Below are 144,179 nucleotides of genomic sequence, written 5' to 3'. Positions count from 1 at the left end.
TTGACTGCTTTATTTAATTCACTTGTGAACAAAGGACAGTGATAATCCAAGTACATTCTAGTAAATGATTGTGGGAATGCAACTGTTCTAAAGAAACATTAAAATAATGGCCACTTCTGTATCTATGTTTACAGCAGCATTATTCACAGTAGCTAAAACATAGAAGCAACTCAAGTATCCATCAGCAGGTGACTCGATGAGCAAAACGTGCTATATACATGGTATAACACTGGGATATTATTCAGCCTTCAAAAGAAGGAAATTCTGCCCTGGCTGGTGTAGCTCAGTGGATTGAGCTCGGGCTGCGAACCAAAGTGTTGCAGGTTCGATTCCCAGTCAGGGTACATGCCTGGGTTGCAGGCCATGACCCCCAGCAACCGCACATTGATGTTTCTCTCTCTTTCTCCCTCCTTTCCCTCTCTAAAAAATAAATAAATAAAATCTTAAAAAAATAAGGAAATTCTAACACATGCTACAATATAGATGGACCTGAAGACATTATGCTAAATAGAACCATTCACAAAAAGACAAATTCTATATGATTTCACTTATATGAGGTACTCTAAAGGGGATACTTATACTTTTAAGGTACAAATACTTTTAGAGTATCCAACTACTCTAAGTAGTCAGAATCATAGAGATAGAAAGTAAAATGATGGTTTGTAAGGGCTGTGGGGAGAGGGAAATGGACAGTTAGTGTTTGGTGTGTACAAAACTTCGGTTTTGTAAGGTAAACAGTTTTAGAGATGGATGGTGGGGATGGTTGTAAAACAGTAGGGATATATGATACTTAATACAACTGAACTGTACGCTTAGAAATGGCTAAGATAATTTTAAGTTGTATACATTTTACCACAACTTTTTTTTAAAGAAAATAATAAAGATGACCACAAATAGTTCATCTGTTCCATGGGGCAGTGTTTCTGTTGAGGAGGCCTGCAGCGTGTTTTGCAGTCATGTATTAGCTTTGAGATGTTTTGTCAAATCAAAGCACATTCTTTAGATAAGAAGTTCGCTTTGCTTTGATATTTAACGACCTTCCCTGTAGCCAGGGCATTGCATTTCCAGACATGCAACCACCCCCACTGCCTAGCGGGGGCTCACAGCCTGCACGTAGTAAGTGCTCCATAAACATTTTTCAAGTAAATGAATAAATAACAGCAAAGGCTGACATCTATTTTGAACATTTACTCAGAACATTTACCTTGAAGCTGATAAAATTTAAGCTTCAGTACCCCTCGCTTTAACAGGCCCTTCCTAGACCCTGAAGGAAGCCTTAGCAATGTATTCACAGAGTCATATGTTCATATAAAACTTGCCAATGTAAGACTTGTCTTCTTTTTTATTAAAGAGCACCATGTCATCTTCAGGTCCCCCAGATCTGGACCCGCTGCTATACTTACAGCCTCTCTAAGGGCTTTGCTGATTACCTCCTGTGGCTGCCTCCTGCAGTCCTCACAACCCTCCATGGAGGTGCTGCTGTTATCGCCACTGCTCAGATGAGAACAGACAACTTGACCACAGTTACCCCACTAGAGAGTGAGATGCAAGATTTGTATCCTGGCATTTGAGGCCAACTCTACAACTGTACCGAGCACTAGAAGATGCCACACATAGCTCTAGTTCTTATCAGTTTAGGTGTGTGCTTGGTAAAACTATGATGCACCTGAAGAAACTGTAACAACAGTGATGATGGCTAGTCTTTTAAAATAGCTTACAACTGAGGAAAAACATTTATTATAAGGATCTTCCTAACCTTGCTTCCATTGAATATTCCTGTTTAGGTGATGGGAGGAAATTTAGGAAAGCAGAGAAGGTGAAGAAGGTGAGGTGCAAGGGGAAGAGAGATGTAACCCCTCATTAAGGGAATATCCTGCACCCCCTCCCTTGCTTTTTTCCTTTCTTTGTGAGGGCTGTGCAAGGGTGCTTGGCCTCTGGGGAAGTTCCCTTTTGGTTCTCTATTATTTGTATCTCCTCTGTCCCCCAGGACTTCCACCCTGGAGGTCCTATTTCTATTCTAAATGCTCTCCAAGTTAGAAGGCAGAGAGGAATCTTTCCTATAAACATCCTCGGGGCCGCTCTCGGAAAAGGTAACCAGCAACCACTGCTTCCGTCTTTACTCGGATTCTAGGAGCAAATAATACAATTTTCTATTCCTCTATGATTTCTTGGGGCCCAGGACAGAATTGAAAATGTCACATGATTGAATATCTCTTCCTGTTGAGGACTCTGCTCTGTCTGACTCAGTTCTCTGGCTTAGAAATCTCATTCACGCCCCTGGCTTCCAGGGAGAGGCTGGGCCTGGCACTTGGGAACTGTTGCCAGCTGCCTCCAACCTCCTCAGAGATGTGCTGCCACCAACCCTGAAGAAATGCACCCTCATTTTTCTGTGTCCCCCAAAAGTTTTCTATCCTGCTTTCCCTATTTCTTTTCTTTTTAAAGAGATTTGATTACTTTATTTTGAGAGAGGAAGGAAGGGAGAAAGAGGGGGGGGAGCACTGATTAATTGGTAGTTGGGGGGACCTGGCCAGCAACCTAGGCGTGTGCCCTGACCAAATGGGAATTGAACTAGTGATGTTTCGCTTTGTAGGGTGAAACATCAACCTACTGAGCCACACCAATCAGGGCTGACTTCCCTATTTCTGACTACAGTGCAACTATCACCGGGCTGGCCAAACCTTAGAGTCACCTCTGCTGTTGCCTCCTTCCTCTCCAATTCCCAATACAGTGGACCCTTAAACAACATGGATTTGATTATACATGGATTTTTTCCCCAATAAATACTGTAAATGTACTTTCCCTAAGATTTTCTTAAGATTTTATTTATTTATTTTTAGCAAGAGGGGAAGGGAGGGAGAAAGAGAGGGAGAGAAGCGTTAATGTGAGAGAGAAACATTGATGGGTTCTTTCCCATACACACCCCCACCAGGACCAGACCCGCAGCCCAGGCAGTGCCCTGACTTGGAACCAGACCGGCGGCCTTTTGCTTTGCAGTGTGATGCCCAACCAACTGAACCATACCAATCAGGGCTTCCTCATGATCTTCTTTATAATATTTTCTTTTCTCTAGCTCACTTTATTGTGAGGAGACAGTATATAATACATATAACACACAAAATATGTGTTAGCCAACTACATGTGTTGTCAGGAAGGCTTCCAGTCAACAGTAGGCCATTAGTAGGTAGGTTTGGGGTGACTCAAAAAGTTATACATGGATTTTCAACCATATAGGAACTGGGTACCCCTCTCAGTGTGCAATGGTCAACTATAACTGACAGTACCACGGATTTCCCTGCCTGTTGACGCCTAAACTCATCCACTGTCCTCCATTTTCCTTGCTGACACTGTTTGCAGCCCTTCCTGGGTCTGGGATGTTACAATTGCTTCCTGACTGGGCTCTCTGTCTTTACAGTCATTCCCTTCCAAGGTGGATTTGCCATTTGGTAATAAGTCTTAAACTCCAGGACACCTTGCTTGCATAGACAGACCCCTTTCAACGCCTGTTGAAAAGTTTGTACCTGTGACTTTACATTTCTTCTCTGAGAAAAGACTCCTCAAACTATGTAAGCTTCAGAACTGTCTCAGCAGGATACTCCCCACTCCTATCCACTTTGCATTCGGCTGTCAGATTAATCTTTTTGGTTTTTTAACAGACTTTATTTCTAAGAGTATTTTAGTTTCACAGAAAAGTTGAGTGGAACATTTGGAGTCCCCTTATGCCCCTTTCCCCTACAGAGGCACAACCTTCCCCACTAGAGACATGCCCCTACTATAGTGGTATATTTGTTACAATTGATAAACCTACAGTGGCCAATCAGTATTGTCTGAAGTCCATAGTTTACATTAAGATTAATCATTTAAAATTGATATTCCTTCATGTTACTTTTCATTTTAAAACTGTCCATTAAAATGCTGCATACTTCTCTTAGGTCTATCTCCTTACTTGAACATGCAAGGTTCTCCATAATCTGTCTCAATTTTACTCTTCAAATTTATTTCCCAAAAGTCTCCTATACACACAGAGGGAGACCCCATCCAAGCAGGCTGTGCCCATTGTCACGTCAAAGCTTCACTCACATCAGCTCTGCACAAAGTATGACTTAATTCAACTGAACAAAGGTGTGCCGAGACTTAATACAGGATGTCTGTCTGCATCCAGTCTGACCACCAAAATTCCACCCAGTTTACCCCGCTCGGTCAGCGAAGCCCCCTCCTGTCCATCCTGCTTGCCCAAATAGCAGCAATTTCTGCTTTTCATGGACCAGAAAGACATTTCAAAATACTAGCAAAGTCGAATATAAGATTGTCAAGTTTTTATTCTGCCAAAATACTTTTTAAAAGCACCATCAAATTCAACTTGTTAAGGAAAAACTTTTATGACTCAAAAGACATATTCTCAGAATAATGGTCAGTTGTTTTTTGTTTTTTGTTTTTGTTTTTGTTTTCAACGTAGTATACTCAGCTTTGGAGGAACTCACTACATTTTTCTTTACCGTGTGACTGAGGTAGTGAATACTACTCAGACTGGCCTTGGGGAGTGACTCTGTGGCACCTCTGGGCTCTGCCACCACCGTGGAGCTGTTACTCACAAACTGCCTTGGGCCACGTTTTGTGTCACTGACTGCATTCAACTTCTTGTGTACATATGTCGTTTCCTCAACCAGCAGATAAGCTCTGTAAGGAATCTCTGTAAGAACTGCACCTTTCACTCCCCAACAAGGCCCTGTGTCTGTAAAATGTTTGATAAATATTTGCTGAATGAATGAATCAGCCTAGAGTAGGCTTTCTAAGCCTGTGTAACCAATAAATCTCCTCTTAATGGAGTATGAGTGTCCCATCCTGAGGCAATTTCTTTCAATAGACTTCTTTAAAAAGAGGTAACCTGTACAAATTGCTTTGCTTTTGAATGAAACCTGAAAAAAAATCTAATATGAAAGTAAACAATTTCTTCCTCAAGGCAGTAGCAAGCTTCAGCAAAAGGAATTGAGACACGAACACACGTTTGTAACCTGTGCTTTAATCGATCCCAGTTATTTTGGGCTCTGTTGGCAGGCAGGCACGCAGTCTGTGCTTCTAGCTTGACCTGACTTGATAGGGCAGTTAGCTCTCCCTTCTGTGGATCTCGCCCATACAGCTAAAGCCTCCATAATACCCATGTTGTTTCTTTCTCCATCTGGGTGATTGTAAAAGGAAAAGAAAGAAGCTTCACATCTTCCTGGCCAAGTCTTGTTTAAGATTCAGTGGTTGAGAGCAATTCGGAAAAGTGTCTTTTGGATTCTTTTCACTCAGCATTCAGAATTATCTTTCAAAATATAAATATGTTCATATCCCTGCTTAAAATATTTATTGCCTTTTAATTTCACTCTGTTCAACAGTGATTGACTGGGGGTCTGCCACTTTGCCAGGCCCTGTTTTAGATGTTGGGGATATATCACTAAACAACACAGACACAAATCTCTGACTTCTGGAGCCCACGGGAGGGGGTAAGGGCACAAACAAGAAACATAACAAATAGATAATGCATTATACTATGTTAGAAAGTGATAGGTGCAAAGGAAAGTACTAGGAGCAAGGGGGCTGTTACATTGGATGGAAATGGCAGGGTAGGTTGAACTGGGAAGGTAGCTAGAGCAAAGACTCAGAGGAGATAAAGGGCTGTGAGCATGTTTCTGGGAGAAGAGGAAATGTCTTCTGCAGGATGACCTCACCTGCTACCTTGTCACTTTATCTCACGCACTTTGGCCCTCCCTCATTGCTCTCTAGCCACCCCTGGCCATCTCTTTCCCACCTTGGGACTTTGCATACACTGTTCCAACAGCTTAGCACATTCCTTTTCCATCACTGGTCGCTGAACCAATTCTTCATTTTTCAGGTCTGAATCCGGATGCTATTTCCTTGGGTGGGCTTGCATTGCTCCCAAATTATTGCAACTCAAGTGCTCTCCCACAATAATTCTTATAGCTGTCCCTTCTAATACTCAGTAAATACTGTGTGAAAAAATTAAAAAACAAAAAGGGCCAAGCTCTTTGAGAACAGAGGTTCTGGCTTATTCATTTGCCCTCAGTGCCAGGCACATTGTTGAATGCATTTGATAGACTTTCTCTTCATAAGTAAGCTTCCTTATCATGTAGATAGGAGTATCATATATCATTATTTCAGTAGAAATAAAGATTCCGTTATAGTTGGCTTGTATATATAATAACAACAACAATAATAGTAATAATAATAAATAAGAAAAATAAAGCAGAAAGAAGCATTAAATTACATTAGGAGGAAGGAATTCCCTCCCTGCTTCACTGTTTCAGCAGAGTAGCCCTTCCCTCCAGAGGAAGTAGGCCTTGACTTCCAGCCGTGGACCCATGAGCCCTTTCAGGACCAGCTTCCATCCAGTGAAGGGTCAGATGGTACCTTTGTAACTTCTTGTGAGTTTTGGTTTTCTCAACAGGAGAGTCCTACCCAACAGAGTTTTGCTTCCTTTTCAAGCATGAAATCAACATGTCCTTCAGTTTCCTCTGTGCCTCAAATTACAATAGCTGTCATTGTGTATCAAATTCTTGATTATCTGGGGTAATTAAAACATCCTTGAATTTACCCCAATGATCATTCACACTTTTAAGGGTATTTCCATGAGTATTTTCTTGTTGATGTTTGCTCAGAAACACCATAAGACTGATCCATTTAGTCTCTGCCTCATTTCCAAAGACATCTTAGGTGACTAATAAAAATCATGTGCTATAATTGAAACAAAAGAGACAAATCAAAGCAAAGAAAAAAGATAGTAAAGCAAAACAAGAAATAAAGCCACTACACAGAAATTCCAACTCTAGGATTCAAGCAGCCACTAAAGAAAGACCACAGATATGTCTCTGAGCTATGAAGGAACCAGACCAGTCGTGGTACTCATGATGTTTGGCAATACATACCAGGGGCTCAGGAGAGTTAAGACCTGAAAAACATTTCCACCATGCATTCTCAAAGGGGCTACTGGTGTCATGAATATCATTTAAAGCAAGCGAGTTTCCAATAGCTGTTTCTTACAGTGTCACTTACGGAGCCTTAATTTAGGGCCTAACAGCAAAGGGACATCCTCAAAAGGTCCTTGGAAGGCACAAATTATACAGTTCAAAATGTAGTTCTTTAATTATATGACTTGATTCAGGAATTAAGTGTAAAATATCTGAAAGAAACAATGGACTGCATTCTTCCATAAATCTTATTTTCTCCAATGAAGTTTTGATACGCTTCAAGCAGCAGAGAGAAATCGGGAATAAATTGTTGGGCAGGGACCTAACCTGTTGAAACTCCATACTTCCGATTAGCCGCAGATCTACACCTAAGAGCTTGGCATCCACTTGTGAAAATGAAGGTTCCTAACCAGGTCAGGTGCCTCCACAGCCCTACCTCTGTAAAGAGGCAGCCGAAGGCGTACCCGTGGGCAAGAGCCAGATTTCCTTCAGAAAACAGTTCCCGTTCACTCTCACACAAACAACAAACGCACGGCCAAAGCCCCATGGAGCGTGACCACCATGTGACATAAATAACAACCCTCCCACAAACATATCATACATTCCGCAGTGAAATATAAATTTAGTTTTCTATTATCCTGCTTTGGTTTATCCATTCTGTGCCTCCCCACCCATTAGAGTAGAGACTTGAGAATTGACTGGTAAAAACAAAACCGACCCACAGAGAAAAAGTTATTTTGGATTAAAGACCAGGCCCTGGGCTGTGGGCCCCGTGTTTGGTTTGGCTCCTTCCCAAACCGGTCCTGTGTAGGTAGGTGGGGGAGAGGTCACCCCGAGTAGCTTTCTCCACCAGCAGGATGATCTTGTTTATTTGAAAGTATGTACACTTGGTAAGCTGTCAAAGTGAGTCGTGCTTAAGGCATGCCTTATTCAGAGGAGAAAATATTTTCAGCACTACTTGAAGTCTTTATTCCTGACAACACATTAAGAATTCAACACAGTAATCTTATTGTTTTAGCTGTTGCTTTTACCATTACTCACGCAACATGACTGGAAAAAAAACTCATGATGATTTTTCCCCTGGCCATGTGTGTGTGAGAATTTTTTTTAAACTTTAGTTTGGGATAAATGCACCTAACAATTCACCATCTGGTGTCCAAATATTTTTACAGACCTGAATCCAAATACCACAAAATCATTGCTACAGCTCAGGTTATGTGGGTCTTTTTCTCAGGCAGACTTTTTATTAGATGTGATTATTCCTGAACTATGAGAATCTCAGCCAGGAACCTTCAGATTTAGCCTTGAGAAGAAAACTTGCTGTGTCGGCCAATATAAAAAAAGATGGAAGGGAGAACTCCCCCTGGAGCTGATTTCAAGGAAAAAAAATGAACTTTGATTTTGTTATCATACTCAGCAGTACACTGACTGAATCCAAGCGTTGACTTTTGCTGCATTCCTGCCGTAATCATCACTGGGGGAAGAAGATAAGGTGCGAGTAAGCTCTGTGGGGATCAGATTTCAGCCCTGTCAGGTGTAATCAGAACCTGGGTCTTAAAACAAAGGCTCCACTCCACCTCCTCGGTCGGAGGAGGGTTCACTTCCCCATCCCCCAGGCGCTATGAGGAAAAAGGAGCAAATTTGCCAGAGCAAAATAAAACCAAACAAAACAATAGCAAGCTTGAGTGGTGTCTCCCCTTGTTTACACCAGGGATAAATCCCTCTACATTTAATGTTGGATTACTCTTTCAACGTAGTAATGGTAATAGATTTTTGGAAAACATGGGTTGCGATTTTAAATAGTTAGGATTCCCCTCTTAACCTACATAAACTTAGTTTGTGAGTCTGTGCATTATGATGGAGTTCCTAAGGCAACACCATGTTGTGAAGATACGCGGCTAGAAAGAAAACTTTTTTCTTAAAGCAAAGAGAGTGCTTTTGCTCAAAATGTCATCCAAATTTTTGGAACGGAGAGGAAATTGCTCATGTAAGTGAATGTACCACACAGGAAAATTAGGATGTGTATTGCTGGATTCTCTTGCTAAGTTACAAACCAGAGGAAACAGAACCAAAAAGGATGACATATCCTTTCAGCTACCAGCTTTGCTAGTGAAACTCACTGGAATATTCCTCAAAATAATGTCTGACCTCAGTATGTCCATCATTGGTAAGACTGTCCTAGAATGACTCGGTTTTTCATGTTTTTAATTCTTCTTTATTGATTTGAGAGAAAGAGAGAGGGGGGTATCAATTTGTTGTTCCACTTATGTATGCATTCATTGATTGATCCTTGTACGCACCCTGACAAGGATCCAACTTGCCACTTTGGCTTAGCAGGATGATGCTCTAACCAACTGAGCTGCCTGGCCCGGGCTGGACTGACGCGGTGTTGATGCAGCCGCCTTGGAAGGAAAGGGAGAGATAATGCTCCCATTTCAGTGATCAGCAAACCAAAGTACAGTGAAAACTAAGCACTGGTCCCAGAGTCGCTGACAGTGGGGAGAGGAGACAGGGCAGAAAGAGTGAGGGAAGTGTAGACATTGGTGATAAGGCGATAACTGGAGGAAATTAAAACCCAGCAGTGTGGGAAAAGAACAATTAGCCAAGACAGAGGAGCAGGAAGGAATACAGAATGAATTACAATCAGAGGAAACCAGCCAGCAACAAAAGAGGCCTGGCGGGTGGGGCCTGAGAGGAGTCGGGAGAAGTGACTTTGGAATGCTGCCTTTCTCTCGGTTCCGTCGGGCCGTATTGTTTGGATGCTGTGGCTCATAATTTAACTCTTTCATGCCTTGGAGTGTCAAGCTCCAAGGCAGCTATTTTTATTTGCACCGTTCTTTGAGACTGTTACACACATATTATGAACTCCAGGTAAGAATGACTTTATGATGAGTGTAGAAAAACCTGGCCCCCACCCCTAAAAAGGGCAAAACTTTAAGCTTGGATCAGTAAACAAAATATTTCCATCAGAAACCGTAAGAAACATCTACAGCACAAGAGTTATTTAGAAATTATAGATAGTTTTAGGGAAAAAGTGTTTATAAAAATGAAATCATTTAAAAAAAAACCTATAAAGTTGCTTAAAAGTAATTTCTATGGCTGTCAAAAAGACCGATGGGGGATGAGATGTCCTGTTAGCAGTAGGAGGTGATAGGAAAAAAGACAGCTGTTTTATGAAAATAAGAATTTTCAATCAATGTATCTTTCACACATGATTATGGATACAAGAGAAAAAGACTTACTGTGAGTCCAAAACAAAATGGTTGTTGACTCATTCTTAAAAATCAGTTGGCAAGAAAGCTAAGAGGAAGCTGAACTCTAACCAAGGTATAAAAATCCTGGGTGAAGCCAGCAGAAGGATGAACCAGGGCAGGCAGAGCTCTGGAACAGAAGGAGAGATGATTACACAGTAGATGAGGGTGCCAAACAGGATTAGAGGGACCAGATACCATTACAAAGGGCCGACTGAGGAGGCGAAGTGGGTACTAAGGCAAATTAAGGATCCTTAGAAATCCTGGGTCCAGGAAATGAATGAACTGCTCAGATAAACTAAGAAATGAAAAAGGATGACCAAAAGTTACCAGGGGAAAAATGGAACCAGCACGCTTAAAAAGGTTTTTTTTGTTGTTGTTGTTTTTCGTTTTTTGTTTTGGTGTAGGGGTGGGAGAACTTTGAAACAATACTAAGAGGGTGTAAAAGTGAACTGAGCAAATCTAAAGCAGGCAGTGATGGAAGGCTGGCCTTAGGAAAAGCCACAACAATAAAAGATTCTTTAAATACCTTGAAGTGACAGTGGGTGAGAGGGAACTTGAAAAATTGAACTAGGTTTTATTTTACTTTTAGTTTTTTTCTTAATCTTGCTTTCTTGAAGCCAATAAAGTGGATCAGAAATGGAAACAGTGTCAGAAGAGTGATAAATTAAGAGCAATTAGGAATTTCCCTCCAATAAATTAAGATGACTCAGGGGGAGACACTCCTGAATGGGAAGAAAATGCTGCAGAGATTAATGCTCCTTAATGCAGTGTGTGGATGGCTCTTTGGAAAGACAGAGATACGAAGGGAAATCAGAGCCAAGTAAATCTCGCACATTTCTAGAATCGGACTAGGGGAGAAACAGAAAATTGCTAGACGCACCGGTGTGACATTACCAAATGCCCAGATAGCTATGAGTTCAGAAAATAAAACAATCTAATTTTAAGAAAAGTTACCTCAATTAAAATCCTCGAAGTGGATTTTGGACTTTATATTTACAGAGGAGAGTGGTAAATAAATACTTATTGGTATCATCAACATGTTCTTCAAATGTTATTTGTTAACTTTGAGAAGGCCCAGGGCTAGGTGTGGAAAACAGAGGAATCCAGTGTGGGGTGTGGCAAGAGCACCAGCTGGGAAGGAGCGATGGGGAAAGGTGATATACTCCGGAAGGGGACTCCAGAGTGAGACAGCTGGGGTCCGAGGTGAAGCTCTGTAGTCGTAGACTTCTCTGTGCAGGTTGTCTCATCTCAAAAATAGGATTTTAACAGAACCTACCTTAAGGATTATTCCAAAAGTCATGCCAGATAATGCGTGAAAAGTAACAGTAGCTATGGCCATGAATAAACTGGTCAGTCTGAGGATGAGAACACACATCTTTCTTATGTCCTCAGCATCTTCTCCGGCTGACACTCATCTGCCTTTCAAAGGGTTTATACTCTAAGACCACAGACCCACTAGGCTGGCTCTCTCTCAGAGATGGTGGGAAGGCCTATTTCTCTTTCAGTTTCCCTTTCTTCCACTGAAGCTTATTCCATTCCTTCTGCACATAACCCCCCCTCCTGTTTTCAAGGACACAGAATCCCTACTCCTTTCCAAACATATGCACTTAACATCTCCTGGAGGCTCTTGCAGGGTGATGTTTCATCAATGAGCTCCTTCCTCTTTCCCAGATGCACCAACACTTCCATTGCTCCATCCCCTCAGCCTCTGGCCGTGCTCAAATGCCGGGTGGATCCTCCCAACTAAAGACCAGTTATTTGATAAGATGTTCAATGAGGTCCTGGAATGGGTTATAAAGGCAGTTTCAATAGCCTGTCCTATGATGAAGAAATGAAGGACTACCAGTGTTTCCCTGAAGGTACCACCTGCGTGGCCACAAGATACATATGAATCACTAGGTAAAAGGGAGCTCCTATAATAATTTACCATTTATGGTCTTAAAAGCTCTGAACTGCCTTTCTGGACCTATTTCTTGTCTACTCCTGACCTTCTGAGCTAACAAATTTACTGTCTGATATTCTTCATTTGTTCCCTGTTCTACCTTTGAACTTGATGTTCACCCCATTCCCCTTCTGAGATGACCTTTGCTCCTCTTAGCTAAAACTCGGGTCTTCCCCTCTGTGGGGCTGCACTTAGCCTTTTCAGGTAAACACCTCTCCTGGGACTTTTCAACTGGCGTTCCACTCTTGGGGGTGGGACGCGAGTAGGCTTGGTGCTGGAGCTGGGGAGGCATGAGCTGACATACAGACGCCCTCAACTATTTATTTATTTATTTAATGTATTTTATTTATTTATTTTTAGAGAGAGGGGAAAGGAAGGAGAAAGACGGAGAGAAACATCAATGTGTGGTTGCCTCTCACACATCCTCAACCAGGGACCTGGCCTGAGACACAGGCATGTGCCCTGACCTGGAATCAAACTGCGACCCTTTGGTTTGCAAGCCGGCACTCAGTCCACTGAGCTACACTAGCTAGGGCAAGATGCCCTCAAATATTTAGAAGAGGCATGTTTCTTATTCTCCGTGGCCCCAAAGGATGAAGTAAGCAGTAATGGGACATTAAAGGGACAGAAAAGGTATTTGACAGTAGTCAGAACAGCCACAGCTATCATTTTTTGTCACTAAAAGTTGCTCAAGCAAAAGCTGGCTAACCATCAAGTGGAAACATTTGCAAACTGAGTCATTCATCCTGTGGGTCATTTTACTATCAGTGCAGAGGGCCTCAGTTTCTGAACTTTCACGATTCTTTGACTTAAAAAGAAAAAAGTCCAGTGTTTGACTACGAGGGACAATGTGGAGTGAGCAGCATTGGAGGGTCACTCGAGCACAGCTGCTGCCAAAACAAAACAACAAACAAAGCCCGGAAACACAGAGAGGAGAAGCAGAAGAGCTTGAATCTCCGGCAGGAGGGAGGAGCCACATCCTCGCAAGAGGCCTGGCAAACTGGGTTTCTCTGGGTCACTAGGAGCAGAAGAAGAATGTCTGCAGTTTTCGTCTTCCCACACAGCTACTCTTATAATAATTAGCTTTACTGCTTTTTTCACAAGCTATTACTTTAATTATTTTAATTAGATTGTTCATGCACTGGAGTTTACAAGCACTTTCTTTTTATAACATATCTATAAACAGTAGAGGGAAGCTACCGCCTTGGAGGAAGCCAGGAAGTTGTCACCAGGTAGGCCGTGGCCCCGAGCCTGGAGGCAGCTCCAGCTCTAGACTGCAGACCACCCAGCGTCCTGGGACCTCCTTAGAAAGGAGGCGAGTCCGTTCCCCTGCCCAGAGCCGAAGTCGCACCCTCACCCTCTGGGGTCATTACCCCTGCAGGCAAAGCGACAGAGAGCAAATCCTCTGTGTTCCTCGGACAACCACCACCACAGAGTAAATAATAACAGCTGCGGACGGTTCGTTGTTGGCTTTTATTAAAATTCCAAATACTTATTTCTTAGGCTTTTGGTTTGACTCCTGGTTCCATCCCATACCAGAGATGTGTTCTTGAAAAAACAAACAAAACAAAACTTCTCAGATTTTCGGTTGGTCTATCTGTCAAATGAAGGTAAAAACACCAAACCGGGTAAGTTCTTAGAAGGATTACATGAGTTGGCGTTGGGTGGCCTGGGGACTGCCAGCACAGAGGGGTCCTCGCATCGTTGTCCCCTCCCCTCTTTCCTTCTTTTTCTCACCCTCCGCCCTGTTGTAACCTAGTCTTCCCAGCATTCTGATGTGACAAAATTGGGATTCTTTGGTTTAAGACTTCAGGGTTTTCTTTTCATTATTATTGTTCTGCTATCCTTTCCCTAAGTAAGAAAGGCAGAAAGCGAAATAAGTTGAGAAAACAATTTCCAAGGATTTATTACTATTCGAATGGTTCCATGGAACATCTGAAAGACTTCCAGTCCCTGTTTCCATGGCTGTGATATCACACTCTCAAAAATGAGGCACTCCCCACTCCGCCCCACGCTGGGTCCCTCTGCACCTCTGGGGCGGACCAGCTGTGGGAATGAGGGCTGCTGACCTGTGCAGCTACTCAGGCTCTGCCCAGGGCGCAGAGGATTAGCTCCCTGGCAGGAGACAGGGATGGGACCTGAGGTTTGGGTAGACCAAGGCCCCATATGTCTGTCTAACATCACATTTTGACCTTTCCTTTGAACAAAGCCCAGGACTCTAGAAAGCCTTGCTGCTGTGCTGCCAGAGTCATGTCACATTTGCTCAGGTGGAAACTGGTCATGGAAAAGAAAGGCGTCGCCAAAGCAGCTCTTTCATCGCAGGAATCCATCGAAACAGGAAATCGGGGCTCTTCACAGCAGATCCCAAGAACCCCATCCGTCAAAAGCGATGGGGCTGTTTATAGTCACAGGAGTTTTCCAGTGACTAAGATCTAGAAGAGAGAAAAAGATTTGGCCTATGCTGAATTGAAATGTTTGCACTTGACCCATGTGTTGTATTGTTCTAATCGAATATGAAAACCATGTTATTATTTTTTTAATAACTGGAAATTTGAAGGAAGAACTGATCTCTTGGGTTTTCAAAAGAAATCTTTTGGCACCATCTTCTGACTCTTTTTGGTAAAATTTAAACAAAACCAAAAGCATCATTTGTTTTCAACAGGAGTTTTCTGGCGCCCTCATGTGGTGCACCACGGAACTGGCAAAACTAGCACAGCGATAATGCTCCTTGTCCCAGGAATTGTGCAGACATTGGCTCTCCTGCTGTCCTGTTTGTGAGTCCCCGAGGAATTGTTACAGGGTGCAGCCAAGAAGGGGGACCCCAAATGGGCATTTGAAATGGGGTCCAGAACTCAAGGTGCTCAGGAGATTTTAAGATGTCTTCACCCCTTCCCCCACAAGTGTGAATTGGGGGAAGGGGCACACAGAGCAAAAACATGCAGGGCAGCTTTGCAGCTAATCCATGGCATGGTCATTTAACATACCTATAGCATTTGGCTGGTCGCTTGGATATGCTAAATAGCTATGGCCATGCTCTGGGCCAAGGGGATGGAAAGGGACCCCCCCAATATGTGACTGGGGGGCAGGTCCCCCAAATTACAGCGCCTGCGTGGGAGCTCAGAGAAGATTGGCTCCAGGACATGGGGTCACACCTGTCCAGACCCACGATGGCGACCAGAAAAGCTGGAAAGGACAGGAGATTGAGGGCAAGTGTGGTTGAGTGTGGGAGGAGTCGGAAATGGGGCTGCAGAGGAAGACTGGCGCGGGGATTTAAACCCAGACACGGCAGCCATTGAGGGGAGAAGCACGTGGTTTTGACTGAGTGGGGACTCCCGTGGCCCTGGGAGAGAGGACCACGTGGCTGGAGCAGAGATCCTAGCAACTCAGCTGAGGGTGCCGGGAACTGAGGGAGGCCTACCAGCTGAGCACGGACTACTGGGAAGAACTGGGGGCTGCCTGAGCCACAGACTTCTATTTCCTTTCCTGAGATACAGTACTCTGGACTGGGCAGAGGGGGAAGGGAGGACTGTGGGTGTTTTAAGGGACTTTGGGATTTTGATGAAGACATTAGGTCACTACTTTAAGTCTGTATAGCATTAAATAAACATTTCCTTTCCTTTTCACGAATCTCTGGCACTGAGAGACATCTTTCCTATAGATGGTGGACATAAGGGACCTGGGGGTTTCCTTCAGTAATAGTATATCGTCCCAAGGCCTCCCTTGTATTCTTTTGTAACAGAATCACAGTTTAGCCAGTGTATGAATTTGTTTGTGTAAATTTGAAATGCAAAGTAAGAACTATCGACAAAGTTCCATTTTAACATCAAAAATGGAAGTCGTGACCATCACTTTGATGGTGGAAGTGGGTAGTGGAGAGGCTCAGAATTCTCCTGGGTTGAGAACCACTGAGACAGAGCATACGATGAAATCGTTGAGGCAAAATGGAGAAAATAAAAGCAGCATTATAGCCAGTTTAACTTTAGTTTTTCCAATTGTCCTGGGATAGGTGGAGAAGAAACCATAAAACAAGGCTATTGGCCTGGCTGTGAGATTAGCTCCTAGAAAATGAATTCATTCATTCATCAAGTATTTATGGAACATCATTCAACTACTTCAGAGAGTGAGCTAAATGGTAAAGAATATAAAAGCAACTTCTTTGGAGGGAAAATGATAAGAAATAGGGAGTGTTTCGCCTCAAGGAGAGAAGACTTGGGCCATGATGGACGTCTTCAAGATAGATGTCGTCTCACATATGTGAAGGGGGTGACTTGTTGAGACATGGATTTAGCTAGGACCTGTTGGACTGCAAGGTTATCTTAATTCTGCTTTAGGTGCCAGTCTCTTCTGCTGAGATGCCAGGGGAAATACATTCACAGAGAACGCAGCAAAGAAAGATGAGATTTTGCGATGAGCTCAGACCTCAGTGCCAGACCACTGCGTTCCCTCTCAAAAGACAAGTGCTCCCGACCTGAGGGAGACTGGCCTGCAGGGATTCTCTCCCTCTGACCCCCCTGAGCCCTTCCTCCCCTGGCCCTGTACCCTCGCCTCAGCTTCTGCGAGCACAGATGTTAATTAGATGGACCTTCCATGCTCCTACTGTCTACAGGCACCTGGCACTGGACTGGCCTCCTTAAAAATGGACAAAAAAAACTTCTGACCCAATTTTCCTCACCTTCTCTTGGTCCATGCCTTTTAGTAAGGCCATTTAATCACTGCGTGCAGCTATACCCAGAAAAATATCATTTTCCTTTGGCTGCTGTTTGGGTAATAATCAGGACAAAAGGATGGGAGGTGGTAGACTATTGTGAAAATCTGCGATTCCTCCCCGACTGGTCCTGGGCGTGATGTTTCTCTCTTTCCTAATGGCAAGCCTGGCTGGTACACCTTCCAGATGGCAGGCCAGCCACAATGGGGCCTGGAAGATTCAAACTTAATTCTGGTTCTGCTGCCTGGATTCTCTAGTTGGGTTGGCCCTAGATCGTAAGAGTAATCGCCACTTGGTTGAGGACACAGTCACGAAGTCCCCCTACAGTAGCCTACACAGGCCAATGCGGAGGTCACAATGGGAGGTCTATGACTTTTATAAAAATGTCCAAGTCGCACTTGCACATTTTTTCTTAATAAAAGGCCTGAATGTGCTTCAGGGAAGACCTCAAAAATGGTGACATTATAGACACTGGAATTGGATGCACCCATGTTCAAGCAGTGGAGGGCAGACACCACCACCACCTAGGACAGGAGCACTCCAGACCCAAAAGACACAGGGGAGAGAAGGGTTTGAATAATCTTTGTTTTTCAGAATCACCCTGGTAAGTTTTTCCCAAACCATTTTAAGTGCCCTAGATTCAACTGACCACTGATTCTCTGCTAGTTGGCTCTGACTTTGATTTTGAGCACCAGCTCCCCCAGCTTTCCTGAGAAGTCAATCAGAAATAGCAGTTCATACTCCAGCTCCATGCACCCCACAGTCCTCCCCAGCCCTGTTCTCTGAAGTATCGTCAAGTCATTTCCCTCAGTGAGCAAAGGATACTAGCTGGTGGTGTGGACAAACAGGACAGGCTGGACTGGCTGCCCTTGGACAGTCCTTCTGAAAACAAAGACTAAACTGAACTATTTAAACTGAGCTGGGAATTTTAAAGCACACCTGGTCTGGACTTTATGTTGGAGGTATGTCAACATCTCCCCTAAATGGTATAGGTCCTACCTGTGGACACCCAACCATTATAAACAGCACTTTCTTCTCCATGGGCATGATGGGACCTTACTGTTTTTTATGGACGGCTGGCCTTAGTCTTCCTGCCCTCTGAAAAAAAAGCAGTGACTGGCAACTTAGCAATGATCATAAGAAATCTTCAAGTGTTCAGGGAAACACCCAGGTAGATCATGCAGCCCTCAGAACTGCAAAGGTCTCTCCAAAAGGAAGGTACTGTTGGTTACTTGGGGGAGATTCCCAGAGAGGTAACTGAGTTGTTATTCACGCACACCCTATGGGCAGTTATCTCCATCTTAGGAGTCATCCAACTAGAACAGGAGGTTCCAAATTAGTCCCCGAATTTAGCTGCCACAACTCACTGGTCAGAGTTGTTATGTTTGAGAGAATTGCCCTAGACTTTCTTTTTGAGGCCCAAGATAGGGCCTGTGCAATCACTGACACCTGCTGCTGTACCTGCATTTAATGTATCAGACCATGTGGAGAGATCAATACAGAAATTTAAGAAGCAAAATCTCCGGCATTCTAAGGTGGAGCTTGATGATATATAGGATTTGTTCAGCTGCCTGGGTCTAGGGCCGTAGGAGGCATAGCTGAGGTCAATACTACAGGCTGGCCTGTAGTATTGTGCCGATTGGAGTTCTATTTACAGTAGCTTAATTAAATGCTGTATGAGACAAACTGAACAGATTAGTCTCTCTTTGGTCAGGTTAATCAGAGTGACCAATGGAATGGCATACTCTTGAGAAAAATTTTCAGAATCCAAGGCAGTGTAGATAGACAGGCTTATTATCTAGTAAAATAAAGGTAATGTTCACTATTGCAGCAAAGAGTGGGCAGGCTTACTTTCCATTGTAAAACAGCTGGGCTCTCTAAGCTCAGGATTTCTCTTCTGTAATGGAACCCATGTATATGTCCAGGTGTCACCTGGCCCCCATTGCATCATACTTCAGGATCTGGGGCTTGGGGAACTAGGACAGATGCTGGTATTTTGGCTACTTCTATTGTTGTGGTTGATAAAGTTTGCCTTTGACCCGGGAATCTCAAGTCTTCCACCAACCTCCAGAGTTTTGTGGCAGACTACTGCCTTGGCTTGCAAGTAGGGCAAAATGCCAGACCCTTCATAGTTCTTGACATCAACACATCTTACTTATAATGCTCCTAATGGATTAAAGCTTTCTAAGTGAGCTCAGGATAATCTGATTCCTCTTCTCCCATGAAAGAAGAACTAAGAGGGAGTAAGGCGATATTTGGTGTCCTTCACAGTTTTCTCCCCATTTGTAGGCTTAGGCATGCTCTCTAAACAGAAATCTCTCAGAGGGAAAAATCACCTCAAATGGATCCCTCTAGACTCTGCTTCTTGCACTCTCTTATGCCATCCTATCTCATCCTTGCAGCCAGTTCTTGCTGTTTGTCCCCCATGTCACAGTGGTCACTGTTGGTGGGCTATCTAGTATGTGTGCTCTACTGTTCTCCCCCGCCCCGGCCCTTTCAGGATGACGTCCTGATAGAGTCCAAGAGCCATTTGGACATTCACTTATTTCCAAGCAGCCAGGGGAAGCTGACCTCACCCCCAACTTCAGAGATGGAATTGATTTGTCTAAGAGTAACCCATTCATTCCCTTTGCCGATAGATCAATTCTGGCCAATATATTAGAGGAAGTCTGAGGAGGAATTTCTTTCTTAAAAGAAGGCCAGAGATAGAAACACATCCTATTTCTAGACGTGGTGTTTGGAGCCTGTGTAGCCATCCTCTATGAGCCTGAAAACAAGCCCCCATTCAGGGCTGCAGAGCAGAGGTTGGAACCACACTGTGCTCTGCAGTCAGTCAGCTGTGACGCCCACTCTCCATCTGGGCTTCCTGTGAGGAGATGGAGTACACTGCCAAATGCTTACATCTGTTTGTGTAAGGGATTCTATTACCTGTTGACATATATCAAGCTAAATTTTGAGCAATCTTTTAAGTACCTTAAATGAATTCATGTAGTTAAGACGTATAATAAACCCGTAGGTTTATTATTTCCTTCATTTGGAAGATAAGGAAACTAAGACACAAAGAGCTTAAATATCTTGCTCAGGTCCCACAGCTAGTAAGTGACAAAGCTAGGATTCAAATTCAGATCTGGCTCAGAATTCACAGACAAAACCACCACTCTACCACTCCCCACTGTGTTGTTACTTGTAGTTTGAAGCAGTTCAACTGATACTAACTACGCTTTGCTTCTCAAGGTCACCTCAACTGACACATAGGCTTTGGACCCTTTGGGCCCCCAGGTCTGTGGTTGCTGACCAGCTTCACCCTCCTATGCTCACCTGCAGTCCCACTGCTTGCCTAGGAGAGGAGGTCAGAAATTAATATCTAACTTCATTTCCTATTTGAACACCTAGGAAGGCAGCCAAAGGTACCATGTGAGCTCTTATTTCATATTCTGTTTATTTTAAGCACCTGTTCAAAGGGCATCTGTTGTGTAGACCAAATACCACCTTTGAGAAGAGGCTCTTTGCTCTTATGATCTGGCTGGCAGCAACTATACACTTTTATATTTGTCCTGTTGTCATTGAGGAGCGAGAAAAGCAGAACCTCAATTATATATATACATATATATTTAAACCAAAGGTTATATAGTCATAAGAAATTCCTACCCCTAGCAAAAGGGTAGGAATTCTTCTGTTAATTTTAGTCACCCAACAAACAATACAATTACCCCTACATTATATGACATGGGAGCAGGAGGGTACAGACATGATTCGTACACAGGATGGATCAGTTTACCCTCGCTTCCCCCGCCCTTTGTCCCGGGGAAGTTTCCTCCCCCACCTGGCTGATCGCACTCTGCACGCCTGGGGCTGGGGGGTGGGATCTGGGCTTTGCCTCAGGCCGTTTCTGCAATTCCTCTTCCCTGCCAACCTTATAGATACCCACCACTACTGTCAATAATCTATTAGGTAATTTTTTTAGAATTATTTTAAAAAATCATCAGAGAAATAAGGGGAGAGGTGAAAGGCATGTTGAGCCTGGGGTCGGAGGTTATCAGTGGGTGGCTCCGGTTAAGTCAGGAGCACACTGTTGCTTCCTCCCGGGGCAGCGGTCCTTCAGCGCTACTCTGATTGATGTCGTTTGGTAAGAGTCTGTAATGAAAGTGTTGGATAACTCATTTCCAGATTTTTTTGAACCAGAAGGTGTGTTACCTTGCATGAAATGGATACTGAAAGACGTTACATTTGAGATATTCTAACATGTTATAGGGCCCCCTCTGGTGTAAACATGGAGGACTTGTATTCTTCCTTTAATATCTTTTATTGTAAACATGATAATTATAAACATCTGAAGCTTCTTTTTTAAACGATCCTAAACGAAGCAGATGGTTCAAATTGATCTGAATATAGAGCTCAACAATACTATAAACTATAAAGTCTCTTTTGTAACACACTGGGCTTTGAAGATAAAGGTCAGAGCCTTGAGGGGCCTCATTTTTATATGGAGAGCTAGGGAGAGGATGCAGAAAGAGGATGGGATTTTTCTTTGTGTGCACTATGGAAGTAATATCTATTTTACATTTTAAAATTCAAGTATTCTTTTCTCTATACAATGAAAAGACAGAAAGAAATGATAACAGGTATCAGAGAAAAAAAGGAGATGCTACAGTTATGAAAGGCTTATATATTGTTATAGAATGCTTGGCTATCTGAGAGTCCTCCTGGTTTCTTACTGGAATAGTTCAATGCAAGGAGATGGTCAAGGTGATGTGTTTATCTTTTAGAATAAAGTACCAATCATTATTTTAGATACTAGGTATTTATTGACTTATTCTGGGTGATGAAGTGATTGACTTCTCAGCACGGTTCCAGCTCTGCCCCTGCACAAATGATTTTAGGGCACTTGAACTTCGAGATCACATGGGTCTACTTATACTGGCCACAAGTGATTTCCTGACATGAAAAATAACTTCAGATTTCTTCTGACCTCAACAACAAGTATTAATAATCAGGTACTATTTTTAAAAATTAAATAGTATTTGTAATAAAAATGTCAGTTACTCTTGGGACACAGTCACTACAGGAGGAAGGGTTCTGTTTCCTCCCCTGAGTGCTGCACTTTAGTGTGCTCAGTTTGTGGGAGTTCAGTGCATAGCGTTCCACCCCCGACACAACTCCGTGAATGTAAATGCCCATCAAGGATTGACTGATAAATGCAGTGTGGAATATCTACACAATGAAATAATGTACAGGGTGTTGCATTTTGTTAAATGCTTTTTCTACGTCTGTTGGCATGATCATGCGATTTTCTTCTTTAGCCTGTTAATGTGATTAATTGCATTAATTGATTTTTTAAAACTATTTTATTTATTTATCTTTAAAAAGAGGGAAAAGGAGGGAGAAAGAGAGGGAGAGAAATGCCGACGTGAGACTGAAACACCAATCGATCTCCCCTCACAGGTGCCTGCACATCCAAGGACTGAAACCCCACCTGCGCTCATGCCGGTGCGGAGAATCCTGCTGTTTTGATGGATGATGCCTGACCCACTGAGCCACACCAGGCAGGGCTGCTTTAACAGATTTTTGAAAACTGAATCAGCCTAGCATCCTTGGAATAAACTCCACTTAGTTATGCTGTACAATTCTTTGCTGAGTTCAGTTTGATAATAGTCTGTTCAAGTTTTCACATTTATATTCATGGGAGATACTAGTTTTGAGAATTTCTTTCTTTGTATTGTTTTTGTTTGGTTGGTTTTGGCATCAGGAGGACAATACTAACTTTCTAAAATGAATTGGGAAGTATTCCTGCCTCTTCTATTTTCTGGAAGTGATTTTATAGAATTGGTGTTAATTCTTCTTTAACTGTTTAGTAGGTGTGTGGTAGAATTCTCCAATGAAACTGTGTGAGGCTGGAAATTTCATTTTGGGGAGTTTTAAGATTACAAATCTAATTTCCTTGATAGTTACAAAACTATTCAAATGATCTATTTCATATTGACTAATTTGTGGTAGTTTGTGTTTTTGTGGAGTTGGTTTGCTTCATCCAAGTCATCAGCTTTATGGGTGTAGAGTTGTTCATAGTGTCCCTGAGGACCCCTCAGATGTCTGTGCAGCATGTAATGACATCTCTGATTTTTTCTTGATATTGGTAATTTGTACCTTTTTTCTTTGTCAGTCTTTCTAGATATTTGCTAATTTTATTGATCTTTTCAAAGAAGTAGCTCTTTGTTTCACTGATTTTTTCTTTCGTTTTTGTTTTTTAAAGTATATTTTATTGATTATGCTACTACAGTTGTCTCAATTTTTTTCTCCCCTTTATCCCCCCGCCCCCTTGCACCCATCCATCCTCCAGCATTCCCTGTCCCCGCTGTCACTCTTCGTTCATGTCCATGGATTGTACATATAAGTTCTTTGGCTTCTCCATTTCCTGTAATATTTTTAACTTCCCCCGGTCTATTTGATGCCTACTAACTATGCTTCTTATTCCCTATACCTTTCTCCCCTATCCCCGCTCCCCCACCCCACTGATAATCTCCATGTGATCTCCATTTCTGTGGTTCTGTTCCTGTTCTAGTTGTTTGCTTAGTTTTTGTTTTTGTTTTTAGGTTCAGTTGTTGATAGTTATGAGTATGTTGTCATTTTATTGTTCATAGTTTTTGATCTTCTGTTTGTTAGATAAGCCCCTTTAACATTTCATATAATAAGGGCTTGGTGATGATGAACTCCTTTAATTTGACCTTATCTGGGAAGCACTTTATCTGCCCTTCCATTCTAAATGATAGCTTTGCTGGATAGAGTAATCTTGGATGTAGGCCCTTGCCTTTCATGACTATGAATACTTCTTTTCAGGCCCTTCTTGCCTGCAAGGTCTCTTTTGAGAAGTCAGCTGACAGTCTTATGGGAACTCCTTTGTAGGTAACTGCTTCCTTTCCTCTTGCTGCTTTTAAGATTTTTCTCCTTATCTTTAATCTTGGGCATTGTAATTATGATGTGCCTTGGTGTGTTCCTCCTTGGGTCCAATTTCTTTGGGACTCTCAGGGTTTCCTGGAATTCTTGGAGGTCTATTTCCTTCACCAGATTGGGGAAGTTTTCCTTCATTATTTGTTCAAATAAGTTTTCAGTTTCTTGCTCTTGTTCTTCTCCTTCTGGCATCCCTATGATCTGGATGTTGGAGCACTTAAAGTGGTCCCAGAGGTTCCTAAGCCCCTCCTCATTTTTTTGAATTCTTGTTTCTTCATTCTGTTTTGGTTGGATGTTTATTTTTTCCTTTTGTTCCACATTGATTTGAGTCCCATTTTCCTTCCCTTCATTGTTGGTTCCCTGTATATTTTGCTTTATTTCACTTTGTGTAGCTTTCATTTCTTCCTTCATTTTGCCACAGAGCTCAATCAATTCTGTGAGCATCCTGATTACCAGGTGTGTTTTGAACCGTGCATCAGATAGGTTGTCTATCTCCTCATTGTTTAGCTCTTTTTCTGGAGTTTTGATCTGTTTTTTAGCTTGGGCCATACTTCTCTATCTCAGCATACCTGTTATGTAGTAAGGGGTGGAGCCTTAGGTATTTGCCAGGCGGGGCAACCCTCTTTGCTGCATTGTGGTGCTGTCCGTGGGGAAGGGGTTAGTGAAGGAACAATAGCTTGCTTGCTCCGCTCTAGCCCCACTTTCCAATGAACTCTCTTGTGAGAAACTGAGAGTTTCTCTCACCTTTGTAACCCTCACAGTGTTTATTTTAAAGATTTTATTTATTTATTTTTAGAGAGGAGAGAGGAGGGAGAAAGAGAGGGAGAGAAATTCCAATGTGTGGTTGCCTCTCATGCCCTCCCCAACCCCGACTGGGGACCTGACCTGCAACCCAGCCATGTTCCCTAGACTGGGAATCGAATCAGTGACCTTTTGGTTTCCAGGCCAGCTCTCAATCCACTGAGCCACACCAGCCAGGGCTCCCTACAGTATTTCATAGCCAGATGTTTTAGTCTTTAGTTTCCTGGTCAGCCAGCCCCACCTTGGGCAGATTGTCTGTTGCCTTGCCAAGGGTCCTCTCTGCCTGGCTGCCTGTGTCTACCTGTCCTACTGGTCTGGATGAATGTTTCTTTAACTCCTTGGTTGTCAGAGTTGAAGTTTGATTTGATTTTCTGGTAGTTGTTTATCGTTCTTAAATTAGTTGTTATCCTTCTTTTGGTTGTGGGCAGAAGTGAAGCATTTCTACCTGCGCCTCCATCTTGGCTGGCAGAGAGCTTTTCTGTTTTCAATGTTATTGATCTGCTTTTATTTTTATTATTTCTGTTCTTTGCTTGCTTTGGGTTTATTGTGTTCTTCTTTTTTTGAGGTTCTTGATGCAGAAATCTAAATTATTAATCTGAGATTTTCTCTTCATTCTAATGTATGCATTTGTTGCTATACATTTTCCTCTCAGCACTGTTTGAGTTATGTACCACAAGTTTTGATATGTTGTATTTTAATTTTTATTCAGCTCAATCAATATATATTTTGTTTCTTTCTCTTAAGACTTTTTTTTGACTATGAGTTGTGTGAAACTGTGTTGCTTAGTTTCAAGTGTTTGAAGATTTTCTTGTTAACTTTCTGTTATTGATTTCTCGTTGACTCCATTGTTTTTGTATAATTTCAAATTTTAAAATTTTGTTTATATTTATTTTATAGCTGATGATATAGTTATATTGGTATATATTTCATGGGTACTTGAAAAGACTATGTATTCTGCTGTTGTTAAGCAGGGTGTTTTATAAATGTAGTAGATCTTGTTGGATGATGGTCTTGTTGAGTTCTTCTGTGTCCTTCTTGATTTTCTGTTTAGTTGTTCAGTCAGTTGTTGAGAGCAGGGTGTTGAAGTTTCTAGCTGTAATTGCAGCTGTGTTTGTTTCTCCTTACAGTTTATCAGTGCTTGTGTCACAGATTTTGCAGCATTGATGTTTGCTCATGTGTTTGTTTCAATACACAAACTGTGAAGAGAGACTTAGTTAAAATAAGGACATGAACTTTGTTCCATGGAGTGATAGCTGATATGACTCTGTCAGGAGCCTGGGCAGGACAAGCATTGACAATACAACTGGCAACTGCTTACTTCACTGGGTAAATTGTCCCTCCCCCAACACCTTTCAACACTGCTATTTTCTGCCTGAAATCTCTGAGATGACTCTTTTATGACAGAAGTCCCCAAGTCCTCCAATGTCATTGATTATAACGATTACTTCAAATGAAGTCAATGCCTAGGTTCTTAATAAGGGTTTTTTTTAATGAGTTTTTAAATGTGAACTGATTTACTTATAATAAAAACAAACAGGAACTAATAAAAGTATCATTATATGAGAAATATACCTTAAATATGTAACTTTTCCAAGCTACCGCCCTTCTTCCACATAAAGATCACTGTCACTTACATAGAAAAAAGTGTAATCTCAAAGGTGCAAACACCTTTCAAAATGGTGGATTTTCTTCCTTTTCATGATCATAACACCATAAATGTTCTTAATATAAGTATGTATGTATAATGTGCCATCATTGTGATTTGTTTCTGCTTCCTCATTTATTCCTATATTCTCTTGGAAATAAGTTTAAACTGTGGACAGAGTATTTGTATTGAAGAAGAAAGTTATGATGATAGGAACTGAAGGCCTTTGGTGTCCACCCCAGTGAGGTGTCTCTCCTTAACCTCCCATAGTATAACCGTGATCGGCAGACTGACCGGATTAAGGAGATCGGACAACATTGTGACAGACACCTCTTATAAACAGCTTCACGGCCTTGGGACCTCCTGTTCCAGCTGTGCTGCCATGGTCGAGGCCTCTCCAGTTTCAACCAGCTTCACCAGGGCTTCTCCGATGCTGACACAAGGAATGGCCCTGGGGATGAGCTCTCTGAACAGGAGTTTACTCTCCAAGTGACAACGCTTGTCCAAAAGAGGACAGGAACCTAAGGATAAATGCTTCCCTCTTTTTCCCTTGAGTGGGTAGTTTGAGGAATATTTCATGATTCTCAAAATATAACTGGTTGCCTTTTCTAGTAATCAACCCACAGACACAATGCATTCTTGTGTTGCTTTCTCTCTTTCTCTTTTTACTCTCATCCCTCATTCCTTGCTCTCAGATATCACATTCCTACATCATCTAACTGCACACAAGCTTTTGTTGCTCTGACGATTACTGTGTACACCACGGCTGCTTGGCATGCTTCCTTCCGATGCCCACTTCTGCTGTGTTAAGAACATTATTTCTTTATTTCTCAGTCAGTTTGAAGGGGACAGGGAGAAGGAGAGAGAAAGAGGGTGGGGAAGGACAGAGATTGAGAGAGACCGAGTCCCATTTCATCTTTTCTCCTCATGTCATAAGCTGCCAATGAGTCCGTAATAGCCCTCCTTGATAAAGTTTAGAAAACCCAAAATGTTACATCTGTAATTCTCATTATGGCCCCTGAATTCAGAAAATATACAGTTATCATAGGTATCCTAAAACATTTTTGATTGTGGTAAAATAGTCATAGCATAAAATTCACAATTTTAACCATGTGTAAGTGTACAGCCCAGGAGCATTAAGTACATTTACATAGCTATGCAATCGTTTATCCATTTCCAGAACTTTTTCATCATCCTAACTGAAACTCTTCACCCATTAAACAAGAACTGTCTGTGTCCCCTGCCCCATAGTATTTTGCCTGCCTTGGCTGAGTTTATCGTATGTGACTTGGGATAGTATTAGTCAGCCATCAGCCTTCTTTTTATGTGTTTACCTAACCATTCTTCCCTTAGGAACCAGAAGCTGGGAGGTTGGACTGGGGCACGGGTTTCTCAGTAGATGGGTAGACATCTGAGCTGAGGAGTCATGGGCTGAAAAAGGTTTGGGAAAGAAACAGATATCTTTATTCTTATTTTAAAATCTTCACCAGAAGATATGTTTATTGATTTTAGAGAGAGAGAGAGAGAAGGATAGAGGAAAGAGAAGCATCAATCGATTGCCTCTCAGACACACCCCACTAGGCCTAATACCCGCAATCTAGGTATGTGTCCTAACCGGGAATAGAACAGGCAAACTTTTGGTGACCACGGTGACACTCCAACCAACTAAGCCACCTGCACAGGGCTACATATCTTTATTCTTGATAACAGCCTTATGATAACCCACTTTTAAAATAAGGACAATGGTGCCCAGAACATTAAAAACTTTTCTAGTGGTCACAGAACCTGGACGAGGGGCTTGTTTCCCCTTCTCTCCATGCAGCCCTGGCCTTTTGTTCCCACACAATTCTGAGACCCTGTTTTCCAAGCTTTGAGTGAGTAGTCCATGCTAGGCTCCAAGGGAGACACAGGTAAATGAGACAAATGGTTTGCTTTCAAAAGCTTACAACCTCAAAGCCTCAAAGTGCTTTCACTTAAACTCTAGAAGCTCTGGGTTAATTCTTTTTAAAAAATGTATGTATTGTTATTTTTTTATTGAACTTATTGGGCTGATGTTGGTTGAAATCTTAGCTGCGAGTGTTGTCCTCACCTACTCAGGCCTCAACAGAAAGACTCACTCAAGGAGGTAAAACAGTGAGAAGATGGATTGTCTTTATGTGGTGCTGATACATGACTCAATGAAATATAAAGTGAGGAGTAACTTGTAATTCATGTTATATTAAAAAGAAATGTATTTCTTTAAATAGCCAGTCCTTTTAGGGAACTTAGAATGCCATTTGATTTTAAAAAGTTTAATGCGCTACAGGTTTTGGGGAAACGTATGTTCAGTTTTTAGACTCCTTATGCTCAGCTGCACCCAAAGGCTGGGGTTAAGGATGCACAGTCCTGACAGGCTGTGTCCTGCCAAGCAGGCTGTGGGGAGCTCTTGGCTCACTGCTTGCCTTGCATCTCAGCAGGTGTTTTGCTTGGCACTTCATCTCCCTTGGGGAAGATGGCTGATCCTGCAGGACCTTACATAACCCCCTTCAGAGCAAATCCTGCCCCACCCTTTTACACCTTGGCTCTTGCAGCTCGAAATCTATTTAAATCTTGCACTTCCCATAAGGCCCCATTCCAGGGCCAAAGCTGCCATGAAGAGCTCCTCTCCCAGTCCAACCTGTGCAGCTTCCTTACCTTCAGATGTACAGAGTTTACTTACCTGTGCCTCTCACTATAAAGCATAGGGAGGGCAGGCCCTATGGGTAAGACTTCAGGCTCTATACTCAGGCCTTTGGATTCAAACTCACCAGTTGCTGTGCAAATTCTTTAATCTGTTCTCAGCTTCAGTTTTCTTCATCTGAAACTGGGGATAATAATAACCTCATAAGCTAGTTCTTAATAAAGTGCTTGGAACAAACCAAATGTCCATCAGCAGATGAATGGACAAATAAAATGTCATAGTTACACACAATGGAATATTATTCGGCCTTAAAGAGGAATGCAGTTCTGATAGATGCTACAACATGGGTGAACATTATGCTAAGTGAAATAAGCCATTCACAAAAGGACAAATATTGAATGATTCCACTTATATGAGGTACCTAGAATAGTAAATTACACAGAGACTAACAGTAGACCAGTTGTTCCCAGGGGCTTGGGTAAAAGAGAATGGTGAGTTATTGTTTACAGGATATAGAGGTTTAGTCTGGGATAATGAAAAACTTCTGGAGATGAATGGTGATAGTTGTATGATAATGTAACTGTATTTGATGTTTTTAAACTGTACAGTTAAAAGAGTTAAAACAGTAATTTTTGTCATGTATATTATATCACAAAAAGGTAAAAAAGTATATTATATCACAATAAATTTTTTTTTAAGGAACAGGGTCTGATACATAGTAAATTCTCTTAACTGTTATTTGCAGGATCACTTGCACTCAGGTCTACTGTTCTTCACTCTTGCATTTTGATTCAGTGCTCAGTTTGATGTCCTCTCTCCAACTACAGAGCAAAGACTGCATTGTCCTTTGGCTCATCCTTCCCTGTGCCTGCCAATGTACCTTGCACAGAGTTGGACCCTGTAAATCATTGACTGGTTAATACAGATCCCAAGTGACCTATAAGCTAGTGAAGTGGAGCTCAGTGTTTCCTCTGTTAGCATGGTGACTAAAGGGCCAGGAGTTTGATTCATACCTGATCTGTTTGTCAGTTTTGCCATTAACTAGCCATAAACCTTTGGGAAAGTCACTCAGCCTTCTCACCTTCTGCTCACCTGTGATTAGGAAAATAATATCTATTTTCTCTCATTTTTGTGATAAATGAAATAACATATGTTGAGAACATCACCCATTCTGGAAACTCAATAAATGGTAGTTAATGCACACATTTTGTATCATAAGCAGTATTGCTACCTAACTCCACCATTCTGAATCAGTTTCTGAAACTGACCTTTCCCTTACAGCAGACATGGGTCCCTGCACTACTGTGGGTGTTTCTGCAGTGAAGGACAATGTCTTACACTGCTCAGGGGCACTGTGGGATTTACTCTGCTCCCCAGGCCAGCAGTCTCAGATGTACCTGAGAGATTCTAAAAGCCCAGCAGAGTGAGAGGAGAGGCTTTCTCAACTCATTTATTTCCCCTTCAATGCAAACAATCACTCTTAGGTATGAGTGGCTGCCCAGAGCCCTCAGGGGAAGCAATGCTGAACAAAATTAGAGCCAGAAGCCTGAACCTGTCTCCAAAGTCTACAATAGATGGAGAGATGGGAGCAGAGGAGCTATTGGCCCTACAAAGCAGTGGACACATGAAGACCAGGTACATTGCTTAGAGGCAGAACTTGGTAAAAAACAATGGTGGTCATAGTGGACGACCTGGAAGGAGCCAGAAACAAGAAGCAGAGTGGTAGCCACAGAGGTGGACCCCTGAGTGCTTACTTCTTTCTGTAGCAGAAACCACATCTGGGCAGATTGAATCTTACTCTTCCCAAAACATCTCAGGGGGCTTATTCCAGTCGAGCCCTGGGGTGTGCTCTTAGCCCAGGAAAAGGACAAGTGGTCATACTTCAAGGTGAATGTTGGAGAACAAAGGAGATTCTCTTGGAATTGGCATTTCAGGAAGTCTAGAAGGAGTCTTGAGCAAATAAAATATAATTGTGGACTGGAATAAGATTTTTGATTTTATAGCACCTCAGGTGACTATGAGAGAGGGTGGGGGGAAGCTGAGAAGAAGGGAAGGGAGCAAACGTGTCAAGAGACCACACTTGAAGAGGAACAGTTAGGAGGGAAGAGGGCCAGAGAACTGTGAACGTGCTGTTGCACGGAGCATCACCACCTGAGGGATAGCCTCACTCACCCACCCCTGCCACCTGCCAGCATTCCTTTGCCATGCACTTGATGGTTTAAAGGTACTCTGTATGTTTCTGAAACTGCCTCAAACATGGACAAATTCTATTTTCCTGACCATGGAAAACGTTTGTAACTAATCTTCCAAAGAATTTTACATTTCAGAGCCCTTACCTCTAAGTTATGAATCTTCCACCAATCATTACCCCCAACTTGAGAAATGTCACCCTAACCCAACTTCAGAAGATGTTTATTTATGTCACTAAGGACTTGTCTTGAAATTTGCATAAACAGTGCAGAAACACACAATATCAACAGAATGTATAGTGTATAATCATAACTATGAAAAAAGATCCTGAAAAAAGAAAAACCATAAAAATATTTACCAAAATGTTTATAAAGGCTATATTCATTTTATTTATTTTCAAATATTTAGAAGTAAATAGGTTTTGTAAAATCTCTCTCTCTCTCTCTCTCTCTCTCTCTCTCTCTCTCTCTCTCTCTCAAGGAGGCACTTCTCTCTCCTAAGGAAACACCTGTCTCTGGGCCAGGGGATCTTCGTGGGATTGGCAATAGTCTTCTATTACTCAAATGGTGGCTTTGAATGCCATGGTGATCAATGAGCTTCTCAGAAGAAAGGGGTGATATCAACTCAGGTGATCTTAAATTACATTTTAATTTCATAATAGAAACAATGAAAGTCTAAAAGTCCCATAAACACATTCTTACTTTTTTTCAAAGCAAGAGTTCAATTATGAAACAACTTAGGTTTTTTTCTCCTCTATTCTATGTGATTCACACTGGGAAGCTTGTCAGTTCAATTCTGCACATATTCATCACTTACTGTGTACAAGGCACTTTTAAGGAATGCAAAGGGGCACTTTCTTCATTAGAAGAGAAATACAAGCATTGGGAACCATTCCACATGGTGTGGGAATGTAGCCCAGCCCCCACTCGGAAAGGCCAGTGGAGACCAAGGTCCAGCACACAGGAGCCACACCCACGGGTAGGTTTCCCTGTGGGGAATCAGGCCTGCATTGTACCTAGGCTGCTATGAGGCTTGCTTTTTTGCTAAACTCCCTCGCCCTGGATTGAGGCAGCAAATGTTTACTGCATATCTTTAACTTCCTAAAATCTGTGCTAAACCTCCCAAGTATGGAGTGTAACCAATTCAATCACTTCTCCCCTTAGTCTGCAACATCGTTCCCTTTGAAGTAATTAGCAACATTCTTTCCTTTGCTATCTGTAAAAGGTAATCACCTACAGCGAACCTGTGCAGAGTAAATGAGGACCATCCTCAATGTAATGTTCCCAGAAAAGCAATAAAAGCTTGTCCAAGTAGGGGCCGAGGCCCTCTCTCTCACTCGGAGAGTAGCCATGCCATCCCCTTTTCTCTACAGGACTTCTGCAGTCTGTGTGAATTTGTTCATTGAGGCCACAACACACGGACCCTGCCGGCCAGGGTCTGTATCATTTACTAAAACAGCTTAGGATTCTTTCTCCTCTGTTCTATGTGATTCTCACTGGGAAGATTCTCAGTTCAATTTAGCACATATTCATCACTTACTGTGTACAAGGCACTTTTAAGGAATGCAAAGGGGCACTTTCTTCATTGGAAGAGAAAATACAAACATATAAGTAACAATATCACATGCCAAAATATGATCAATTCAGCAAAGGCAATTAAAATTCTATGTGATGCCCTAAGTTTTTTGAAATCCTTGAGGTCATTATGAGGATTATAAATATAACTATTTGTGTTTTCTAGGCAGCCAATTAAATAACTGATCATGAAAGAAATTCACTGGAACAATTAAGATTTTCAATGAACAATATTTCATTCAATTTAATGTTTAAAGTTAAAGTCTCAGAGAAACTATAATGATTGTTTTGAGCTGCTATAGGGAATTTAACTAGTTCTCCGATTTCCTAACATTTTGTTTTCAGATAAATAAAATGAGTAGATGTGCTCAGATAAATTATTTACCTTTGGTTCTGTGTTTGCAAACTTTTTTCTATGTGAAACTTACCTAGTAAGATTTGCTTACATCTCCATTTCACAACATAAGGCAAACCTGATGTCTTCCCTAGTGATTCTGTTAAGACCTGGGGGAAGAGAGCCTGGGCACCTACTGGAACCACCACTTGCTGCTCTGGCGTCGTGGGTGGGTCACTTCACTTTTCTGAGCCCCCATTCAACGTTAGGTGTTGAGCGGTTTGCGATAGTCCCTGTCTTTCATCTATTACCTGCTGTTGCTTTTGTGGAGACTAGAAATGGTGGTGGTGACTTCACTGGGGGAATGATAATGATTTTTTAAAAGATACTAAAACTTAGCCATTTCTGTTCTTACAAGTTCATGGAGGCTCCGCTCCACCCTACACGACCCCCAGCCACCCATTATCTTGCTGTCTCTCTCTTTCTTACTTCTCCTGCTCCTCCTCCTCATTCCTACCCCTTTTCTTCTGGGTTGCCTGAAGAACTCCAAAGTTTTCTGTTTTGAAGAGCAATTCTGTTTCTTGAACCCTTTCACAAACTCAGTTTTTGGTTTGTTTTTGCAAAACCAAATCCTGTTAAGATACTTAACTCATAGGGGAAAAGTCAAATATAGGACTAAGCGTTCATTAAAAATTGTTGTAGGAGAAAAATAGCAACTTTTACTCTGCATGGATAAAGGTGTATATTTTATCAATATATAGTATTGACTTTCTGTAGATAATCTGTGTTAATATAGGGTTTCTGCAAAACAATTCGTAACAATTTATTCTAGATATAGCCTAAAGTTTTCTAAAAATGTTTTTCATTTAAAAATAATTTTAAAGGAAGAATTTTTTTAAAGATTTTATTTATTTATATTTATTTATTTTTAGAGAGGGAAGGGAGGGAGAAAGAGAGAGAGAAACATCAATGTGCAGTTGCTGGGGGCCGTGGCCTGCAACCCAGGCATGTGCCCTGACTGGGAATCAAACCTACGACGCTTTGGTTTGCAGCCCGAGCTCAATCCACTGAGCTATGCCAGCCAGGTCCTTAAAGGAAAAATTTTTTACTAAAAAGATCTTATTTGTGAAGTCTATGCTGATATATAAATAATACATATATTATACATATATATGTGTGCGTATATTTTTTCCCCCAGATTTTTATAAGAGTCTGTGGAATGACTTTAACTTCCACTTTTATAGTTTACCATGTTCTTTTGAAAGTACTCTGTACAAAACCAGAATTTGATTTCAGGTATTACTCAATGTGTATTTTCTCATTTAATTATCTTGGTTTCTTGTGATTATTTATTCTACTCCCACAGTTTCAATTATATCCTCCATCTGAATCATTCACAGATGTGTACTGTACATCTGACTTGTCCCCAAGGGCAGCGTCAGGTGGCTGCCTGTGGAGTAGCTTTCCTTGGTGTTTCACATGCATCTCAAAACCAGGCCATGCAGAGACAAGTCATCACTGGTCCCCAGATCCCCCACCTAGCACTCTTGTTCTATGCTTCCCCCTGCATTCACTATCTTGAGTACCCACCATCCTCCAGGTAATTCAGCCTTGAAATCTGTGTAATCTCTAAATTCCTTTGTCTTTTCAACACACTCAAAAATCTCTGTCAAATCTTGTTGATTCTATCTCCAAAATTTTATTTTGTAATTTATTACCTTCTTGCTGTTCTTACAGTAACTACCCTTATTCAGGCTTCGTGCTTACATGTCATCAGCAGCCTTTTCTTCTTTAGTCTTCTCCTCCGGAGCCTCCTACACATGGTTGCCTAGAAAAGTGTTTTCATACATCCAGTGACAGGAGTGGTTTTTTTGCGATCCTAAACTGCTTTCCACACATGGAACAAAGTTTACACCCAGCCTGGCATTCAAAGCCCTTTAAATCTTGGCCTCAGTCACATTTCTAGATTTTTCTTCAGTCAATTTATTTAACGAATATTCATGAAGTCCACTATGTGCCAGGTGTTATTATGCTAGACTCTGAAGATGCAACGGTGAGCAGACCTAGTTACTGGCCCCACTGAGCTTCATCTGGAATGTGATTTCTTGCCCCTCTGAATTCTGTGGCCCCAAATCACTTATTGCTCTCCAGACGTGCTTTATGCTTCCTTCTCTCTTGGCTTGTCCTATACCAAGAATGTTTTTTCCTTCCCCATCATCACCGGTCCAATTCTTCAAAATGACAGACCTAAGCTTGCTTCCTTTAAAATGTTTTCCAGATTCCCCCAGCTAGGATTAATTCATTTATATTGAAGAAGCCCTTTGTACTTCTGTTATAATCCATAGTACAGAGGAAAGGCCATGAACACTGGAGCTAAAAAAACTTGGGGTTCAAGACCTCTTTCTGCCACTGGAGCAAATCACATAGTTCTTCAAAACTTGTTTCTCCATCTGGAAAGTATCTATCTTGCAAGTTTATTATGTGGACTAAATAACAAAGATAGAAATTATATAATGGTGCAAAAGATTGTCTGGCTTTTATGTTATTTGTTCATAGAAATGGCTGATTACTCTCCTCTGTAGAAGCATCAAAGGGAAATGCTTCACAATAGACACAGTCTTTGCCATGGCAGTTATCACTTTCCCGTTTTGTTGAGGTGGATATAGTTTTCCTATATTTACTCCTTACTCTGACCCAGTCATTGTATGTAATCTCATTGAACCAGCCCCAATCTTATGAAGTATGCATTATCCCCATGTTTGATATTGTTGATCAGCAATTAGCACTTATTTCCATCTCCTTCTATGCTTTTCTCTGAACTAAAGGGACAGAAAACTCGGGAATTACATTTTTGATCCAATTTAAATTCTGCCAATAAGATACACACAAAATATTTGGTAAGAGGAGATAAGGTCAAGAGCATTCTTGCAGAAAAAAGTGGAGGCAGAGGTGTCGGGTTTGGCAAATGTGAGTTTTTGCAGGCCTGGCCAGATTCAATGTAGTACCCAGACTTGATGCTATTTTTCTTACTGGTTTCAGACAGAGAAAACTTGGAGAAGCATTCTACTTGGCTTATCTGGTGTCCCATGTTCATCTCTTGAGCAACTACTGTGGCCAAATAAACTAAGTTACCTAAGAACATGACAGCTCCCATTTGGATCATATGGCCACAGAAGATGGAGGTATAGTTCGTCGCTTCCCCGCCCTCCGCCACCCGCCAAATAAAAAGTGGATAACACAGACAAGGCCACTGAGGGATCATCCCAGACTGAATTTCCCCCCAAAAGAGTCTTGCATGCAGGTAGTTTATCTAAGATCTGATCCTAAGAAACAGGAGTGAGAATCTGGAGGAATAAAACAAAGAAGAAAAAAATAACTCCATGATGCATTATTGATTTGGCGACAACTATGGGTAGCTGATGCTCAATCCTTCTAAGACCTTCAGAGGATCCTTAGGAAATGAATCTTAAAACTATCCATGTTGGGGAAGGAAAGGGAAAGTAGTTCATCTTACTCACTGCAGATCTGTGAGAAGCTAGCTCTGCTCTGGGGGACTGACACTGGCATGGACATCTACACTCCTTCTGGTAAGGTGCTATGTGGGAAGTTAACAGCAGAGTGTAAAATCCTAATGAAATTGCTATATTATATATATATATATAATCAAGATTAAATACCCCACAAAAAAGGGGATACCAAACTGATAGGACTAAAATAAACTTTGAAAAAGAGTTGATGCTGATCATATTTTTAAAATTATTTTCTTTCCATTTTTGTTTCTGAAAGTTTATTGTTTTCCATTACCATTTAGTCCCCTTATACTCACTTCCCCCACCCCTACAAACACCAAACTGTTTTTTGCTTAATCCCTGTACCTTCTAACTGCCCCCACCCCAAATAGCTGTCATTTGTTCTCCATCTATGAGTCTGTCTCTGTTTTGATGTTAGTTCAGTTTGTTCATTACATTTCCCATATAAGTGAAATCATAGCATTTGTCTTTTGCTGACTGGCTTATTTCACTTAGCATAGTGTTCTCCAGGTCCATCTATATTGCCACAAAGGGTAAAATTTTTATCTTTCTTATGGCTGAGTAGTATGCCATTGTGTAAATATCCCATAGTTGTTTTGTCCACTCATCTACTAATGAACACTTGGACTGCTTCCATATCTTGGTGATTGTAAATAACACTGCAATGAACATAGGGGTGCTTATGTTCTGTTGAATTAGTGTTTTGGGTTCCTTAGGATGTATTTCCAGAAGTGGGATTGCTGGGTTGAAAGGCAGATCCATTTTTAATTTTTTTGAGGTATCTCCATTCTGCTTTCCACAGTGGCTCCACCAATCTGCCTTCCCACCAAGAGTGAAAGGGTTCCCCTTTCTCCACATCCTCATCAGCACTTGTTGTTTGTTGATTTATCAATGATAGCCATTCTGACAGGTGTGAAATTGTGGTTTTAATTTGCACTTCCCTAATGATTAGTGACATTGAGCATCTTTTCATATGTCTATTGGCCATCTGTATGTCCTCTTTGGAGAAGTGTATATTCAAGTCCAAGTCCTTTGCCCATTTTTTGATTGGGTTGGTTATTTCTTTGGTGTTGAGTTTTGTAAGTTGTTTGTACATTTTGGATATTAACCCCTTGTCAGATGTATTGGTGAATATGTTCTCCCATTTTGTGGGTTGAGTTTTTATTCTGTTGATGTTTTCTTTTGCTATGCAAAAACTTTTATTTTGATGTAGTCCCATGTGTTTAATTTTTCTTTTGTTTCCCTTGCCTGGGAAGATATATCTGATAAAAAATAGCTATCAGCAATGTCTGAGATTTTGCTGCCTAGGTTTTCTTCTAGGATTTTATTGTTTTGGGTCTAACATTTAAGTTTTTGATCCATTTTTAATTTATCCGTGTGTATGGTATAAGAAGGTGGTCTAGTTACATTTTTCTGCACACATCTGTCCAGTTTTCCCAACACCATTTATTGAATAAACTATCTTTTGCCCATTGTATGTGCTTGCTTCCTCAGTTGAATATTACTTGACTATAAAAATGTGGGTTTATTTCTGGGCTCTCTATTCTGTTCCATTGATTTATCTGTCTGTTTTTGTGCCAGTACCATGCTGTTATGATAACAATGGACTTATAGTCTGATATTAGATAGCATAATTTTTCCAACTTTGTGTTTCTTTCTCAGGAATACTGTTGCTATGCAGGGCCTTTTGTGGTTCCATATAAATGTTTGAAATAAATTTGTGAAATATGTCATTGAATCTTGATAGGAATTGCATTGAATCTATAGATTGCTTTGGGTAGTATGGTCATTTTAATGATGTTAATTCTTCCTATTCATGAACACAGTATGTGTTTCCACTTATTTGTATCTCCTTCAACTTCTTTCTTAAGTGTCTTATAATTTTCCAAGTACGGGTCTTTTACATCCTTGGTTGGGCTTATTCCTAGGCATTTTATTCTTTTTGAAGCAATCATGAATGGGATTGTTTCCTTAATTTCCCCTTCTGTTAGTTTGTTATTGGCATATAAAAATGCAACTTATTTCTGGATACTAATTTTGTACCCTACTACTTTGCTGAATTAATTTATCAGTTTTGGTAGTTTCTTTTTTTTTAAGATTTTATTTATTTATCTTTAGAGGAGAGGAAGGGAGGGAGAGAGAGAGGGAGAGAACTGTCAGTGTGTGGTTGACTCTCACATGGCCCTCACTAGGGACCTGGCCTGCAACCCAGGCATGTTCCCTGACTGGGAATTGAACAGGCAACACTTTGGTTCTCAGCCTGTGCTCAATCCATTGAGCTACACCAGCCAAGGCATAGTTCTGGTAGTTTCTTCATGGAATCTTTGGGGTTCTGTATGTATACTACCATGTCATATGCAAATAAAGACAGTTTTACTTCTTTCTTTCCAGTTTAGATGCCTTTTATTTCTTCTTCTTGTCTGATTGCAGTGGTAGGATTTCCAGTGTTATGTTGAATAGGAGATGTGAAAGCGGCCACCCCTGTCTTATTCCCTGTCTTAAGGGGAACAGTTGTAGTTTTGCCTATTGAGTATGATGCTGGCTGTGGGTTTGTCATATATGGCTTTTATTATGTTTAGGTATGTTCTCTCTAGTCCCACTTTGATGACAGTTTTTATCATAAATGGGTGCTGGATTTTATCAAATACTTTTTCTGCATCTATTGATATGATCACGTGGTTTTTATCCTTCATTTTGTTTATGTGGTGAATCACATTTATTGATTTGCAAATGTTGAACCAACTTTGCATTCCCAGAATAAATTCCACTTGATCGTGGTGTATTATCTTCTTGATGCATTGCTGTTTTCAGTTTGCTATTATTTTGTTGAAGATTTTAGGATCTATGTCCATCAGGATATTGGCCTATTATTTTCTTTTTTTTTTTTTTGTAGTGTCTTTATCTAGTTTTGGAATTAGAATAATGCTGGCTTCATAAAATGAGTGAGGGAGTCTTGCTTCCTATTGAATTTTTAAAAATAGTTTGAGAAGGAAAGGTGTTCGTTTTTCTGGGGTGTTTTGCAAATTTCACCTGTGAAGCCATCTGGTCCAGGGCTTTTGTTTTTTGGGAGTTTTTTGATTACTGCTTCAACTTCACTAGGTATAATCTGTTTATTCAGATTTTCTGATTCTTCCCGATTTAGTTTAGGAAGATTGTATGTTTCTAGGAATTTGTTAATTTCATCCAGGTTGTCCAGTTTGTTGACATATAGTTGTTCATAATATTTTCTTACAGCCCTTTGTATTTCTTTGATGTCAGTTGTTATTTCTCCTCTTTCATTTCTGATTTTATTTATTTGGGTCTTCTCTCTTTTTTTCTTGATGAGTCTGGTTAAAGGTTTGTCAACCTTGTTTTCAGAACCAGCTCTTGAATGAATTGATCTTTTGTGTCATTTTTTAAGACTGCATTTCATTTATTTCTGCTCTGACCTTTATTTCCTTCCTTCTACTTACTTTGGACTTTGTTGTTCTTTTCCAAGCTCCTGTGAAGTTAGATTGTATTTTAGCTTTTTCTCATTTTGTGATATAGGTCTGTAATGCTATGAATTTCCCTCTTAGGATTGCCTTCCTTGTGTCCCATAGATTTTGGATTTTTGTGTCCTCATTTTCATTTGTTTCAAGGTATTTTTTATTTCTTCCTTAGTTTCATTACTCAGTAACATGTTATTTAGCTTCCATGTGTTTAGCTTTGTATGTTTTTCAGTGTTCTTCTTTTGATTGATTTCTAGTTTCATAGCATTGTGGTCAAAGGAGATGCTTGATATGATTTCAATCTTCTTAAATTTATTGAGACTTGTTTTGTGTTCTAACATGTGGTCTATCCTAGAAAACATTCCATATGTACTTGAAATGCATATATATTCTGCTGCTTTGGAGTGAAATGCTCTGAAGATATCAATTAAGTCCATTTGATCAAGTGTGTCATTTAAGGCTGCTGTCCCCTTGTTGATTTTCTGTCTGGAAGATCTATATATTGAAGTCAATGGGTGTTAAAATCCCCAACTATAATGTATTTCTGTTGATCTCTCCCTTTATGCCTATTAAGATTTGCTTCACATATTTAGGTGCTCCTATGATGGGTGCGTAAATGTTTACTAGGGTTATATCCTCCTATTGGATTGTTCTCTTTATCATTATGTAGTGTTCTTTTTTTGTCTCTTACTATATAGCCTTGATTTTAAAGTGTATTTTTTTGGATATAAGTACTGCTTTTTTCCCTTTCTGTTTGTATGAAATGTATTTTTCCATCTTTTTTTACTTTTAGTCTGTATGCACCTTTCAATCTGAGATGGGTCTCTTGGAAGCAGCAAAAATATGGGTCTTGTTTTCCTATCCATTCAGCTACCCTATGTCTTTTGGTTGCAGTGTTTAAGCCATTTACATTTAAGGTGGTTATTGATAGATATGTATTTAGTGCCATTTTATTGTTAGACTATTTTCCTCTGGCTTTTTTTTCTTTCTCTTTTTCTTCTTCTTAAAGCAAGCCCTTTAACATTTGTTGTAGCACTGGTTTGATATTAACAAATTTCTTTAGCTTTTTCTTGTCTGAGAAGCTCTTTATTTCCCCTTCAATTTTAAATGATAGCCTTTCTGGTAAAGTAGCTTTGGTTCTTGCTTTTCAACACCTTGAATATTTCATGCCCCTTTCTGGCTTCAAATGTTTCTAATGAGAAATCAAATGAGAGTCTAACTGGTGCTTCCTTGTATGTAACTACCTGCTTTTCTCAAGTGACTTTTAGGATTCTCTCCTTGTCCTTAAGCCTTGTCATTTTAATTATGATGTGTCTCAGTGTAGGCCTCTTTGGGTCCAACTTGCTTGGGACTCTCTGAGCTTCCTGGACTTATGTGTCTTTTTCTTTCACTAGATTAGGGAAGTTTTCAATCATTATTTCTTCAAATAGGTTCTCCATCCCTTGCTCACTCTCTTCTCCTTCTGGGATTCCCATGATGTGGATGTTGTTATGCTTCATATTGTCCAAAATGTTTCTTCAGCTCTTCTCATTTTTTAAAATTCTTTTTTCTGTTTGCTGTTTGGTTTGGTGTTTTTTTCTACCTTGTCTTCCAAATCACTGATTAGATCCTCTGCTTCATCTAACCTACTGTTTATTCCTTCCAGTGTATTACTTATTACAGATATTGCCTTCTTTATTTCTGATTGGTCCTTTTATATGGTTTCTATGTCTTTTTTCATGCTGAGTATCCTGATGATCATTACTGTAAACTCTCAAATGTCATAAATTGCTTGCCTCCATTTCTTCTAGTTTTTCTTCTGAAGAATTCTCTTGTTCTTTCATTTGAGATATGTTTTTTGTCTTCCTATTTTGGCAGCTTCTTTGTACTTGTTTCTATGTATTAGGTAGATCTGCAAAGACTCTGGAGCAGACCTTTGTCAGATGATAATTGTGACAGGCCCCGGGCAACCTGTTTGAAGCCATCAGTGAGCCACAGCATGTAGCTACCTCTTCTGAGCCTGTTTGTGTGCAGAAAGAACCAGACTGCACACTTAGGCTGGATTTTACCAGTACCAGGCCCAGTGGAGGGTCAGCTAAAGTCTCAGAGCTCCCAGATATCGCCTTAGTTGTTAAGCTTAATCAATGATATAGCCTCAAGCTGTAATCAGCAGCCCAGCCGGGTTTATGCTCCACAGGATGGGGCAGAGGAATTCCTGTGGGTGGGGCTATTGCTTCTCCTCAGGCTGATGCCACTTGGAGGGGAGTGCTCTGCCTGAGAAAGATGGCCTCTGCAATATGGGGAATGGCATGGCACATGAATCCTGGCATCTGTTCCATAAGTTGTCTTTCTAGAACCACCAACCCCAGACTCTCCTCACATGTCTCTAGTCCACTCTGCCCTGCCTGTGTTGGAGACCAGGGTAAGTGGCTGCAAATAAAATTTTTTGTATTGGACCTTTAAGAGGCTTTTTGAGTTTCTAGCCATTTCTCCCTGGCAGACAGAAACCCCACTGCTTTCATAATTGGATGTTATCTGGGTTCTTTTCTTGGCTCTGGTGCTGTAGGCTGTGGAGCCTAGCTTGGTGTTTCGACACCATACTTCTTAGGGGGAACCCCCCACTGGCTGAAATATATCTTTGGCACTTCAGCTGCCATTTGTGGAAGCCCAGCCAGCCCTCTCGCACCTCTGCACTCCCTACCAATCACTTTGTCATGAAGTGGTTTCTTCTGAATGTCTTTGGTCATAAGAGAGAGTATTCAGTTGGTTATTCAGGATGATTTCTCTACAATTTAGTTGTAATTCCAAATAAGTCCCCGAAGGAGGTTAACGTAGCCTCTACTTACTCCTCCACCATCTTGGGTCTCCTCAGTGCTGGTAATATTTTTTTAAAAAATTTAAAACTTGATTTGAGAGAGAGAGACTTGTTGCTCCACCCATTTATGCATTCATTGTTTGACTGTTATATGTGCTCTGACTAGGGATCAAAAGCACAACCTTGGTGCATCAGAATGATGTTCTAACCAATTGAGCTAGCCAGCCAGGGTGACGACGCTGGTCATATTTTATTCAGACCTGGTGTAGCCTGGAGTCAGGACACAACACAAGAATCAAGGAGAAGGTCCTGAGTAAGCAGAAGAGCTGGATGTAATTTTTAGAATTTAGTTAAAGAAAAATAAAAGACTCTTGGAAATGGACCTTCAGTACTTTTCATGGAAATTATAGTTATAGTTGCCTCGTTTTCACCATAGCACTTCTTAGTCCCCTTGAATAAGTCCTCCATCCTATGCTAACTACTGCTCCAACCCTGTGGAGGAGACAATGTGACTGTGAATGTTTATGTGTGCAAACAAGGGAGCAGCTATGAGGAAAATTTGGTGAATGTAGACTGCTGTATCTATGATGATTTGTTTGAAGTGTTCTATTTAAAATCTAGCTTAAGAAAGAAAAACACCACATGTACTTTAATTGAAAGTCAGGACTGATGAATTTACTGAATTTTCCCCCAAATATTTTTTTCAATAATTTAGTTATACTGCAAACAGTTTGAGAAAAGCTATTTGTACTTACATTTTAGGAACATCTATGCCCTCTCGAGAAAAGAGTCCAGTATTATGACACCATCTTAAGCATATCCCTGATGAGAGGGAATAAATTCCTTACCGTGTAGCACTGGGGTAGGGCTTACCCAGGTAGTTAAATTCTATGTGTGGAGTATGAATGCAGTGAAATAAGCTTCAAGTTATGGAATTTGGAACAGAGAAGGGAAACAAGGTAATATTTGGGACAAAGATGGGTCTACGAACCAAAGCAAAAGACCTAAATATTAACACATACGCTAAGAGAGGAGTCTTGCCTATGGGAAAGGAGGGAGTTTCTAAAGCCACAAGTCAAATTGGGACAGAAATACCAGAAATACTTAATCTGATTTTTAATACAAAATAAATATTATCCTCCTCCTTTAGTGAAAGCAGTTTAATAGGAGATCAAGCATGGAATTTAATCACTGACATCTGCCAAGGTAGAGAGTCAGGGATAAAGATCAACAATTGCCCTCTAATCTCAAATATTTTATGTGCATCTTTCTCATTGTTCACATACACACAATTTGCTTCCTAAAACCATAATCTGTAAATCTCTCAAAGACAAAGCCCAAAACACTAATATTTCAATAAAGAACACAATGTCTTTTACTGTGCTTTACAAAACAGTCATATGAGTAAGTACCTTACATATTTCAGAATACTGTAAGAATGTTCTAGATTTGCTTTTAGATTAAAGTTGATCCTGTTTCTAAGAATTTTAGAAAAACTCTGTAATGAATTTAATTTGCTTATGTGTTGGAAAGTATGCACTGACTTTGGAGCAGATAGACCATGGTATTCTTGTACATATTAGGCATGTAAGTTCAACCTCTATAAAATCATTCTAAATGGACAAAGAGAAGAATGTTGTTTACTCTGGGGGATTATTATGACTATTCAATGAGGTGAATTCTGATTAACAAACATTTATTGATCACTCATTATGTGCTAGGATCATTTTGCCCAACACTAGGAACAGACTGAAGGCAACATTTTGTAATATAGTTCACCTTCCCTAGCACGGGAATTTAGGATCTCAGGTGGCCTGGTTTAGGGCTCAGAGAGAATAAAGAGATCAGCTTGATCAGTATCTTCACTTTTCAGATAAGTAAACAAGGCCAGGGGAGGTTAAATCAACTGAACAAAATCACAACCAAGTGAGCATTAGAGCAAGAATTACAACTTGGCCTCCCTGTCCCTAGTGTTGTATGTTCTGCTACACCCCGGCACACTATGTCTTCTCCTTGGGGGCAGTGCATGGGTGCATTGCTGTAAATAAAGACAGAACTTGGAAACATTTACCCCACACTTCCTGTTCTTTTTTTCAAATGGAATAGCATTTTACTACTGACCAGTACAACTTACTCATTTTAAACATAAAAATTAAAAAGTGAAGTCTTAAAATTCATCAATATACAGCCATTGTAACATTTTATCTATTTCTTTTGTCCCTGACTATACTAGATACATGTATCAATATAGATACAATTTTATTTATTGATCTTTTCACTGAATAAAAATAAACATCTCCTCTTTGTTACTAGAGTCTCATAAATATAATTTAAACAAGTTTATTGGTGTTTTCTATTGCAAAAGATGCTACTTGGCCCTCCCTGGTATAGCTTAGTTGGTTGGAGCATCATCCTGTAACCAAAATTAGAGGGCTTGATTCCTAGTCAGGGCATGTACCTAGGTTTTGGGTTTGATCCCCAATCTGGGCATGTATGGGAGGCAACCAATCAATACTTTTCTTTCACATGGGTATTTCTCTTTCTCTTTTCCTCTCTCCCTTCCTCTCTCTATAAAGGCAATGAAGAAAAAAATGTCCTTGGATGAGAATTAAAGAAAAAAATGATGCTACTTTGTCATACTAGAAAATTTGTAATTCAGGAAAGTAAAAAATTAGGGAAAATAAAACATCTATAGCTTCATCACCTATAAATTCAATCACTCTGTATTTTAGAATCTTGTTATATTATTTAATGATTGCCATTTTTAATCTTGACAGAGATATTTTTCATTATAACATATTTAATGATTATTTGAGATTTCTGGAGGGAATTATGGCTTGGACGGGTTGGTAGAATTCACATGTGATGGTGATTAGTAGTATTTTTCTTTCTCCTTCAAGGCATAGGGCAGAATCATACTTCATCCCCTCGGAGTCAGCTGTAGCTTTAACCAATGGAATTGACATATGTTAGGTCATATGTGGAAGACATGTAATTCAAGGAAAGGACATATGTTAGCTCCAGGTGGAAGAGCTTAAGAGCCAGTACATGGTTTGCTATGTTTCCTTCCTCCTGCCATGGGGACCTGCAAAGTACCAGATGGTGGAATCTCCATCAGCCTGAGTTTTGTGTAAGGATGATGTAGGACAGTGTCCATATCAGGTTAACAAAAATATATGACATGAGTAAGAAATTATATTTATTGTTTTAAGCCAGTGAGACTTGGGAGTTGTTTATTACTGCAGCATAACCCTAGGCTGTCCTGTCTGACGTTTGCTTGAATTTCTGAAGCATTCTACCCATCTCATGTTGAAATGGTTATAGGGTGATCTGACTTTGACACCTGCTACACCATTAGTCATCAGAAGTCATGTGATTGTACCTTCACTCCGTTCAAATTTCATATATATCCCTTCCAAAAAACTAGAGTTCAGTGGAAGAGGATAATGTCAGATAGAAGAGGATCATTTTTTTAATCAAAATGATAAAAATAACTTCACATTCTTTTAAAATCTGAAAACAAAGCAAATTTGGTTTTTATAGAGATTCATGCCCTTTGTCGAGGAGTCTGTCTGGAAAAGTTCTGTTACTTCCTATCTAAAGAACTCAAAGAATAGAATGCTTAGCACCATTTCTGGCACATAAGAGATGCTAAATATACACTTATTCAGAAAGAGAAAGAGTAAAGTAGAAGAGAAAGAAAAGACAGACAGGGAGAGGGAGAAGGAGGACAATGAGGAGGAGGCTGAGGAAAGACATATACAAGGTGTGACAAGAGTAGGTTTACAGTTGTTCACATGAAAAATAATACAACAATGAGTAAATGATAATATAAGAATAAACTTTGTGTTTTGTGTACTTACAACTGTAAACCTACTTGTTCCCCCACCCTATATATATATACACACACACACACACACATGTTATTTCTGTCAGTATAAAAATTTTCTAAATCATTAAATATTGTAATAATGATTCTAAAATACAGTGGTTGAATATATAAACACATACATACATATTTTCATTTGGAATAATTAATTTGCAGAAAGAGTGGTATATCCACAGTGGCATCACCTTAACAATGAAGAAATGCTCCCAATACCGTTGGGCCTATAAAGTCAGAAGGCCCCAGCAGCAGGACAACTTGCCCTGAAGCCGAACCTGCGGAGTTTTTTCTTGCTCTGGACATCACTCAAAACTGTGTGCTTACGTGTTACCTGCTAAATAAGCATGCTCACGTACGGTATAGGTTGCCTGCAAAATCCAAAAGGTCTTTTCTTTGTGAGAGCACATGCCAGTAGGTACAGTAACTTGTTTGTAATGTTTAGAGAGGATATGTTAACATGCCTCATACCACTGGACCCATAGACACTCACTGGTGTGCCAGGCCTCCGAACTTTCTCAGAATTCATCTTCCACCCTTCAACACACATGTGTTTTTCTAGGGCATCCAGGGTACTTGCTTCTCCCTGCTCACCAGATACAATTAGCATAATGTTATCAATGTAATGGACAAGTGTGATAATCTGTGAGATACTAAAATAAAAAATTTCCCAGTGGATTCTATTGTGACAGGAAACAGGGGAGTGATGTAGTCCTGAAATACAAAAATGATGGTATACTGGGGAACACCTTGTAAAGTATAGGATTGTCTAGCCACTATGCTGTACACCTAAAACAAATGCAAAATAATATTAAATGTAAACTGTAATTGAAAAAAATTTAGAAAGTAAAAAATAGACAAAATACACAGAATTTTAAAAAAGAAAGAAAATGATGGTATACTGTGCTCCCTGCCCTGTAAAAATAAACTACTTTTGGTTAACTATGCAAATAGGAACTGAATAAGAGCATTATTTTTTAATTTTTTTTAATTTTTAATTTTTTTATTGTTCAAGTATAGTTGTCTCCATTTTCCCACCACCACTCTCCCCCACCCCACCCACCCCCACCGCCCACCCTCAATCCTACCCCCCTTTGGCTTTGTCCATGGATCCTTTATACATGTTCCTTGATGACCCTTCCCTTTCTTTCCCCCTCCTCCCTCCCCTCTAGTTACTGTCAGTTTGTTCTTCATTTCAATGTCTCTGGTTATATTTTGCTTGCTTGTTTGTTTTACTGATTAGATTCCACTTTTAGGTGAGATCTTGTGGTATTTGTCTCTCACCGTCTGGCTCCTTCCACTGGCCACGACCAACTGGCAACCCAGTTAAGGCCATGGATTACGCCAGGACCTTGGGGCATAGAACAGAGTGTGAAAAGATGGCAAATGGATCTGAAGGAGCAATAAAGATTCTGTTCTCCAGTCAATTCCCCCTCTCCCCATTAGCATCCACTACAGCTCTTACTTTTTTTTCAGATGAAACACTAATTTCCCTAAAATATGATACACACACAAAAATTCCCATCTGCTAGCATCCTTGGGTGATATTGATTCAGTTATAACTTCACCTGAAACCTAAGACACCAGCTACCACCAGTGCTTTTCATATAAGACTGTAGTTTTATAAAAAAGAAGAAAGAAATAATCAATTACCCCGAAACACTGCTGCTATTGTTTAAAATGGATAATATCCAGCACAGTGGTATATTCCTGTGGCACCTTCACAATGGTGTGACTCATAATTGGTGTGCTCTGACTATGAGGCAATTGGGGCTCCCTGGGGGAGAATGGTGATGAGGTGTAGATGAGGCCAAGAAATAATTATACACCAGGATAGCAGGGGCAGAGGACAAACCAGAAGACTCTGAGCTAGATTGTATTCAGTATCAAGATCCAGTTTCACAGACATCAATCCTGATCAGCATGCTCTAGCCCATTTTCAGAAGAAAGTAGATTCCAGACTCATGTAAAGACCTAGTAAAAAGTAGGGTGAGGGGGTGGGTAGAACTCCAACCTGTTAAGCTGGGGTTCAGGGCCGGCTAATTCTATCTGGTAACATTACAGAAGTTTGAGCAGACTAGCCTCTTCCAGCAGTGATTAGATAGACCAGAAACAGCCAAATACTCATGTGGAACCCTGTTAATCAACAAATATTGAGTATTATTAGGTGCCAAGTATTGTCCTGAAAACTGGAGATGATGTTAAAAAAAAAAAAACAAGAAAAAGAAAAAAATCCTCATCTTTATGGACCTTAGTGAGGAAGGCGGAGTTCAGAAAATTTCGCTCAGTTAGTTAATGATTACAGTAAGACAGACTGTGGAGAGCTGTGGAGGGGGGTGGGGGGTGGAGCGGGGGAGGCGGGCAGATCTCAAACTCTGAGGTCACATAGACCTAGGTTCCAATTTTGGCTTCCCCAGTTACCAGCTGTGTGACTTTGGGCCAATTCCCCAATGCCCCTTGGCCTCAGCTTCCCCAGTTATAAAAGGAGAATAATGATAGTACCTACCTCACAGGGCTAGTGTGAGAATAAAATGAGATACACCACTACACATGGAAACTTCAGTTATTATATTGTTTTTCCATATTCACCCCTGGGACCTGAAAACACCTCACTCCTGAACTTGAATGCTCATCCTCCACTAGGACACAGGCTGCAGTTACTCTCTGGTGCTTCTCACTCAGAACAGCTTCACCTAAACACCCCCTCCAACCTCATTCTCCAGGTCACCCCAGGAAGAAGGTTAGCCTTAAGTCAGCACCTGCGGGGAGTATCAGGCAGCTTCTCTTCATGTCCCTTCCTCTCTCCTCTTTCTTTCATTTCATAAACTTTCTAATGTGGATAGTATGTTTTTTGTGTTTCTCATATTTGTGAAACAATTTTATGTAAACTCTTCTTAATTTTAAAATCACCTGAATATAATGTCACACATTTCTATCTTTGAAACCCCCCCCCCCCCCACAAAAACTAACAGCTGAAATGGCATTAAGTTACTTTGTACTAATGCTAATGTTTCTCTGTGGGCTATGGGCCTGGATGGGAATGAAAGGGTTCCCAGCCTTGGACGAGATGATCTCTCCAGGTTCCTTTAGAGAAATGAAAAGTAAGCTAATGACAAAATAATGGGCTGTACCCTTACGTGATGTACAAGATACGTGCCCAGTCTTTGTTGATAGGTCTGAGACATTGCTGGATGGTATCTCAAGAAAAAAGATTGGAGTTGTCTATATTTCTTTATGTTTAAATCTTTTCAAGGATTTATTGATTTATGTTAGTTTCTTAGTTGATTTCTGGATTCAGCAATAAGACTACTGATTAGATATGCATATTTTTAATTGTGACACTGAATGCATTTTACTATCACATTTTCCTAAGTTTTTATTTTGAAACAATTTAGATTTATAGATAAGTTACAAAGATAATACAGAATTCTTGTATATCTTTCACCCAGCTTTCCCTAATGTTATTACATTATCTATTATATTTATCAAACCTAAGAAAGCAACATTGCTATGGCATTATTAACTAAACTACAGACTTTATTTGAATTTCACCAGTTTTCCCACTTCAGCTGTTTTTCTGCTTCCAGATTTTGTAAGATACCACTTGGCATGTTGTCATCACATCTCCTTAGACTCCTCCAATCTGGGACAGCTTGTCTTCTCTTGTTTTTCATTAACTTGACAGTTTGAACACTGCCAGGTATTTCATAGAATGTCCCTCAGTTTGGGTTTGTCTGATGTTTTCTCGCAATTAGACTGGGCACATGGATTTTTTAGAATACTGCAGAGACGAAGTACCTGTCTCATTGCATCCTATCAGGGATGCTAGTCAGCCTATTACTGGAGATGGTAAACTTGTCCATGTGGTTAAAGTGGTATCGGCCAAGTTTCTCAATTGTAAAGTTAAAGTTAGTACTTCTTATCTTTTCATATTCTATTCTCTAGAAGATTATATGAAGCAGTTACTAAGTCAAGGTAATAACACTTAAGCACAGGAGAAATAAATTATACCTCCCAGGGGGAGGAGTATCAAAGAATTTGTGGACATTTTTTAAAAACCACCAAAGCACCCTGGCTGGTGTAGTTCAGTGGATTGAGCGCGGGCTGCGAATCAAAGCATTGCAGGTTCGATTCCCAGTCAGGGCACATGCCTGGGTTGCAGGCCATGGCCCCCAGCAACCGCACACTGATGTTTCTCTCTCTCTCTCTCTTTCTCTCTCCCTTCCCTCTCTAAAAATAAATAAATAAAATCTTAAAAAGCATTCAATAAGTACTTTGGGAGAAATACTTTGAGGTTATACAACTATTCTGTTTCTCCTTAAACTTTTACTCACTAATTTTAGCATTCATCCCTGAATCTTGCCCACTATGATTTGTGGTGTTCAAATGGTGGTTTTTCTATTGTTCTTATTCTGTTTAGATTTATTATTTGAAATCTTGGAATTTTTCTGTAAGGAACAGTTTTCCCTTCTCTCCTATTTATTTATTCAATCATTTATTTACATCAGCATGAACTAATAGATACTCATTTTATTCTTTGGGTTATAATCAAATGCTATTGTTATTAATTTTGTTGCTCCAATTGTTCCAAGTTTGGCCAATACAACTTTTTTTAGATTTTGGTATTATCTGTCTCTCTGCCTGTCTGTCTGCCTATCTATGTCTCTGCTGATGTCTCTGACTCCTTTAATCCACAAGGCTCATTCCAGCCTTGCCTCCACACTTACTTCCATGACTGTGAAAAACGCCACTTCCATCATGCACAAATTATGTACTTCCTTGTTCAACCCCAGTACACTTACATAGCAGTATCAGACTTGTGAGCTTGTATTCTTATGGGAAACAGTTACCAAACTGAGTAAAGTGTTTTTGTCAGTTCCTTTTGTCTTTGGTGTTATAGTTTATGGTAAAAAGCGTTGTCTTCCCAAATTGCCTACATCAGCTCTTCCCCCATTCTCATGCAGCGTTGTTAGACATTCTTCAAACAGCCAGATTCATTTGTCATGGGCAGTCTGCATTCCAACTTGGGGTTCCCTGACATCCTGGTTTATTTTTTCAAAGCTGCACGCAGTAAAGTTTGCTTTTTGTGGCATAGAGTAGTTTACTAAATGCATAAATTAATGTGCCACCACTGCAGCCCCTTTGTAGTGAACTCCTTCCCCTGCCCTAACACATCATGGTAACATTTTTGATAATAAATATCTAACTCTTAGGGTTATCAGGAATCAACTTGCCCCAAACTTTTCTATTTTGAAATTTTGGGTATTTTAAAAATGTATAAAAGTGATACATATATATTTTGTTTAATGGTAAAAAAAGGTAAAATATGAAAAACAATTCTCTGTCAGTTGTTTGCATGTGTGAATAAGTAAAGGTTTGTCTCCTTCTGTGATACTTTTTGTCCCCATCAGCATGTCCTTGTTTGGCCCAGTGTTGGACTTTTAAACCTGGAAGTTTCTCCCAGTAGCTAATGGTTCCAAGCCCCATTCTCAGAAGTCACTAGTATTGACCCTTTTATTTCACATATAAGAAAGTTGAGAATCAGATATTAAGGTTACACAGTTATTTATGATCAAACTTAAGGTGGAACTCAGACTCAAGACTCCCAGCCCATTGTCCTTTCTGCTTCTTGGTGTTTTTGTTCAAAGGCATGTAATCAGATTAATCTGCAACTCAAATATGGGTGCGTGTGAAATGGAAAACTTGCAAAATATCCATGAGGTGGTAAGCAGGCTGCTTTGACCTCAGCTGCTGCAACCGTTGATAAAGAGACATTTGTGTGTTGAGGGAGGGTGTTGATCCCGATGATTTTTATTTTCCATGTTATGCCATGGATGGCTATAAAAACCTTTCCCCTCTGGCTGTAGCAGGGGTTCAGTAGAAATTTGTAGACAAGCTCAGACACAAGGTATGAGTGAAGATTTTCTTATGGAAGTCCCTGTTGTTGGGAATTGCCCTGCCTGGTTTCAGAAGCTGTAACCCCTGCATGCCTAAGGCTGAGTGAGAGACCTTGGGACCATAAGCCACTAAGGAGACAAAGCTTATCTCCCTGGCAGGGACGCTGCCTCTGCTCCCTTTACTTCACCCTGCCTGGCCCCGAGTCCAACCGGTTAGCCAATGACAGGTAAAATTCCTCAAGGGAGGAACAACCCAAGACAGGCATGCTCATGAGGGGCCCCCAGGGAAGGACTTGGGGGACTATAGAAAAAGGGGGTGATGGACCCTTGCTCCTTGACTCTGACATAGCCTGAGTCCTCATTCAGCCTGCAAGAAGTCTCCTAATCTCTGGACTGCCTTACTCCCCCTGCCTGACTTAAGCCTGAAACAATGACAGAGGGCGGTGTAGCCCTGTGCTGGAAGGGGCAGTTCCTCAGGGCAATCAGGCCTAAGACAGAATGCATAAAATCCTGTGAAAACTGCTTTGCTAAGAATGCCCTCAATTTTCTGATAAGGGTCCAAGCATGAAATGAGTTTGTTTCTCAAAGTTTTATAGCCCTTTAGCTAACTGACCCTGACTCAGAATAAGCCCTCATGGTTCTTTGTATGTTATCTATTATTTGATCCTTACTGCCTGACAATGATTGATGAGCTTTACCTGTATTCCTGTGCAAATTGAACCCAGTAAAAGCCCACTGAGGAACAGGCTCCAGGCCCTTCTACTTTGAGAGATCTGCTACGTTTCCTCCCCAAGCAGATCATGTCTTGGTAGACTTACTCTCATTCATGGCAGAGTGGGGGGGGGGGGGGGTGGCCTGCAGGTGGAGCCCCCCCACACCCTCTTTGCATAACAATCTAGACCAATAAAAGAATCATTGATAAAATCTCTGCCCTTCTAACCGAAGGCTGATGAGCTAAAAAGAACGAGAAACTTCAGAATGTGTATACTAGTCATGAAGCAGCCCCATGGCTGGACCAGGTGGCACTCTGAAGCCAAAGAGGTGGGGAAAGAACCCCGGTGCTAGCCTGAACAAAGGCATGGAGCTGCCGCAGGACCGGACGGGACCTCACCGACTATCTTGTGGCTGGAGCTTCATCAGCATCCAGAGTAGCTGCTGCAACTCTGAGCCTGTGCTATCATTATAGCTGCAAGTACCAGCAACATGGCACAGATATTTAAAGTTACATTATTTCCACTGTGGAATTTAGTTTTTCTGAATTAGTCCTTTTATCACCTGAATAAAACGAACTCCATGTACTGTTAAAGATAAATGACACTGGCCTATGTGGCTCAGTTGGTTGGAGCGTCGTTCTGTAACCAAAGGGTTGCAGGTTTGATTCCTGGTCAGATCATGTAGCTAGGTTGTACATTCAATCCCTGGTCAGGACACATAGAAGAGGCAGCCAATTAAAGCTTATGTCTCACATCAATATTTCTCTCTCTCCTTTTCTGTCTCTCTAAAAGCAATGTTCTCAGGTGAGGATTAAAAAAAAGAGAGAGAGAGAGAAATGCCTGAACTGGGTGGAACTTGCTGATGTGTGGTCACAGCCCTGGTTTGGTGCCCAGCATGGGCAGACCGGGACAACATGCCCAGCACAGGACGATGCCCAAACAGGCTCTGATTCTATGAAGACACGCCACTCCTTACATGTATGAAACAAAACCCCAAGTAGCAAAATTTAGAAATCCTTCCAGGAAGTATAGCAATATATGCATCTTTCTGGATTACAAACTGGTTAGTTATGTTTTGAAATTAACTGTACATTTCACAGACATTCTAAATATTCAAAAGGTTGTTTGAGGGAAGGTTAAGATAAATAATTTTCCTGCCATGTTTTCAGATATCTTAGGTCTTCTTAAAATGAATTATTTCCCAAGCCCTGGCTGGCATAGCTCAGTGGATTGAGCGCGGGCTGGGAACCAAAGTGTCCCAGGTTCGATTCCCAGCCAGGGTACATTCCTGGGTTGCAGGCCATAACCCCCAGCGATCGCACATTGATGTTTCTCTCTCCCTCCCTCTCTCTCTCTCTCTCTCTATCTCTCTCTCTCCTTCCCTCCCTAAAAATAAATAAAAATAAAATATTTTAAAATGAATTATTTCCCTTTCACAATTTTAGATACCTCAGGTCTTTCTCGATAGTATTAACACTGTAAAAAATTCCAGGAATGTTTAAGCAGGTGCAACTTCTCTTTCAACCTGAATTTACCTTAAGGAATCTTCCTTTTAAAAAGTGATTAGCTTGTTCGTTTATTCATTTAGTTGCATTTATAACTTTCATTATAACTTCTGACTGAACACTAAGCAGCATAGATCTTAGTGTTCAGTCTGATGAATTCTGACATTAGTAAATACCTGTGAAACCACCACCGAAACAAAATAGAGAACATTTTCATTAACCCCCAAAAGTTCCCTTATGCTAGCTTCTAGCCAATTTCACTCCGCTTTCAAATGCAATCACCTTCTGACTTCTACAATAAACTTATTTTGCCTGTTCTTGCACCTCATTTAATCCAACGTGCTTGTGTGTATGTGTGTGCATGTGCAAGCACATCTTTTGCTCTGTGTTTCTGAAATTCATCCATATTGCTGTGATTATCAATAGTTCTTCCTGTTTATTGCTGAGTAGTATTCTATTGTATGGATATACCAAACCTGTTCCTTCACTGTTTCTTTTTTCTTTTTTCTTTCTCATTCAAGGACATGTTTATTGATTTTTTAGAGAGAGGACAAGGGGAAGAGAGAGAAAGAAGCATTAATGTGAGAGAGAAACATTCACTCGTTGCCTCCTGTACATACCCCCACCAGGGACTAAACCCACAACCTAGGTTTGTGCCCAGGCTGGGAATCAAACCGGAGACTTTTCAGTGTGTGGGATGAGGCTCCAGCCAACTGAGCCACACCAGCCAGACTACTCACTCTCTTGCCAATGGACACTAGAGTTTCCAGTTTGGGGCTGTTATAAATAAGGTTGCTGCGGGTATTTCTGAGTTAATCTTTAATTTTTCTCTTCTTAAAAAATGTATTATTGTGAAAGAATTTCAAACTTACAGAAAGTTGCAAAAATTAAAAAGCACAGAACACTCATACTCTTTCTCCAGATTTACCTAGTGTAAATATTTAACCTTTGCTTTATCATATGTGTGTGTACTCTCTTGGTGTGTGTGTTTCCCTGAACCATTTGAAGGCTTTTTACTCCAAAATGTGGCCCTTTATTCCTAAAGTTCAGTGTATATTTCCTAGAATATGAATATTCTCTAATATAGTCATAGTATAGTTATCAATTTCAGTGAATTTATCATCAATACTCTAATCTACCAATCATATTCCAATTGTGTCAGTTATTGACCCAATTATTGACCCAATAATGTCCTTAACAAAGTCCCCTATCCCCTTGCCCCACACTACAAAAATCCAGTTTAGGGTTAGCTGTTGCTTTTAATTGTCACCTTGCTTTAGCCTTCTTTAATCTAGGACATTTCTAAAGCTTTTCTTTGTTTTTACAGCATTGACATTTTTGACAAATACAGTACCCCCCCTCTTTTAAGAAAAAAATGTTCCTCATATAGGTTTTGAGTTTCCTCAGGATTACATTCACATTATGCCTTCTAGGTCAGAATGCTGCCTAAGAGCTGTATCATTTTTTGTTTATTTTTATTTTTTATTTTCACATTTTTTTTACTGTTGTTCAAGTACAGTTATCTCCATCCCCCTTACCCCCTCCCAACCCTGAGTGGCTCATTTAGGGACATGAGATGTCCATCTGTCCTGTATGACTTTAATGTGGACTGCCCAGCCAAGATATTATCCATTTTATTCACTGTAAAATTACTATTTTTTTCTCTGTTGTAACCAATGGGTGGCTTATGGGGAGATAATTTAGGATTACAAAAATATTTTGTTTCCTACCAAAACTTCCTCCTAGAGTTAGCATCCATTGGTAATTCTTGCCTGACTCAATCCTTACTATAATTGTTGCAAAATGCTAATTTTCCATTTGTGTATTCTTCCACATTTACCAATTGGCCCATGACATTCAGCTATATCTGGAGCCCTTTCCTCTGTATTACTTATTTGTTATAGGTATGAAGTTGTTAATTTCTATTTCTTCAATGGCTTTTAATTTATTACTGTACTTATTTTGGTGCACAAATTATCCTAGATTTGGGCAAAAGGAGTCTCTTGTAGATGGCTCATTTGTTCATGTGACACACATACCCATAGTTTTTCAAATCATTTCCTTATTTTCAGGAATAATTAGATGTGCTAGGCTCATTTTATACTTATCTATTTACTTTTAGAGAGAGGGGAAGGGAGAAAGAGAGGGAGAAAAACATCAGTGTGTGAGAGAAACACTGATCAATTGCCTCTCTCACACGCCTTAACTGGGGACCGGCCTGACATTTTTGACAAATACAGGCATGTACCCTGACTGGAAACCCAGGCATGTACCCTGACTGGAAATTGATCCAGTGACCTTTTGGTGGGGAAATGTTCAAACAATTGAGCCATGCTGGTCAGGGCTGTTGACTAAATTTTTGGCTAATAAAAATCTGGCTGCTAGATGGTGTTGTCATTGCAAGTTGGCTCTCCTCAGTCCCAAGCACCCTTGTTTCACTGCCACAGTGTACCAGGTACACAGGCTGAAGAGTGGCTGAAGTATGGACTCCCCAAGTTTCTCTATGCTAGGACAATGTTCCCTCCAAATATGGACAGTTCCTATGTGACTGAATTGGGATGGCCTCATAACTTAACTCACTACTGGTGGCCTTGAGGCTCGGTTGTTGAACTAGTTCATCAGCTCGAACTTCCTATTCCTCCTGAAGAGTTTCTCTTTAGGACACTGTGCTAGTGAGACAGGACTATCTCAGTCAATCAGAGGGGCCCTAAAAATGTTAAACTTCAAAAAGAAAGATTGAGATCACCATTTCTTTCCTCTTAGGAGGCTCTCCTGTGCACTTTTCCTATGCAGGTTTGGGCCTTTAAAAGTAGGGCTGTTTGGAGGAGTGGTCTTGTCAGGATGTCTTGCTGCATAGTTTCCCTGGTGTAGTGGGTACCTAGCTATTCTTCCATTTGTATCAGTGAGGGGAACTTCTCAACTGACTCTTTTCTAAGCAAAGATGATCTGTTCCTGGTGACTTGACATGTTTATCTTGTCAAGGTAATGAGAAGTGATTGGCAGTTTCTCTTAAAAAAAAGTTTTAAGACCTGCTTCTCCAGACTCCCTACTATACATTAATAGAATGATATATGATACAGAAATAGCACAAAAGAGGAAGTGATTAACTTGGCAGGAGTTGGGGGGTAGGAGGAAGTGGTCAGAAAAGAGCGTTTGGAGTAGGAGGCCATCAATACCTCACTTTAAAGGCTGAACTGAAATGGGGAGGGAGGATGTTAGGGTAGGAAGAGTCTGGTATTTCAGGCAGAGAGAAGAGCATAGTCAAGGAAAGACAACAGAGGGGAATAGCAGTGTGCTTTTGTCTCCTGGGGCAGAGGTATAATACATACATCTATTGGAGGGGAGGAGTGCCAAGATAGGAATTCAAAGGTAGGCAGAGCTTATATCATAATTGCCTTTGTGTCAGTGGCTAAGGATCTTGGAGTGGTTCTTGGTGCTAAGAAACTAGTGAGGAAATTATTCATTTGCATCTCATTATCTTTCCCAATAAGCACACGCTGCCACTTTTCTGCCCCTGACCTCAGGTAAATATTATCATCCTCTCAGGCACTTGACTGGGAAATCTCAAGAGTTGTTTAGAAATTTTCTCCCCATTAAATAACTCACCTCCATCCAGTTTGAACCCAAAGTCCTTTCTTGTTTGGTCTGTGTTGAACTGACTCAGATGCTTAAAACCTTTTACTTAGATTATTTCAAAAGTGTTCAAACTGGTCTGTCTGCTTGATGTATCCTCCTTCCATCCATCCTACTCACTGCATGGTCTTCCTAAAATAAAAGCTGAGGTTACTATTCATCCCAAACCTGAGTTAAATATTAAACATTTACCTCCACTAAATATTGACCTCCATTAAACATTTCAACCTTTTCTCCCATTTCACACCCTTCCTTGAACTTCTATCCACAACAGACTTAATCATCTTCCTGCATCTGCTTTGCACCTTCTTATCTCTGTATCTTTGCTGTTATTATATCTTCTAAAACCCCTCCCTTCCATCAATTTTTCAAGGCATGGCCTAAATCGTATCAGCTACATTTAAAAAATGCCCCCAAATTTAGCAGCTGAAAACAATGATAAACATGTACTACTTCCTAAAGCAGAGGTGTCAAACTCATTTTCACCAGGGGCCACATCAGCCTGGAGGTTGCTTCAAAGGGCTGAATGTAATTTTAGGGCTGTACAAATGTAACTGCTCCTTACCTGTTAAGTGAGAGCTCGAGCTGCCGCAGGGTAGAAACAAGGGGCCCGGCAGGATAAACAATATGGAGGGCCAGATTTGGCCCCCCTGGCCTTGTGTTTGCCACCTGTGCTTTAACTCATAGGCTACTTTAATATGTGTGTATATTATACAAGGTTTCATGTGCTCATATTGACTGGCACACATTGCTTTTCTCCAGTGTCCTCAACTGAAGACAGGAACTTCCTGTTACTGTACCTATGCCAGCCTAAATGCTAGGAATAATGATTTCTGCATGGTTAGGACCAGACAGAAGGATGCTATAATCTGTAATGCTCTTCAGATCCTGGGAGCAATGCCAGCTTTAACACAATCCACAATTATTTCTGAATGTCTCTTTGCAAAGAATCGTGTTTCTCAAACTTTTGTTTTGATAAGATCCACATGAAGAAATACATTTCTTATCACTTGCTCGGGCCAGGCAGATACAAAAGACTGGAATAAAAATTTCAAAACAACTCCTTTACACGTGATGCATTCTGAGATTTTAATATCGTTGTTCTATTATTTCCCATTTCATTAAAAAACAAAAAGTGGTGTTCTGGATCTGCCAAACTGATTTCACAGTCCCCTGGAAATTATAACGCACGGTTTGGAAAACACTAGCTTGGAAAAAGGTTTTCGATTTATAGTCATTCTTCCCACATCTCCCTACACTTCCTCGGAGTTCCCGATGGTTGTTTTCGTCTTTGATAACCAAGCTCACAGTTTTATGTAAATGTTCTGTGATGGGGCCATTCCCTTCTTCCGGGCTCCTTTAAGAGGGTGGTAACGGCCTGGGACCGGGGTGGGCGGGGGGAGGGGGAAGCGGCAGGTCTCGTGAAAACCCCAGCGCTGTCCAGGCCCGCTTTTCCAGTTCTTGTGAAAGCCTAGGCGTGAGTGTGCGGAGGCGGGAGTAGGGGTGAGGCTGTTCCCGCCTCAAGCAACTAGGCCTCGGAGGAGTAAAGCATCACCGAAAAGGATAACTGGATTTCCGTGCGACCCCGTTGCTGTCGATTCTGCGGGGTCCGCGCCTGCGCAAAGAGCACCTGGGACTGCTCCGGCTCTGTTGTGCTGGCGCGCGCTCCCGCCCAACCAAAGCCCGAGGTGGGCTTCGGCCGGCGGGCGGCGCGGCGGCGCGCGTCAGGGGGCGGTCCTGCGCGGCCCGCACCACCCTCCCTCCTTGAGCTCCTCTCCTCCCAGTCGCCCTCGCGCTAGCTACGCTGAGGCAATCACCGCCACGGCCCCATCCCTGGCTCGCTCGTTCAGGCGGTGCCATGGCGGCCTTCAGCAAGTACCTGACCGCGCGAAACTCCTCGTTGGCGGGGGCCGCGTTCCTGGTGCTCTGCCTGCTGCACAAGCGGCGCCGCGCCCTCGGCCTGCGCGGGTAAGAAGGCCCATGGGGCGCCGCTTTCCCGGGCCCAAGCGGGCACCCCTCGCGCGCTCTCCCGCCCCGCCTGGTGGCAGGAGGACCAGTCCCTTTGCCCGAGGGGTCAATCGCGGTGAACACCGGCCTCGGCCGCTGCCAGTCTCCAATGTCAGGGTGTCCGGGTGTGTCGGTGGCGCCGCGTCCTCCGTGCTCCCTGCGTCCTTGCGGGCCTCACTGGCCCCTTACTCTGCCTCGGGAGTGTGGGTGTTTCCTCTGCGCCCTCGAGAAAACCTGTGCCTCTATCTTGAGGCTGTCGCCCCTCACTCTGTCCCCAAACCACTTCGTTTCTGTTATTAACTTTATGGGTGTGCACTAGTTTTGCCATCTCATCTCCTGCCACACGATGGCTTGGCTTTGTGGACGTGTTTGAGGATGGCGATTGGAGGCTGTTGTCTAAGTCACTTGGATGAGGTTTGGCACGATTCGCTAGCAGTTGCTTTTGAAGTCCTGAGAATGGTTCCTGTGAACTCTCCTGGATGCATTTGGTAGAATTTCTAAAGTGTGTCGTCTTGGAGTTGGTCAGTGAACCCCCTGACATATCATCGGGAAAGCAAGTTTCCCTCCCCTGGCTCTGCAGGTGTAAGTGTTAGGCGAGGATCGAGATCCTTTTTTATTATACTCCTCTGCTTCCCCCCCTCGAAAGAATTTTAATGTTTAGATTTAATTTAGGGAGACTGTAAGATTAGAGAAAGGTGGAGAGTTGAGTTACTGTTGGGGGCTTACAGACAATTTTCTATTTGCTGGGAGACACTTGGTTTCAGCAAATGAATGAGGTTACTTCCCAAGCATTCTTGCCAGTCATCGGATACTTAATATTAACTTGGCATACTTTTTTCATGCATTTTATTTCATTCATCTCTCTGGGCAGGTACTGTTGCCTTCTGTTTCTGGTTTGCCTAAAATATCTGATTAGTAATAGATTTTGGACTAAAACACTGACAAGTGGCCTTCCTTTGCATGAAGTTCTTACTAACCTTTTGCTATCTTCTTTATCTTACTAAAGCCAAGCGATGGTCTTGCTTTTCCTTCCTAAATCCGCTTAACAAAGTTGAAAATGATTTGCATCTTTGGACAAAAGAGAACTGTACATTTTCACGTATATTTAATTTGCTTTTAAAAGGATTAATTCTGAGAAATATAAGCAATTTTTTCTTTTGGATTGTGTACTTTCAGAGCCCCCAACTGCAAGTGGAAGTTATTTGTTGTCTGATAATATACCAATAGGAAGTGTTAAATGCTGTAAAATAACTTTGAATTTCATTTTTGCAGAGACGTATTTGCGGGAATTTGATGACAACCCTTAAAGTTCGGCTTACTTTTGTGATTAAAAAAAAACTTTGCTTTATTGGAGTATTACTTATATGTAGAAAAGTATACATATCATAAGTGTAGAGCTTGAAAAATTTTCACCAATAGAACTCACTTGTCTAATAAGCATTTAGGTTGGCACTCACCAGATAATATTATCAGCTTTCCAGAAACTCTTTATGTCTCTTCTAGTTACAGCTAAGGTGGCCACTGATTTATAAGACCATATATTATTGAGTAAAAGAAGTGTTAAACGTAATCAACTGGGAAATAGTAGCAACAGTAGCAAAACAGTGTCACAGAATTTGTCTTACTAAATAATTTTGTTTATTCATTATGTAAACTGTTATGAAATCTCTTTCAGAAACTTTTGTGGGAGAGGAATACAAATTATGAGCTGATTTTAAATGACTGAGATAAAATGATTTAATTATTTTAAAACTCTTAAGAATGGTATTGAGTGTGTCTTTGTAGATTTACTTCCAGAATCTTATGAATAGCTTTTCAATTGCTATCTTTGGTATCACAGTTTGAAGAAAAGAAAATTCTAACTTTATTATTTTTTAAATTTTTAAAAATATTTTATTCATTTATTTTCAGAGAGAGGGGAAGGGAGGGAGAAAGAGGGAGAGAAACATCAATGTGTGGTTGCCTCTCACATGTGCCCCCACTGGGGATGTGGCCTGCAGCCCAGGCATGTGCCCTGACTGGGAATCGAACCAGCTACCCTTTGGTTTGCAGCCTTCGCTCAATCCAGAGCTACACCAGCTAGGACAGAAAATTCTAACTTTAAATTTTACTGGATTTTTGGGTATATTTGTTAATAAGGCTAATTAATTTTACTCTCTGGTACTTAATTAAGGAACCTGTGGCTTTTCAGTCTTTTTGGTCTATGCTATCAACAGTAGGCCTGCTTTAGACCATATTTCTTAGAATTAGGAAGGCAATAGAGCCAGTAAAACCACTTTAAAAGTTACAATGTCAGTTACTTCAAACATTGAGAGAAGAGTAACTTAATGTTCTGAGTTACTTTTTGTTAAAGCAGTTTTTTCACCCTGTTAAGTTATATATATATATATATATATATATATACATGTATATATGACTTTTTATTATGGATTTTTTCATATATTTTTAAAAAGTAGACACATAATAATATAATGAACTCCTCTATACTTTACCTGAGAAGTACCATCAATATTCTGCAAGTCTTGTTTTATCTACAGCTCCTTGTCCCCCACCCCTTACTTTTACAGGCTTTTAGGTAAAATTTGTATATGCTCAACTGTACTAATCTTAGTTATATATATATATATTTTTTAAATAAATGGGTACAACAGTCTAACACATATGTTTCATAAATTAAAACATTGTCATCTTCCCAGAAAGTTCCCTTGTATTCATTCCTTGCTGGCACTGTGCTAATTATTTCACCTTAGTTTTGCCTAATTATACATTTTATTTTGTTCCTCATTTATGGGGACTAGAATATTTTTATTCATGGATAAAGGAGACCAGGTATTCAGTTCAAAGGCACTATCTGTTTCAGAATGTATTACTATGCTGGGTGCCATGGGATGAAGAGGGGAGTATGTGTGTTGTTACACAATCATTAAAAAAATATATGACTTTTTTTTCCCCCCTCGGGGAATTTACATACTTGTTAGGGAGAAAGGATTTAAATGTAAATTAGGTAAAAATGTAAGGTGATGACAATGCAGTGTACAGACAGGTATTCCATAAGAGTTCTGAGAAAGGAAAAGATTAATGTGTTTGGGAGGAGTTAGGGAAGACTTTATGAAAGAAGTGAACTAAGCTTAGAAAAGGAGTAGGAATGGATAAGTAGAGATAAATTGAATGTTATAGCAGCCTTTGTCAGCTTTTTGTTGTATTTTATATTAGGAAGAAAAAAGCTTCGTGGCACCCTTTCAATCCATCTTCTGTTTTTTTAAGAAACACAAATATGATCATGTGATTTTTTAAAAAATCTTTCAGCTATTCTAAAATACAAAATTCTTAGCATGAGAGAATGGTGTTTATGATGTGGCACTTCACTACTTCTGCTCATCCAGCCACACAGGATTAACGATCTCTGAGGACAAGGACCTGAGGACCAGGACGGCAGTCTCTGCCCAGCCCTTGCAGTCTGATGGTAATCACTGTCATCCCCAGGTCTTGTCCCCACCCTTTGATGTTTCTTTTCCTTCAAGACTCAGGTCAGTCAACACTTTCTCTTAGGTGTTTTCTACCTTTTCCTGATCTCCGAACTGTTGTTGTTGTCCTCAGCTCTCATGATACTGTAAGCATTCCTCTACTCTAGAAACTACCACTGTGTATTGTATTAGATAATTTTCCTGGCTTCTGCCTACACCAGACTCTGAGTTTCTTAAGGGTACAGATTGAGTCATTTTGAAATCCTAGTTTGCATATGTCACAGGATGGACCAATGATGTAGGATAGTTGAAGAACTTGTAGGGTGATTGCTTGACAGGCAGTTGGAGATTAAGGATCAGTACAAGCATAAGTAGAGACATTATCTTCATAAACATGATAGTTTTGTACCTGGGGTATGTAATATGAGCTGCGTAGTGGGAAATCAGTGGACCAATTTTAGAAGGCAGGAAAAAGGACCTGTTGACATTGCCAAAGTGTTTTATGATCTTAAATAAAACAGAAACTAAAAAGAGAACAAAGCAGTTCTTTTCCTTCTTATAAAATGCTTGTCAAAGTTCAGATTTCTCATCCTGGGTTTCAGATCCTTTCTCCATCTGCTCTCACCTTACCTGGCTAATCTTATATGTCACTGCCTGCCAATGGGTAGTTTCTGTTCCGAATAGGCCAGTTTCTGCAATGTTCTCTGAACAGGCCACACTTACTCCAGGTTTTGGAGCTTTATTCATGATATTAGTGATACCTGGAATACCAGTCTGTATCCTCTTCTCTTCAACTCTTAACCTTTAGGGGTTAGGTCAGGGTCACCCCTCCCATGAAGTAATTTTTAACAACTCTTGAATGATGATAACCCCCTTTTTAACCTTCTGAAGCATGAATTTAGATACCTTTCATATTTTATCTATTACTTGCTTGACTGGGTGTGGTCTATCTAGCTCTCAGTTATCAGGATGTAGGCAAGTCCACCAGCTCATGGGGTGATCCTTCATCCTTTTCAAAGCTCCAGTCCATAGATGATGGGAACATAGTCTCCTCCCCCAAGTATTTCAGAGGAGTTTCAGGGAGCTTGTATTTTTCTTAGACACACCTTACTTCACTTCTTTGCTTCTGCTCTATTTTAGATTCCACTTACATTTTGTCTTTGGAGTCTGTCTTTTTGGTATCTGCATTCTTTTAAAGCATCAGTCACAGAGCAGGTATTTGTAGTAGAGTTTTTTTAAAAAGTATATTTTATTGATTATGCTATTACAGTTGTCCCATTTTCCCCCCTTCACTCCCCTCCACCCTGCACACCCTCTCCCACTCACATTCCCCCCCTTTAGTTCATATCCATGTGTCATCCTTACAAGTTCTTTAGCTTCTACATTTCTCATACTATTCTTACCCTCCCCTTGTCTATTTTCTACCTACAATCTATGCTACTTATTCTATGTACCTTTTCCCCCCTCTCCTCCTCCTAGTCCCCTGTTGCTAACCCTCCATGTGATCTCCATTTCTGTGGTTCTGTTCCTGTTCTAGTTGTTGCTTAGTTTGTTTTTGTTTTTGTTTTAGGTGTGGTTGTTAATAATTGTGAGTTTGCTGTCATTTTACTATACATGTTTTTTATCTTCTTTATCTTAGATAAGTCCCTTTAACATTTCATAAAATAAGGGCTTGGTGATGATGAACTCCTTTAACTTGACCTTATCTGAGAAGCACTTTATCTTCCCTTCCATTCTAAATGAAAGCTTTGCTGGATAGAGCAATCTTGGATGTAGGTTCTTGCCTTTCATGACTTGGAATGCTTCTTTCCAGCCCCCTCTTGCCTGTAAGGTTTCTTTTGAGAAATCAGCTGATAGTCTTATGGGAACTCCTTTGTAGATAACTGTCTCCTTATCTCTTGCTGGTTCTAGGCTTCTCTCCTTCATTTTAATCTTGGGTAATGTAATTATGATGTGCCTTGGTGTGTTCCTCCTTGGGTCCAACTTCTTTGGGACTCTCTGAGCTCCCTAGACTTCCTGGAAGTCTATTTCTTTGCCAGATTGGGGAAGTTCTCTTTTATTATATGTTCAAATAACTTTTCCACTTGTTGCTCTTCCTCTTCCCCTTCTGGTACCCCTATAATTCGGATGTTGGAACGTTTAAAGATGTCCTGGAGGTTCCTAAGCCTCTCCTCATTTTTTTGAATTCTTGTTTCTTCATTCTTTTCTGTTTGGTTGTTTCTTTCTTCTGGTCCACTCCATTGATTTGAGTCCCAGTTTCCTTCCCATCACTATTGGTTCCCTGTACATTTTCCTTTGTTTCACTTAGCATAGCCTTCATTTTTCATCTAGTTTGCGACCAAATTCAACCAATTCTGTGAGCATCTTGATCACCAGTGCTTTGAACTGTGCATGTGATAGGTTGGCTATCTCTTCGTTGCTTAGTTGTATTTGTTTTGGAGCTTTGATTTGTTCTTCCATTTCGGCTATTTTTTTTTTTTTTTTTATCTTGATGCGCCTGTTACTCAGTGAAGGGCAGAGTCTTAGGTGTTTACCAGGGCAGGGCAACTCAGTCACTGGATTGTGACGCTGAATGTCGGGGAGGAGTCCCGGAGGGAACAATGGTGCTTGTTCTGCTCTCTGCTGGATTTCAGCCACTTCTGCTGCTTTCCCCAAGCAAACTGGCCCCTTTTGGTGCTGATTCCCGTGTAGGTGGGTTTGTGTACACGTCCTGGGGTCCTGTGGTCTCTCCAACAAACCCACCTGTGAGGCTGGGAGTCTCTCCCAGCACCTCAACCCCCTCAAGTGTTGAGGCTTCAATTGGTGTTTTGAGGCTTTATTTCCCAGTGCTGGGACCCTGGGCTGCATGGTCTGTCTTGCTCCCCAGTTTCGCCTGGTTTATCTGTGCAAATGTGGGACAGCCTGATCCACCTGCTGCCTTGCGTGCCACGCCCCTCCACAGTCCACTACCTTGCTGGGTCTGCCAGCAGCCACCCGTGTGCCTGGGGTCTTCCAGCCACTGCTTTTTTTGCCCTGACCCCTCTTTGCCCCTGGGCCTGACTCTGCCCCTCCTAGGGGTCTGGATGAATGTGTCTATTTTAACTCCTTGGTTGTTGGACTTCCATACAGTTCAATTTTTTGTTAGTACTGGTTGTTTTTTTGTTTCTAAATTTTTGTTGTCCTTATTTTGGTTGTGCAAGAAAGCACAGTGTGTCTGCCTACACCTCCATCTTGGCCGGAAGTCTCTGTATTAGAGTTTTATTGAAAATTTGGGAGTAGTGGCAGGGATTATATTTCAGCATAGTAAATAGCTGAAAATAGAGACATTCTTTTATTTACAAGTTCTTTAGACATTCTCACTGTTGGAAATCTGTTAACTATTTTTCCCTGAGCCTCTCGGCCCTGTGGCCTGTTACGAGGCCTTTTCTTTACTTCTTGGATGTTCTCATATCTGTAGCTTCTATGCCTTGTGCTTTCTCTCCACTGATCTCTCTACAGCTTTCTTATAGACTTTCCTTCCTGAGATCTCTTCAAATCAAGCTCTGGAAGGGGGTTTCATTTTTCTCAATTCCACAGTCCTGCTGAATGTTTTGCCAAGTACAGGCATGAGTCAAGTGAGGGGCTATAGGTGCATGAGACCCTTAGGGTGGTGAACTGAGAGTAGGTCTCATAGGGCCAGGCTCTGGCCCCATTTGGATCCTCAGAATAAAAAGGAGATGCTTAAACAACGATAGGTGAAGGTCTTAAAACATTTGCTAGGAAAATAGGCTGTGTACTGAAACCCACTAATGGCATCTCTGGTCCAGCAGCAGTGTTCTCAGAATTGTGTCACGTGTGTGGTCTACCGGTGGGAAGTGGGTACAGAATGTTTGATTAATTACACTTCTCAGTTTTGGGCACATTAGCATCATTGGCCAGGCATTCTTTTTCAGGGCTTTTGCACTTGCTGTTTGCCTGCCTTCAAGCCCAGATATCCACACTGTTTAGTCCTCCACTTTTCAGTCTTTCATTAGACATCTCACGGTGAGACCTTCCATTGCCATTCAGTTTAAAATAGCATCTTCCACACTTTCCTGGCTTTGCTTTTCTCCTTAGCACTTCTCACAATCAAATGTGCTATTTATTTTACATATTTATTTTGTGTAGTGTATGTCTCTGTTAGAATGCATGCTTCATGAGGGCAGGAATTTTTGTCTGTTTTTTTCATTGTTATAGTCCCAGTGGCTAGAACTGCGATGGCATATATAGTAGGCTCTCAAAAAATGTTTGCTCAATGACTTTTAACTATGAGGTGTTCATTTCTTAGGGCTCTGGCTACTGTTGTTTTAAATAACACATTTTTCTTAAATGTCACCTTAAGTATGTTTCAAGCTCTTCAAGAGCCTCTTATATGCATGGGTAAAGCAAGTTTTAGAAATTTATAAAAATGGTATCATTATTTATAACTTGCTTTGACATTTAACAATAGAGTGGAAACATTGAAGGCAGTTTTAAAAAATAAAATATCTATCATGTCATCACCATAACACATACTGTTTTCTCTTTATTACTTTGTACATGTATAGGTACATGTTTTGCTGTTTTCATTTAAAGCATAGACATCTTCCCTATGTTTCTACATTAATTTAAGAAGTGTACTTTTAATGAAATACATAAACACTCCTTTGTGCAACTATATCATAAGTGTTGAGGATCTATAATTTTTATTATAGATGGGTAATATATTTTTGCAAATTAATATTTCTGTGTCTGCTGAGTTACTTCCTTGGAATAAATTACCAGAAATAGGATTAATGAATGGAAGGTTATGAACTTCCCTTAGTGTTTGTGGAAAGTGTGTGAACATTCTGAGCTATACAAATTACCTAAGAGTTGTGCCTTAGAGTACTATGAATGAGTGCTACTTTAATACTCTAATCATTAAGGGATGTTTTAATTTTTTGACTAGTTTAGTGGTGTAAAATAATGTTGCAAGATATATTTGCAAGAATGCACATTTTTAAAGAATGTTTTATCTATTTATTATTTTAGGGAGAGGGGAAGGTAGGGAGAAAGAGAGGGAGAGAAACATCAATGCATGAAAGAGACATCGATAGTTTGCCTCTCACATGCCCCCAGCTGGGGACTTGGTCTGCACCCCAGCCATGTGCCTTGACCTGAAGTGCTCAGGGACTTTTTGGTTCACAGGTCAGCACTCAATCCACTGAGCCACACCAGCTAGGGCTATTGTTATTTCTTTTGGAATGATTTTTATGAAATATTAGAGTAGTTTAAAAAGGGCATATTTTAGTCATTTCTAAAAAAAAAGTAGGCATCAGGTCTTTGCCTAAGAACATGGCTTTCATCAAAAAATTGTTTTTATAAGGAAATCACTTTTGTTGTAGGCATTTCTGTCAAGAATATAGCCTTACATAATCAAAAGGATAAAATGCCGCTCTGGCTGGCGTAGCTTAGTGGATTGAGTGTGGGCTGCAAACCAAAGTGTCGCAGGTTCGATTCCCAGTTAGGGCACATGCCTGGGTTGCAGGCCATGGCCCCTGGCAACTGCACATTGATGTTTCTCTCTCTCTCTCTCTCTCCCTCCCTTCCCTCTCTAAAAATAAATAAATAAAATCTTAAAAAAAAAAAAGGATAAAATGCTTTGGATAACTGTTGGTTGTACTCTTTAGTGGGAACTATTACACATATTAAGATGATTTGAAGCCTCGTTAGGTAAATTGGAGTGAGTATATTGAAAGGTGTTTTTTTTTTTAAAAACATGCATATGTTATCGTCTTGCTAGATTAGCAGTTGTAATTAATGCAATTAAACTATAAAGTTGAAAATAAAGCTCATCAAATCATAATTATCTATTTTGATATTTGTAAATAGATAGAGCAGTCACATACCACTATAATGGTACCACAGTACTACACATAAACAGATTATATGATTTACTGTATGCTTAAGAAGTTCTCTGTTGCCTTTGAAAATAGATGTGCTGTTTGGAAAGAGGCAATGTCTCTTGGTAAGTTATAATTTAATCATTTAATCATCATGCTTTGTTTATGTATCACTGCATGTCACTGTTTAAAACATTTGAATACTTTCATAAACAGTGAAGTAAGCAACATGAGACATGTTGTCACCACAGAAGGAAAATGTATGGTCCTGTAAGGTATTTTTAGTGCATAGGACTAATTTGTTTTATTATTATTTTTTAAATTTTAATCATTGTTCAAGTACAGTTTTCTCCCTTTTACTCCCAATCCAGCCCACCCACCCAACACTCCCCTCTTCCCTCCCATTACCACCCTCCCCCTAGTTTTTGTCCATGTGTCCTTTAAATTTGTTCCTGTAAACCCTTCCCATTCTCCCTTGAAATTCCCTCTTCTCTCCCCTATGGTCACTGTCAGCCTGTCCTCTATTTCAGTGTCTTTGGTTATATTTTGCTTGTTTCTTTGTTTTGTTGTTTAGGTTCTTGTTAAAGGTGAGATCATATGGTATTTGTCTTTCACTGCCTGGCTTATTTCTCTTAGCATAATGCTTTCCAGCTCCATCCATGCTGCTGCAAAGGGTAGGAGCTCCTTCTTTCTTTCTGCTGCATAGAATTCCATTGTGTAAATGTACCATAGTTTTTTTGATCCATTCATTTACTGATGGGCATCTAGGTTGCTTCCAGCACCTAGCTATTGTAAATTGTGCTGCTATGAACATTGGGGTGCATTGGTTCTTTTGGATTGGTGTTTTAGTGTTCTTAGGATAAAGTCCCAGCAGTGGAATTGCTGGGTTGGGTCAAAAGGCAGATCCATTTTTAGTTTTCTGAGGAAGTTCCATACTGCTTTCCATAGTGGTTGTACCAGTCTGCAGTCCCACCAACAGTGCACTAGGGACCCCTTTTCTCCACAACCTCTCCAACACTTGTTGTTTGTTGCTTTGTTTATGATGGCCATAATGACTGATGTGAAGTGGTATCTCATTGTGGTTTTAATTTGCATCTCTCTGATAGCTAGCGATATTGAACATCATTTCATGTGTGTTTGGATTTTCTGTATGTCCTTGGAGAAGTGTCTGTTTAAGTCCTTTGCCCATTTTTTAATTGGATTCCTTGTCTTCTTAGAGTGGAGTCGTGTAAGTTCTTTACATATTTTGGAGATTAAACCCTTGTCTGAGGTATCATTGGCAAATATGTTTTCCCATACAGTTGGTTCTCTTTTTATTTTGATACTGTTTTCTTTAGCTGTGCAGGAGCTTTTTATTTTGATGAGGTCCCATTTGTTTATTCTTTCCTTTATGTCCCTTGCTCTAGGAGACATGTCAGTAAAAAAGTTTCTTCGTGAAATATCTGAGATTTTCCTACCTACGTTCTCCTCTAGGACTTTAATGGTGTCATGTTTTATATTTAAGTCTTTTATCCACGTTGAATTTATTTTTGTATAAGGTGTAAGTTGGTGCTTGAGTTTCATTTTTTTGCACGTGGCTGTCCAGTTCTCCCAACACCATTTGTTGAAGAGGCTATTTTTACTTCATTTTATGTTGCTGCCTCCTTTGTCAAATATGAATTGACCCTAGAGACTTGGGTTTATTTCTGGGCTCTCTGTTCTGTTCCATTGGTCCATGTGCCTGTTTTTATGCCAGTACCAGGCTGTTTTGATTACAGCGGCCTTGTAGTATAGTTTAGTGTCAGGTATTGTGATCCCTCCTACTTTACTTTTCTCAAAATTGCAGCAGCTATTCGGGGTCGTTTATGATTCCATATAAATTTTTGAAGTGTTTGTTCTATGTCTGTAAAATAAGCCATTGGTACTTTAATAGGAATTGCATTGAATGTGTAAATTGCTTTCCATACTACACATGGTAGTATGGACATTTTGATGATACTAATTCTTCCAATCCATGAGCATGGTATATGTTACCATTTATTTGTGTCTTCCTTGATTTCTTTCCTGAGTGTTATGTAGTTTTCTAAATACAGGTCTTTTACCTCTTTGGTTAGGTTTATTCCTAGATATTTTATTTTTCTTTTTACTATTTCAAATGGGATTTTTTCCCTTGATTTCTGCTTCTGCTGTTTCATTGTTGGTGTACAGAAATGCCTTTGATTTCTGGATATTGACTTTGTATCCCGCTGCTTTGCCAAATTCATTTATTAGGTCAAGCAGGTTTTTGATGGAGTCTATAGGATTTTCTATGTACATTATCATGTCACCTGCAACAGTGACAGTTTTGTTTCCTCCTTTCCGATTTGGATGCCTTTTATTTCTTTTTCTTGTCTGATCGCTGTGGCTAAAACTTCCAGTACTATATTGAATAGAAGTGGTGAAAGTGGATGGCCTTGTCTTGTTCCTGATATTAGAGGAAAAGATTTTAATTTTTGCCCATTGACTATGATGTTCGCTGTGGGTCTCTCATATATGGCCTTTATTATGTTGAGGAATGCTCCCTCTATTCCCACTTTGCTGAGTGTTTTTATCATAAATGGGTGCTGTACCTTATCAAATGCTTTGTCTGCATCTATTGATATGATCATGTGGTTTTTGTCTTTGCTTTTGTTTATGTGATGTATTACATTTACTGATTTGCGAATATTGTACCATCCTTGCATCCCTTGAATGAATCCCACTTGGTTGTGGTGTATGATCTTTTTAATGTATTGTTGGATGCGGTTTGCCAGTATTTTGTTGAGGATTTTAGCGTCAATGTTCATCAGTGATATTGGCCTGAAGTTTTCTTTCTTTGTTGTGTCTTTATCTGGTTTTGGAATTAGGATGATGTTGGCCTCATAAAAAGAGTTTGGGCGTCTCCCATCTTTTTGGATTTTTTGGAATAGTCTGTGAAGGATAGGGGTTAGCTCTTCCTTAAATGCTTTGTAGAATTCTCCTGTGAAACCGTCTGGCCCACGGCTTTTGTGTGTTGGGAGTTTTTTGATTACTGCTTCAATTTCTTTTGCTGTTACTGGTTTGTTCAGGCTTTCTGCTTCTTCTTCATTGAGTTTTGGAAGATTATATTTTTCTAGAAATTTGTCCATTTCACCTAGGTTTTCAAATTTCTTGGCATACAGTTCTTTGTAGTAATTTCTTACAGTCCTTTGTATTTCTGTGGTATCTGTTGTAATCTCTCCTCTTTCATTTCTGATTGTGTTTATTTGGGTCTTCTCTCTTTTTTCTTGATGAGTCTGCTTAAAGGCTTGTTGATTTTGGTTATGTTTTCAAAGAACCAGCTCTTGGATTCATTGATCCTTAGAATTGTGCTTTTAGTCTCTGTCATTTAATTCTGCTCTGATCTTGGTTATTTCCTTCCTTCTGCTTGCTCTGGGCTGTCTTTGTTGTTGTTCCTCGAGTTCTTGTAGACGTAGGGTTAGGTTGTTTGGAATGTTTCTAACTTTTTTAGGTGGGCCTGTATCGCTATGAATTTCCCTCTCAGGATTGCCTTGGCTGTGTCCCTTAAGTTTTGGGTTGTTGTGAGTTCGTTTTCATTTGTTTCCAGAAACCATTTGATTTTTTCCCTAATATTCTTGACCCATTCATTGTTTAATAGCATGCTATTTAATCTCCATGATTTTGAGTGTTTTTGGTTTTTTTCCTTGGGGTTGGTTTCTAGCTTCAGTCCCTTGTGATCCGAGAAAATGCTTGGTATGATTTCAATTTTCTTGAAATTGTTGAGGCTTGCTTTGTGTCCTATCATGTGGTCAGTCATTGAAAATGTTCCATGTACATTTGAAAAGAATGTGTATTTAGCTTCTTTGGGATGGAGGGCTCTGTGTATATCAGTAAAGTCCATTTCATCAAGGGTATTGTTCAATGCCACAATATCTTTGTTGATATTTTGTTTGGAAGATCTGTCCATTTTTGATAGCGGGTGTTAAAATCCCCCACTATAATTGTGTTGCTGTCCATATCTTTCTTGGAGTCCTCTAAGATTTTCTTTATGTATTTGGGTGCTCCTATGTTGGGTGCATATATATTTACAATATTTATGTCTTCTTGATGGATTCTTCCCTTGAGTATTATGAAGTGATCTTCTGGGTCTCTCTTTATGGACCTTTTTTGAAGTCTATTTTGTCTGATATGAGTATTGCTACCCCAGCTTTTTTTTCTGTGCTTTTTGCTTGGAAGATTTGTTTCCAGCCCTTCACTTTCAGCCTGTGCAGGTCTTTTATCCTGAGGTGGGTCTCTTGTAGGCAGCATATGTGTGGGTCATTTTTTCTTATCCATTCAGCTGCTCTATGTCTTTTGATTGGAACATTTAATCCATTTACATTTAAGGTTATTATTGATAGGTACTTATTCATTGTCTTTTATGTACGTGTGTTCCTCTCTCTCTCTCTCTTTTCCTTCCCTTCTTTAAAGCAGTCCCTTTAGAATTTCTTGCAGAGCTGGTTTGGTGGAGGCGTATTCTTTTAGACTTCTTTTGTCTGGGAAGCTTCTTATTTGGCCTTCTATCTTGATTGAGAGCCTTGCTGGGTAAAGTAGCCTTGGTTGCAGACCTCTGGTTCTCATTACTTGGACTATTTCTTGCCATTCTCTTCTGGCTTGGAGTGTTTCCATTGAGAAGTCAGCTGTTAGCCTTATTGGGGCTCCCTTGTGTGTTACTTCCTGTTTCTCCCTTCCTGTCTTTAATATTCTCTTTGTCTTGAAATTTTGCCATTTTAATTATGATGTGTCTTGAGGTGGGCCTCTTTGGGTTCCTCTTGATTGGGACTCTCTGTGTTTCCTGGATTTGTGTGACTTTTTCTCTCATCAAATTAGGGAAGTTTTCCTTCATTACTTTTTCAACTAGGTTTTCGATCCCTTGCTCTTCTTCTCCTTCTGGTATCCCTATTATACGGATATTATTATGTTTCATATTGTCTTGCATTTCTCTTAATCCCTTTTCATTCCTTCTGAGCCTCTTTTCCTTTTCTTGCTCTTTCTGGGTGTTGTTTTCTACTTTGTCCTCTAGCTCGCTAATCCGATCTTTTGCTTCATCAATCCTGCTTTTCTTTCCTTCTACTGTGTTCCTCAGTTGAGAAATGGCATTCTTCATTTCCTCTTGGCCCTTGTTGAGAGTTTCTATTTCCTTTTTCATGTTTATATAGTTTGCAGTGAGATCGTTGTAGCTTCCCTCTAGTTTCTGGTGGCTCATTGTGAGTTCATTGAGCTTCCTGATAATCATTGTTTTGAACTCACTATCTGATATTTGAGTTGCCTGTATTTCCATTAGCATTTTTTCTGAGGCTTCCTTCTTTCCCTTCAATTGGGGATTGTTTCTTTGTTTTCTCATTGTTCGTGGGATTCTTCTTGTTAGCCTCTGTTTCTTAAATTGATCTGTTCTGGTTCCCTGTGAACCTATTATGGTGTGAACCTCTGTGGTAGAATACCTGTGAGATTCAGTGGTGCAGTCTCCTTCATGTATCCTGGTGTTCAGAACTTCCCCCTACTCTTTTTTGTGATCAGTTGGAGAAGTAAGGCAAAATGGTTTAAGACAGCAAGACAGTATTCTATGATATTTACATTAGCAGCCAATAGAGAAGAGATGGGATATGCTTTGGCTACTTATAGTGTTAATCGTTATTTTTCACCCCACTATCCATGTTTTAGAAAGGATGGAAAGAAGGTAAGACTGTTATTGGGGATGAAAGGATTGTTAGTTGGATTTAGAAAGCTGTGAGGCTGTGGGAGGTCAGATTCTGAGGTAGGGTTGGAATAAAGATTAGTAAATAGTAGTAGTGTGTAAAAGAATAGAGACAACCCCCACAATAATATAGTTCAGGAAATTGCGAAGTGCACTGAGATCAGGTAGGGGTGTTGAGTAGTATTTACGATTGTATGAACTAGATCTTATTTACAGTAATATTAAAGTGACAATCTTGTGGCAGAATCGATGAGATCTAGATAACAAGAATAAGGAGTATAGAACCTTGAGAGGTGTACTAATGGAACACAGATGAAGGATAGTAAATTATCAACACATTGTGACTGAGATAACAGGGGGAACCTATCAAATGACAGTATAACCAGCCAAGCAAAGAAGATTATACAGAAAGAAAAAGAATACCAAAATACTATTAAAATAAAAAAATGTTGGAAAAGTGAGAAAAAGATAATACAAATTTGCAGTAACTTGCAAGCTCAAAAAAAGGGGGGGAAAAGCAGAAGATGTAGTGCAGGAGAGATAAATTTGGAAGGAATAATATTAGGATGAATGGGAAACATAAGAGATTGAGAGAGATAAAAATAGCAAGAATTGAAAAATAAAAAGTCACTTAAAACACAAGATAAAATCAGTCAACCAACAACAGCCAAAAAACAAAACAAAAGAAAACAAAGTGAAACAAAACAACCTCTTGTTGGTTACTAACTGGCCAGACCAGTTTTTCTGGTCTTGCTGGCTTCAGCAGGCTGAGGGGCGTTTGAAATGCGTGTCACTCTTCCCAGTCAAATGTCAGTAAGTCTCTCAGGTACTATCCCCAGGGCCAGCAGGGCGCTCTCCCTAGGGCCAATCTGACTTTCCCCTACAGGACCCTGGGCGCTCCCGAGCTCGCTGGTGTATCCTGGTGCTCACTGCCGCAGTCTCCCGGATTCCGGGGGCCCTGCATGGCTCCTGCGTCCTTTTGGTTTCACAATGCAAGCTCCGTGGATCGCAAGGAGTCGTGCCCTTCCCCCAAATTCCACCTCGGTGGGCGCTATGTTCTCAGGAAGCACCCACGACTTTCCTGGATTCATGGTGCAATCTCTGGAGATCGTAAAAGGGTGTGCCCATCCACCAAATTTTTGAGTTTTGGGCTCTAGGAACCCACCGAGCGCTGCATCCCTTCCAGGTTCACAGCGCGAGAGTCAGGATTCCCGAGTTGCTTCCCGAGAGTCTGGAGCCTGTGGTGCTTCCACAGTTCAGCACCGCAGGCTCCAGAAACCTGAGAACGCCTGCGCCCTTTCCTTGATGGGGCTGCGAGGTCTGGGTTTTCCACTGATCCACACTCCTACCGGGCTGAGGGTGGGCTGAGGGTGCGGGCGCACTTCCAGGCCGCCCCTGGTCGTGCCAGCTGGAGGCACTCACTTCTCCCAGGGCTATGGGTGGGTGCTCGCAGCCCCTGGGCGATTGTCTCCCAGTTCAACTGCCCTCTCTGTGCCTTCAAGCCACAAGGTCTCCCCTGGTGTTGTTCAACCCCTGTAGTCCGGGGAAGGAGCAGTGACTCTACTCTCCCGGGTGCCGTGAGGCAGACCCAGGAGCACCATGACTGCGGCCTGGGGACTGCCACCCCCCTGGTCCCCGTGCTGATCCCTGGGTCCCTGTTGTCCTGAAGCAGTCTCCTTACCGTCTGGTTTTTCAATGATCGCTATAATTTTTGATGTCCTGTTTTCAAAAATGTTTCGGTAACCTAGGCCACTTGCTCTGTTCCTCCACTGATCCGCGGGTTTTTCTCTTCTTCACAGAAGCCGAGAATCACACTGTCTGGAGCAAAGCTGCCATCTTTCACCCCAGGACTAATTTATTTTAAAATTAAATACTTTCATACTTCACTTTTAAAAATTAAATATTTTTGCTTTATCAAAATAAGCACACACTGAAAAATTTGAATACTAGAAAAAAGAAGGGACAAAACACCTGTATTGTTACATGTATTGTGATTATTGTCATATTTCATCGATTCTAAAATGCCCTTCTTCACATTTAAATATATATTTTTTCACATTTCAGCTTCTCTGAAATTAGGATGTAATTTACAGCCAATTAATATGGCATTACCATATTGTTGTATTTCCTTTTTACAAGGCATGTTTTAAGCTTGCTTTTAAAGATACTACATGACAATTTACATCAGTCTTCTCACTCCAAGATTCAGTGTTATTGTCATTCTTCAGTACCTCTTGAAAGTGAACTTAAGTTCCTGGAAAAGAAGAAATTGAGGTAGAATCAGGTTTTTCCTCATTCCAGAGCAAGGATTGGAAGAAGTAGGTTGGCCTGGGAATCAATGAACCGCTCAAGAAAGGAACCCAGAGATCATGCTGTAACTCAAAAAACATTGAGTGCCCCTTTGTGTGTCATATGATGGGTTTTCCAGTGTTTAGTTTAGGGATGAAAAAAACTATTCTTAAGAACTGTGGGGTATAATACCTCAGTTCAACATTTAGTGCTATGTGCTGAGGACACAGTGATGAATAAAATAAGTCTCTTTCCTAGATGGATTGTACAGTGGGAGAAGACAGAACTGTTTCATGCTAATTTTATATTGGACACTTGGGAAGATTAAAGCTTAAACAATTTTTTTGTACTTGAGAAACTCACAGACTATTGAAAGAAAGATTCCTATGTTTTAACATTTCACACCAAATTTCTGGTTTTAAAAAAACCTGGTAATATTTTATTCACAATATTGTTCTCCATTGACTTATGAGTATAGTTTTGTTGCATCAAGAAATTAGATTTAAGGTGTTTTCAACTATAGTATTAATTTGCTTCCTCTCCAATAATATCCAATTATCCCATGTTTTACATAAATATCAGATACTTTCCAGTTTCACAATTGATGGGTTAATATATTTCTATATGTGTTTTATCACTGGTTCAGCAAAATAGCTACTTTTTCTCCCTCCACTGGAGAAAATATCAATGTGGGGGGGGCAACATTTATCCATTATCTTCTGTTGAATGTTTGTTGTATGTCAGTAGGCAAGGCATTGAGATACCAAATTGAATGAACATTGTTTCCAACTCAAGTCTGTGGGAATACATAGAAAATGTGTGCAACTCAGTGTGACTAGATCTGTGTGGTAGGAAGAAAAATCTGTGTGAGGGAGCACTGAATAGGGAATGTTTAATGTTTAATTCTTCAGGTTGTTACCTGAAGAATTTTCACATCTGCATTTGTCCTTAAGAGAGGGGTGTGTGTGTGTATGTGTGTGTGTGTGTGTGTGTGTGTGTGTAGTGTTGTGGTATAGGGTAAAAGGCATTCTAGGTAGGGAAAGCAGCATGAGCAAAGACGTTGAGTTGCGGGAGTTGTGATTTGAGAAGGGACTACAAGGATAGGAAGCTGGACACAATACTATTAACTGTTTATTGAGCACTTATTCTTTTTAAGGCATTATTCTACATAGTTTACATTTATTCCTCAAGACAGTTTTTGAGATAGTTGTTTTATAATCTTCATTTTACCAGTGAGGAATCAGAAAGATAAAAAATGGTACCCAATTCTAAGACTTCTTGAATTTGAAATAGCCATGTAGAAGGTAAAAGACAGAATAAAGCATTTTTGTCAAATCCTTCAGATAGACTTACATTCAAAAGAACAGTCAAAAATTATTCAGGGGTTAGAAAAGTCTTATATTAAATTCAGAGTGAAGTTAATTGTTAAAACTTTATTGTGGTAAATTAATATTAAAATATGTAGTCATGTTGTAATACTGTAAGATTTTTTAAAGCTTTTTATTGTATATTATACCACAAATACAGAAAAATAAATAAAACTTAAATAATTTAATGACTTTTTTTAACTTTATTTTGAAGGTTTCAGTGTACTTTATTTCTTCAGTCATGCCGTGTACTAATGGGTACACAGTGCTTTCACTTGTTTTTTTATGTTTCAAATGTATTTTAATGACTTTTTTTAAACAAAACAAATACACTTATAACTACTGCTCAGGTCAAGAAATCTTTGCCATCTACTCTAAAAGCCTTCCATATGCCTCTTCCTGATCATAGCTCCTTCTCCCCTAGTAGTAACTGCTATCCTGACTTCTAGAGTAATTGCATCTTTTTAGTTTTTTAAATTTTACCATCCAAATGTGCATTCTTAAACACTGTAATTTAATTGTGCCTGTGTTTTTGTTTTAAATCTCAATCTTCATGTCCCAATGCCAGCTCTTCCCCGCTCTGCCTCCGTTTTACATTTTATTTGTTGAAGCAACAAATAAAATAGGTATTTTGACCTATACAGATTCCATAATCTGGATTATGCTATTTGCATAATTTTTCTTCATTCTTTGTATTTCCTGTAAATTGATAGCTGGATCTAAAAGCTTCATCAAGTTAATACTTTATTTTTGGTTTTTGGACAAGAATGCTTCCCAGGTGCTGATGTGGTCTGACTTCCCTCAGGAGATGGATAGTGTCTGGTTGTTTGTCTTTTTGTGATTTTAGCAGCCACTGATGTTTGATGCCTAGATCAATGAATTTATTAGAGATTACAGAATGGAGATATTTGAATGCTGTTATTTTTTATTTATAAGGTGGAATGAGTCCATAAAAAAACATTTCATCTACTCTTTGGTTACCCAGTGGTACAATTCATTTAGAAAAGGAAGGGTGGACATTTGGTTCTTTACCAGTTTTTAAAATAATACATTAGGCCCTGACTGCTGTGGCTTAATTAGTTGGGCGTCATCCCCAAAGCAAAAGGTCACTTCCTGGTCAGGGCACATGCCTTTGTTGCAGATTCGCTCCTGGTCCAGTGTGCAGGAGAGGGAAATGATTAGTGTTTCTTCTTTCCCTCTCTCCCTTCCCCTCCCTCTAAAGAAAAATAAATAAATAAATAAATATTTAAAAAACAATACATTAGTTCCTCTGGTAGTGACCAGTGAGTTTTTCATAAGTATCATTATGAACCAAGTAAATAAGTATTTAATGCTCACTATTTTATAGATGCATGGGAGGAACCCTATTTTATGCATGCAGTTGACTCTTATAAATAAAATATAAAGAAGTACCTTAGTAATCACTCTTGCATTGGTATTCTATATAAATTTTAGGACTAGCATGTTGAGATTTTGATGAGGGTTGCTTCTAATCTATAGATTAATTTCTAATATTGTTTATATTGCCCTCTTGCTTTTTAAATCTTGATCAATCTTGCCATGAGTTTATAAAGTGTAATTTTTTTAAAAATCCAGCTTTTAGCACCTGCTACCTGAGTCTCAGCTTCTCATCTTCCTCCCTGAACAACATGTGCTTCAGCACACGCTCTAGCTTCTCCACAAGCTACTGGACCCTGGGCTCTGTGCAGTCACCCAGCTACCGGGTCCGGCTGGCCAGCAGCATGGCCAGCATCTATGCAGGTGCCAGGGGCTCAGGCTTCTGGATCTCAGTGTTCCGCTCCACCAGCATGCGTGGCAGCTGGGTATCCAGGGGCCTAGCTGCAGGGTTGGCCGGGGGTCTGGTGGGCATAGGGGGCATCCAGAGCGAGAAGGAGACTATGTAATGCCTGAATGACCGCCTGGCCTCTTACCTGGACAGGGTGAGAAGCCTGGAGGCTGATAATCAGAGACTGGAGATCAAAATCTGGGAACACTTAGAGAAGAAGGGACCCCAGGTCAGAGATTGGGGGCATTATTTCAAGACCATCATTGAGGACCTGAGGGCTCAGATCTTTGCAAATTACGTGGACAGTGCCCGCGTTGTTCTGCAGATTGACCGTGCTTGTCTTGCTGCTGATGACTTCAGAGTCAAGTATGAGATGGAGCTGGCCATTCACCAATCTGTGGAGAATGACAATGGGCTCCAAAAGGTCATTGATGACCCCAATATCACTTGGCTGCAGCTGGAGATAGAGATTGAGACTCTCAAGGAGGATCTGCTCTTCATGAAGAAGAACCACAAGGAGGAAGTAAATAGTCTACAAAACCAGATGGCCAGTTCTGGGTTGACTGTGAAGTTGGATGCCCCCAAATCTCAGGACCTTGGCAAAATCATGGCAGATATCCGGGGCCAGTATGACGAGCTGGCTTGGAAGAAGAGAGGAGCTAGACAAGTACTGTTCCCATTAGACTGAAGAGAACACCACATTGGTCACCTCGCAGACTGCTGAGATAAACGCTGCTGAGACGACACTAATGGAGCTGATACATATGGTCCAGTCATTGGAGACTGACCTGGACTCAGTGAAGAATTTGAAGGTCAGTTTAGAGAACAACCTGAGGGAGTTGAAGGTGCGCTATGCCATGCAGATGGAACAACTCAATGGGATCCTGCTGCACCTGGAGTCAGAGCTAGCCCAGACCTGGGTAGAGGGCCAGCACCAGGCCCAGAAGTATGAGGCTCTGCTGAACATCAAGGTCAAGCTGGAGGCTGAGATTGCCACCTACCGCAGCCTACTGGAAGAAGGGGAGGACTTCAATCTTGTTGATGCCCCATACAAGAGCCCCTCCTTACAGACCATCCAAAAAGACCACAACCCACAGGATTGTGGACGGCAGAGTGGTGTCTGAGGTCAACGACACCAAAGTTTTAAGGCATTAAAGGCAGCAGAAGTGGGGCATCCCGTAGCAGGGCAGAAGGCTAATAAAAAGTTCATTGAAAGATTTAAAAAATAATCCAGCTTTTAGTTTTTCTTTACCTCTATTAAGTGTATGTCTTTTATTATTTGCTTTTACCTCTGTTCTTTTATTCTTTATACTTCATTTAACTTTGTTTTTCTAATGTTCTGTAATAGATAACAGATTTTCAGCCTTCTTTTCTAATGTATGAATTGCAGGTTTTAAAGTTCCCTCTAGGCACTGCTTTAATTACATCCCTTGGGTTTTTTGATATGTAAACTTTATCATTTTACAAACATAACATTTGATATAAATATCATTCATTCCAACATATATTTTGATTTCTTTGACCCATGCCTTGTCACAAATATATCTCTTTATGTCAGTTATCTACAGTTGGGTAACAAACCACCCAAATACTTAACACAGCTATTACCCTCCTTAATTCTGTGAGTGGCTGGGCAGTTTCTCTGCTGGTTTTGTCTGGGTTTGTTTATGAGGTGCATTTAGCTAGAGGATTGGTTCATATCTGGTGGTTGGTGCTGGCTGGTGACTGGGGTTCCTTGGTTCTATGTACGTGACTTTTTATCCAGCAGACTAGACCAATCTCTCACATGGTATTCTCAGGCCAGCATTCTAAGAGGAGAAGGGGAAAGCAGAAACCCTTTTACTACATTATGTTGAATTAGAACAAGTCACAAGCCTGGCCCAGATTCAAGAATGGGAAAATAGATTCCTCTTTTTTAGGAGCAGCACAAACAATTTGTTTCTGTATTTAATCTACCACAATTTCCAAAAGTTGGGAAATTTTTCTTGTACTATTTTCTTTTTGTTGTTATGGAGTCTACTAGAGTTGATTATGGTCTGGACATTTTATTTAAAATTGCTTGTAGGGATGATTTTGAGGCTTATAGTAAATATACTTTCTGTTTAAGAGGAGGGTTTTTATTAAGTTGCCTGGAAGCCGTATCAGCCAGGAAACTACTTAAACCAAGTTCCTGAAGAGCACGTTGTAACAGTTTTAGTGTAGCATCTTAATAACCAGATACAAGACTCACATTTCAGATTTCATATTTTTGTTTCTCAAAGGAGTTATATCAAATGTCTCTTTCAAATCAACATGTTTGCTCTTGAACTTTATATTCAAAATTGTGTCTTCTCACACTTAAAATTTATTTTACTAGAATGTGAAAAGTAACACTTTTGTAATAAGACCATTAAAAAATCCCTTGAATGCTTCTTGTACTGTTATTCTTTGTTAAGGTTATTGGACTCACTGTCCTCTGGTCACTCAGGGTGATTCTATTTGTGAGACCTTAGGAAAATGACCTTTGCCTTTCAGGGCATCAGTTTCAGCATCAGCTGAAGGTTTCTTTCTTTCTTTTCTTTTTTACTCTATTTTATTGATTATGCTATTATAGTCATCCCAGTTTTTTCCTTTTGTCCCCATCCACCCAGGACACCCCATTCCCTCCAGCAATCTTCCCCTTAAGTTCATGTCCGTGGGTCATACATATAAGTTCTTTGGCTACTCCATGTCCTATACTATTTTTTTAAACAGGTTTTATGTAATTTTTAGAGGTGGGGGAAGGGAGGGAAACATCAATCTGTTGCCTCTTGCATGCCCCCAGTGGGGTCAAGCTTTGGTTTGCAACCATGACAGTGACAGAGCAACAGTAAAGTACCATTTTAATTGTCACAGAGTGGTAAAAGAATAGAATTTATGTGTAGATTATGAGTTCAGGCCAAGAGAAGGCCTTGTAAGAAGTCACAGTACACTCTGAACATGGTATTTCATGGAAGCTTGAAGAGTGAAAATTGATGGGAGAGCTGACTGATCATGTAGCCCTTTGGGAGTGTGTATATGTATGTTTATACTTGTGTAAACTGTGTATGTGTGGCTGGGTGTATGTATGTAATGTGTATGTGTGTATGTGTCAAACATAAAAGTAAATACTTAGTTTTATGAGCAAATTGTATTACATAGATCCCCATTTGTTTCTATAAATATCAACTTTGAACATTTACTAGCAGTTAAGTGCTGTCAGTTTTCTTTTTTCTTTTTTTTTTTTTAAGATTTTATTTATTTTTAGAGAGGGAAGGGAGGGGGGAGAGAGAGAGAGAGAGAGAGAGAGAGAGAGAGAGAGAGAGAGAAACATCAATGTGCGGTTGCTGGGGTTTATGGCCTGCAACCCAGGTATGTACCCTGGCTGGGAATCGAACCTGGGACACTTTGGTTCCCAGCCCGCGCTCAATCCACTGAGCTACGCCAGCCAGGGCCGTGCTGTCAGTTTTCATTGAATATTTTAATATTTAGGATTTTGTTTTGGGATATATTAATAAATTTAATTATCCCATCAACATTAATAAATCAGTGATTTAAAACCAGTTTATTATTTATTAAAAAATGAAGATTATAAAAAAACTTGGACATCAGCTGCAATATGCAATACATAATTCTTTCTTTTACCCTAGCATTGGTGATTAGTTGTAGCAGTGTTACCTCACGTATCACTTTAAATGAACGTTGATTCCATTTTTATTGGCTTTATAATTTTTGCCTGTTTTTAAATGATAAATTTTATTTTACTATATAGAAGAGCTATAAACAAAAGTTATGTAGTCTTAATTGTATGCTTGTATTGGGTTGGCCAAAAGGGCCATTGTGTTTTCTTTATAGTGGCTCTAGGGGCACTTAGTTGTTTTTAACTTCATTAAAACAATTTTGTTAGATCGTATTATGACAGCTGTCATATCAGCGTCATTTTAAAGAAAACATCAAAATTGGTGAATTTTTGTGCAGCCATTTTAATACTGAAGATGAAAGAAAATATTCAATATTTTCATTGTTTATGCTTTATTATTTTAAGAAAGGTGAAAACTCAACTGAAATATAATAACAGTTTGTGCAGTATATGGAGAAGGTGCTGTGCTGTGACTGATTGAACATGTGAAAAGTGGTTTGTGAAGTTTCTTGGTACTGTTGACATTTGGCAAATTACTTCTTCGCTGTGGGGCTGTCTTATGCATTGGAAGATGTTTAGCAGTACCCCTGGCCTCTACCCACTAGAAGCCAATGGTGGAAGATAGCTGATATACTCAAAATATCCAACTCAATAAAGTTATTGGTGAAAATAAAAAATGTCTTTTATTTTACAGAAAAAAACATATGGACTTTTTGGCCAAATCAATACATATTTAAGAAAGCACCAGTTTAATTTAAGGCAATGCTAGGGTCTGCGGGAATTTTTTTCCTTCAGAAGAGGTTCATGCATTACCCTAAGTCTGGGACACATTGCCTAGAAAAATGAACTGAGAAAAGCATTGAGCTTAGAGTTACTGTGTGGGTAACTAAATTTTGATTAAAATTTTCAGAATTTTGTTCTTTTTTTAGTCTGAAAACTCTAAAAAATTCTGTATTTTAATCATTGGCAATTTCTCTTTTTAATCTCATGTTTTATCTCTACCCATCTGTAGGGGAAGTTCTTGCTTATTAATTTTACATGTTTTGTTGCTATTATTAAGGAACAGTAAACTCCATCTCCTTCTCCCTCATGCCTCCAACAATAAACAATAAACAACACACAATTCTATTAGGAAAAAGCATCTCCTAAGTTTTGGTTAAAATGGTTTTTATGTCTTTATTGAAGCACTATTATGGTACAATAAACTGATTGTACTTAAAGTGTACAACTTGAATTTTGACATGTAAACACCTGTGTAACCATCACTGTAATTAAAATAACAAACATTTCCATCACTCCAGAGATCCCACATGCCCCTTTGTAGTCAGTCCCCTCCCTGCCATCAGCTGGAGCAATCACTGATCTGCTTTCTATAGCTACAGGTTAGTTTGGGCTGCTCTAGATTTCTATGTGAGAGGAATTATACTCTATATACCTTTTTGCCTAGCTCCTTTCAGTCAGCATAATGATTTTGAGATTCATCCATGTTGTGCATAACAATAGTTTGATTTTAACCCATTTTCCATTTGCCCAGAGAAGACTCACCGGCAGCCCTTGAGGCTGCAGCTTTTACCCTGAGATAATTTGTGGATTACAGTCCTAATCCATGAAATATCTTGCTTTTATTATTATTTTTGTATCACTCTAATATATCAATAGTCTTTGGAGACAAATCTTTGTGCAGGATTACTAAGATTTTCTCCTAGAAATTTCAGTTTTCTGGTATTTAGGTTTGCGTTGCATTTCAGATTGATTTTTGTATATGGTGAGCAGTAAGGGCTTTTTTTGTTTTTTTTTTTGCTTATGGATATTCAGTTGACCAGTAACATTTGTTAAAAAGATTATCCTTTCCCCATTGAATTGCCTTGGCACCTTGTCCTAAATCAATTGGCCATACGTATGTGTGTCTACTTCTGGACTTTTCTGTCTCTTTGATCTATATTTATACTTCAGTATCAAAGTCTTTATTACTATAGCTTTATGGTAAGCCTTAAAATCAGGTACAATTCCTGCAGCTTTGCTCTTTTTCAAAATTTATTGGTATTCTAGGTCCTTTGCATCCATACACAGATTTTAGAATCATCTTGTCATTCTCTACAAAAAACAAAACAAAAACAAAAAAAACTAATAGACTTTTGATTGGGATTGCATTAAATTTCTAAATAAATTTGGGGAGAATTGACATACTAACAATATTGAGTCTTCTGATCCATGAGCAGGCTGTATCTGTCTAATCTTTAATTTCTCTGCATTGTGTTTTAGTTTTCAACATGCAGATCTTGCACATCTTTTTTTCCTCTAAATTTATCCCTAAATATTTAATATTTGGGGGGCTTTTGTAAATGTGTGCTTAAAACTTCAATTTGTAATTGTTCTTTTCTCATACGTAGAAATTCAATTAGTATTTATGTGTAGATGGTATATCCTAGAACCTGGTTGAACTCACTTAGCTTTTTTTGTGGATTCCTTAGGATTTTCTGTGTAGATGTTTATAAAGTCTGCAATAAATATGGTTTTACTTCTTCCTTTCAATTCTGTATGACTTTTATTTCTTTTACTTACCTGATTGCACTCTGTGTCCTCCAGTAACAATATTGGATAGAGGTGTTGAGAGTTGACATCGTTGTCGTGTTCCAGATCTCACAGTCTCAGTCTTCAAATTAATGGTATGGTAGTGATAGGTTTTTGTTGGTGTCCTTTAACAGCTTGAGGAAGTTTCTTTTCATTCCTAATTTGGTGAGAGTTTTTATGATGAATAGGTGCTAGATTTTTGTCAAAGGCCTTTTGTGTATCTATTGATGTGATTGTGTTTTTTCTTTTTTAGGCTGTTAATATGATGAGTTACCTTGATTTTTTTCAAATGTGAACCTGACTTCCCATATCTTGGATAAAACCCTTCTATGCATTTTATAAATAGTTGGTTATTGGTCTTTTCTTTTTTTTGTAATGTCTTTGCCAAAGAAAAATGAGAAGTTCTCACAAAGCAGTTCTTGCCACATACCAAAGTACAGAGGTTATCTGGAGGGAAGCAAGCACTTGGCGATTATTTGACTTGTGAACTGAACTCCTGCCACTTTTTTTATGGAACATCACTTTTACTTGAAAGAATGACTGAATAACTGGTTATTCAGCCTTGAATATTGCAGACATTTTCTGCAAGGCCTTCAAGCAAAAACATTTGGCAGTGTTTGTTGCTAATGTTACAGTTTAAATTTCCAGATTAAAATTTGGAAGTCTCTGCTGCTGTGAGCTGGATAGCTTCCCAGTGCTTAAGACTTTTCTGGTGAGATTGGTGGCAATATTAACATGTAATTTTGCAAAATACTGTATAATAAAATATATTACATTAGGAAGGTCTACTACATAACTTGTTGAACCAGTATTTCCAACTGACCAATGAATGATGTTACCAAATTTTACATGGGTATGAGATCCAGTGAAAGTGTAACATAGACCAATGGATTTAATTGTATCAGAGCACAAAAGTTCATTGATAATGGTTTCAGACTGCATTGAAACATTTTAGTGTCACAGAAAAATGTCCATAATTATTAAAATACTCCTGTTTTACAATACCTACTTGTATTGCAATAGCTAGAAAGAATGCAGAATCAGATATGAGAATCCATTTGTCTTCTATTAAGCCAGATATTAATGAGATTTGCCAAAATATAAAACAATGCTACTTTTCTTATCTAGTTGTTTTGTTTGGAAAAATATAGCTATTTTTATAAAAATTTATTTAATGTATCAGTTATCTAATTTCTTTAAATGAACAAATAAATACTTTTAAAAAATACTGAGGTTGAATTTCCATGTGATGAATATCCATAGATGTGATACAAATAAAAGCTTTTTAGAATCTTGAGACCATGGGGTTTAAAAGATGCTGATCTAGAATAGTGCTTAGCATATAGTAAGCAATTAGTAAACATTTGAATGATTCTTGACCATATCACATTTATAATTTACCTATCTTTTCAAGAGCACATGTATTTGATGTATATCTTGTCTATGTATCTTTTTTTCATACTTTAACAACCAGGTTTTTCCATATCTTGTGTTGGTACTGTGATTCTCTTTTCCTTGCCTTTGCTCAGGCAGGACTGTTCGGCAGGGAAAGTCATCAATTCAGGGACTGCCATTATATTTTGGAAAATCTGGTGATTTGCTGAACAAGAAGAAAATAGATTAGCAGTACCTGACTGAACATACATTGCATTTGGTATAGACTGGTTATATAAATGGTCATATTTCACATAGTCACAAAATTAGGTTTTAAAATTGTTTCAGTTGGTTATACCACGAAGTATAACAAGGCAACTGATATTTAGTGATTGTTACAGATATTACAGGTACCTTGTCATTAATATGCATATCAATAATGTATTTCAAATATGTCGAATCTATTTAGTTGATAAATCAATCTTTTTGCTAGTCAAAAGGAACATATAAACGTAGAAGACATTTGTTTGTTGTAGAGTCTTTTTAGTTTCACAGGATAAAAATCAAGAAAAGTATTGAATTTTTGTTAGACTTGAATCTGCCTGGCAGTAGGTCATGTTTCTGCAATTAAATTAATTTCTCTCTAGTCTTTAGCATGGCATTTCAAGTGAAAAAAATATATAACCCATTAAATGGGATTGTAGTATACTGCTCTGATATATCCTAGGCAACAGGTATCTTCAAAATTGAGACCATCTGTGGAAAACATTTAAAGAATTCCTTAAAAAGAGGATTTTAGAAAGCCTTATAAAAGGGGGCTCATAATTAACTGGGCGTGTGTGAACATACACGTACATGAAAAGCATTTTCTGAAACAGTTTTACAATCTCATAAAAATTAAAAACCTGATAATCCTGTAATACAAATGAGATTGAAAACAACGATAAACCTAAGTACTTTTTAAAGTAAGAGCATCTACTCTTATTGTAGTTAAATTTGGCTTTCTAGCCTTATTCAGTGACGTAGTGTCTTATTACTGAAAATGTTTATTCTACAGATTCTTGGAGCTCAACTAGATGTTGAACAAAGAGGGTTGAGTAATATGTGATCCCTCTATTAGGCACGGAGATAAGCCACCCCGACTCCCCTTCAAAGAAGGTCTAGTCCCAACTGTGAGGAGTGCAGACCAGGTAACCCCTTCTCCCCACACTTTAGCATCTGCCTTAGCTGCAGAGCTACCTTCCTAATGTCATGACCTCCCTGGAGCAGCGTGCATTTATGCACTGAGCAAGGAAGACAGAATAAAGACCTGACCATTTTGGCTAATCACAGAGCACTCTGATAGACAGTACTTGGTGTGACAGCTTCCCACCTGGTTGGGTGAAATTTTGTTGGGCCTGTATCACAGTTTAAATTCTGCCCAAACTTGCTTTTGTTACCTTCCTTTCCCAGGTGTTGATGCCCAGTAAACATCTGTGCTCCACATAGCACCTCACCTATACTTAGGAGAAGCCAACCTGCAATAGCTCTTAATCTCATGGAACTAATTTATTGGGAGGAAGTGTACATTAAATAAGAGATTTGAAATGTGATCATAACATAAGGTGCTATGGTGGTATATTATAGACAGAGCCTAAGCCTGGTCATTATATTGTTTAGGGTGGTGGCCTGGATCAGTAGTTAGGCCTGGGCTGGCACCAGACTAACTACTCTGAGTAGCATGAATCTTGGACATACTACTTCCTCTTTTCCAAGCCAGTTTTTTCATTTGTTACGTGGGAATGGCATATCGTCTCTCATCCTATAGGCAACTAACCTGGGATTACTTGCATTGCTGGGAAAGGATTCCCAGCATCAAGAGAGAGGGTTCAATGCAGACATTTTCAAGGCCTTGCTTGCATCACTGGGCTAATGTCCCATGGGTGAAGCAATTCACATAGTCAAATCTTGATTCAAGGATGGAGGAATAGACCCCACCTCTCTGTGGAAGAATTTGAAAAATAAGTGTGAAAAATTACTAACATAATGCCTGGTAGTAGTTAACATTTATTGAACACCTTCAGTAAATTATACCTATTTACTGAAGGTAACTGTACTATTATACTTAATATATTGTATGTATGGTATGTGAAAGAAGAAATATTTGGAGAATATGATATATTCTTTTGATATGTTAAAACAATTTTTATGATGGGGGAAGTTTGCAAATAAAGTGCTTTCTTTTTTTTCTTTTTTTTCTTTGCAGTAAGAAAAATGGAAAACCACCACTACAGAACAATGAGGTAAAATTTCAAATCATTAACTCTTTGGAATTTTATGCATTTATTTGTTTTGTTATACAATTTTGAGTTAGGACAATAATCATAGAATTTTAGAATATGGGGGACTTGAATGTCACCTGCAATCTGCTAGATATTACAGGACTTCGTTCTGAAATGGGAATCCTTGGTAGGTGACTTCTAGTATTTACTTGAATTTGTTCATTTGTTGGAGACTACCCAGGAGGCAGGTAACTATATTAGTTCTAGCCCATGATGAGGTTTATCTTCCCTCTGTGGGCACTTAGTGATTGACAGTTTTGTCTTTTGTTGCAACACAGGACAAGCCTGCTCTGTTTTCTCTGATAGACTCTCATACTGTTTGAAGATAGTTGTATCTTCCACATCGTTTTTTTCCATGCTAAACAACCCTTATGTTTTCAACTGTTTCTCAGGTGACAGTTTCTGATCCTTTTTCAATTCTGTATTTATTCCTCTGGACCCATACTCATTAGTTTCTCTAGACATTGTATTTAGTATAGAATGTAGTTGACCAGACAAAGTCTGACTGGCATCTCTTAATCTTTTTTTTATGGCTATGTTTTATCCAGATGTGACTATAACCACTTGTAGCAAAATCTGGTTTTTATTTCTCCATTAAGGGCCACTAATTATGTAAGAAACATCAAATTCCTTGATTAATTTTTAATTGTTATTAACCTTTCAATAAATATCAATTGAGCTCTTCATACATGCCTGGTATTGTTTTTGGCTCTGGCTGTGTAGCAGTTATAAAAGTAAGTGGAGCTTACATTGTATATGCCAGCTAATACACTAGTACGATACCCTCAAAAGGAAGAATATTAGAAGAGCTTGACATAACTTATTCACAGTAAATTCATGCTGGCTTATAGTGGTGTTTCTTAAGTATCCCAAATCTTCCATATTAATATCTATTTTCTGAATATTCTAGAGATGGACATTGAAATTTTTGTTCTTTAGTTTCCATAATCTTTTCCCCAGGCTTTGAAAAAATGGGACCAGATGTGTTTATCTCAAGTTGTCTGGTATATCTCCATGTTCATAATTTCTTTCCTTTTTTTCCCCATAATTTCTCATATCTAAATTATATGTGAATAATCAAACTTTTGTTGATTTACAAGGGGGGGCAAAAATCTGGAATTATCTTTTGGAGGGCGGGGCCCCTGTAGTGCAGGCTTCCCCCTCTAGGTAAGTGAGTGTTCTAGGAACCCATGTCCATCAGTGTACCAAGTAGTGTTGTGAGAGGCTATATTTGGCTTCAGTGAATTTTTTTTGAAGACTCAACATGTTTGCCCATTTCATGATGGGTGATTTCGCAAGCCCACACTATGCTGGAGATCAGCAGTTTTTGACTAAAAACAAGCTGCATGTTCAGCAATTTTACCCACCATCCCTATTCACCCGATCATGCCCTGAGTGACTTTTTTTATGTTTCCCTGGATGAAAAAAGTTCTCAAAGGGAAACTTTGTTGATGTGGAAGAGGTGCAACAAAAAAAATGGCAGAAGCACTAAAAGGCATTAAAAAATAAGTTAAAAAACTGTTTTGAGCAGTGGAAAAAATGTCTCCATAGGTGTATTGCATCCAATGGAGAATACTTTGAAGCTGACTGAAGTTAAAACATGGAAGAATAAATGCACAATTTTTTATAAATAAATTCTGGGGTTTTTTTTATTCACCCCCCTCAAATATCAAACCTTAGACTCCTATCTATTGCCTGCATATTATATCTGTAAGTTCTAGGACATCAGTGAAATTAGTACAGCTAAGTTCATTCACTTGTTTTTTAATTTTTTTGTACAATGTTTTTAGCATATACTTATTTGCTGATCATATTGTATGAGCAAGATAAATTTAGGTTAGATTAAATGATTGGCCAAAAGAAGATATAAGGCAGTATGTACAATGATACCACATCTGTAAAATTTATTAGGGAGATACACACACATGCACAATTATACATATGTGCCAAAATGAAACCTGGTTGGGTATATGCTAGTTATCACAGTTGATTTTTTTTAAAGATTTTATTTTTATTTATTTTTAGAGAGGGAAGGGAGGGAGAAAGAGAGTGAGAGAGAAACATCAATGTGCGGTTGCTGGGGGTCATGGCCTGCAACCCAGGCATGTGCCCTGACTGGGAATCGAACCTGCGACACTTTGGTTCACAGCCCGCTCTCAATCCACTGAGCTACACCAGCCAGGGCTCATGGTTGATATCTTTAAATGATAGGTGTAGGCTCCTTATTTTTGCTAATCAGAATTTTCTAATTTTTTTCAGTGAATATGTTTCTTTTCTTTTTATTAGCCTCTTTTTTAATTTTTTAAATATTTTATTTATTTTTTAGAGACGGAAGGGAGGGAGATAGAGATAGAGAGAGAGAGAAACATCAATGTGCGGTTGCTGGGGGTTATGGCCTGCAACCCAGGAATGTACCCTGGCTGGGAATCGAACCTGCGACACTTTGTTTCCCAGCCCCGCGCTCAATCCACTGAGCTACACCACCCTGGGCGAATATGTTTCTTAATGAGGAAAGCAATTAAGAAGGAAATTTTTTTCCAACAGAAATTTGTTACAATCTGTTGTAGGATGGGGTGGGGTGAGACAGTTTTCATAAGACATGAGATTTAAGAAGGAGAAGATTTATTACAGTTAGAAAATAGTATAAAGAGATACTTGACTTGATTTTAAAATACTTTTTCATTTAATTTTGTTGTAATATACATGGTATAAAATTCAAAACACAGAAAGGTAAACACTGTGCTGGGTTTGGTGTTTAGCATTCCCATGTGTATTTTTATACTTTTGAGTATAGGTATGTATATCTCCACAAAAAATATAAGTAGAATTATTCTGCATTTTGAAAAATTATATAAATTGAGTCATTATATGTATCATTCTACTTTTTTCCAGCATGTGTTTTAGATCTGTGTTGATAGCTGTAAATTAATTTAACTGCTCTATAGTATTCTGTTGTTTGAATATATGCTGCTTCCTTTATACAGTTGTGTAGATTTTTACATAAATTTACCATAATGTTTGTAATATCCTCTGTTGATGTACATGTAAGATTTTAACTTTATGATATAAATATTGTGCAGGTTATTGTTTTCACTTATGTGTTTAAGCATATAGGTAAGAGTATTTTAGAATAAGTCCCTAAAAGTAAATTTGACGAGTCGTTTTATATTTTATAGTCAGTGTACATTTTACATTTGATATATGCAACATAATAGTTGTACTGGTTTTCATTTTCCCCAACAATATAAAGGAATGCTTACACTCTTTATCAGCACCATATGGCCTTTTTATTTTATTTTATTTTATTTTACTTTATTTTATTTTATTTTTATTTCAAAACAAACATCTATCTTTTTCAGTCCTCATTCATTTCACCTGTCTAAGTGATGCATTAATAGGAACTTCTCAATGCCCTTTGACCTTGTTGCCTCCTGAATATTAGCTACTTTTTTTCTGGTTGCATTATCTATCACTTCAGCTTCTTTAGTGGTCTTTATCTAATGGGTTGTTTGCTTTTTCTATCATTTACATGTTAATTTTATAGCATCAAAGTGGTTTGATGCTTTAAAAACTTGTCTTTGAATTTATGAAGAAGAGAATGAATTGGCAGATTGCATATTGGAAATGCTAAATGATAAATTTAGGAATTGGAAAGTTTCCTATAATTAATATTAGGGAAATTCACGTTCAAGATTTCAAAAACAAAAAAAATAACTTACTGTTTTTGGTAATAACCTGTTTTGTTGAAAATGTGTTTGAATATGAAGAGCAGTACAAGTCTTTGTTCTTTAAATGTAGTGTCATCTTGATAATTGTTTATATTGACTTAGATGATACATGGTTCTTTAATCTTATTTGTTCTAGATTTGTTATAGCTATATTAAAAACTTTCCTTTTTTAATGTAGAAAGAGGGAAAAAAAGAACGAGCTATGGTGGACAAGGTATTTTTTTCAAGGCTCACACGGATTCTTAAAATCATGGTCCCTAGAACATTTTGTAAAGAGGTAAGTCTTACGAAATTATGTTAAGTGTTAAACTTTAAAGGTTACATGTTATAAGAACAAAAATTATAAAGCAAAACTACAGGTCAAATGTTTTCAACTATAGATAACGAAGATTACTAAATTTTTGTCTTAAATCATTGTCTGTCATGCAAGTAAGTGCCCTAGTTATTTAGTGACAGTTTTTAAATAGTTTTTTAATGTAATACTATTTTATTATTTTATGTGACATTCTAGAGTACTTTAGTGCAGCTACTGTAAGTGGTGTTGCTTTATTATAATATAATGAAAACAACCTTAAATTTACAAGTTTTATTTTATTAAGATGTTAACAAGTCACATTGATAGGGATTATATTTAGGGGCTGCTACATATTTAACTGAATATGTTTTAAAGATACCAAAATGATATCTAAAATTTTCAAGTATTTTCACGAAGTGAGCTAGTTGTTGGAATAAAGTTTTATTATCCCTTTCTTTGCCCTTTTATCTGTATTTGATGTGTTTTTAATTATTAAAAATCTAATCACCTCAATATTCTCCTTTTATTCACTAAAAATACACCTTTGACTCTTTCTTCCTCCTGTCAGTCACCTATCCTTTCAGTCACTGGGATCTGGCAACTTTTTCTTCTAAATATTCTTGCCCTCATGTCATAGTGTTCTTTAGTCAGTCTCACTTCAAAGACTCTCCCCTTCTAATCTTTTCTGCCAAATTTATTTTCTTCAAACATAGTATGTTTCCAGTTGTTCAAATTTAAAAAAGCATTTGCCTTATAATCTATTAATAGCTAGAAAAGATAAGACACCTCAAAGCACTACAGTTCCCGGTGAACGCCCCTCCAGCACACTGGACTGCCTTTCCTTTCCTCTCACTTCAAATCGTGTTGTGGTTATTCCACCCTTAAGAAACTCTAAAACATAGTAATAGTTGTTTATTTCTGGCTAGAGATAATATGTGTTCTTTGAAGAAAAACTGAAAATTGCAGATAGATACTTTTTCTTCCTGGTGCTTGTTAGCCTCCCACTCAGAGAGGACTCATGTCATTATTTTTTGGTGCATAGTCTTGTGTGTGAGCACATAATAAAAATGGGGTCACACTGAAACTTTTAAAATTTGCTCTCTCCCTCATATAGGGTGGGGCAAAAGTAGGTTTACAATTGTTTGTATGGAAAATAACAATAATAGTTAATAAACAATAATACAAGAGTAAACTATTTGATGTACTCACAACTGTAAACCTACTATTGCCCCATGCTGTCTTTTAAATGTTTTTTTTTCCAAGTATTCTTGAGTTTCTCTTAAATTAGTCTCTTTCCATTTCTACTGGATTATTATAATCTCTTAATTGGTCTTTTTGCTTTTTCTCCTTTTCTAACTAGTCTTCTTTCTAAAACCCTAGTAAATATATTTTGCTTATTTTTTCTTATAGGGTAAATCACATCCTGACTTTGACCTTCTTTTCAGTACCCTCTGCTTAGAAGGTTCTCTGCTGTTTTTCAGTCAGAGTGTGTGCTGTCATGGCATCACGTTTATGACAGCCTGACCCCCACCCCCAACAGAAACAGATATGTTTTAAAAAAAAAACCTTGATGTTCATTATCTTCTTGTGAAGGTTTCCCATGACTCTTCAGGCACAATTCGTCATTTTTTCATTCTATAACCTACCTGACTTCAGAGAATCCTTATATAAAATACAAGCTTTTCTGGAAAGATTTTGTATTATTCCTCTTACCAGTTAACAGCATAATGCTTATTTAACTGCCTATCAGGGATTTGCTGACCATAAAATGAATGTGAGACATTGGATAAATATCTGGGTGTTAGTAAGGAGGTAGAAGAGACTAACTTGGCCAACCTCCCAGTTTTGTTTAGGTGAAGCCATATCACAGAGTAATTATAAACCAGTTTTGAGCAATATAAAAATCCAATTTTAACCCTGGTTCAAGAAATTGAAATAAATGCCTGTAGAAATCACAAAAAATTGGTGGTAGAGATGAACTGATTTATGAAATCACCATTGTTAGTGGTGATTCTAACAACATCTTTTATATAAAGGCATTTCAGGACTGTCAGTAATAAAGTTTGCCAGATTTTGCTAAAGTGAGACAAGTAAACTTGATACCTTCTTTAAGGATAAATTAAGCCAAGAACATAAAATGAAGAAAAAATAAACTATTTTTGTCTAATGTTACCTTTATACCTCAGATGATTAATTTATGAGACTGTATGTGAGGTCTGAATTAAAAGTTAACTCTACCATTAAAGTGACATATAGACAGCATTCATTAAAATTAACAGATCTTTCTATTGTCAATTGAATGCCTAACTTTGAGATGATAGGATAGGATAGAAGATGGCATGTTTCTTCCCAGGAAACATGGGGGTGGCAGCTGTCACAGCACAATCACAGATTTTCTTTGACACTGTCTTCTCTCTTATGGCTTCATTTACTCTATGTTTATGACTCCCTGCCTTGTCTTTCACTTAAAGGGCTGTATTTTCACTACCTTCACCTTTTCATTTTATTGTTTTTATTTCATCACATTCTTTATTCTTTTGTAGACTGGAAGGTTATAATGACTCTATGCTATATAAATAAAACATTTACCTTTTTATAAAACAGTATTTGTTTTGCAAAAATTATGTATTAGATACAGTTGTCCCTCAATTCTGTAACTTTGAAATTAAACACATTCTCCAAATGTCCTGCCTGTCACACACCCTCTTCCCTGACTTTAGCTTCTATGTTACTGTCATATTTTTCCAATTTAGAAAGTTTAAGGTCATCTTTGAATGTCTGCTAGAGCCTGGAGGGTAGATTCTCATTTTGCACAGAGAGATGATTGATTCCTAGCCAGCCACTCAGCTCCTCATCTCTTTCCCCTTGATAATCCATCTTGCACAGCATTACTTCAGTAATGTTTCCTAAGCAACACTTTGCAACATTTTGTTCTACCCAGAAGCTTTTAGTATTTTGATATGGCCTGTACTCTGCTGGATATGCCATGCTCATAATTCATATGGTTTTAATCCATTTCTTATTTTCCATTGAATTATTCATCTTTTTTACTCATAGTCCTCATTCTTTCCTTTGTTTTACTTGGTTTAGTTAATATATTTCTAATATCATAACCCTCTTTTGCTACCCCAGACCTCCCATCTTGTTACTTAGCACATGAAGTAATGCAAATATACCTACATTGGTCTGTTTTCTTATATTTTTAAAAAGTGTAAATCTTGCCTTAATTAACTAAAATGAAAGCCCTGTGAGTGCAGGGGCACTCTTAGAGATTTTCCTGATAAACTGAACCAAATTTATTCCACTTAGCTAAAATTTTAGGCTTCAATATTTGTTGTTTAATTGCATACTGACAGTTTTATTATCACTTTTCTTTATTAGTCATATATTAAAAATATAAGACAATCACAATACACGGTGATTCAGGTAATCAAAGTTATACGGCTAGTTTCTGCCATTGACTGATTTTATGAAGGCAAGTCATTTGACCTGACTAGGATTCACTTGTGAATTTTGGATAGGAAAGTTAGAATAAATTATCTATAAGGCCTTTTCCATTTATATTTAAAATTTTTTTAAGTATATTTTAAAATTTCCTATAGGTAAAATGTCAGCCAACTGTATTAAAGCTAGAATAAAGCCTTAAATTTAGAAATAACAAACCTTTGCCAAGGTAATGTGTTTTTTTTTTTAACTTTCTAAAATGCATTTATTTAATTTACTATACCTGGTTTATTTTAGACAGGTTACTTGATACTTATTGCTGTTATGCTGGTGTCTCGAACGTATTGTGATGTTTGGATGATTCAAAATGGGACACTCATTGAAAGGTACTTTTCTGTTCACCTTCCTCCCATATGTATGAAATACTAATTTGTCTCATACTTAAGCAATATCTTAATGAGCAAGATTCTAAATTAAGTGTAAGTACTTAAGTCAAATTATGTCTCCGTTCATTTACTTGGAGACGAACTCTGTGATAGGGATGTACTGGTGACGGGAGGGACCCTCTCTGCATCAAGTCCTGCAGAGTGGATGGTTTGTAGAGGATTAGAGACAAGACAGAGGAAAATTAAAATGCAGTATAATAAGTGCTTTATTGGGGGTTTAAAAAACTCACCAATTGGATGACTAAAATTAATGAGATAATTAGGAGGAAACTATCAAAGCATATTAGGGTATCACATTGAAAATGTTTATTAAAAGGAAACAATTCTTAGACATTTCTTTTAGTTTCTGAAGTTAGTGTTTATAAAATTTTTTCATTATAGTCTTTCTACGTGTTAATTATTAATCATTGCAGTTGATAATTTTGGACCCCAAAACAAAAATAACGTCTGTTAATAAAGAATTTATTCCTCAGGATACCAATTTGAATGCCAGAATAAAAATTTTCTTGGAACTTTGTTTGCTGGTCTGCAATATTTTGTCAGAAAATGTCTTAAATACTCAGTCTAAGATAACTTTTGAATGACAGCACTTAAAGCTTTAAAATGTGCCCAAATTTTGAAATAAAGAATTTTTTTCCTCATATCCTTAATTTGCTTCTTATGGGATTTATAGGACAAGGAAGAATGTTTTACGCACATGTTTTCTGCCTCACCTGTCTAGGAGAGTATAGGTGATCTGCATAGGCTTAAAGCCCTAACCACATGCTTCAGAATGTGTGTAAATTGTGTAGGCTCCTGTATTCAACACAGGTCTCTCTGACACCTGTGGTTGGGCCTGGGCCTTTTAGTTTTAATCAAAGTAATATATGAACAGCTTCAAAAATAATATGTGAACATAGCTTAATGTCAATTAGTCTTGTAGGCGTTAGTCACAGACACAGCAGCCAGGTGCACCATTTCTCCCACTCATAGTTGTCATCCCTGGAGCCAGTCACTTTCTGTTCTTTTTGCTGTTTCATCTGTCATTTTATCTCTGCATTTCAGTGTAACATACTTGTGTTACTGTTTCTAGTTTTAGAGAGTATATATTTATTTGCCTACTTTGGAAGATGAGCATTAACTCTTTTATACTCTTACCCACCCCCATGCTTATCCTTTCGGTGTTGTTATATTGCAGTATTTTGTTAAATCAGAATTTATTGTTTACATGATTTTGACTGTTGTTTACAGCTGAACCACATGGCATATATTTTGGTAGTTTCTTTTATATACAGCCTTTTGATTTTCCTGACATTTATAAAGTACAAGGTTTTGTGTGCTTTAGTTTTTTGCCTACTTCTTACTAATTCAACTCAAGTTTATTGATAACACAGTAAACTCTCCTCAATACTGTAATATCGTCAAACACATGTGATAATCTATTTATTTTTACTATTACCACCCACCCCATGCTTCTTGTTAGTTTCCTGTCTTCCTGCTCTAATCAGGATCAATTGTGCTTTAGACCCACTAAATAGCAGTTGTGTTTGAATTTGCTTTTATCACGATCTTGCAGATTTCTTTCATGTTTCTCTTCCGCATTAAATAACCTGTTTTCTGGATCTTTTGCTTCCCTCTTTCTCAGTTTACTCTCTCATTTTGGCAGATACAGTCTTTTTCTGAGAAATGGTGCAAAGGAAATACATTTTTGAGAGCTTTTAGATCTGATAAAGTCTTCTACTCGAACACTTGATTGATAATATAGCTGTGTTTATACTTTCCAAGTTGGGACTTACTTTTTGTCAGATTTTGGAAAATACCACCCTGTTGCTTCTGTAGAACTCATTGATTCTCAACCTCGGCTGCAGGATGATTAGAATCTCTGGGCAATTCTGAGAATTAATGACTGGGCCCACCCTGGGTATTCTGATTCAATTAAACATTACTTTTTGAAACATCCCAGGCGATTCTGATGTGCAGCCACAGCCAAAAACTTTGTACTAATCACAGTTCCATATGGGTGGTGGGGCCAGTTCCCTTCCTGTTGCCCTTCCTCAGCAGCAGATCTGTTTTTCCTTCCCTTTGGAAGCTTTTACGGTCCTTTGTTATTGATGTATTGCTGGTGTTTGGGAAACTTACTGAACGTTCCTGTGATTTCTTCTTTTACTCATTGTGCTGGCCATGAGGTGAGCTCTTTTCAGTCTAGAAAGTCATTCTTTGTTCTTCCTCTCCTTTTTTTTTGTATTCTTTTCCTGGAATCCTTAATAGTCTACTGTTGGACCCCCTGGATTGATCATCTGATTATGTTATAATTTCTGCACTGTTTTTATTACTGATATTTTGTATTCTAGGAAATTTCTTTTAATTTTATCATCCAGTGAATTTTATTAAAATTTTATTTCTAAGAGTTATCTTTTTGTATGAATGTTCATTTTTGTAGCAATCGCTCTTTTAAGTCTGGACTTTTTATTTCACTCCCTGCATTGTTTGTTTTCCTTTATGATCCTTTGTCACTCTTGTTAGAAGTTTTCCTCAAGCAGTTTGTCACTCCTGGCTGTGTATTCATATTTAAAAGAGAAGGCCTAAAAATCTTGTTAGAAGCCAAGCTGAAGGCTTGTTGAAGGTCTAGTCTCCCAGGATTTGTAGGCGTTTGTGGTGGGAGTGTGGTCAATTTTGTGTCTCTATGTCTTAGTGAGGAATCGTCTAATAAATTTAAAGAATTTCAGCATAAACATAATTGAAATGTTTGTTTATTGTTGCTAGCATATCAGCTTTAGGAGGATCGTTTTTATTGCAAAGTTCTATTTTTATGAGCTGTGTGTGCAAGTATTTGAGACCATTGTGTAATTAATGTAGAGAAGACATTTATGCTTCTTTACATTCTTACAGAATTACATACTTTTTTCTTTGATGGCTTTATTATAACATTGTTAATTACCTGTAGCAAAAATCTATAGATTACATCAACTGTGAGCGACATCATATTAAATACTTGTGTAGAATCTATCACATATTTTGTATAAAAACCCTGCATAATCATGGTATAGTATAGAAAATTAAAAGTTTTCCTCTTTTATTCAGATTTTGTGATTTCATGTTTTTGTAATCCAAAAGAATAGTATTTACTTTTCTAAACTGGAGATTTCCAACTTTGAGTAGCTGCTAATAAATATTTTCTCAAAGACCTACTGTCCTTCAAAAAATGCTTTACAAAGAATAAGTAGCATTAATTGGTGATGATGGACAGAGGAAAGTTATTATGTAGTGTGAGCCAGCTTGTAATTCTGCTAGAGTAATCAGCTTTTTGGGTACTGAGTTTTGAATTTTAGTTATGAACTATAGAAAAAATTAATAATTTAAGAGGTTATAAAAACATATTTTGATACAATTTAAACTTACAGAAAAGTTGTAAGAATGGTACAAGGAACTTTCTTATATTCTTAACCCCAATTCACCAATGTGAAATGGTAATTTTAAAGTTGATTAACTTTCTCCTTAATAAATATTTTTGAGTTTCTGCTATATAGGGAATATTTGCTATTTGGTCAAATTATAAGTTTTAAAATATTGTGAATCATGCTATGGAACAGGTTTATTTGAAAAATGTTCACATTTCTCTTACTAGTAAAGCTACATTGTGAATGGGTTTATCTGTGCTTTCCATTTTGCCTCTTTCAGAGTAGGACTAGATTCATTTATTTCTGCTATGATCCTTAGGGTACTTCATTTTAATGTTCTTTACATCTTTTAGGCTTACTTGTTAGCAGTGGCTAATGACTTTGGGGTGTGTGCAAATTTTAATAGGACAGACCTTGTCTTTAATGGAGGACAGCCCTTCTACCTTATTGCTTCTGTATGTAATCATCTGTATATAGCTCTCACCTATTTGGCTATAAGCAGCATCTTTATCTTTTATAAGATTCTTACATGTATCAAACGTAATAATGATTGGGGTTGCTATAAAATTATTCTTTATTATTTTTTTTGCAGTGGAATAATAAGCAGAAATAAGGCTTTATTCAAGAAACCATTTTTTAAATTTATAGCTGCTATTCCAGTGGTAAACCATTGCTGAATGATAGCATGTGTTTTACCAAAGTTTTATAATTTTGTGTGTTTTGCAGCTTGGGCAGCACTAAAGCACTTGGGTTTATGTAAAGTTTGGTTCAAACAATTTTAAATCTCTAAACTTTTGTTCTGTCTTAATTGCTTCTTGTCTCTAATATTCTTATTGTTATAAACAGCATTTTTGTGTGTTAAAAATTTTATTTTAACTTTTTTTCTAGTTCAACTTATTTTTTTCCTTTTAGCAGCTGTATCAAAATTGGACTGTTAATTTTTCTATCAGGCTAAAGTAACATTTCCCAAAGTATGTTGTGTGGAATGCTAATTATGGCAGAAGAAATGCTACATGCTGCACAGCCCCCTCAGGGAGTTACAATGGACATATTATACGTGAAGCACTGAGGTCTTTAATGAAGACATTTCTTAGCTTTGTTTAACCCAGATTTTCCTAAATTCATTTGACCATGGAACTTTTTTGCTCTAAAAGACCAACGAACATTACTTGGCATTATTACCTACTCCTTCATAAAAAGCAAATTTTTTCTCTATCATATCCCATTAACTTTGTGTGTATGTATGGAGTTAGGTTTAAATCATTTAGTGCAGTATTTTTCAAAGTACTAAGTATTTTATTTATACTTGAGAGTACTAATAAAGGTTATTTGGTAAAAGAATGTGTGATCAAGTAAATTATACCTTTTTACTAGAGGTGAACTCAGAGAGTCTTTACTTACATGATACAATGGTTTTCAAACCTTAAAAAAAGTGGAGGGACTCTCACTTTAAAAGTTCTTTATAGATATTTTAAAAACAGGTAAATATATAAATTAAAAACAGATTGAAAAAAGAGGAGCTGGTTTCATTGAAGTGTGTGAAAGACCTTGAGGCTCTGGAGAACCCTACTGATCTACGTTTTGAGTTATCTTCTAGTCCCATGGTTGGTAAAGTAGACCTGCAGGTCAAGCCAATACTACCTATTTTGGTAAAATTTTATTAGGATACAGGATTTTTCATTTTTGGCTATTTTTGCTCTACAACAGCAGAATTGAGTGTTTGTCCACAGAGAACCTATGACCCACAAAGCTTAAAATATTCACTCCTGGCCCTTTATAGTGAGAGCTTGATCTCTCATTAGTCTGTCTCTCTAGAGACTAATTCTACAAACATGTTCATACAGATGAGAATCAGAAAGTTAAAATATTTTAAAGATAAAGAAATAGTTTGTTTTGTCCATAGTAACCCATTCCTGGGTCTGCACAGTTAATTGTTTTGCCCTATAAACCCCTTCTGTGACAGCCTAAGCCTTTTTTAAAATTACCATTTTTATGAAGGAAAGAATTGGTTATTCTTATTTAATTTTTCCATTTATATAGATTGATTTTCAAGGAAGCTATTTAAAGTGATACAGTTTCAAAAATTGGAAAGATTTTTATAAGAAAATATTTCTTAACATGTTTTTATTGATTCTTTTGATTCAGTAAAAATTTCTAAGAGTAATTTTAGAGACTTACAGAAGTTTTCTTAATGTTAAATATTGCTTCTTTTGCAACTAATGCATTGCATGTGGTGGTTTGCAGTGGTATCATTGGTCGTAGCAGAAAAGATTTCAAGAGATACTTATTCAACTTCATTGCTGCCATGCCTCTCGTAAGTGGAATTCATTAAATTTACACAGGGAAAAACTTCATCCTTCTAAAATCTTTAAGGATATTTACCTACTAAGTTCTTTAAAGATTTATGATACTAAGTTCCTATTTTGAATTTAGTTTTATAATTTATAGTGGAATATTTCAATGTACACCTTTACACTAGATAGAAAAATTAAAAGGAATTATCTTTGGTTCAATTATGTGTATGTGGATGATACATATGTGGAATTTTTAAGTCAGGGTTTCTTGAATGTTTGGTATGTCCCACCAAGTGGCAGTGGTTCCCAGCCCACCCCACAGTGTGACAGCCAAAGCTCTTGTGGGGCAGAGGTCTCATTGTGGGGCAAAGTCACTCTGATTCGTGTTTATTGTTTTGGTCCACAGTATTATAGTGGATTGTATTTTAAGTTAAATTGGAAGTTATTATCTGAATTTATTAAAAACAAAGGCGAGCACTTGGCCTAATTATAAGTGATTTTCTTAGCTTGGCTTTTTATTCTATTTTATTGGCATTATAAGAAATTTAGTATTTTAAATGTGGGAATAAAAAGGAGGAGCTTGATTGTAAAATTCAATTAATTAGATTATATATCAGATTTAATAAAACTTGAAGGTGGACATTCATGGTTTTTAGACCTTTTAATATAAAAGTTTGAGATAAATAGCTTAGATATTAAAAATTGAGATTCAGCAGGAAATCAGTGTTTTCTTAAGAAAAATTTTATGTAAATATGACTTTGGAACTATGGAAGAATTAATTTTGATATAATGATGGAAAAGAGTACTAAATGTGACTCTAGAAATAATCTGGAAAATGGCATTAGTAGATATAAGACTTTTACTACTTTTTTCAACAAATGCAAATGCATTATGTATAGAATTCCATTGTCTGGGATTGTAACACTGGTAGTAGGAAGCAGAAAATATAAACATAAAAGTCGGTACTCCTAAAAGCATGTCCTTTACATTAGACAGGTGACTTAGCTGTTTTTTGTGTACAAAGGTAGCAAGATGCTTCTTATAATTAATGATATTAACATATTCTAAAATTAAGTTCCAAGTAAAGTTTAACATCAGGATAATAGAGCTTTTGGTTTAGTATGTTCTCTGGTCTCTGTGTAAATTTTAAGTAAAACAACTGAATTATATAAATTTGAACTATTATAAAAATGATAGGATTTGGAGACATAGCCAATGACAGAGAAATAATTTATGATTTAGTAAAGAAATGAAGCAAAACCAATAATATGTGTTTGTTTGTTTTAGATTTCTCTGGTTAATAACTTCTTGAAGTTTGGGTTAAATGAGCTCAAACTGTGCTTCCGAGTAAGACTAACTAAATACCTCTATGAGGAGTATCTACAGTAAGTAATAACCTATTTTTATATTAAAAATACTTAAATTGAACAGTAATACCTAGCATATTGAGACATAGAAGTTTTTCTTTTTTGTTGGCTATGTTTTTCAAGAAAATTACCCTTAGACCCAGAAACATATAGCAACAGATTCTGTATTTAGAATCTGTAATTCTGGCTCTTCCATTAATTGGTAAGTCATCCTTCTTTAGAATTGCTTCCTCGACTTTAAAATAAATTAAGACAATCTGGGTCCTCTTCCAGCTCCAGACTTTTCTGTTTCTATTAATTTAAACTATGTGGGATAATGTGATTTTTTAAAAATATCATTTGTTTTAAATTTATTTTCTTATTACTATTTTAGAGCTTTCACATATTATAAAATGGGAAATCTGGACAACAGAATAGCTAATCCAGACCAGCTGCTTACACAAGATGTAGAAAAGTTTTGTAACAGTGTAGTTGATTTGTATTCAAATCTTAGTAAGGTAAGTTTCTCTCTCTTTTTTTAATTATTTGTTAATCTGTTGAATTTTAAATCTAAACAAATTTATGTAGAATTGATTTGATGGCTATAACATCATATAAATATTTAATGCTTTTATAAGAAAATTAGAGTTCTGGTTTTATCTGTAATTATTTAATTTTTAATATTACATTTATGAGATGCTTTAACCAAGAACTAAGAATTTTAGTGTCTCTTAAAGATTTCATAAGAAGATTTCAGGCTGATTTCAATCAAAGAACATAAATTTAAATGTTTATCTTTTGACCTGTGTACTTTTGGCAATTGTTAGAGATTGGCGCGCAATTTATGCTTTCAGTTCTACATCCATTAACAGACATTAGGCTAGCACTTCTTCCTGCCCATTTCTCTCCTTCAGTAGCTCTAAATCTATTAGATCATTTAAATAATAGTCAAAAACCTTTCATAAGGTATTAATTTATTTCAGTTATTTAATTACTGTTTCTACCCCTTCTCAGAATATTGCCAGGGCTCTTGATTCAGGTGATGGGCTTCCTTCCTGCTAATTTCTTCAGTTCTTACCTATCTCACTCATGTTATCTTATACCCCTTACAGCTTTTGCTACAGTCTTCTCATTAAGCTATCTTCTTTGCCATTACCGTCTGCATTGACTAGGACATGTAGTGGCACCTGTAAGACTGTGTGCACCGCACTCCCTACCTTCCCCCTTCATTTTAGACCTACCTTCCCTCTTCATTTTAGATGATGCTTCCTCTCCCACTTCAATCCACATGACTGCTCTTGGTCTGGAGTAGGAGGTTGTTTTATTTTATTTTTTATTTTTTTAGATGTTATTTATTTTTTATAGAGGGGGAAGGAAAGGAGAAAGAGATGGAGAGAAACATCAGTGTGTGGTTGCCCCTCACATGCCCCCAACTGGGGACCCAGCCCACAACCCAGGCATGTGCCCTGACTGGGAATCGAACCGGCAACCTCTTGGTTCACAGGCTCACACTCAAGCCACTGAGCTATACCAGTTAGGGCAGGAGGTGGTTTTAGACTGGACCATTTATAGTATTTTTGCCTCTGGTCATAACTGATCCAGATATTCACAGACAAGGGGGTTGTATTGTAAGACTAGGAATGCTCTGCTTCAAACATGTGGATGGAGGGAGGATAGGCAATTCTTAGAAAAGTCACATGTATCTATAAGAGCTTCACCCCCCAATAGGCCAAGATACCTTTTCACTTCATGCCAAACTTTGTTCTTTACTGAGTTCTCTAGAAGCCTTTGCTAATAACTGATTCCAAACTCTAGGAACTCTGACAACTACAAATTGTTCAGTAATTCAGCTTTCTTTTCTGTTCCCATTACCACATTTTAAAGTTTATTCTATATGCATGTGATTGTGGGGGAGGGTGTGTATAGATAAAATTTTTCATGTAATTCTGTAGGTTTGTAGTCTTTACATCCTCTCAGTTGAGCAAGTCTATAGCTCAAGTCTTGTCACATCTGCAATAGGATAAAATATCAAATTAATTGGAGTAGTGTTATGTACTATAATATATTTACTTTTTAACATTATCTAATTTTTTGAACTTTGACATATGTCATTATTTTATCAACTTTTAAATGTACTTGAATTTCACAAGTATGTCTAGCTTCTTGATAGTATTTATAAGACAAAAAGAAAAGGTTCACCTTAGTACAAGCCAATTAATAAACCAAGTCATCTATCCTAGTAGTGTACATATTAGTCAGTAAGTGGTGACTGTCAACTTAAGTGAATGAACACAGTTTGGGTTTCTTGGAAAACACTTCGAAAAACTCTTTTAGTATGCCCTGCCTGGGTGACTCATTTGTTTGGTGAGTTGTCCTGTACAACAAAAGGTTGTGGGTTTGGTTCCTTGGTCAGGGCACATACCCAGGTTGAGGTTTTGTTCCCTGATCAGGATCAAAAATAAGAGAGGCCACCTCATTAATTTTTCTCTGTCACATCTGTCTCCCCCCAATCAATAAATATATCTTCAGGTGTAGATTAAATTTTTCCATTTTTAAAGAACTCTTCAATTATTAACAAATGTTACCCAAATAAGTTCAATAAAAAGTAAAAGAAAAACCCCACTTTTAGTATGTCGGTTGAGCTGTCTCTGTGTGAGAACCTTAATGTATTGTTTTAGTTCTAGAAGTGTGAGTTTTATATCATAAAATTATATTCATAGATAGGCTTACTCAGTTACTTCAGCATGTAGATATTATGATAAAATAATAGAATTAAACAGTATTAAGAGCAGGAAGAACCTCTCATTTTTACAGGTGAAGATATATAGAAACCAGAAAAGCTGGTAGCAGATTTGGGGTTATGACCTGGGTCATTTTATTTAGTGTCTTTGTACTACCTTAGAAATTACTTAGTTACTAGTGGTTAATTGTCACAGAGGGAGCTACCTTAGTTGATGGGAAGTGATAAATGTTTTTCCTACTTGATAGTAGACATTGGTCAGGCAGTCTCCATTTTCTGTTTCTTGATAATAAGAACTGTATCTTTTATATATTGATTAATCTACTTGCTGTTACATTACATCTAGTTCCTTTTAATTTTGTACCTTCTAATACTTATTTTACAGCCATTTTTAGACATAGTTTTGTATATCTTCAAGTTAACAAGTGCAATAGGAGCTCAGGTGAGTTTACTTTTATTCTGCCTTTTAAATTGTTCTAATGCTAATTATGAATAGCTGGATGGCTTGTGAGAATTTTTTTATATCTCAAGAACATGTTTTTACAAGACGTTCTGATTAAGTCTGGTTATAAAATAATGCTGTACTGAGGATTCGAAAATTATTCTAATTTGACTTTTTACTTTTCCTTAAGTCAGATGCTTGGAAAACTTTTGTGATATTAATAACCTTAAGTATAGTGTTTAACATTGAACATACATGTACTTATTGTTGCAAAGTAATGACTAAAAAGAGATTTGGAGATAGCCATTTTAATATGAAATTTGAATGTTAAAATATCAGGAATACCTTTAGAATGGTGGCTGTACCAATGTCAAGACTATTTTAGGATAATATAAATGGTTGACTATCCCGTGAGCCTTATTACCCAGTCTCCGGTATTTGTGTTGGTGAGAATGACCTTTACCTTTCCTGTGTATATTCTTATTGGAATTTAACTTCAGTCATTTAATATGTAATGTTATTGTTATATATTTATAGCAACCATATAATAGTGTAGTTGGTTTATGTTTAAATATGTAAACATGTTGTACGTATGTACATTTTGTAGTTAATGTTAATAAACAGTTTGTATAGTGATTTTTTTGTTCCTTTCCAAAAAGCTGGGAAAAGCAGTTTTTAATTTGAAGTTTTTTGTCTACCTTCCTTTTTGCTATCTCATGACCAGATTTAATCATTACTATATCATGTTTTTGTTATAAGAGGTACATAGGCCTGATCCCTCTTCTCTGTGTTACAATTTTTTTACGGTACTTATTTGATTTTTATAATATTTCAACATATCCCTATTGAATATATATATCTCCACATACATTGAAGTATTTCTGTTATGTGATTCTGCCTTTCTTGAAGGTAGAAACTATGTTTTAGTTATCTTTTTACCCATACTTGTATAATTGTTAAAATGCATAGATTCAATTATAATTAATTTAAAAAATCTTGAATATATACACTGTGTTCCACACATACTGTTCTGTGTAATAGGAATGAAAAGATGAGTAGGACAGTTATTACAGGGAGGGATTATGATCTAGTAAAAGAGATAGATATTCAAACAATTATAATACAGAGTGCTAAATCCAATTATAGAAGTTTGAATAAAGTGTTTGGTGTTGGAAGAATTGGAGGTGCTATTTGAGGTGCTTTGAGGAGGATGAGTAGGCATTTGTTAGATTTGCCAGGGTTGCCAGACATATGAACAACTTCATTGAAGGGCATGTTCAGGAAACAATTATTTTAGTATGGCAGAACATAGTGTATATATAGAAATGAGGTAAGTAAGTGTCTGTGATGAGCTTGGAAAGGTCAACTTGAGGCTTGTGACTTGGGATGGTCAGTGGGTGATGAGGTCACTGGGAGCAAGATGTATGAGAATGGAAAGGCAGATGGAGCTTGCTTGGGGGGACTAAGCTTGAGGCTCTACAGAGCAGTGAGGTGAAAATAAATAGTACTTATTTGGAAAAAGTGTCAGATTTTTAGAGTGATGGGACTAGAGATGTAAATTTGTGCAAAAAGAGCTAAGGAAGAAACCTCAGAGAATATTAATATTCAAAGAGTAACTAAAAAGGAGATCTGAGTTATTGTGGAATCTTGAGGAAATATCAAGAAGAGTTCCATCAGAAGAGTTTCAGATGCCTTAGAAAGAGTGATGACTGCAGGTAGGAGTTTTAGGGGAGCATATTTAGGAGAGCTGGGAGGTGAGCGTCAGTGATGCACGGAGGAGTAGATAAGTGGCAAAAGCATAGATGTCCAGTGTCTATTTTTTTAGAAGAGAAACAAGGGGAAAAATTAGTCAAAAATCAACATCTCTCAAAGTCAAGAATTAACTATATAAATTGTGCATGTTGCTTTCAGATTTATTAGATATACTTGAACTCTGTATCTTTCCCTTGCAACAATAATAGGGCCCAGCAAGTATGATGGCCTATTTACTTGTTTCTGGGCTATTCCTAACTCGACTCAGAAGACCCATTGGTAAGATGACAATAACTGAGCAAAAGTATGAAGGAGAGTATAGATACGTTAATTCCCGGCTGATCACAAACAGGTAAGGAGAAATGTATTCAATGTATTTATCTGCACTAAAAATTTATTTTTATGGTTATTGATGTCACGTAAGTTGACTTCAAAAAGTCTAGTAACACTGTTACTGAAATTATGTGTGTGTGTATATTTACCACTTTTGAAAATACACATTTTGAAAGATACCAGTTTTATAATCCTTTTTGTAGATAGCCTTAACTATGTAGTATCTGATTCACCTCTTCATGTTGTTTACTGACTAATGAGTGACTAATTTTCTGTTAATTGCACCTTAAACATAGTCAAAATACAATTCAGATTTATTTATAATACTTAAAAAATTTTGTCTCATTGTGTCCCGAATATTTTTGTTTGAGACTGTGTTTAGAACACTCAGTAATTCAGTCTCCCTGCATGTGCCTCTCCTTATTTTCCAGATGTTTAAAAATCCAAACTAGGAAGAAAAAGTATTGTGCTTTGGAAGCAGCCTGACTCTTTTCAAAATCTGTCTCCTCCATTTATCTATTACATATTCAGTGGTTTTTGGCAAGTTATGTATATAGCTTCCCTCTTGTTTCTAATAGGCAGATAACATAGGGTTACTGTAAGGATGAGCATGAAATATATATAAAACTTACAGCACAGTTTTTGATATGTAACATGTGTTCAATAAATTTTCTCATATATCAATCTGTCAACCATAAGTCATTTTTAGGGTCCTAATATTTACTACCCTATAGGCATTTACAAAATTACTTAGGAAATTACTCTTTTAATAGTTCCCTCTTACTTTATCTCCTTGGAGTGCTAAAGTGATACCAGTTTTAAATAGGGTTTTAAATTCTAGGGAGGCAGAAGAATAGATGATTGAGTAGAGAGATGACTTGTGACTGAAATATGGTATCAGCTAGAATTCTTTCTATTGGAAGAAACAGAAAACCCTGACTCAGAGGTCCTAACAATAAAGACATTTACTACTTCACACAAGAACTCTTAAGATAGAGTAGTTCTAGGCCCAGTATGATCGGGGCTGTGATTCTTCTTCTTCTTGTTTAATTGTTGACACTATTACAGATGTTCCCCATTTCCCCTCTTTTGCTGACCTCCACCCAGCCCTGACCCCTCCTCTGGCTCTTTGATATTCTCCTTGGTCTGTTCTCCTTTGTACATTGCCCCTTTCCTCAGCCTAATTTTTCCTATAATCACAAGATATCAAAAGCAGTTCCAGATCTCATGAACTTTCCTTCCCTGCAAAAAGTCCAGAAACAAAAATGGGGCCACCTCTTCTGCTGTAAGAGAGCAAGGAAACTTTCCCAGAAGCCCTACAGCGGACTTTCTTTCACATCTCATAGGCCAGAATTAGTATTTGCTCATTTGTGCCTAAAGCAATTACTGCAAAGTGATGGGCTTAGACCATTTGGAACTCATCCTCGGTAGATGGGGTTGAAGCCATTACCAAAGCATTTGGATGCACAGAAAAGGATAGATTACTTTAAGAAGATTGGAGTTCTCTTAGGAGAAAAGATGAAGAAGAGAACAGATGTTGGATACGCAGCCATCAGTGCTGTAGGATGTTTTGTCTCTTCAGGTTTTAGAATAGGGCTAAAATGACTCAGTTTAGGAGACGTGTGGAATTTTCCCTCACCTTCCTCTATAGACTTAAATTTGCAGAGGAGATAGAAAGAAGTAAGAAAACTAATTGTAGGTGCAGAATTGTGTTTCTTAAACTGGGATTCTGATCCCTTGGAGCTCTGTATCATTGTGTCAGGGGATCCATGAAGCAGGTCAAACATGATACATCTTTATGGAAAGTTAATTTTACTCGAAAGGGTTGAAATGGGAGTTACCTTGTTTTTGTGAGGGGAAAGATACAGGTGTGTTTTGGAGTAGAATATAAAAACTATTAAGAGAAAAGAGACTAAAGAAATATTAGGTATTTGTCAAAGGCTGTTTTAACTGTGCCTTCAGGACTTCTGTGTAAACCTGTACTCTCTTCTGCTGTAAGAGGAGTTTGCTAGGAAAGTTTACATCATACTGAATAAAATGGAAAGGGTGGAGTTTAGGGTCAGATATGGTCAATTATAATCTCAGCTGTATGACTTGAGCAAATTTACTTACCTACACTGAACCTTTCTTCATCTATAAAAATACCCTTTCATTTCTAGTTAAGATTCTTGTGGCACTTGTGGACCCATTCAGACCAGCTTAAGAAAACGGAAGTTGTTGTGTGGATATGAACAAGAATAAGAACAATTATGCAGCTAGGTCTCCTGGGAGCTGGCACTGTGAAGGCATGAGGACCTACTTACTTTGCTTTTCTGTCTTTCAAAGGTTGTATGTCATGGCATCACTACCTATCTTTTCCTAGCTGTTGATTTCTCCTCTCCTTCCTACCTGACTCTGTACTCTATCTGTGATCTATGATGGCCATCTTAGCCATCCCTTCCTGCATATCATGGCGGCTTCCTTCTTATTCTTTATTCCGATTTCTGAAAATTAGCCCAGCACATTTTTTTCCAGCCAGATTACATATGGATATGCAACACATAGGCGCAGTCTAGTCTGTGATCTAGTCAGATAGGTATTTCTGTTTCTGTGCTCTGATCAGTTGAGCTAGGAGCTGGGTCTAGACCAAGTGTAGAACATGGCTTGAGTTGTACTTTATAAGCACTTCATCACAAAATGTCCATTTGAATAAAACTGTTTAATTGTAAAATACTGTATTACAGTAATTTTTAGGCTTGGGTAACATTAAAATTAATTGCTAAATTATTTTTTTAATAGTGAAGAAATTGCCTTTTATAATGGGAATAAAAGAGAAAAGCAGACAATCCACACAGTCTTCCGAAAACTGGTAAGATAACATGCGTGAGGCTCATGTATTTATGGAAAGATTTTTTTTGGCTTATTCCAAGATGCAAATATATATCTTTAATTTTAAGATATTTATTTTAAAAGCTATACAGGATTTTTATAATGTGTTTTCATAAAAAATAAGAGAATAAATGCTTTCATATCAATATGTTAAGTTGTCTAATTATAAAATGATAGATTCATTAAAATAATTGTCAGTATATTTTTACAGAGATTGAATAGGAGTCTTATTGATAAATTTAGTGATTCCTGTGGGAAGTTTGTTCCCATAGCATTCATGAAAACACTGTGAAGATTATTATTTAGAGCAGGGGTCAGCAAACCTTCTCTGTACTATCCTTTCTGTAAAGGACATGATAATACACAGTTTAGGCTTTGTAGGCGTTGTGGTCTCTGTTGCAAGTGTTCTACTCTGCCACTCAAATGTAGCTATCTACTATATGTAAATGAATGAGGGTGGCTATGCTCTGTTCAAACTTTTATTAACAAAAATAAGTAGCAGGCTAGATTTGGACCATAGTTTGCTGACCTTTGATTTAGAATATAAACATTGTGTCTTATGGAAACTGCATTTCACTTTTTATTGACTTACCACTTGGAAAATTTGAATTCAAGTAATTTTATTTATTATTCATTCCAAAGACATCGAGGGCCACCTAGGTGCTTGTGCTTGTTCCAGGTGCCAGTGTGTTAACAGTGGTGAACGTGATGGCAAATGTCTGTACATATGGAGCTTATATTTTAGTGGACACTGGTGAAATTAAATATATATTTGAAGTGATTTAAAACTATTAAAGTGGCCCTGGCTGGCATAGCTCAGTGGATTGAGTGCAGGCTGCGAACCAAAGCATTGCAGGTTCGATTCCCAGTCAGGGCACATGCCTGGCCATGGCCCCCAGCAACTGCACATTGATGTTTCTCTCTCTCTCTCTCTCTTTCTCTCTCTCTCTCTCTCTCTCTCTCTCTCTCTCTCTCTCTCTCTCTCTCTCTCTCTCTCCTCCCCCCTTCCCTTCCTTCTCTAAAAAATAAATAAAATCTTAAAAACTATTAAAGTGGCTATCATTTTAAATTATTTCATAAATTGGATTTTTGCCTTGTTTATATTTAACATGACTGAATTTGGTAGTGCTCACTAAAATGCTTTTAAGGAATTTTTCCAGGGGCCTGCTGTTCACCAGTCCACTCTTCACATGGCTTGGTTATACTTAACCTGTAGATTTCAGTCCCCAAATTTACACCTTATATGAGGCCTTGCCTTCTCTGATTAGTCCATCTGAAATGGCCTCCACCAGTTACTTTCCATTTTAATGATCTGTTTCTTTAAAAGCATATATTGCAATTTATAATTATGTTATTTGTTTGTTAGTTTGTCTTTTTCATTAGAATATAAACTCCATGAGCTCAGGGACTTTGAAGTACCTTCAGTATTGAGCATAGAATGTAACCCATAGCATTCATTGAATAAATGTTCCAGCCATTGTTCTTTTGCAGATCAAAGCAAGAGCAACTACCTTGTATTTAGGAAATGCACATTTTAGTGGAGGAGAGAATAAACATGTAAATAACTGGATGTTTGATGTGACTTCAGATGGTAATGAATTGGGATAAGTGGTAGAGAGTATGATGGAGGCTGTTGCCCAACTATTTTAGCTGGGATGGTAGGAAGGTCTTTTTTGAGGTCGCATTTCATCAGAAGCCCACTTGACGTGGGTGTGTTAGTCACAAAATATCAATATCTAGACAGCATTCCCGGCAGAGAGCACAGTACGAGGAAAGCCTTAAGGCAGGAGCATGTTTGCTACTGGAACTCAGTGAGAAGGAGCGAAGTAGAAACAGATGGGGTTTGAGATAGAGCCGAGTGCCAGATCATGCAGGACCTTGAATAATCTGATAGATGGTTAATTTGAGAACATTAAAAAAGCAGAACATCTTTAGACTTGTCATTTTGAGATAATGCATGCCAGATAAAGCTATGTACTCAGGCTGTGTGGCATTAACTCATATGAGTTAATACAACTCATTACAGACCACGTGTCTCCAACTAAAGCAAAGCATCCAGTGCCAATCTGGATTGCTAGTGTTTCACCTAAATGAAGCCCTCCTTTTGTTTTTGCTTGTGTGTTTATTTAGATAATTATTGATCAATAAGCTAAACAAAACAAAGCATATATGTATCTGACAGTATCATGAATAAATATCATTGTACTATTACATGCAAGGGATAGCACATGAGCATTCTCTGTGTAATAATTTTGATTCTGTTTGTATAGAAATGGTTTCATGAAGTGTTTGTTTGTCACCTGTTCTGTGATCATCATTGTGCTGGATGAAATGTGGTGTACAGTATAATCAGAAATCATATGCACTCAGTAAATACTTGTTGGATAAATATATTATACAGTTTTTTTAACCCTCATTGTAGATTCATTTTTTAAATACATAGAAAATAATTATTTTTTCATTTTTGCTTTCTGCCAGGTGGAACACCTACATAATTTCATTTTCTTTCGGTTTTCTATGGGCTTCATTGATAGCATAATTGCCAAATGTAAGTACGCTTTAAAAGAGATGGTGGAATGAAATTTGTGGGAAAAGTGAAGTATGGAAATATTTTAAATTATAATTGTTTTGTTTCAGATCTTGCCACTGTAGTTGGTTACCTAGTTGTTAGCCGTCCTTTCCTAGATTTGTCTCATCCTCGACATCTCAAAAGTACACATTCAGAACTTCTAGAGGTAAAATAGTAGTAATGCTAATAAATTGAAAACTTAAATATAAAAATAAATAAAACCTAGTTTTTAACCTTAGAAATTACTGTATTTTGCCAAGTATATGGTCTTCCACGTATAATGCATACCCATGTTTTTTACCCAAACTTCCAGAAAAAATATCTTTCGTTTTAATTTTTTAATTCAATTTTTTATTTATATTTAGAAACAAAACTGATTATCATATTACAGGGTATTATTTTGCGTGCAGATATTGTTATTGCTTTCTAGAGTTATACTTAATACGTATGCATAAATAGAAAAATTAACATTTATATAGATATGGAATTAGTACCACCCATGTATTATGCACATCCTTATTTTTCCCTTAAAAATCTGAGCAAAAATGTGCACATTATATATGGCAAAATATGGTAGGTGAAGATATTTATTTCTTTTTAAGGATTACTACCAAAGTGGAAGGATGCTTTTGCGAATGTCTCAAGCTCTGGGCCGAATAGTTTTGGCTGGCCGTGAAATGACTAGATTGGCTGGGTAAGTAAAATTAGTAATAATGAGCAATTTTAGAGAATGATTTTTAAAAAATACATTACCCTTAACGATTGTGCCCAGTTGAAGTTAAGATCAGTGATAACTGAAGCTGCTGCTCCTGAAAGCTGGTTTTGATAAAGAATTAAGATTTTTCTGAACTTTTACTGAACTTTTCAAGTTTCCTTTAGAAAGTTTTTTGAGCTTTAAACTAGGTTAGGGGTTGTTAAACTACTTCATGGGCACTGGTATTCAGTAATTTGGGAAATGTTGAATCATTTATTAATTCACAGAAAATTAAGTTAATGACTAGCATCTTCTCAATTTGAACTTTCTTTCTCTCACTATACATTTTTTTCTTAAATCTTTGATATTGGCAACATAGCAAAAAATGAACAAAGATGAAATTGATTTTAATGGAAAAATAAAAGCTGCTTTGTATCTGTAGGTACAGTTGTAAATATGGCCATATTTGGCCATATTGGCTAGTAAAATTGTTCTTAGCCCGTAAAATGGAATTAAATATTTCAGTATGTCAAGCTCCAATACAAAGGGTAGGTATGGTATAAAAAACATTCCCTCGGTGGTGTGGCTCAGTGGATTGAGCACTGGCCTACAACCCAAAGGGTTGCCAGTTTGATTCCCAGTCAGGGTTGCGGGCCAGACCCCAGTAGGGGGTGCGTGAGAGACAACCACACGTTGATGTTTCTGTCCCTCTCTTCTCTCTCTAGAAACAAATAAATACAAAATCTCTAAAAAAATTATAAAAAAGCGTCATAGGTTTCAGGTCATCTAGAAGAATTTGATGGCTTAAGATCTTTCTCAGGCCTGTGATTCATCTGTACATTTCCTCTTCTTTATTCCTGCTCTTTTACTCCTGTGACAGTTAAGGTCTCCACAGCAAGAGAGAAGTTGTAAACCACCATGAGGAGTCTGTTTCATTTGAGATGCTGATATTCTTCCTACTTGTTAATAACTTTTTTGTGCCTTTACAGTTCATGGCATGTGGGGTGCTTCTGTTCCTTTAGCAGATTGCTGCTTGTTAATTCACAGAGAAATCCTTTTTTGTGGAATGCCTTCTCTTTGACCATCATGTCATTTTTATGTGCCTCAACCTCTTGTCATTAGTTTTGATTTCTCTATTGCTGCAGCGATTTTCATCTAATATTAAGAATACTTTATTTTTTCCTTTCTTTACTATAAGAGAGGAATCTTCCAAATCTTCCACGTTTGCAGGTAGGTAGCAGGCACTTGGCGTATATATAATAAATACCTATATAGAAGGCCATCATTATACAAGGCTTTATAGCTCTCTCCAGTGGGAACGCAGGGTCCATACTTTCTGGGCCTATGGAATGTACTATTACTAGTCCTTTTGTGGTATCTACTAGAAACTTACAATTCTAGCAGCAAACCACCTTCTTGATTTACCTACTAAGAAGTATCTGTTGAGGTAGGAAGCCTATGAAACCTCTTCCTTACCCCCATTTTTCTGCTCTCTTGCTGAAACATAATAGTGAAACAAGCATACTATCACAACATATATTTTATGTTGATGAGACTTGTTATTTTATTTAAACAAAATTATAACTTTAGAAACTTTAGTTAAGTCTATATAAAATAAAAGATATGAATGCCTACAATGTTATATGTCAGTTTTACCTCAAAAAAGTAAATAAATAAATAATGTAAAAGGTACGATAGCCTATGGAAATTTGATCATAGCTTTTTTTTAAATTTCAGTTTTACTGCTCGGATTTCAGAATTAATGCAAGTACTAAAGGATTTAAATAATGGAAAATATGAGCGCACAATGGTCTCGCAACAAGAAAAGGGTAAATATGAATGCACCAAGTCACATAGTTTAAGTTTCTGCTTTAATACATGATGTAATTATGATGCTTTAACATTTATTTTCCATTTAAGGAGCACAAAGCATTCCCTTGATTCCTGGTGCTGGAGAAATCATCAATGCTGATAACATTATAAAGTATGTACGGAAACATCTGTTAAACTACATAAGACTCAGCTACATTTACTTAGTGTTTAATGTAAAATTATCCTTTTTTTATTCATTTCTTCTATAGATTTGAGCATGTTCCTTTAGCAACACCAAATGGAGATATCTTGATCCGAGACCTTAATTTTGAAGTAAGTTGTTAAATGATTGTATAAAAGCTTAACTCATCTTCAAAATGTGAAATGAAACGTGGCTATCTGAATATTTAAAATAATTTTCAGGCTTAATCTCTGAATATACAAAATTGCTTTAAAAAATAAATGTTAGAAATAACTTAGAAATCTTAATTTTCTTAATTGGCAGGATTTTAAAGTTTCAAATATTTGTGTTAAAAAAGTCTTTGGCAAATAAAGTCCCATGGCTAGTGCAACTGAGAAACTGAACTTTAAATTTTATTTAATTTTAATAAATTTGCCTGTGATTAGCAGACAGCATAGTGGAATATTTTAATTGGTAAAAAATATGGTGGGGCAGAGTATTTGTTGCTTCATTAATCCAATCCAGGAACCTCAATTATAAAGTGTTGTTATGAATTCAGTTTTCAGTGAAAGTTACCCTTGACTTTTAGCCCTAATTCATTCCAGAAAAAAACACATTTTAATAAATCTTTATTATGGAAAAATTATCATGGGCTTACCATGACTGATAACCATAATTGGGAAGTTTCGTCCAATGTTACCAGAAGCCATGGAATAAAAAAAAAGTTAATATTGAAAATAAGACATTTTGGCATTAGAGAGTACCTAAGAATGTCCATAAATCACATTATTATATATATATTTTTAACAATTTCTTTTTTTAAGATTTTATTTATTTATTTTTAGAGAGGGAAGGGCGGGACAAAGAGAGAGAGAAACATCAATGTGTGGTTTCTGGGTGCCATGGCCTGCAACCCAGGCATGTGCCCTGACTGGGAATAGAACCTGCGACACTTTGGTTCACAGCCCGAGCTCAATCCACTGAGCTACGCCAGCCAGGGCTCATTATTATTTTTATACATTATTACAAATTTGGTATTAGGGTTTTGTGGCATATTGAAACAAATGTGTGGAGAAGTATTGGATACCAGTAAAAATTATGAGCAGTGAGGGGTAGGAAAAAATATATAACATTACTCAAATAAACCACAGTAGTTGGGAATCATTTAATTAACAGGCCTCTGAACTGTGGGAGCTTGTAAAGATGTCACTCTTTTAGAAGAGTAAAATCATTCTATATAATAACCTTGTACTATTAGGAATATTCATTGTATTCTATTTTACAGGAAAAGGAAATAGGTAATTGCACATAAAGAAGTCCATCAGAATGATTCTTTAAAGTAATTTCTCAGTTCATTCATCTGGAAAAGTCATTCAGAATAGTTTATTCTCTAACATTGATTGCATAAGGTGTGGTCAACTATGTGGTAGGACAGTAACTCTCAACCTATTTTTAGAAGCTCATCTTTTTCCCTGTTTTATTGTGGTAAAATATACATAACATAAAATTCAACTCTTTTAACCATTTTTTAGTGTGCAGTTCAGTGGCATTAAGTACATGTATGGTGTTGTGCAACCATCACCACTATCTCCAGAACTTTTTCATCGTAGCACACAGGAAGTGTGTGCCTGCTAATCAGTAACTGCTCATTTTCCTCCTCGCCCCAGGCCCTGGTAATCTTTGTTCTATTTTCTGTCTCTATGAGTAGGACTACTCTAGGTACTTCATGTAAGTGGAATTATACAGTATTGATCCTTTTATGTCTGACTTATTTACTTAGCATGTCTTCGGGGTTCATTCAGGTTATAGCATGTTTTAGAATTTTATTAAGGCTAAATAATATTCCATTGTATGTTTATGTCACATTTTGCTTATCAGTTCATTCTCTTGAGTCATTTTTTTGCTATTTTGAATAATGCAAATAATTCTTCATTTCATGACAGCAAAAACTTTCAAAAATCCTTTCAGTGTCTTCATATGCCTTGTAGGATTTGCCTGCCACTACCCAGACCCCCACCTCTCACCTGTCCTCACTCATTTCCTACTACTGTTCTCTCCTGCTCATTTTTCTTCAGCCAGATCAGCCTCCCTTTTGCTTTTTGACTAGAACAGGTACATTCCTGCCTCAGTGCCTCTTAATCAGCTTTTTGTGGCAGGGTTGAGGGTGAAACAATCTTCTCCAGATAAATTCCTAATTCATTACTTCTTTCAACTTTTGTCCAGTTGTCTGGCCTGGTCCCCTTAAAATGCAGCCTCCTCTACCACTCCCAGGTTTCTTTACTCTGATCGTTTTTTTCTCCATAGAACTTATTTTCTAACATTTAATTAGCTCATTTCTGTGTGTCTTAATCTTAAGTCTCTCCCACTAGAATGCAGACTGGTAAGGAGAGGGTTTGGAGTTTTTTTTGTTTGTTTTGAGGGATTTTGGTCTCTCTCTTTTTTTAACTAATGTAGCTCCATTGCCTAGAATAGAGACTGACACTGAGCATTTAATAAATATTCATTGAATTAAAAATAGGCTCAACAGTTATAAATTGTCTAAGGTAAGTTCCACACTTCGGGTGACTCATGTTTCTTTGTTGTCTTCTTTCCTGCTGTGTACATTGCTGTATAATGTGTAAGCTGGATTATGAGCCAAATTTTTTCAGTCTTTACAGGGTTAACACTTACAAAACTGTAAGCTTAAGAACTTAACTGGTCTTTTTTACATTTTCTCCTTTAACTTCATGTTGTGGCAGAACAATTTGGTGGCACTTGTAAATATTTGTAGTTCATATACACTTCGATCCAACACTTATTTCTGAGCATCTGAATTATAGAAACATTCCTTATTAGTGCATGAATTTACGCACTGTCATGCAGGTTCATCATACTGTTACGTAAGAGAACAAAACAAAATGCAGACAACCTAAATATTTGACAAAAGGGGAATATTTAAATAAATTATGGTGCATCCTTACTGTGGAATGCACTGTAAGCATTCAAAGAAAAGAATGAGAGGAATCTGAATATACTGACCTGGAAGAATATATATGATATATTGTCAAATAGTAACTAGAACACATATAGTATGATTCCATTTAAAAAAAAGATTTAAGCCCTGGCTGGCATAGCTCAGTGGATTGAGTGTGGGCTGGGAACCAAAGTGTCCCAGGTTCGATTCCCAGCCAGGGTACATTCCTGGGTTGCAGGCCATAACCCCCAGCAACCGCACATGGATGTTTCTCTCTCTCTCTCTCTCTCTCTCTCTCCCCCTCCCTTCCCTCTCTAAAAATAAATAAATAAATAAAATCTTAAAAAAAAAAGATTTATAGCATAGAATTATAATCAATAATATTGTAATAACTGTGGGTAGTGCCAGGTGGAAATATCAATAGGCAGGGGCAATCACATTGTAAAGTATATGGTTGTCTAACTACTATGTTATACACCTGAAATTAACCATATGGTAATTGAAAAATAAAATTAAAAACTGCATATACATACATATTTGTTGTTTTAAGAATTCTCAAATTTTTAAGTTTTAGCTTTTTGTATTCTGATTGAGATTAAGTTGATAATATCAGTAATGATTTTTAAATTTAAAAAAGTGAGTAAAATTTGAAAGTAAACAAGATAAAGTTCCCTTCACTGCTTCTACCTAACATCACATTTATAGACAAAACTTATCAAAGCTTATCATTAGCAAAGAACAAATGAACTCTAATAAGGAAATGTAATAACTTATTGTGCATAAATTTACTCTAATTAATTAATTTTAGTTTAATTAAATCTATTTAAATTATCCATTAATTCATAACTTTCTTTCAGGTTCAATCTGGGGCCAATGTTCTAATCTGTGGTCCAAATGGCTGTGGAAAGAGTTCACTTTTCCGTGTTCTTGGTGAAGTAAGTACAACTTGGCCTCAACATTTTGCAGTTTTCTTTTGCCATATGATCTACTACATGGTGAAATTTACAACTGCTCCTCCCCACCTCTTTCCTCTTATAGTTATGGCCTCTTTTTGGAGGACGTCTCACTAAACCTGAGAGAGGAAAGTTATTTTATGTTCCTCAGGTAAGACCTTGCTTGAGTTATTTTGTAATTTTTGATTTAAAGATATTTTTATTGTTTAAAAATTCGCTTCTAATAATTTTTGCTCTAACTATTGTCAGAGACCTTATATGACCCTTGGAACACTTCGAGACCAAGTGATATACCCAGATGGAAGAGAAGATCAGAAAAGGAAGGGGATATCTGACCTAGTAAGTAAATGTTTATGTCCTAGACCTGCTGAAAATACTGTGTTTCAGATACTTTTTCTTAATCAGTAAAGTATTTTTAATACCAGGTAGTTTATCCTAATCTGTAAAGCCTTCTAAATCATTGACATTAATTATAATTTCCAAGTTGAGGTAAGATGTTAACCACTTTGCTTAAATATGACTTCTTGAGTGTTTAACCTTGTCTTTGCAGTTGTTTGTTTTCTCACTGCCCTTGTCATTTAATTATGTACAACAGTATTATTCTTACTAAGTTGCTAGATACATTTTGTCAAAGTTAATATAGCCAGGACGTATAGGGTTTAAGGGCTTTCTTCATTCCATATTCTTTTGTGAAGTGTTCCTCTTTAAGTGATATTGGCAACAGAATTATAGCAATTTATTTTAAAAAATAAAGCAAGATAGAGAATGTTGGTTTATATTAAGCTTGATTTCACCCTTAATCATTTTGCTGAAAGGTACTCAAGGAGTATTTGGATAATGTCCAGTTGGGTCATATCCTTGAACGTGAAGGAGGCTGGGACAGTGTTCAGGATTGGATGGATGTTCTCAGTGGTGGAGAGAAGCAAAGAATGGCAGTGAGTATACTCTGATAACATTTTGTAGTAATGTAACTGGTTGATTAATCAAGGCACACATTTTTATTTTAATCTGTTTAATGAGCAATGTTATAGATTAGTTTAAGTGATAGTAAAGGTGTTTCAGAGTAACTTTGCATGCAAATTTGGAATTCTGAATTTTGAATTTTCCTGTGAAAGGAAAAGCTTTAGATCCAATTATATATCATTCATCCATTTTTTTTAAAAGTTGAGGAAACTTTGTACCATATTGGTCCTGGGGACATATGGTAATTCTGGTTGGGTTATGAGATCTTACTCAATATCTTTTCCTGTAGACATCTCTTTGTCTTACTCAGGCTATTCTCTGTCAAGTAGTTGGAGATATTAGAGATGATGAACCATAATTTTATTATCATTTTATTCTTTATTCTGTTCTTGCCCTTTCCCTCTAACGTTGTATGCATCCTTGTTTCAGGGCTCAGTTATCTACTACCTAAAATTGTTTAGAGTTTTAAAATTTTCCTACTCTAAAAAAGTGTTGGGAAGGAACTGTTTTAATTTTATGATTGACTAAACTTACCCCTAATCAAACATGGCTATAAAACACTATATATCAAGAATGATACTTTGAGTTCTCTGTTAAGAGGGATGATTTTTAAAGAGTCATTTTCTAACTGTACATACTATAGTTTGAGCAGGTCTAGAGGAATTTTTTTTTCAGAATGTTAATCTTGTGGAAATTAAAGGAAACTGTAGCCAAGGAAAGACAGCAGAAAAAAATAGCTAATTGCAAAATTGCTTATTCATTATCTTCAGGTTATATTGTAACTTTTCATTGCCTTCTACTCCCTGATTTTTGCATGTTGTTTTCCCCCAAATGCTACCCATTCTCTATGAACTTAATGTCAACCTAATATTATGATTTGTTTGGCTAGTGCTCTCATAAGAGATTGATTCAGAGTGAAGGATGAACAAAAGGAAAGAGAGCTGCCAGCTATTCTCAAAGTGGAAACTAGGCTGAAATAGTGAGAATTTGAAGTGATTGGACACTTCTTGAACGAATTCAGAGAATGGCTATAAAAATAACTGCAAGTCAAAATAACATTGAAATTCTGGTACTATGACTTCAAAGAAAGTGGAAGGGTAGTCAAGATTTATAAATGGACACTATGGACACTCAGAGAAAGAAAAATTAATGTGCATAGCCCCATGTATGTGATATAAAGGTACTGAGGGGCCAGTTTTTACTTGAAGGTAAGAAACTCTAGGACTAGGGGAGTGAGGGGAAATATTAAAGAGTAAGGGAGGGGGGAATGGAGAAGGCTCACCCGTGACACTGCTGCGTGATCAAGCCATTGACTGGGTGCGCGTGTCCTGTGTGGACCAGTGTTTGGAAAATTGAATGTGAAGTTTGAAAGACAGTATATTGTTCTACTACTTTCAGAGGGTTTGTGGGGACAGAGAAAGGCTAATGCAACAAATACTAATATTGATGAAGTTGGGTGAAGAGTATGTGTGTTCATTTTACTGTTTCACTTTTTTTGGTAGGGTTAAAACATTTCAAAGTAAGAAGTTGAGGGAAGACAAGATAGTTTTAATAAATTATAACAATTTATATTAATAAGTTATAAAAGTTACAACTTTTAGGAAGAACACACTTGAAAAGTTTAACCACCAAAAATAGTGAATTTGTAAGAGTAAAGGTTTGTGTGAAACAAATGAACCAAAGAAACCTTTGGGTAAGGAGAGTCAGGATTTGAATCTGAGGAAGTAGAATAAAACTATTGAATAAAAGGGAGTTCTGGTGACAAATTATAAAAGTTCCTCCATTGTAAATATAGAGAAATACAATTACTATTCCATTATTTTAACAGTAAAAAGTCTAATTTAATTATGATATAATTTTGAAAGAGTTCAGTATTAGTCAAATGTCTACCCTTATAATCTAGTTAGGAGATCCAAATATTCTCAACTAGCTGTGTAATGCAAGGCAGTCTTACAGCTACAAAGAAAGTGCACTGGGATAATGAGGAAAAGCCGATTTTCAGTGTCAGGTCCTGTTTAATATTCCCCACAGCCCCGTGAACTAAGGTATGGACAAGGGAAAGACTTGGTGAGCTTAAGCAGCCTACTAATGATACACAGCTACTGAGTGGCAGAACTGAGGTCAGGCGCAGGTGATTCTGATGCCAGAACTCTCGCTCCTCACCAGTATACTATAGCCTTCAACGTGCAGGTGCATGGTCTGGTTCTCGTCTCTCACTGTCCCCTGAAGTCAAGTGACACATCCTTCTGTTGTACCTAGTTGGCCCCAGCCATCATCAGCCTGGGTCGCTCCACCTAAAATCATAAGTTGGTATATCTTATTTCTCTGAATGAGAGTTACCTTTCCCACTTCACTGTTTTTGCTCTTACTGTTTAGTAATGTATTTTCTTATTGTGAATTATATGACACAGAAGTTTGAACATTTATAAAATTATAAAAAAGGCCCCAAACTCTCTTACCAGTGATACCTCTGTCATAAAAGTCTTAGTGTTTTTTAAATCCTTGTAATTATAACAGTTCTTCGTTTACCTAATTGCAAACTATCCTGCTCCTTCAAACTCACTATTTGAGAGTTCTCAAATATTGACACTCCCTTTTCTTGTAAGTGATCAGTTCTCTTCTGACTGCCTCCTTTCCTGTCTAGTACAGATTTAGTAATCCAGGGCCTTGCATGGGACCTGGCGCATAGGAGGGATTCAGGAGGAGGTATTTCCCTAAGGAATAAACAAATGGTCTCTTCCCCTTAACTTCCCTTTTCACTTTTTGTTTCCTCATATTATTAAGCCTCAACCTAAGAGCAGTTGTTTGCCTTGGCATTTCTGCGCATGGGCTTTTGAGCACAGCTGAAAAGATCAGAACGATATGGGTTGATAGGGGTTGGTGCCCCCACACTTTTATGGTGTCCAGTTTTGCAGGTGCTCATAGCATGGCTTGGCAATACTTTTCTTTATTTTCTCTCTCTCTCTTTCTCTCCCATGTTTCATGAAAGTTGTTTAAAAACTACCAACCTCAAGCTTTCTACCCCATTACCTTACCCCACCACTCTCAGCAAAGTAACTCGTCTCCTGCTTCTTACAGAAAAAAAAGAGAAGTTCAGTGACATGATGGCTCATTTTACTGGGTGCTTGATAGATGATAGAAAGTATGCTAGACACTTTGCACAGGTTATCTCATTTAATTCCCACAAGTCCTGTGAGACAAGAACTGTGAATGCCCCATTTTACGGAAGAAATTGAACTGTAGTACAATTAAGTAGTTTGTCAAGCAAAGACAGCTAATAAAAATTAAAGCTGGTAGGGTGGCTTATTAGCTCGGGCAGCATTATGATTGCGGTGTTTATAAGGGCAGGGCAGGGGTTAGGTTTACAGTTGTTCGTATGGAAAATAATACAATAATAAATTATAATACAGGAATAAACTTGCATACTCACAGCTGTAAACCTACTTTTGTCCCATCCTGTACTTAGTCACTTTACAATTTTCTTTTATTGTGGCATCAAGTAGCTGACAGCAGAGTGGGGAGAGACACACAGGAGAATGTTCCCACAGAATGTGGTAAGTGTGGTGATGAAGAATGCAGAGAGTTCATGGGAACACAGAGAAGGGCATTTGCAGCAAACCATCAAATAACCACTCCTCTTAATTAACTTAGCGCTGGGTTGTTCTGACCTCCCTACTTGCACTACGTATAGAGGGTGTGCCATGCTATGCCTTGGGAAAAGCTGAATGTCTTCATTTGTGTTTTTGGATCCTTTCTCCTCTGACTTTATCACATCCCTTTCCTTCAGTTATACAGACATTTATAGATACGCACAGATGCACCCTATATTTAATTTCTCCAGTCTTTCTCTTTCAAAAAGAAATTTTCAGGTTATTCCAATCTAAAAAGCAAACTTGGCCTTCACCAAAGGTCCATACCTTTGTACAGCTGAACTTCTAGATAGTGTCTGTACTTGCTGTTTCCCCTTCCTCACCCCATACAAATAGCTATAAACCCCAAGGTATCTGTTTTGTATGTTTTAGTCATTTATCAGATAGGTGAATGTTTTCATATATAAAGTGTTGGGTGTACAGTACTGATTAAAATGGGGTTTCTGTTTGTGAATATTGTAGCCTAGGGAAGCAAAGAAACAGATAACACACAGTTTAATTCCCGGTATAGGAAGTGTTGCAGAGATGTTAGGAAGGGACCCACTTGGATTGATGGGGAGGGGTCAGGGTAGGTTGCCTGAGGAGGTGACCTTAGCAAAAATTTGAAGGATGCGAGAAGCAAAGTAAGGACTTGGCAACATAAGGAAAGTGACACTGCTAACTAAGCCTCTGAGGCCTGAGACTAGACCTTGTATCCTGGTCGTCGAGAGGAGTTGGTGTTGGCAAGAATGTGGAGCTTAGAGAGTGAGGAGGGGAAAGATTGCATGGGGCCTCATAGGCCATGGTAGGGAATTGGAGTTTTATTTTAAGTGAAATGGGAAGTTGTTAAATGGTTTTAAGCAGAAGAATGAAATCCTGTGATTTACATATCTGAGACCCTCTTCGGTGACAAGGAGAATGGATGGGAGAAGAGTAAAAGAGGAAGTAGGAGCCTCTTTGTGACCACGCAGGCAGAGAATTGTGCTGCAGGCCAAGGGCATGACTGTGGAGATGGGGGAGAGTGGGTGGACTACGTGTGCAACAGGACCCTCTCAAGCAGACGGAAATTGAGGGGTATGGGGAGGTGAGAGGGAAGAGGGACCGGGAAAGGTCAAGAAGGACTCCTGGCTTTCTAGCTTGAGCAGCTGTCTGCTAGTGTCGCTGTCTGAAGTGTTGAATATCAGGGATGATGGATGAATGGATTTTAAGGGAAAATCTACAAAATCTGTATGAATTTTAGATGTTTAACGAGTCCTGTGAGATAGCCAAGTTGAATGATCAAATAAGAATTTTTATATATCAGTCGACGTTAGAAGTATAAACGAGAGATACGTTTTGGGGATTTACAAATGTAAGTAATATTTGAAATCATGAGATTTGATGAGATCACTTAGAGAGATACAATAATAGGGAAAAGAGAAGAGGACCTAGAAGGTAGCCTGAGGAACCCCAACATTGAATGGTTATGTAGAAGAGAAAATACTGGAAAAGAAACTGAGAGAACAGTCTAAAAAGTGGGAAGGAACTTAAGACCATGATTATTTACTGTCACTTTGTCAAGAAGGAGGGAATGGTCACCTGAGTTGAATCTTGCAGAGAAGATAAATTGAGTAACGATAGAAAAGTGCCCATTGGTCTTGCAGCATGGAGATCATTGTTAGGGGCAGGTGACAGATTGGAATATCTGTTAGACAAAGAATCAGAATAAATAATTCCCAGAAAATAAACCACTTATGGAAAGTAAACATTAGAAAATGTCCAGCATTCTTGCTAGTCAAAGAAATGAAAGCTGTAACAATCTTGATGTTAATTTTTACTTATAAATTAGCAAAGACTTTAAGAAACAAGCAAGTCTATAAACAGGTGCGCTCAAAAATGATGGGAATATTAATTGGCAACTTAATGTTAATGGACATTACTTAAGCAACAAAATATTTAAAGATAGATACATTTTTGCACCTCAGTCATTAATATGTCTGAATGCTAAGATTTGGTTAAAATAAGTACCCTGTAATCTTGTGTAGAGAACTTTCTTTAATATTAGGTTAAAACTCAATTTTACCTTATAACAGTCCTAAAAGTTTTGTTTTACTATGAACAATATTTCCCCTGCATTACATTTCTCTCTTTGTTTGGGAAGACAGTAAAAACAAATCAGTGTATTTATATTGTTTTTATTTCTGGGAAATAGATTTTTTTAATTAGAATAATTTTCATGCTTTATAAGACTGCAAGTGCATACTTAAGTAAATCTATTTTAGCTTATTAACTTCTGCATTATACTGAAGTTAATTCTGTCTAATACATTATATGTTAAGTTCTGCATTAGTGTGATCATATAAAATATTTTTTATGTTTTAGATGGCAAGATTATTTTATCACAAACCCCAGTTTGCCATTTTGGATGAATGCACAAGTGCAGTGAGTGTGGACGTGGAGGGCTACATTTACAGTCACTGTCGAGAGGTAAGCAGGGCAGGTTGTCAAGTTGAGGGTCCATGCCCCTCTTCCTGGTTTATTCTGTGTCCAACCAGATATCTGTCCAAAGAGAAGATTCTAAGTTATTAAGTAACAAAATTACTATTAACAGATGATATCTTATGTTAGCAAAGATTTTAAACTGATAAAAGATATGAGTAAAAGAAAAAGTAAATTTATTCTGGCTGGTGAAGCTCAATGGTTGAGCACGGGCCTGTGAACCAAAGGGTCGCCAGTTTGATTTCCAGTCAGGGCACATGCCTGGGGTGAGGGCCAGGTCCCCCCTGCAGGGTGTACCAGAGGCAACCACACATTGATGTTTCTCTCCCTTTCTTTCTTTTTCCCTTCCTCTCTGTCTAAAAATAGATAAAGTCTTTTAAAAAAAGAAAAAGTAAATTTATTATGTATATAATTCCCTTTAGCCAACTCTTAGATATAAAAAAATAATATATTAAAATTTATTTCCCTTTACCTCATTTCCTATTCTGAGAGTTCATGAACTGGTATTTTCTTAATTTGTTTCATTAACTTTATCTAAATGTTATTTGTTGTTTTGTTTTGTTCTTTTCATCAAGAAAGCTCAGCAATAATCACATGGCAACTTTAATTTATCCATTTTTTCCTCTGGCCTGGGCTAGCAGCTTTTTCCGAGTTGTCTGCACTGGTTCCATTCATTTTTTTTTTTTAAAGGATGACCCCATGAATGATTCCTTCCTTTTTTTTTTTTTTTAAGATTTTATTTATTTATTTTTAGAGAGGGAAGGGAGGGGGAGAGAGAGAGAGAGAGAGAGAGAGAAACATCAATGTGCAGTTGCTGGGGGTCATGGCCTGCAACCCAGGCATGTACCCTGACTGGGAATTGAACCTGCAACACTTTGGTTCGCAGCCTGCGCTCAATCCACTGAGCTATGCCAGCCAGGGCTGGTTCCATTCTTTAATTAGTCAGTAGTCTCAGTTTTGTTTTGTTTTTCCCTGTGAGGAATTGTCACTATCATCTATAATCTTCTTGAATTTTCCTAAAAATGTTGAGCAAAATCCAAAAGGATTTTATATAAGTGAATGAAATATCAGAGTCTTGTAGCATTTTGTAACTGTTCTTTGGGAATTTATAATAAATATAAAAGTTTGTGTTGCACAAAAGCACAAATTCCTGCCAGTCCGAGTGTGGTCATGGGTCAGAAGCATCAACATCCCATGTGCTTGCTGTAAATGCAGAATCGCAGACCCTTCTAAACCAGAGTCTGTGTTTTAACAAAAATTCCAGATGATTCAAGGGCACATTCAAGTTTGAGAAGCACTGACGTTCTGATGAAAGAATGAATTTGCTACATTCATCTATGTAGGAAGATTCTAACTCCTGATTTTGTTTCTTGGATGATTAGTTTTCTTGAGTCAGTTTTGGTGATTTCTTACTTTTTATACATTTGTCTAAACAGATTTTCAGATTGAGAGGTCTTAGAGACATTACTGTTGTTCTCTTGCACATAAACCATGCAGTCTCTATTTGATCAGTGGCTTCGGGGCTCTTTGCCGGTCATTTTGATCATGTGGTTTCCTTAAATATCGTTGTGGGCTCTAAGGCCCCACAGAAGATGCAGTTCTCCTATTATGTATTTTGACTTTAGTGATTCTGTTATAAAGAATGCCTCACTAAGTCAAGATCTAATTCAATTATTGTATATTTATGACGAGAAATATCTGAAATGAGCTTTCAGAAATCAGATAATCGTACTGTTGAAATGTATGTTGTATTAACAACTTTAATATATACTTATTTTGTCATGCAGTTTCTAACCAATTTGAGAACCTTTACACATAGTAGCCAAATTTATGACACATTTAAAGTTTTAAGTGATACTACTTTGTCATTACTTCATACAGCGATGAAGTGTAAATACAAACTTGGGCACTTTAAGCTCATGATAGAAGTGATCCAGAATAAACTTAATGCCAATTTTTTAAAAATTGCCAAATGGCAATAAAATTTAGAACTCGTGATGGAAGTCTCCTGGATACCTAGCACATGTCTCTGTTAGCCTTCAGAGATCAATTTTGGAAAACAGTGATCTACGGCAGGATTTCTCAGTCCTGTCAGTGTTGACCCTCCATGCTGGGTAGTTCCTAGTTGTGGGGCTATTCTCTGCACCACAGGGCATCCTGCAGCGCCTCTGGCCTCTACCTCTGTTAGATGTCAGTAGCACTCGCAGTCGTAACGATCAGAAATGTCTGCAGACATCGCCAGGTGTCCCTAAGAGACAAAATCACACACACCCCACCCTCCCGTTGTGAGAACCAGGGATCCAGAGCAACTAGTTGTATCTAGTTATTATATTAGTGTTTTTTTTTTGAAAATCTGAAGTTTAGATTTGTAAAAGCCTATTCAAAGTCTAAAAATCCATGAAGCTATTAAAATGGAAAGATTTTTCATTATTTTCTGGTAAGCTCATTGGGTACCCAAACCTGGCCTAAACTACCAAAAGATATTTAATTTATCTATTCATTGTCATTGTCCACATGTGTTGCCGTAGATGCATTTGTGTGTTTAATTATAGAATTCTACCCCAGAAGCCTGAGGGGTGGTAAATACTGGTTTTCCAAAATACGAATTCCAAGATACATCCCAAAATGGGTTTCCAATAAAGGATTATTGACTCTGTATTTGAAAGACAAACTGACTGTAGACGGTACTATATTGATTTAATTTTGCTGATTTTGCCCTTTTGCTATTTCTATCATTCTTACACTTTTTTTCACATATTTTTCACAATAAATAGAAAATGTGCTAGGATATTTATTTTCTGCCCAAAACACAGTAACACACAATTGCTAGTACTGGTCAGTTACGTTTCTTTTCTCTTAAAGAACTTTATTGGCAGCTATTAGTTTTTATTATGTGGTTGATGGCTTATACATTTTATTACCTTAAACATATGGCATCTGTTATAATTTTTTCTCTGATATTGATTTTTAACTACGGCAACTGAAGACCATCATCTTAGTAGCTTAAACTATGTAGAGTGGTTAACTTGTCCTCTGTGCTGTTGATACAACCCTCAGTCATCTTCTCTGTGTTAGGTTGGCATCACCCTCTTCACCGTGTCGCATAGGAAGTCTCTTTGGAAGCACCATGAGGTTTGTATTTCTTACACTGAATGATACTGTGAAAGTTTATTTAAATATGTGAATTCAGGTGATTATGGTTTTAGATTTTTTGGTATATATTCCCTTATATACATATACCTTAAGGGAAAAGGGTGATTCAGTTTTATAAAATGGAATAGGATTCTCTTAAATATTATTGAAGTTGTCAATTTTAAAAGCTACATATATATAAACAATCCCTTGTTTTAAATGAGAGATATTAGAGAACTAGTTGGTGGTTCTCCAGTTTTATAAATGACTGACTAAAATTTGCCAAATTTTGTCACAACTGTGGCTAAGTAAACTTTTCGTTACCATCCGATATTGACAGAAGGAGAGAGAGTCTTAGGAAGGATTAGATCCCAAAATGTCTAGGAGCATTTTTGGTGGAGATCAGGACTCTAAGGAAACTGAGCCGTGTCAGCTGTGTTCATCACTGCACTGTGGTGAGGTGGACCTCATTGGCAGTCACGTGACTTACAAAGACGCATCCCACAGTGAGTGTCACGCTGGCACAGACAGCTCACTTCTCTTGCCATTTCAGCAGTGCCATTCTCAGGACAGCAGGCAGCTCTTTACTGCTCTTAATGTAAAATGATCACACCCTAAAAAATAAACCTAGTTTAATTCATTTTGCTTTTTTTTTCCCTTTCCCTCTTTCCTTCCTTCTTTTCTTTCCTTCCTAAATGACACAGAAAGTTTAGGTAAAAGAAAGGGTTTGGGAAAAGTTGGAATGAGGGTATCTTGTCCCATGAAGCACACACCTGATTGAGCACCTTTTGTGCCATGTACTGGGCTAAGTGTGTGAGGGATGCAGAGAGCTGTCTTTGCCCTCAGGAGCCGGTAGTTTAAGATGACAGTGCACAAATGATGAAATGAAGAGCTTGGGATTGAAGTCAGAAGACCTGGGTTCAGACACCATTGTTTCTGGCATCCATTGCTTCCTTCATATAATAAAGTTATTGATCCTTGTCTATGTGTCTCATAGATTGTTACCGCAAGGATCAAAGAGATAGCTTATCTGAAAGCACTTAATAAAATGTTGTGAAATTCTGTATGACTGTGTGCCTTTTAAAGATAATTTTTTTTATCTTAGGGCATAATTTGCCCATATTTTCATGAGCTGGATGAAAAATCAAATAATCAGAAATCAAAGCAGTTTAAAATATATGCAAACCTCTGTGTTTTCTTTAGATGTCCATAAGCCTAACAGCCATAGGACAGTGAGTGGACTTGGGTTTTACCTCTAGCAAAATACACGTCAGGCCAGTGGTCATGTGAAAAAGGAGTGACAGGAAGAACAGTGAAGTTAGAGGCTAGAATAGCTCTGAAATAACAATATAAAACCGGGAAAACATAAGTCCTTTCTGTAGATGAAAAGCCACTAAACAGAAGTCTTTATTCACCACTGTCCCGAGTATCTTCATAGGATGGGATAGATAGGCACAGTATATAGCTCTTTTCCTCCTCTGCCCACTCCAAAAGCAGAAAAGCCTCTACTTAGGCTCCAAGCTGATCTAGGAAGCATTATTAGGGGAGTATTAGAGGCTGCCTCTTTGAATAGACTTTGCATTTGACTCCGTTTGACCTGTGGTAGATCAGATCCTTGGTTATGGAGTTATAGAAATATTCTAATTTGTGGGATGCTTATAGATTTGGTTCTTTTAAAATAGTGAGGAAATCTAGTATTTTAATTCTCAAAAGGGAAAGTACTATATTCCAAGCAGAGTTATATTGTTGCTATTTTTTAAAAGAGCAGACTTCTTCATTTAGTCTTGGAGAGCTGTATGCATTTCTATATATAAACTTTAAAAGTTCTTGTGGCTTAAAAATAATCATGTCTAATGATTAATTGTTGTAATAATCTCTACATAAATTCCTGACAAGAAGGAAATTCTCGTGGTCATTGATTTCCCCCCTTCTCTCCCACAGTACTACCTGCACATGGATGGCAGAGGCAATTATGAATTTAAGCAGATAACAGAAGATACAGTTGAGTTTGGCTCTTAGAATCTGGAGAACTGTACCTGCTTCAATGAAATAATTACAGAAAACACTTAGAAGTACAAAGTACATTGTGGAATAAAGTTGAGCTTTGTTTTTAAACAGAGCAACAAATTAACTAAATATAAAATAATCGAGAACAAGTTGTTAAAACATTTAATATTATATAGGATATTGCTAATTGTGTATATGTTGGTTTAATTATTAATATGTACTAAGAATGACCTTATCCTTGTGGTTGAAAAACTGCCTAAATTAAATTGGGCTTCAATCAGTGTAACCTGATTCATCCTGGGATGTAAACCATTTGAAGTCAGCTAATTTGACTTTTATGGCTCTATCTTTTCCTTCAATGAAGAACCCTGTTTAAAACTGGGGTCATCACTTGTCCTGTCCTAACAAGATAGTCTTGAGTTACGTTTTCTTGTGCCCCATGAGGTGGGAAGCAAACAAATCATAGTGTGTTAGCAAAAGGTGCAGCATCAGTGCATACTAGCTTGTACCACGTAGTGGCGGGTTTCTTTAGTGCCACAGTTATACTCATTCCTTGTGTATGTCTTGGGGTACATTTAACTCCAGGAAAGCCACCTGAATTTTCTTTGGCCAAATAATAAATGTGCCGGTCTCAATCTGAAGTATTGAGTTGTTTTGAGAGCTCTTTGTGGTCATACAACAGAACTATACGCAGTCTTGTTTACAAGAGGTCGTCACTGTGTTTCACACTTAATCCTCCAGTGTTTGGGACACTAAAACACACTGTCCTTACGTGTCAAGTTCCATGTCTTACAAGATGTTTAAATTGTTTTTTAAAAGAATTGGACGGGATTTGTGTGCATTAAAGCCCATGCATTAGAACTGTGGACACACAGTCTAACTCCACACGAGCCATACGAATGCACTACATGAAGCAATGCGCTGAGTATGCCATGCTGTCACTGTCCTTGTGATTTCATGTTTAACAAAACCTCTCATAACCCCGTTAGCACATGGGTGAATTATGTTCCCTAGGTACTGGTTTCTCTCTGTAAATCTTTAATAACTTTTTAATATTTGGGTTATTATGTTGAACTTTCCTAAGAGAAATCAATTTCATCTCACCAAACTGCCATTAATGACCACATGTATTATTTGCACAGAGAGAACTAAAACTGAATATTATCAATAAACTAGATATGAAATCAGTTTGATCATACCGGGGTTCAGAAAGGGGCATTTTTTTACTCTGGTTTCTGCATAACTGGTTTTGGTTTCTGCAGAATTAGTTATAAGAATTATCAGCTACCTAAGTAAAATTTGATGTACTGATTCCATATATGTAACATTCAATTTTTACCACTCTCCTTAACAAACTTGTATAATTAATCTCTGTTCAAATTAAAAAAAAATCAGGTATCTTATACATTCTTTGCTTGTTCTTTTTGTTCTGGTATCTAAATAATGGGTCGTTCATACATAGTCATACAGTCTTGACCTGAAAAACAAAAATAAATCAACATTTGGAAATCCTTTTTTTCCACCCAATGTCTCTTTTTTGAAAAGTATGTCAAATGTGTTTCTAATGAAAAAGTTTCTCTTTTAGAAAAACCAGTTAAAATCTTTAGTGTACTCACAAATGCTACCAAATAGCCAGGAGACACAAAATTATATTAGTAGTCCTGGGAAAGATTTTTAGGCATGGGGGAAGTTTGAGATTTTCAGATTTCTGGATGACCCTAAACCTACCAAGAGCTGCCTCTCAGTTCCTTCTAGAATAGATTCTTTCCATTAAAATTTTTTCTTTATTTTTAAATTTAAATATTAAAGTACCTCACCACTTGAGTCACAGGAAGACCCTCCTGGAGAGTCACAGTGCGCAGTAACAGACATGTTTCTAAGAAGGCCTGCAGTCAAGAAAACCCGTGTTCCCAAAACATTACTGACCATGGCGCGTCTTCCACGTACTTCCTATTAGCATGTTTTATTGGTTGCACTGGGGAATGGACGTTTAATCTAAAGAATAACTAAAGAATAAGAACTTGCATCCACAAGCAGCACACTGCATCCCAGGTGTATCATTCTGTGTTGCGTACCAAGCTTCTACTCTTAAATTTTTTTTTAAGATTTTTATTTATTTTATTTTTAGAGAGGACAGGGAGGGAGAAAGGGAGAGAGAGAAACATCAATGTGCGGTTGCTGGGGGTCATGGCCTGCAACCCAGGCATGTACCCTGACTGGGAATCGAACCTGCGACACTGCTTCTACTCTTTATATAATGAGAACACATGGATGTAAACAACTATGGCTGTTTGCTATGCATTCACAGAATAAAGTATACCCAGGGTTGCTTCTGTAGGGGAGGCAAAATTTTACTTCTACCCTCTTAAAGTTTTTGGCTGGGCCTGAGAAATAAGTGGACATAAGACAGGTTAGCAGAAGAAAATCATACAAGTTTATTCAGTGTTATGTGGTATAGGAGCTCTCAGAAGGAAATGAAGACCCAAAGAAGTGGCAGAACCTGAAGACTTTCGTACTAGGTTCAGCAAAGAGAGGTAATTGTGGAAAAGTAAGCCACGGGAGGAGGCTAGAGGATGGTAAGAATTCTTGTGATAAGCTTTGTACAGAATTCTCAGATTCAGCATCCTGTGCTTGCTGGGAAGAATGTTGCTTTCCTTCTGGTACAGAGAGGATGTCTTCCATGGGGGGTGGTTATCTCCTGTGCTCAGAGGAAAAAGGAGAGTCAGGGCGCTCTTCCTTCAGCTGTTGCTTTCTTAAAGTGTCTTCAGTTCAAAGTAGTCCTTATGCCAGAGTGGCATATTTCGGGCTGACATATTCTACCCTCTTTCATCTCTTTCCTCCTTTCTTAATTAGCATTTGGCTTAAAACTGTGGTGATATTATAGCATCTATCATATTTCCTTTTATAATTTTTTAACTTTTAAAACAATGTTTATAATTTTCCTAAAAGCAAGAGTGAATTTTTCTTCTGTCAGACTTTCTTTAACATCATTAGTTGTAGGAAACTGTTTACATTTCTACCTACATCAGTAATTTTTCCTTTGTGAAGAAATGTTTTGACATTATATATATGCATGCCACTTAAAAAATATCTAGTACTGCCCTGGCTGCATTGCTCAATGGTTGGAGTTTCATTCCACACACCAAAGGGCTGTGGGTTCAATTCCCATTCAGGGCACATACCTAGGTTGCAGGTGTGATCCCTGGTTGGGGTAGGTATGGGAGGCAACAAATGGATGTTTCTCCCTCTCTCAGAAATCAATCAATATATTCTCAGGTGAGGATTAAAAAAAAAATCCAGTGCCCCCAATTGCTGAATAACAGGCCTCTCCCTACTTCCTAGGGACAACCATTTCTAACAAATATTTTGTGGTAATTTTTTATTTTTAAACAATATGCTATATAGCTATTTCTTGGTTTATCAGTTTAGACATTTCTACTGCCCATATTTCTGCCTCATCCCCTACATATGTCATTTTTAAAAATTTGCAAGCACTTTATTGTACTATAATACATATGCAGAAAAGTCCATAAACCTTAAACTCAATACATTTGTTAAAATGTTTTATTGTTTATGCTGTTGCAGTTGTCCCAGTTTTTCTCTTTTCGGCCCCCTCCGCCCATCCAGCGCCCCCACTTCCATACTCAGTCCCCACACTGTCGTCCATCTCTGTGAGTCCTTCATGCATGTGCTTTGACCCCTTCCCCTTCTTTCCACCAGTGCCTCGCCCCCCTCCCCTCCCACAGCTGCCAGTCTGCTCCATGATTCCAGGCCTCTGGTTCTATGTTGCTCATTAGTTCTTTTGTTTATTAGGTTCCACTTGTGAGATCATATGGCATTTGTCTTTCTCGGATGGCTTATTTCACTTAGTACGTTTTTATAAAGTGTGTATGCTCATTACCACCTCCCAAATCAAGAAATCCAACACTGTTACACCTGGAAGGCCGCCTTTATATCATCTTCCAGTTAATAGCCCCTAGAAGCCATTCTGTCACATAAATTAATTTACCTATTTTTTGAACTTTATATGTGTTCCACACCCTTTTGTGTATGGCTTCTTTTCCTCAGTTGATTGAGATCGATCTGTGGTAGATGTGGCAGTAGTTCCTTCACTTTTATTGCTGTATCCTATTTAATTATAGGAGCAGACCATACTTGGTTCATCTTACCAGTGATGGGCAATGGGTTTTCTGTTCAGAGCTTTTGCAAATAGTCCATGTAAACATTCTTATGCATGTCTTTCAGTGCACACATGTATGCATTTTTGGAATGGAACGTGTTCAGTTTTGTTATGTACCCACCAAAATGTTTTCCAAAGTACCATTTTACACTCCTTTCATAAATGCACAAGAATCTGTTTTCCCAGTCCTAGCCAATACTTGGTATTGTGAGTGTTTTTTTAAGTTTTTATTTTTAGTTATGTATTTTTAGCCATCAACAGTAAACCATTTGGTTTAATTTTGCATTTCCCTGATCAGTAATGAGCTTGAACTCATTTCATATTTACTGGTCATTTGCACGTCCTCTTTTTCCCTTACATCTTCGGGCTTGGCCCATGAAATGATATCAGGGACATTTCTGTATATTCTGGATATGAAGCCTTTGTTAGATAGATGTTCTAATGTCAGATAAGGGAGACTTTAAACAGTCATCAAAAAGATTGGTCCAACAATTAACACACAAAACGCAAAAGCCCACAAAGTGGTTCATAGAGTCACCAACCTGACGTCACTGATGTGCGCCCTGCAGCTGCAGCGCCCTTCCCGCCCGACCACGCCCGGCACTTCCGGGTAGCTGAGACCCAGTTACTTCCCGTCTGTAACGTGCAGTTTCTGGGTAGAGGTCTCCTCTCTCAGTAGCTTTATTGCTAGGCATTTCATGTTTGTTGATTCTAGTAATTGTATCTATTGAACATGTCATTTTCTAATTGTTGCTACTGAATAGAAATGCAGTTAATTTTTGTATATTGATCTTCATGACTGAGTGTGTTTGCCAAGGACAGCCCCTTAATATAGCGCATCCCCCATGTTCTTTAAGGTGTGGCATCAATGATCCCTCCCCTGGAACTTTATTTGGGTGGTATTTGGTCAGAATTGCACGAGAGGGGAGGAAGTCCCTCCCAGCAGCATCGTCTCAGAACACAGAAAAACTGACAGAATGCAGAGAAAACTAGTTCCAGAGATGGTGGCATGGAATACCACCCATCAGAGGAATAAGACAAGGGGACCCACAGGGGGAAATGGAAAATAGGAGGGGCTCGAGCATCTAGGTGATGTCGCTCAGCAGCGATTGCTCCCGAGGGCAGAGGTTTGGGGTTTTTATTGTTCTAGGGTTGTCTCATCTGCGGTTAGCAGATGTTCCATTCAGTTTTGTGAGGTATATAAAGCAGGTAGGCTCTAACTGGCTAAAAATATGGTTTTGTGGACTATAAAGCAGTTGGATGTGAGGGTTTGCGGTTGGCCTGGCAGGCTGTGGCTGCTGGTCCTAGACTACTGTGAAGAAGTAGACAGTGTGGGGGCTGCCGTAGGCTAACATGGGGGACCACCTCTGGGCCCATTTATAGGCTAGGATACTTCTGTAACCAGCAGAATGCAGCGGAAATTCTAGTTAAATCATTTAAAATTAACAATCAGTGTTTGCTTTTTGATGAATGTACAGTAGTTGCCCCTTATCTCCTGTTTTGCTTTCTACATTTTGTTACTGCTGTCAACCATAGTCTGAAAATATTAACTGGAACATTCCAGAAGTAAACAATTCATAAGTTTTGAGTGGTGTGTGTTTCTGAGTAGTGTGATGAAGTTTTGCACCATCCTGCTCCATGCCACCCAGGACTGAGTCATCCTCAGTCCAAGATCCATGCTGGACCTTGTCTAGCATCTTCACACTCCAAAATCCACCCAACCGTTCGTCACTGAGTAGCCAGCTCAGTCACCAGATTGATGGTGGGGTCGCTGCAGTGCTTGTGTTCATGTAACCCTTATTTTGCTTAATAATGTCCTCAAGGCACAAGGACAGTGATAGTGGCAATTCGGACATAACAGAGAAGCCATCAAGAGCTTCCTTTATGTGTGGGAAAAGACAGTGTGCACTGTGCAGGGTTCGGTACTGTCCATGGTTCCCGGCGGCCCCTGCGCCTGAGGAGAGACTTATATAATGTTGTTCACTGCACAGCCAAGTAGAGAAGTATGTTCCTTCTTGTCTTTTCCCTTTAGTCTGATTGTCTTCCTTTTCAAAAAACCTTGCTCCATCTGCCATAACTCTCATAGCATAATAATCCTTAATTACTTTTTAAAATTTTATTTTGTTGTTCAAGTACAGTTTTGTCTTTTACTCTCATCCCAGCCCACACACCCATCCCTCCCCACTTCCCTCCCATTTCTACCCCCCTCCCCAGTTTTTGTCCATGTGTCCTTTAAATTTGTTCCTGTAAACCCTTCCCTTTTTTCCCTGAAGTTCCCCTGAAATTCCCTCCCTATCCTTAATTACTTTTAGTTGTAACATCATATCAATGTTCGTTTTCTTTCTAGAGATGATCTGCTTGGGCTATCTTGTCCTCTGGCCCCACCCTGGCCCCGTGGGCCGCTGACTCGCTGACTCGGAGGTCTCTTGCACTGGATCCCACTACTCCCCCTGCTGGGTTCACTCCTTCATTTAGTGGGACATGTCCTACGGCAGCTTCCTGGGAAAGGGTGTGGCAGGAAAATTCTCTGAAGTCTCGTGTTTCTGAAAATATCCTTATTCTGTTATACTTGGTGGGAAGTTCAGCTGGAATGCTCAATTTAAGCTGACGATCATTTTCTTTTAGAAATTTGTACAGTCCTCTTCCTCTTCTATTTTTTTCCTTATGCCCAGTTTGCTGTTGGAAAGTTCAGCATCCCAATTCTTGTTCCACTGCACATGACGACTTTCTCCGTCCCCCTCAAGTCTCTCCTCTGCCATATTGGACAGTTCTTGATCTCCAAGAAAGCAAATGCATTTTTTTCCCTCTCCTTTCCTCCTCTGAACACACAGTGTGGCCCCCTGTTCCATGTACAAACATTTTCTATTTCTTTGTCCATCATTTACTGAAATTTTTAGTCCGTTCATTTCCTTCCTCCTTTTTTCTTTGTCCACATAAATTAAATGCTTTTAAATTTACTTAGTATCATATTAGTAGGGTCTTGGGAAGAAGAGGAGAAACACATGTTTCATCTTTGACTGGAAGTCCACATAGATTTTGTATTCAGAACATAAACATGTTTATTTATTAACCAAAGGGTTGGTCCTAATTAAACCAACACTCGGAAACTGTGGCACAGGAAACGTCTGTGATAAGATAACCAAGCAGGATAATGGGGAGGGGAGGGGAAAGCTTTGAGAGGTTGGCCCGTTGAACTGAGCTTGTTTATCCCTGCAGCTAATTCCTGTCCAGAAGAATGATGGAGTTTTTACTTTATTTTTTCATACATCAGAGTACAGGTGACATTGCTCACCATACATTCCACCATGTCTCCCCGTCTTCCAGTCTTCCCCTACCCCTGCTTTTCTTTCCCATCCCATCCTGGTGCCGAACCAAGGTGCTGTTTACAAATCTGCAGGTGGTCTGAGTTTTTCTGCCATCAGCTGTAGTTTCTTCAAACTTTCCTCCCAGGTTACATGACAACCGTGTTGTTTTCAATGCGCTCTCAGTTTTAATGGTGAGGTTTTTGCCATCAGAAGTGATGATACAGTCTGGTTTGTCCGCGACACCCATTTCCCACAGAGCCATTCCCATGCCTCTTCCTTCACTTAACTCCTCAAAAGCCTCTGCGGGCCACTAAGCGCGTCTTCCCGCCAGCTGCCAAATGGTGGCAGTGGTGAGCGCCGGAAGCCTGCGGGCGACCTCGGCAGAGCCGAGTGCGGTGCTGGGAGCCTGGCGCGGCCAGATGGAGTTTTTGAAGTCCCTATACTTACGTATTTTTTTTTCACATAAGGTTGCATATTTTAACAATAAGTAGGGTAATATATTCAAGAAAACTCAAAATGAATAACCGGGCCATGATTCTGGGATGTTCCTTGAAAACATCATATTTCAGTGATTATGCAGGGCAGACTCATGATGTTTAATTTCTTAGAAGTTTCTGTTGACTCAGGTAAAGCTTCTTTCGCTAGTTCTTAGAATGGAAGAGGAACCTCAGTGATATGGTCATCCTGGTTCTCTAAATATGCTTTTAAAAATTAGAAATCACCCTAAATAAAAAACAGGTATAACCCATACTTTAAACACTGCTTTGTCTTAAAAAGGTAAGTTACTTGGCCCAACTCTCTCTGTAGCCAAAGACATTTTGCGAAACGTTGGGATGCTTGAGGCAACATGAGACACCAAACTTTAAAGTCAAACACACACATTTTGGGCGTTATCCTGTGCCCAAGGTGAGATTTCAGTGATGCAAACATTCCCACTCCTGAACACTCCTGCACACTCCTGCACTTTTTCCTCTTCTTTTCGCCCTTTGCCCAATTAACTTGGTGTCCTTTACCTGGGATTTTAGATAACCCTTGCAAGTCCAAGCTAGACGGCCCCACATAAGTTCCCCAAACACCCTATTCTTTCTCTATCATAATGTTTAACTTCTATTATCATTACTTGTTTGTTGTTTTACCCTAGAAATACACGAACTCATAGAGACAACTGGGATACCGCCTGTTGTATTTTAATAAAATCCATAGTGCCTGGCATATAGTACATGCTTAGTATTAGAATAAATTAATGAATAAATGAGTTCAAATGCATAAGCATTGTTCTTGCCAAGGAAATTAGGATCTAGGAAAGGGGCCACAACAGATAAAAAGCTGTTCTGCATGGTATTATGGGTCTAGAAGGAGTGCGAGAGCAGTGAAGAGGCAGGCAGAGCGCACAGGGAATCCGCGAAAGGCTCCCGGTCACATCCAGGAGACGTT

The 144,179-nt window shown here is 38.4% G+C and overlaps 1 protein-coding gene, 1 long non-coding RNA gene and 1 pseudogene across 3 annotated transcripts; 2 read left to right on the top strand and 1 right to left on the bottom strand.

Annotated features, from left to right (window-relative positions):
* Nucleotides 1-47,871: 47,871 nt before the first annotated feature.
* On the bottom strand, nt 47,872-59,254 carry LOC123824072. The gene is made up of 3 exons (XR_006786643.1): nt 59,002-59,254; nt 58,410-58,568; nt 47,872-48,039 (listed from the first exon to the last, which is right to left on the bottom strand). It is a non-coding gene; the product is annotated as an uncharacterized LOC123824072 (long non-coding RNA).
* Nucleotides 59,255-59,866: 612 nt separating this feature from the next.
* On the top strand, nt 59,867-136,772 carry ABCD3 (ATP binding cassette subfamily D member 3). Of its 2 annotated transcripts, none has more exons than XM_045847100.1 (23): nt 59,867-60,404; nt 90,748-90,784; nt 94,730-94,828; nt 98,588-98,676; nt 102,706-102,775; nt 105,696-105,793; nt 106,149-106,272; nt 108,880-108,936; nt 110,898-111,040; nt 113,800-113,869; nt 116,368-116,437; nt 116,527-116,624; nt 117,061-117,152; nt 118,890-118,981; nt 119,073-119,136; nt 119,234-119,297; nt 122,956-123,033; nt 123,137-123,202; nt 123,301-123,390; nt 123,867-123,986; nt 130,005-130,109; nt 133,197-133,253; nt 135,195-136,772. In XM_045847100.1, exons 1-23 carry the CDS (start codon nt 60,295-60,297, stop codon nt 135,270-135,272), a joined length of 1,971 nt encoding a protein of 656 aa, XP_045703056.1. In that variant the 5' UTR covers nt 59,867-60,294; the 3' UTR covers nt 135,273-136,772. The 2 variants fall into 2 exon arrangements, with proteins under 2 accessions (XP_045703056.1, XP_045703055.1); XM_045847099.1 differs by lacking the exon at nt 102,706-102,775 and adding an exon at nt 104,358-104,427 and having other exon boundaries at nt 59,870-60,404.
* Nucleotides 80,784-82,075, top strand: LOC123824008 (annotated as a pseudogene).
* Nucleotides 136,773-144,179: the final 7,407 nt, after the last annotated feature.

Source organism: Phyllostomus hastatus, unplaced genomic scaffold, assembly GCF_019186645.2.
Source record: "Phyllostomus hastatus isolate PE091 unplaced genomic scaffold, TTU_PhHast_1.1 phas_contig_524, whole genome shotgun sequence".
In the NCBI taxonomy this organism is placed as follows: Eukaryota; Metazoa; Chordata; class Mammalia; order Chiroptera; family Phyllostomidae; genus Phyllostomus; species Phyllostomus hastatus.
This window is presented reverse-complemented; position numbering and strand designations above follow the sequence as displayed.

Excerpts from the sequence above, each read along its gene's own strand:
- ABCD3 (XM_045847100.1), top strand. The coding sequence starts at position 60,295 with ATGGCGGCCTTCAGCAAGTACCTGACCGCGCGAAACTCCTCGTTGGCG. Across the intron at positions 94,829-98,587 it reads CTAGAACATTTTGTAAAGAG|ACAGGTTACTTGATACTTAT; the intron begins GTAAGTCTTACG and ends GGTTTATTTTAG. Across the intron at positions 119,298-122,955 it reads TCCGAGACCTTAATTTTGAA|GTTCAATCTGGGGCCAATGT; the intron begins GTAAGTTGTTAA and ends ACTTTCTTTCAG.